Source organism: Anas acuta, chromosome 18 (assembly GCF_963932015.1).
Source record: "Anas acuta chromosome 18, bAnaAcu1.1, whole genome shotgun sequence".
Taxonomy (NCBI): Eukaryota; Metazoa; Chordata; class Aves; order Anseriformes; family Anatidae; genus Anas; species Anas acuta.
In genome coordinates, this window is record NC_088996.1 from 5,064,364 (window position 1) to 5,185,540 (window position 121,177).

Genomic DNA, 121,177 nt, shown 5'->3' on the forward strand with positions numbered 1-121,177 from the left:
TGCTGTTGTCCCCCCCCAGCCACCAGCTGAGCCTCCGGGAGGACGGCACCGAGGGCGGATTTGGGGTTCCAGAGGGGCTCCACGGGGTGCGCCGGGACCACGTGCTGCAGGACTGGGTTTGGGGTAACGCCAGCAAAGGGGACCCCCAGGGGGTGCCGACCCCATCCCCACTGAGCCCCATCCCCACCGAGGGGACCCCACAGGGGCACGGCGGGCACAGCGGGGTGGCACCACGGGTCCGGGCACGTCCCCATAAATGCGTGACCCTCCTTTGGAGCTGTGCTGGGACACGGGTGGAGAAGGAAGAATCCCCCGTTGTGCCAGGACCCCGGGATGGAAAGGGCCAGGCGTGGAGCCGGGGGTCAGTGGGGGAACCCCGGGGGAGCCCCGCGCTGACCTCTGGGGTCCCAGGAGGGGGAGACCCTGCAGGGTCCCCGTGCCAAGCCAGCAGAGCGTTGGGCAATAAGGAAGCGAAGCAAATGACCGAAAAAACCCCAAGGGCGTTGAGTCAGCGTGCCGGGACACCGCGTGCATGGCTGGAAGTGCCGGGGCTGGCCTGTCCCCAACGGGTTTTGGGAAGGGGCCGCGGCGCTGCGCTCCCCGTGCTGGCTGACCCCGCTCCGGGTGTGCCAAGGCCGGGTGGGGACGGTGGGGACGGTGACTGGGAGGGGTCCCCAGCTGCGGAGGGGCTCCGGGGTCCGGCACCAGCTCCTCTGGCATTTCAGACCCACAAAGATGGGCAAAATTTCCCATTTTCACAACCTTGCTGCTTCTGCCCCAAACCCCACGCTCCTGCCCTGCACCCCAAGCTTTCATTTCCCCCACGCACCAACCCCTTCCTAAACCGCCTCAACCCAAAACTTATCCCCCCTGCCGGCCCCCCACCTGCCCCCAGCTGCTCGTGGGACCCCCCCTGGGCACATCCCGGTGTTGGATCCCTCCTGTCCCAGTGCCACCAGCAGCAGCCACCAGTGCCACCAGCATGGCCCTGGCTGGGAGCTGCCTGCAGCGCTGCCGTTCCCGGCACGGACAGCAGAGGCCAGGCCACGGCCGCTGCAGGAGCTGCAGCAGGGGATGCTCGGCCTCTGCCACTGCTCAGCACCCTCGTGGCACCCACGTCCACCCCACGCGTGTCCCCTGGGTGCCCGGCGTGGTGGCACCGCCGTCCCCTGCGCAATGGGTGGGCACCGTCACCTGCCCGTGCCCGGGGGCTGCTCCTGCTCTGCCCCCTTTGGGACCTCAGGGATGCTCCTGGCCCCCTCCAGCCCTGGGCAGCTTGGGACCCCCTGCTCCTGCACCCAAGGGTGCTGGGACCCCCCCTGGGTGCATCCCAGATGCATCCCCCCCAGCCCATGGGCCTGGGGAAATCCCCCTGGTGCCCCCTCCCTGCGCTCTTTCCTCCCTCCCTCGCTCCTCGGCCAGCCTGCGGTGGGGAAGCACTCAGAAATAAAACAATCCCTAATGAAATTAAGGGTTGGCAATCAAAAACGGGCTGCCCGGAGTTCCCCTGCTGCATTTCCCCCCCCCTCTTTTATTGCTCTCCTAAGGAAAAAAAACCCTGGCAGGGCTCTGGGGTGATGCAGCCGGGAGGACAGGGCAGGGGCTGGGAGCTGCCCGCTCCCCTCACCGCCTCTCCCAGCCCTGGGGATTCTCCTCCCCCTGTGAATGATTCCTGCCCAGATGACAAAGCTGGGGATGTCCTGGCTTGGTGGCGAGGCTGGGGGCCAGGAGATGCCACCTCTGCCCCACGCACGGTGTGGGGCGGCGCGGGGAGGAGGCAGGATTGGAGCGGGCGAAGCGCAGCGGCGTGGCGCGGAGGAGGAGGTGACCTTTTTGGAGCAATCCTCCTCGCCTGCTGCTATTTCTCCAGCCTTCCCCGCAGCTCCTCCTGCTGAGCCCGGCCTGGTACGTGCTGGCAGCTCCGCTCCACAGCTCCCCAGAGCCCCCCGTGAGCATCCAGGTGCCCGCAGCCCCCGCCTCTGCGCTGGGCTTCCACGGCGGCCGAGCCCCTCTGCGCCCCCAGGAACCTCTCCAGCCTCTTTCGGTGGGGGCGAGGGCACGGAAAGGGCTCGGAGCGGGCAGGATTCAGCGTCCCCCCCATGCAGGGTCCCATTTTCCCCCAGGGGAGGTGGCGCAGAGCAAGGCTGGAGAGCCACAACGGCCGCTTCCCCGGAGCATCCTCATCGGCACCCCGGTCTCTGCGGGCACCCGGCCTCTCCGTGCGCACCCGCTGCCTCCGGGCACCCCATCTCCATGGGATCTCTCATTCCTGTAGGCACCCCTGCCCCTGCGGACACCCCAACCCCACAGGCACCCCTCTGCCACCTCCGGTCCCACGCTGTGTTATGGCACCAGTGGCTTGTCACCCCCCAGCCATCACCACGGGCATCTTTTTAAAACCGGGTTCCTGCAGCTGCCGGTTGATCCCAGACTCTGATTCCTGCTTTTTTTTTTTTTTTTTCATCCGCTCCTCACCAGCAGAGCCAGCACGGATGTCACCCGGTGCCCACATGGGGAAGCAGCAGGCAGTGTCACCAGCCCGGGGGGACAGCGGCACCGCTGGGTGTCACACACGGCCACGCACCTGCTGGGTGGCACCGAGACCTCGGCGTGTGTGCGGGATGACACGCAGAGGAGAGAAAATACATCAGGAGAGTGTGGTGTAACTGCAGCTCCCGGCACAGCCCCAGGCAGTGACAGCAGCTCCGTCACCCTCCTGCTCCATTTGTTCCCCCCCCCCAAAAAAAAAAAAAAAAATTCTCTTTATTCTGTTCCCCTCCCAAATTTAAAGCAAACCCATGTACCCCATCCACGCACCGCTGTGTCTGGCCTCCTGATACCCTTTACCAAGAAAACAATGAAAAGAGAGAAAATATTTGTAGTTACTTATTGGAATGTCAAAAAAATAAAAAATAAAAAAAAAAGAGAAAGTGAATGATCTGCACTATTGATTAGAAAAATGTCCCTAAAAGAAATCAGTCCCTGGGCTGTGCTGCTCAGACCCAAAAGCGCTCTGACGGGACAGGGCCCTGGGGTTAGGGGGTTTCAGGGTCTCTTCGGACCACCAGCCTCAAAACTGATGGAACAAACAGCACCTGGGATGGCCTGAAGGGTTCCCTTAAGGCAAATGTACTCATCAATTTTATTTTATTTTATTTTATTTTATTTTATTTTATTTTATTTTATTTTATTTTATTTTATTTTATTTTATTTTATTTTATTTTATTTTATTTTATATTTTATTTAAAGGATTCATAACAAACACCGATAATTCCTGGAGGCTGGTGTGTGATAAAGCTCCCGGAGCTGCTGCGGAGGGACCTGACCCCACTGCTGTGGGGTCAGGGCAGGGGAAAACCCCCAAAACAGGGGGACTGAGGTCCAGCGATACAAATTACAGCTTAATTGCAATTAATTGATGTAGGGCATGAAGAGAGTGGGGCTGCTGCAGGTGCGTGGGGATGGAAATCCTGCAACTGCGAACAGGCTGCGGGGTTTGGGCGCCCTCACAGTGCTCTGGGATGCACGGGGATGGTGCCTTGGTCTGCTTTGGCCCCAAAAACCAGGTGGTGAAGCTGTCTGGGATGGGTGCCTCCAGGCTCCTGGTGCTTGGGGCCACCGTGGGGCCAGCTCCTGTTTGTGGGGCCGTGAGGTTTCCCTGTGTGTCCTCACTCCCCCTGACCTTGGGGGAATGGGAAGGGGCTCTCCAGGAGGAGGAGGAGGAGGAGGAGGAGGAGGAGGAGGAGGAGGAGAAGAAGGATGAGGATGAGGATGAGGATGAGGATGATGATGAGGAGGAGGAGGAGGAGGAGGAAGCCGCCTGCCCCCTGCAAGCCCCCAGCTCTGCTGTGCCTGTGAGCAGAGCAACCTGGCTGTGAATTACCCCGCGGGATTTTCCTCCCCCCGGCGCTGTGCCTGCCTCCCTCGGCTGCCAAAGGCCCAGGAATTAATCTCAGACTGCACTGACAGCGTTTACATTGGGCGCAGCTCAGATAAACCAGATCAGAGCAGGAGCCGGGCGAGGAAGGAAGGGCCGAGCTCCTGCTTTGTGTCAGCCCCACCAAGGCGGCTGCGCCCCGGCCCCGCGGCGTCGCTCCGGCACCCAGCGGCCCCAGCCGGGCGGCTCCGAAACCCCCCCGGGGGCTGAGGGTGGCCGTGGGGAGGTTTGGAGACGGGGGTGCTCCTGGATTTAATTCTCCGAAGGCACTGGAGAATAAGAAGGGGGATTTGGAGCACGTGGGGTTGGTCTTTGCAGACCCCACGGCCAGCAGGGGCAGGCTGGGAGCACACCCCGTGCCACGGCTCAGCCACCCAATTCCCCTCTCCCTCCGTTCCCCACCCCATAAAACCCCACCGGGGCCACCAGGGTGGTTCCTAAAACCCCTGCTCCCTGGGGTAAGGGTTTTCTCCTGGAAAACATCATCCCAGGGCGGTGATGCTGGGTTTTGGGATTTCCCAGGCATGGAGCAGCAGGAGGAGGGCGCAGCCCCGGCACCCAGGTGCCCACAGCAGCCCCCCGCACACCCCCAGCCTCAGCCTCCCGCGGTGCCTCTGCTCTCCCTTGGGTTTGGGTTTGGGTTCGGGTCACGGCGCGCTCGTCACGGCCACCCCCAGTGACAGGCCCTGGGGGTAAATATTAGTGCGAAGTGAAGGGCTGTGTAAATATTTCCGCTCAGCAAGGTAATGATGAAGCTCCCAGCTCCTTTTCAACCAGGCTCTGGAAAAAAACAGCCCCGTTTTGGTGGTTTCCCGTCAGCCCTGGCTCTGGCTGGTCTCAGCGCGGCGTGCGGAGCTCCCGGAGCCTCGTGGCCCCACCGAAATCCCCCCCCGGAGCCGCCCGGTCCTTTCCCTCCTGGTTTCCACGCCGCCCCGATCCCCTCCTTCTTCCATCTCGGACCTCTCCGAGACCCCCAGCCTCAGACCCAGACCCTAAACTGGGAGCACTCCCCTTGGAGCTGCTTGTGGCTGGGCACCGGGGCTCTGGCACCCCCATGGGATGAGCTTTTCCCCCCCTGGAAGCCCGCTCTGGTGCCGAGGAACGTTTTTGGGCACTATCAGAGAGGAGCACAAGAGGGATGGGAAGGGGGTCTCTTGGGCACCTCCCCCAGCCCTAGGTAGAAGTGGGGTGAAGGACAAATTTCATCCCTTTGCTGCTTATTTCTGGTCACAAGGCTCCACCGCTGGTCCCCCAGTGTGCACGCAGCCACGAGGCAGCCCCAAAACCCCCATCAGGACACCTGCAACCCCCCAGCAGGAAAGAAACCAGGACGAGCCAGAGGGGTTTTTGATCGATTTATCCACTGAAGATACAAGTTTCAGTTTAATAACACCATTCTGTCTGGTTACAAACATACTAAAAACCTACAAAAAAGGAAAAAAAAAAAAAAAAAAAAAAAAAAAAACAGTTACATCCATCATACACTAGACGGCATGTATAAAACCAGCACGGAAGCGCCGAGAAACACGTACATGAAGAGCATCCGCAGCAGCATCGGTAACGGTACAGACACAGAGCTACATCAGAGCGCGCCGGCTCACGTCTGTGGGTCACTGGGGGACGGCTTCGGACAAACTAACATTAGAGACAACTTCAGCTATGGAGAAGAGTTGGCGGCGCAGCCCGCTGAAGGGCTCAGAGCCAGGGGGGCAGCTTTATCCCTCCCGAAGCCGGCCCGCGGGGCGGTGGCGGCGTCCCCGTCCTCGCCTGCCCTCCCGGTGCCGCCGCAGGTGGCCCTGAGCTGTCCTTGCACAGGCACCAGCACACCAGGGCTGAGCTCTGGTGGCCAAATTCTGGTCCCCCCTGGAGTCTCCGGGGAGGTGCCCCGGGGAGCGAAGGGTCCCAGCCCCCCCGAAGCACGGGGGTAGGGACGCGGCCGGGCTCCCCATGGGGCTCCCCGGCCTGGCAGGGAGGTGATGGAGGGGGCACAAGGTCCTCGGGGGCTCCTTGCCTCTGGTGGTGGATTCGGAGTCTCTCTCTCTAGGTGTGGGTGTGAATGAGACGCAGCGATGGGTGCACAAGCCGTGGTGGTGAGGGGATGGGGTGGACGGGGTCTGTGTCCCACCCCCAACCCAACGCTCCCGCTGGCCTCGGGCACGGAGCGCCAAACGCAGTGCCAAATTAGGGGGGAGTTGGGTGCCCCCAAAGGGAGCCAAGAGGAGATGCCTGGGGCCAGATCCTGCCCTGGGGATGCCAAATCCCACCCTGGGGATGCCAAATCCCACCCCTCCAGCTCAGCATTCACCCCGCTGGTGGGGGCACAAACCTTTCCCACCGGCTCACGGCTCCAAGCCCAGCGCTGAGGCTAAGCCAGCGGCACCGAGATGCTGTATGAGTGAGGGGCCACATCCTGCCCTGGTGCCAGGGGGGGCAGCTCTGAGCGTGGCAGGCTCACGGGGGGCACGGGAGCACCCGGGAGGCGAGGTGCCACGCTTCCCGGAGCGCAGGACGGCCACCAGCTGCCAGCTGGCTGTGACACCGAGCAGCTGCGCACGCGTGCGCACGTGTGCGCGCTGGAGAGCCAAGCCCTGCCCTCCCCTTTCCGCTCTTCCCCACCGCATTTTTCATCCCTCTGTCACTCCGGAATGGTATTTTTTCCTTTTTCTGTTCATTTTCATCTCTCCCCAGATGACAATTTTCCCGATTTAAGCCATGGCTGCTTTGCTGAGGGCGGCAGAGCGGGGGCGTTCGCTTTATCTCTGTTTCTTCCCCGAGCGAGCTCTGCCCTGGCCACCTTCCCCACTTCATTTTTACTTCCTACAGAGCTGGTAAAAATAAACATGTTTTGTTTGCATATATTTGAGTGGCTCGCAATTTGGCTGATGGGGTGGATCCTCGAGGGACAGCAGCTGCACGCATCTGGATTTGGTTTAGAAAAGTATGTCTGGAAAATAAACAAGCCCGACACACACATGCGTGCACACATGCAGCCATGGGACGGTTTTTCTAGGCATGGAGGGGGGAAAAAAAGAATAAACTAAACAGAGGGGGGGAAAAAGAAGAAACCAAACAATGTCCCAAGGTCCTGCAGCTCTGGGGGTGGTGTCTGAAGAGCAGGGGGCACCAGTGGGGATGGGGCTCAGACCCCAAGCCCACCTAACTTCATCCCTAACCGGGGCTGGCCACACCAAAGGACAGTTGTCCAAGCCCTTGGGGACAGGGCTGTCCCCAGCCTGAGCCACCCCAGGGGTCCCAAAGTCTCACCAGAAGCTGGGGAGGGACACGAGGGCCCCTGCAGGCACCTGGTCCATGACTTTGAGGTGGGGGGACCGGACTGCTGCTGGCTGCTACCCTGAAGTCTGGGCACTCGGGTGGGCCAGAAGTGAACACGGGGACTTGGTGGCCTCCCCATGGTCACCTCCCCTCAAACCACATCCAGCTGGAGCCGAGGGAGAGGGGCCCTTGGCACTCAGCAGAGCATCCCCAACCCTAAGCCCAGCCACGGAGCAGACACCCCCATTTCTTCCTAGCTGGAGCAATTCCCTCTGATTTCCGCAGGGCCACGGCTGAGCTGAGTTTTGGTTGAGGGAAGAGCGAGCAGAGGGAAAGGTTTCCACCCAAAAATAAAATCTCTGCCTGGAGAACATTAACCTCAAAAGGTTAACACGTGAACTTTTGTCTAAGGATGAAACATCCCCACACGGGCTGCTGGCCACAGAGCACGGCGAGTACTGAACTCGGCGAAAACACGCCTGGCCGGCCCCGAGGATTTGGCAGAGGTCGGTGCAACTGCACTTGTGAGAGCCTGGTGATGCAGACAAGAAAATTTGCAGTCCCAATCCGAGCCATCGCTCTCTGCTTTGTGCTGGAGCAAAGCCAACGACCCACCGGGTCTTTTCCCATCTGCAGGGGTCTGATCCCAGCAGCGGCCAGCTGCGAGCGCAGCTGATGGTTGGAAGGTGCCTCTAAAGCAGCTGCTCGGATGCTCAGAGCTGAGCCAGAAGGAGCTGGCACCTCGAGGGGTGCAGGTTGGTGGGCTGAGATTTAGGGGTGCTGACTACCAGGGACCCTGCTCCAGGGGCAGTGCCCCTCCTCGCCCCGTGCCCACCTCCCTAAGGCTGGGGTGTCCCTCCCTGGTTCAGGCAGACCTTGGAAATCCTCCTCCTCTTCCTCCTCCTCCTCCTGGCAGCTTTCTCCCCCCTCCCTCTGCCTCTCCAAGAGGCCGAAGGCTCTCCTGCTGCCTCCCCTCACAGCCCAGGACAGGCTGTGAGCCAGGAAGGTGCGGGAGCACAACCAAGGGGCTCCGGGTCCTCCCCAAATCCCCCCCTTTGCCTAAAGCCAGGGGACAACGGGACAAACTCCAGGCTGCACATAACCGAGCCCAGAGGATGCGAGGAAGCCTCCAGGGCTGGTGTTTGCCCCTCTGTGCGGGCTCCCTCCTCCCCAAAGAAAAACCCTGGTACAGCCAGAGAAGGGAAGAAGGAAAAACCCTAAAACATCTGTAGGGGCAGGCACAGGAGCCCCAGGGACCTCTCCAGATCACATCCAGCTTCTTAAGGGAAAGGCCAGGCCACGTCACTGTTCAGGCAGCAAAACACCCCAAAAAACACAAGCAAAAAGGATTCCCTGCGGGTGTTTAAAAGAAGAAAGGGGCCAGCTGTGGGCGGGCAGAGCAGGGACTCCTGGCTGCTCACCCACACAGGCTCAGATGGGGGACACAGGTGACGGTGTAAGGGGCATTTGGGAAGTACCAGGTGGCAAGGATGCCAAAGCTTCCTAGCTAAATCCGAGGCTCCATCCCTGAACCCCCCCCAGCCGGCCCCCAGGCACCCTATAAAGCTAACACGTGTGTGCAGGAGGTAACGGGGCCGCCCCATGGGGAGCCCTCTGCCGGGACGGGTGGGAGCACTGCTGGGCCCATGAGGTCCTCCTGCACGGACAGATTCCTACCAGGCACTTTATCTGGAGGAGCCCAGCCTCACCAAGAGGGCAGGAATATTCTTTCCATAAAAGCTTGGATTTTATCAGGGCAGGGACCTCCCTTCGCCCCCAGGAACCCCTCCTGCCGCAGCCAACTTCATGTTTCCCCTCCCTCAGTTCCCAAATTTCCCTCCTCGCCCTGGCTCCACGTCCCTGCCGGACAGACAGATGTACACACACGAGCTACCAGGGCTGTGGGCAGCAGCCAAGGCACGACACGTGCCACCCGAACCCATCCTCACGCACATCCCTGCCACCAGCATCGTCCCCACAGGACCCGCAGGGAGGCGAGCGGGCTCACGCGCCCACCCGGAGGCATCCCATCCATCCTTTTTCTCTCTCCTAACGGGGCCAAGTGGCACATCCATCCGTCCCCTTGCTCCCTGCAGCTCCAGGATGGTCTGCAACGGGCAGCCAGGAGCTGGGAGCGAGGAGGGCAAGGGGCACTGGCCCGGGGACGCAGAGGGTGCGGGGAGCGGTGCAGGCAAAGCGAAGCGCGGTGGGCAGGAGGGCAGCCGGTGGTCCCAAAAAAAAAAAAAGCGAGGAGCTGGGTTTCCCCGAGGGGCTTTGCATGGAAAGCGAGGGTGGCTGAGGATGGTTTCACCCACCGGTGAGCTGCGTGGTGCTGCCTTTTGGCACAGCTCGCCCGAGGGACGCGGCGGTGGCGAGCGCGGGATTTGGTGATGGACGGGCTGGGATGGGAGGATGGAGCCCACAACCAACGCACCCCCTGCTTCACCCCGACCCCCCCTCTCCCCTCCCACACCCTTCGTGGTTCTTTTTGGCTTGTCGTTGTGATTTATTCTTATTTTTTAAACCCTATAGAGATCAAATTATGACTTGGCAGCTCCCGGAGCCGGCCCCACCGGGCTCCCCAGACCGAGCGAAAGATCTTGGAGAAGAGACCAGAGCGGGGTCCTGGCGTGAGCGACCCCCTCCCCGCCCCTCGCCCGTGCCCGCTGTCCCTCACAGGGTGGCGTTGGGGTACGGTGCCCAGCCCACCTCCTTGTACGCCGCCGTGACGTGGGTGTAGATGAGGGTCCGCATCTTGGTCCAGGCGCCGTGCGCCTCCGGGGTGAAGTCGTTGCCGTACGCCTCGGAGATGACCTCCAGCAGGACACCAGTGAGTTTCTGGGGGGGATAAGGGGTTGATTAACTCCACAGGCAGTGCAAAATAGTGAAATCAGCTTTTTTTTTTTTTCTCCTAAGGAAATTCAGAACTGTGGGTGAGTTCTGGGAACGCCAGACCCATACGGGATGGGTGCAGGATGTCAGGGCTCACAACACCCCGGGGTAAGGGGTGGGGCAGGAACCCAGCCTGAGTGGGACAAGGGGCGCTGCTTGTGCTCCCAAGCATCCCCCTAATTTCAGCATTTCTCATGCTTTAATGCCCCCCACCATGACTGATTTCTAGAAGATCCGACAAGGGGACGGACTTACAGCCACCACCGTGCTGGAAGGGGCTGCAGGACACCAGTGGGTGGGGAGAGGTCCTTGAAACCCCAAAGCTCCAGCAGGGGCTGCATTTGGGAACGGTGCTCTGCACGGGGCAGCATCTTGGGGGGGGGGGGGGAAACACAGCCACGTGGGGAGCACCCCACAAACACCCAGCCTCAGATCAAGGACAAGCAGCACCTCCGTGCCACCGCTCCCCTTCCCCAGGTCCAAAAACGTCCCCCAGGATATTTTCGCTCCCATCCTTTACCTTAAAGTAGACGGGCTCCACTTTGTGCTTGAGAGCGTGGGCTTTGCCCACCAGGGCCAGGACGGAGGAGACCTTCTCGGGGTCATTGAGGTTCTCCACCACGGTGTTAATGGCCCCCATGACCCGCTGGGCGTGCTTGCGCAGCTGCAAGCTCCTCTCCATCTCCAGCGTGTCGTCCATGTGCTTGAACTGGCTGAAGTACTGCTTGGCCGAGGGGAAGTTGACAAAAAACCTTCGGAGAGAGGACAGGCACGAAGAGCAGTGAGGAGATAAAGCAGAAAATGGAGAGGTGGAGGCGCTGGGAACGACCCCACCGGGTTTGGGGCAGGCTCCTGGTGGAGCTCTCGGGGAATTCGGGAGGGTGACGCCCTGCTCCCAGACCTCCCCTATTTTCTGAGGGTGTCCCAGCTGGATGCTCACCAGCAAAGCAGAGGCACAGCTGAGCTCTTTATCACCATATCCACACCTCTATCACCATACCCAGACCAAAATCTTTATCACCACACCCAGAGGCTCCAGCCCAGCTGTGCCAGACGCCACATCCACCCCCCCAGACATCAGAGCACCACGGGGGCTCAGAAAGTGAGACCCAAGTGTCCAAAACCCCCCCTTCAGCCTCTCCCTGCCCCAATCCCACTGCTCCCAGTTCCTTTCTGCTCCCCCTTGCCCAGGACGCCCCCAGCCCCAAAGATCTCACCAGAGATCCCCAGCGGGGTCCCTGCCAGGAGCCATCCCCCCCCACACCACAAGGACACCCCCCAAGCACCCAGCCTGGCCCCTGAGCACCTGGGGACCCCTTTTTCTGTGGGATCAATCAACCCCAATGAAGCACAGCTGGGACAAACGAAGCAGGCAGCTGTCCCCGGGCACCAGGCACCCCTCTCCCCCCCATCCCCACCCCCCCCCCGGGACCAACTGGGATCCTTGTCCCCCCCTCACCACTCCACAGGCAGTGGGAATTTGGGGCCCAGGCTCGTTTGCTGCTTGGTTCCCCTGCTCCCTGCCCGTCCCCACTCCCTCGGTTCGCCGCCGCTTCCCCGAGGCACCTGGGACTCATCAGGCGGCCCCAAAATAGGCTCCGGAGGTGTGAAGAGTGCACGGCGGAAAGGCTGGGGGAGGCAGGAAGGTGGAAAGGGGGAGACGAGGTGGGAAGGATGGTTGTTCCTCCCTGCTCCCAGGGTTTTCTGCCCTTCCTCCCTCCCAGCATCACGCAGCTTCCCCCCCGCCGTGCCCTGTTGTCCCCGCAGCCCCCAGCTTTCTGCTCGAGCCAGCACCGAGATCAAGGATGCTCAGACCTTCTAGGGCAGAGCTCGGGTTTTGGCAGTCCCCGTTCACGGATTTTCCCCTCCTGCTGCCCAGGCATCCTCCCACATCCCCCCAAAAGCCCCATTCAGCTGCAGCTCACAGGCACGATGTGAGGACACGGGGAATGGGCTTGGAGATAATCCTGGCACGAATCGTGCTGTGCCAGCAGGACCCCTGGGACCACAGGGGCTGCGGCATCACCCCATAAAAAGAGGGGCTGAAAGGAGCCCCCCCAGGGGCTGTGTCCTCCTGCAGCATCAGCAGAGGCCCCGACCTTGCCCCTGGCACCTCCCTGCCTCCCCCGTGGGCTCCGCTGGCAGCGGGGACGGAGCCAACCTCAAAACCCTGCGAGGAAACGTCTGCGGGGCCAGGCCAAGAGAGGGAGCGAGCCTCTCTTGCTTAATAAACAGAGAAGATTAATTTAACACAAAGGTTAAACATAACCAGAGGGAAGGAGAACAAAAAAGAAAAAAAAAAAAAGGAAGAAATAAAATATCTCAAACAATTCCGAATTAGAAGAGGTGTTTGTTGTGTTTTTTTTTTTCCCTGTCTACAGAACATTTTTTGAGTTCAAACATCTCAGGCTCTGGAATTTTGTTGGCTCGGTGTGTGTGTGTGTGTGTGTTCGGGGCTTTTTTCTTCGCTGGAGTCATTAAAAATATGACATTTCCCATCGCATATCACGCGAAATTATGATTGATGGAAAGCAGACGCCCGAATCCCGATCTCATTAAATTTCTTTTTAAGCGCTCCCGCTCTGCGCCCGCTAATTTGCTCCCTGGGAGCTCCATCTGGACGGGGCGGACAGGATGTCAGAGCTGCCTTCCTCCCTCCTCTGCCCTTCTAACAACTTTAAGGCCGCAGCCCTTCCCGGCGGCAGAGCCAAAGGAAATCATTAAGGTGCAAACCGCGCCAGCCCCGTGAGCCTGCTTTGCGCTCAGGCGCGGGGTGCTGCCTCGCCTCCTGTTCCCCATCTTCCCCCCTCTGCCCATCCCTGCAGGGCAAAGGGAGCAGGGAGAAAATCTTCAAACCCGGCTGTTCCCTTCCTTCCCTGCGCTCCGAGCTCCAGCTGGAGGCAGGACACCGGGTGCTTCGTCACCTCGGTGCTTCGTTCACCTGGCAAACCGCGGGGCGAAATCTGGCACCGAGCTCTCCAAACTGCAGGGGGGCTTCAGGCAGAAGCAGGGAGCACTCGGAGACTTTTTGTTGGCTTTTCGTGGTGGTTTCATGCTCAACCTGCAGTCTGTCAGCTTGGTTTTGGGGCTGGGAGGGAGCGAAGGGGCCGGGATGCCCCGATGGAGCCCAAGGAAGGTTTGGGGAGAAGGCAGCGACCCCCGGCACGCATCCTGCCTGCTGTGCCCAGCTCGCAGCCCCACACTGCCTGGCAAACCTGGGGTCGAGGTTAAGGAGAGGACTGGATGTACAAATTACCAGAACCAGCACGGTTTTCCCACCGCCCTTCATTTTCTCACATCCCCTTGGCCCTGGGGCTGTGGGGATGCCCGCACAGCCACGTCCCCCCCGAGCATCCCAAAGGGTGCCGCGGTCCCACAGCACCATGAACCAAGTCACCACCGAGCACCCTCCCCTTTTGCTACCTCCTGGGGGTCTGCCATATAAAAAAAAACCCTTCCTCTCGCCTGCCCTCAGTGCCAGAGCATGGCCCCGTTGGTCTCTGGCCTTTCCTCCAGAAAAACATCAATTCAGACGGGCCGCAGTGATTCACGAGCGCGTGATGCTCCGTGGGACTGGGACATCCCCACCGGGGGGGGTCAGGCTTGGCTCTGGGCCCCTTCCCAACAAAATATTTCGGGGAGGGATCTCGGGGTGAGCTGCTCTGAACATTTACCACCCGGCAGCCAGAGAGGGGCCCCGTGCCCTGAGGCGCGCCTGGACGCAGCGCAAATCAGCCTCGGGCAGCAGCTGCACGATCGTCCCTTTAAATGCCATTTTGGGGGCTTCAACCTGTGTAATTTGGGGGCCTCGACCCTCTTAATTTGGGGTATTCGACCTGTTTAATTTGGGGGCTTCAACCCACTTAATTTGGGGCTTCAACCCATTTAATTTGGGGCTTCAACACATTTCATTTGGGGGCCTCAACCCATTTAATTTGGGGGATTCAGCCCATTTAATTTGGGGGATTCAGCCTGTTTAATTTGGGGGGTTCAGCCCATTTAATTTGGGGGATTCAGCCCGTTTAATTTGGGGGATTCAGCCCGTTTCATCAGCTCAGCCAGCTGAAAAAAGACAGACCGTTTTTTCCACCCTGCAGCCCGATTACTCAAGCTCTTTGGTATTTTCTCCCAATTCTTCGGACGGCGCCAGGCGCTTTTCCGTTTCCAAGCCCTTCGCAGGCGGTCGGAGCCCAGGTGTGTCAGCTCAGCCAAGCGGCTGCCGAAAAAAAAAAAAAAATCTGGGGGCCTGGATCTGCCTCCTCTGCCCCTCCTACACCTCTGCTTCGTGCGCGAGAGGGGGAGCGGAGACAGAGGGATGGAGAAGGCAAAAAAATTGGAAATGTGGAAAGGCGAAAATGGGCCTGGGGCAGTGACAGGGGGAAGGGGAAGGGAGACCCCCCCCCCCCCCTCCCGGGACATGGCACAGCTCTCGCATTCGGTGTGGGTTTGACTAATGGGAACCATCCCTGGCTTTCATCCCCACGAGCCCGGGGGGATCCATAAAGTTTTGTGGTCCCACATCCGCGACCGCAGAGCGTGTGTGTGGGTGTGGGAGCGGCCGTGCACGGCCGGCAGGGCACGGGGGGGGGGCTTTGACGGCTTCCCAGGCTTCGTCGGGGGCTACGAAGGAGCCGGGACCCCCAGCCCCAGCGGTGCTCAGCCCCTCTCGTGTCGGGCACCCGGCTCTGGGTGGGCACCAGGGGGCTCTGAGCAGATGCCGGAGCTCTGTGCCAGGCGTCCCCGCCACGAGGTCTCCAAATGGGAGAGTTTTCCAGAAAGACCCAAATCCTCGAGCACAGATGGGGAAACTGAGGCACGGCGACGTGCCCGGGGGCACGGGGAGGACACAGGTGAGCGTCAGCCCTGGCCTGTTGGCTGTGCTGGCCGGAGTGACCCAGCCAAAATAAAAACCTCCAAATGTGCAGGACTGGGGTCTGGAGCCCCATCCAGCCCCGACCCCAAAACAAGCCCCAGCCCCAGCAAGGGTTAAGGCAGCTGCTGCGAAATGGATCCCGGCAGCGTTACCCGCAGAGGGCCCCGAGCTCCTCGAGGAGGAGGTGGAGGAGGAGGAGGATGAGCCTGTGCTTCCTCCGGAGCGAGGCTCCCCCGCCGAGGGAATTGGCAATTAGTGGGATCTGACCGCACGGCGCACATTCCCATGGCCCGGTGGCCGCTCAGCCAGAAATCCCCATTATTCCCCTTCACGTCCCGCTGCACCCCGGCGGCCCCACGGGCTCAGGACCCCGCTGTGCCGCTGGAAGGGACCCGTCCGCTGCAGCCACCAGGGCTGGGAGCCCCCCGGGCATGACCCCGTGCCTCAGTTTCCCCAGCTGCCAAGCGGAGGGTGGGAGGAGAGGGGTGGAAACGCTGGGGATGGAGAGGAGGGAGCTGTGCTGGGACCTGCTGCAGGTTCCCGGACCAGAAACTTGTGCTGGGAGAGTTTCAGTCGGGACCGGAGCTCGGCCACGTGGTTCCCAAAGCTGCACCTCGCCGTCCTCGTCCCCAGCCCTGCTCCGAGCCTGTCCCTGTGCCGTGGGGACACCGAAAGCAAGGAGCTGCCCTGGGCACAGCCCCATGAGGGATTTGGCCACGCACAGCTGCCGGCCAAACCCTGCCCAGCTCTTTCTGGCACTGGCACTGCCATCCTGGCTGCTGCGCGGGGCTGTGCCCATCGGTGAGACAGCAGCAGGGACCCCACACCCCATTCTCTGCTCTCTTCCACCTCCTCTGCCCCTGCCAAAGCTCACAGGAACGGGAAAAGGGGCATGGAAAAAGGGAATTTGGCATCCCCCAGATCTTTGCCACGTGCAGGCTTCGTGCCAGGCCCTGGGGGTTTGGTTCCCCAGGCTGGTGGGGAAGGCTGTGGGTAACATTTAGGTGCCGAACCCACAAAGTGGCGGATGGAAACCCTCCCTGTGCTCGGGGCACCAGCTCTCAGCCCACGGAAAACTTTTGGGTGGCTGTTCATAAAAAGTGCGTGCAGGCGAGGGGCTCTCCACGCACAGAACCCCCCCTATGGGGGCACGGGGGGAGGTGACAGCCCCGGCCCCTCTTTGGGGTGCACGGGGCTGGGTGCTGGCAGTGGGAGCCTGCCCGGGGAGAGCCCTTTTGCTGCTCCCCAGTGGGTGCTGGAGGTTTGTGGCTCCAGGGAGCCCCTCTGCTGCCTGCGCCTCTGCCCGTCCTCCTCTCCCCTGTGAAACCAGATAAAGGTTTGGTGCTCAGCACCGCTGGCACCGCGGGCGCTCAGCATCCCTGCAGCCCCACGGGACTCACTCAGCGCCTTCCCCAGGCACAGCTCTCACCCCAAACAGCAGCCAGCCAGGGATAAGAACCCCCTCCTGCTCCTATTTCCCCCCACGGAGCCTCTTTCCCTTTTTGCTTTTGGCACAACCCGGGGGCTCGCCGCTCACCCATCTCTGTGCCACCCGGCGCCACGCTGCTGGGGGATGCTCCGAGCCATCAGGCGATGCCCCACACCTCAGGCAATGCCCAGTGCCCTGCTCCTGGTCCTGCTCGGTCCCTGCCACCCCCGGTGCCACTGTCCCCCCCCTGCCTGTGCCCTCCGCACCCCCTCCCGCAGCCAACTTCGGCGCTCTCCTTCCCGCCGACGCTGCCGCCGGAGGGCCAGATGGTGCCCTCGGAGACACCTGCTTGGGTTTTGTCTTGGCTCCCAACTCGCATTATTTCACCCGCCAGCCTGGTACGTACCAAAGCCATCCGCACGGATCTATTTGGTGGGGGGGGGGGAGAAGAAAAAAAAAAAAAAAAAAACAACACAAAAATCCCACAACAAAACCAACCCAGCCCCGGCGAGCCGAGCCCGCCGCCGCTCTCCCTCCTCCGCGCTCCCCCACCTCCGCGCGCAGGCTAAGGTGACCTTTCCGAGGGAAGCAGCTTCCCACAAAGTCCCCGCAGAGAGGCTCCCCCGCTCCCCCCGCCGCCGCCCCCCGGCTCGAACGTGTTGAAATCAGAGGAGTGCTGTGAAACCGTCCCTGCGCCCAGCCAAGCGCTGCACCGAGCGAGCTCCCCACTCGCTGTCATTCATCGCATGCTTCTATATATTGTTCTGCCTCTTCCTTAGCTATAAAGGGATGCGCCTGGATCCGCTTCTTGCTTATTTTTATTTATTATTATTATTTTTTTAAATACCTGATGAGCACGGAGACCCCGACGTCCTCGCAGTTCGCGTACACTCTGCTCCATGTCTCCTGAATCACCTTCTTCTCCGCCTCCGAGATCTCTTCACTTCTTTCCCACCTCTCGATCTCCATTTCTCCCTGGACTTTCTCCATGGGGAGCCGTCGGCACGATCCTCCGGGAAGCCAGGAGAGGAGGCTCGGGGAGATGCGTGTGAGTGTGCGCGGGGATCTCCTGCGAGAAGAGAAGAGGTGTCGGTGGCTGTGGCTGCTTGGCGGCTGTGCCGGCGGTGTGAGCGCTGCCTGCCTGCCTGCCTGGGCGAGCTCAGAGCAGATCCCCGTGGCCGGGAGCCTGCGGTTACAGCCCAGGGCTCCCCGTGCCGCCCATGGCCGCGGCGAGCCTCCGCTCAGCCCGGGTGCGTGCGGCTGACTGCTGGGAAACTGCCCGAAAGTAAAATATTCAAAGGCATTGCAAGACCAGCCTCTTCCCCAATGTGTGAACGTGAGCTCACTTTCTCCCTCTCTCCTCCTCTCTCCCACTCCTCCCTCCTGCTCTCTCTGTCTTTTTTTTTTTTTTTTTTGGTGAGAGGCAGAGAGGAGGAAGAGGCTCTGGGCAGCATCAGGACGGTGCGCTGGGGAGGTGGGGGGGGGGGGGCTGGAAGTTTTTTTATGATTTTTTTTTTTTTTCTTGTAAACAGTGCAGAGGAAATTCCAGATCCGAAGCGCGCCGTTAAACTTATCCCAGCAGCTGGCTCAGCTGAGCTCTGCCTCTCCTCTTGCCCCGGCGCTACCTCATTTTTTGCAAGCGCTCGTGTTTTGGGCGATAAATCCTCGGAGCCACGAGCAGCCTCGCCCACGGCGCTCCTCTGCCACCCAAGGGAGCCTGTGCCCGTCCCGAGGGACTTGCTGATGGGAAGGGTTTGCTTTCCAGGGGCTGAATGGCAAAGGGAGATGGAGTTAAGGCAGTGAGGAAATAAAGGAGGAGGTTAGTGCTGCTGGCAGGGATGGGGAGCATGGGGACACCTCCGCGCCAGGCTCCCCGCTGCCCCTGAGTGTGCCTTTGGGTTGTTTTTACCCAAATGCCATTTGCAGCTCCCTGCAAATTGGGCACATCAACCCTGCAGGGCAGGGAGAAGGAAACTCCCGAGACTTGTAATAACCACTGGTCCCCCAGAGGGAGATCGGAGACAGGAGAACACAGCCTGCGAGGGAGCCGGGGCTCCTGCACCGCGCTCCTGCACCCCGCTGTGCGCCCTGGCAGAGGAGCAGTGGTCAGACAGACAGACAGACACACAGACAGACAGACACACACACACACAGACAGACAGGCAGAGGGAGCAGCTCTGGAGGGGCTGGGGCTCTGTTCCTGCAGACCCCCGGAGGCTTTTCGCTCTGTTTCTCCTCCAAACCAGCCTCGGCCACCGCCCCGATACCAGCAGCGAGACCGTCGGCGTCAGCAAATCTTCTCCTGCAGATGGAAAGGGAGCAGGAGGAGGGGGTGCTGCTGCCACCACCCCGCTGCAGGTCCCCCCCCAGGAGGCCAGGACCCCCCGACACCAGCACAGAGCCGAGCCCCCCAACCTTCATGGCCAGCCCTCACCAAGGGGGCTGGGATGATCCGTGTCACCAGCGACACCACCAAAATCGCCGGGTTGAAGCTCGAGGTCCTGCTCCACCCCAGCACCAAGCTGCTGTGCTCAGGAACAGCTCGGATTGGGGCGAATATGGAAGCTCAAACCACCATCCAGGTGGAGAACGGGTGAAAAAACAAGGGCTCTGCTCCTCGGAGCTCTCCTACCTGGTGCTTCCACCAACCCAGTGGCATCAGCCAGAGCTCTGCCTGCTTTCTGGCACTGGGGGTCAAAGCTTTTGGGTTGAGAGGCCCAAAAGCTGTATTAGGAATGAGTGAGGAGTCCCCAAGCCCTCCCCAAGAGGGTTCCTGCCCCTCTCTGGGGACGTCACACCCACGGCTCCTTCCCAAGCAGGAAGGTGCCTGCAGGCACAAGAGGGTGGCTGTGCTGCAGCGGGGATGCTCCACGCCAGCCGGCTGCCTACAAACCCCAAACAGATCCCAATCACCCTCAGCTTCTGCTTCTCACCACAGGTGAGAAGTATTAGGGATGAGCACAGCCCCATGCTGTCACCTGGCAGCATCCCCTTTCCATGTTTTCCCCCAAATATTGCTCCCAGGGGGCTCGGGGTTAGCACTGAGTGGGTGTCTGTGGTCTCTGCCCACCTCCTGGGGCTTGGGGACAAGGACAGGGGACTTGGTCCCCATGGAGAAGGCCAATATGGGATCAGCCTGGGTGACCCCATCCTCTGCTTTCACCCCTAAAATGGATGGGGATGGGATGGGGATGGGATGGGATGGGGATGGGGATGGGGATGGGATGGGGATGGGGATGGGATGGGATGGGATGGGATGGGATGGGGATGGGATGGGATGGGGATGGGGATGGGGATGGGGATGGGGATGGGGATGGGGATGGGGATGGGATGGGGATGGGGATGGGATGGGATGGGATGGGATGGGATGGGATGGGATGGGATGGGATGGGGATGGGATGGGGATGGGGATGGGGATGGGGATGGGATGGGGATGGGATGGGGATGGGGATGGGGATGGGGATGGGGATGGGGATGGGGATGGGATGGGGATGGGGATGGGGATGGGATGGGATGGATTTCCCAGCCCCCTGCCCCCTGCCCCTGTGCGCCTTCTCGTGCGTGGTGCGTGGCCGCCTGCCGCCGGCTTCTCCCGCTCCCCTGCCCTCCCACATCGCCTCTCCTCCTCCTCCTCCCCGCGCGCTGGGTGCAATGAGAAATGTACTTGGCTCCCGATCCTAGAGTGGGAGGTGAAGGCAAAAAAACGCGACTTCAGCTCCACGGCGCGTGGGAGGTGGCTGATGGCAGCTCTCCACCCTTGACTCCTTGCTGAGGCTGAGGTGGGAGCCCCACGGCCACCCCTGGACACCTCTGCGCCCTCTGGGCTGAGCCCACTGTCCCTGTGCGCGGGGACAGCCGTGGCGTTGGGTTCCTGGAGTGAAGCAGGGGGCTCCTGGTGTCCCCGTGAGCAGCACCGTGCCCTCGGACCCCTCGGACCTTCCCACGGGCAGAGTTTTGGGGCCACGTGCTCGGATTTCCCCGGGGGAGCCCATGGGGCGGGAGCTGCTGGGGCTGCCCGGCCGAGGACCACTGCTGGAGACCCCCAGGACCCCGACCTGGCCAGAAGAGGAGCAGCCCTGGGATTTGAAGAGAAATGCAGCAGAGTGCAGCACCGTGGCACAGCCCGAGGCATTTAGAAGCAGAGCCCTGGCTCCTGGCAATTTTTCCTGCGCCCAGGACGGGGCGGAGGGCACAAGGTGCTGCTGAGCTCGTCTCATTTTTGCTCCCACCCCCATGGCAGAGAGGTTGTGCACACACGCAAGGCTGGGTGCTGCTCCTCCACCCTCCCCAGCAGCCTGCTCGCCCCCCGGGGGCTGCGCCCTCACCCCCAAATTCTGGCTGTGACCCCCCCCAGCACCGCCGACCCCAAGCCCCCGTTGCCAGAAGGGCACTGCCCTCACCCAGCCGTGAAGTCCTGGCCTGAAAAAGGAAGAAGGAGACTTTAGGAAAGGGCTTTGCAGTGCCTGCTGCAGCCGGGCTCGCTGCGAGGGGAGGATTTAGCTTAAAGCCTGTGCAAATGCTCTGCACTTATTGCAGGTTTCCTTCCCCTGGCTTCTTGGATCCCAGGAGACCCGCACACAGCCGGAGCTCCAGCTCTGGCTTTCAGCTGTGCCAGGGGGGGGATGCGTGGGGAGCACAGCCCCAGCTGAAAGGGGAGAGGGCCAGCAGGGCCCCCCCAATCCACCTGGGGCTGCCCCACTGCCCGCACCCACCCCCCGTGGGGCTGGGACCCCCGGATTTAATCACACCTCCGTCACCGTGCCGCGGTGCTATTCCCTCCTGAGCACCAGACGTGCAGTGAGACCCCTCTCGGGGGCTCGTCCCCAGCCCCCTGTCCCCACACAGCTGTCCTGGAGAGGTGGTGTCCCCCTGCCTGGTGTCCCCCTCGACCCCTCGCCAGCTCCAGTCCTGGGGAAGTGAAACCCAAGCTGTTTGTGCGGCGCAAAGCCCAGGGCAGACATTCCTCCCCTGATTGAAACCAGACCTCCCGCGATGCTGCCGGGGCTGGTGGGGAAGGTGTACGGAGCGGGGCAGAGCGGGGTCTCCTTCCAAAACAGATTTAGGTTCTTGGGTTTCCCCAGTGGGTCGAGGTCCGAGTGCTGCGGCCTCGCGCAGAGACCTGGAGCTGAAGCGATCCCCGAGGGGACCCCAGCCCCTGACTGCTCCCTGACCCCCATCCCAGCCCTCCCGGCACCACAGGATGGGGATATCTGCCCTGGGGGGGGTCCCGGAGGGGCAGGGATGTGGTTGGGGTGGAAAATGCTGCCGAGGCTCCGGCACAGGGAGCACGGGATGATGATGCGCAAACACGGCCGGCAGCAGCTACGGGCACAGGGGAGGAAGGTGGGTGAGATGGGGATGTCCCATCTTGTGTCACCCCCTCCTTCACCCCCCCAAAAAAATCCCTACCAAGCCGCACAACCTGAAAAAACAAACATTGAGAAATCCAAGGGGGGAAAAAAGGGAAGTGGGGAGGTCAGCGGGGCTCAGCACGGGGCTCAGCTGGCGAGCGGGGCCAGAAGCTGCTGAGGCAGCCCCTGGTGAGTGTTTCCCCCCCTGGGACAAACCTGGTCCCATCCCAGGAGCTGCTGCAACCCCCCCACAACCCTCCCCACCGAGCTTTTCGGGAACTGAAACTCCGTGCTGCAAGCTGCGGGGATGAAGCAAGAGGCACTCGGGTAGGAAGCGGTGAGTGTGCACCACGGCGCGCCGCGGGGCAAGGGTTCCTCCTCGCCACCCGGGTGCCGAAGGGCTTGGAGCCCACAGTGGTGGGATATCGAGCTCTCCGTGGGCTCCCGGCAGGATTTGGGCACCCCGTGCCCGAGCACCAGCAGCCCTGTGACAGCCTGGCACGTCGGCAGTAAGCGAGGCTGACAGGGCTATTGGAAAACAAGTCGGCACTTCCAAACAGATTCTCTTTGCTGCTCTTTTCCTTCCTGAAGCCGGCCTGGCTGTGGCAGGGGTTGCTCAGGAAAGCCAGCAAGCTAATATATTCATGTCATCTTGCATTTGGTGCCAGGACATGAAGTAAACACTGTCAGGGACCTCGCTCAGGTTCAAAGCCGAGCCCTGTTTCTTATTCCGATCACATTATCCATGCTCCCCGTACGGATTCATTGATTCATATCTTAAAAAGAAAAGCCTTCAAAACCCATTAAGTCTGCCTTGCCATTCCAGCCCTGCTCTCAAGGGCTAGGGCAAGAAGCATTAACTAATCTGCTCACATTACTTTGCCTTTGAACCGAGCATCTCGCCGTGCCAATCAAGCGTGTTTGGAAGTGATACGCTGCGGCGCAGGGCAGGCTCGGCCGGCGAGTTCACTGCATGTCAAATAAACCCAGGAGCCAGCACCTGGGTGCTGGGTGGGCGAATCCACCCCGCTGGGCTCCCCCCCAGCCCCTCCACCTGTCCCCTTGGGGTGCTGGGGGTCAGCACGGCCCCGGCTCAGCCCCGACCCCGTGTCCCCGCACCCTGCCCGGTGCCAGGCATGGGTCAGCCCATGGTGTCCCCCTCCGGTTGGGTGCGGAGGTGGGAAGGGTGGAAACGGGTCCCCAGAGGAGACTTTGCCTTGGCCCTGCCACGGGCTGAGCTTTCTCAGGACCTCCGATGGCGGCTGGGGCACGAGAGCGGGGACCTCGCGGTGTCACCCGGCCAGGGGCGAGGGGCTTTCACGCAGCGACGCCCTCCCGGGGATTACGAAAGCTGCGCTGCCTCTTGCCAGGGCAGGGAAGGTCCTTCCAGTCTCCTGGGCTCTGGCTCAGCCAGCACTCGCTGTTTATTTGGCTTCGAGGAGCTCGCAGCATACCCCAACGTGCTCCTGGGAGCCCCGAGTGCTCCAGCGTGGCTGCCCAGGGCATCGGGCTGGGCTTCCCAGTGCCCCGCACCCCTGCAGCCTGCCCCGTCATCTGGGGAGGAATTATTCCCTCTCCTTTCGGTCTGGCTGGAGGGGATGCTCGGGGTGTTCCTGGCACAGGCTCCTGAAGGCTTCCCATCCCTCCGGAGCCAGCAGGGAGGCCGGCTCCATCCTCTCCACCCTCATCCGACCCCCGCGTTCAGGTCCTGGAACTGTTTACTGGACAGGCTCGGAGGGATTTGGCTTTGCTGCTGTTTCAAGTGCTGTTGATGGCTGTTGTTTTTGAGGTTTGGAGCAGTCCAAGAGGATGTTGCCATCGAGCAGGGATTAATCACCGCCGTCCCAGGCTCCTGCGGTGGCTGGGCTCGCAGAGCATCTCTGGCCCCAGCAGAGCCAGGCTTCCCAGAAAGCTCCCCATCACTTTCTGTTTCAGATCCCATCAGCTGATGAACCAGGACCAGGCTAGGTTATTGGGTTTGACCCCTATTTCAAAATCCTTTTGCGTGGGGAATCAGTTTTCCAGCTGGAAAAGGGGAACAGGGACCTGGGGAGGGAACGTGGGGCCCAGCTCCGTGCCGGGGGAGAGGTGTGCGTGCCGCCGAGAGCGGGGAGGAGGAGGCAAAGCTGGGGCGAGGGGAGGATGCAGACAAGGTCTCAGGATCAGCTGGCTGAGACGTATCCATGGGGAATTACACGCAGGTCTGAGCCTGTCAGATTACCCGAGCCGGGAAGGGGGGAGCGGGATGAGGCAGGAGCCAGAGGGAAAGGGAGAGGGGAGGAGTGGGCAGAAAGTGGGCAAGGAGGGGAGGGGGGCAGGCAGGAAAGGGGGGAGCAGAGGGGAGCCCCCAGCCCTGGCCACGATGGGTGCTGGTGGGCTGGTGGGGGCAAGGAGGAGAGGGGAGAAATGGGATGGAGGGGGTGGAAAGAGGCTGGGAGCACCAGGAGCCCCCCCAGAGCCCACCTGGCCGAGGGCTGGGGTGGGTGCCCAGCCAGGGCGCGAGCACCGTGTGCCACAAGCAATTAAGTGCGAAGGTCAGAGGCGAGCGTCCTCATTTGCTGCCTGTTAATTACTCTTGATCCTGCTCTAATTCCTCCTAAAGCCAGCCCCAAGGAGAGCCTTGGGTTGGCCACTGGGGACAGGCCAGTCGGGGAGGACGCAGGAGCCGGGCAGGGCCACCAGCCCCCGGGGACCCTCGGGGAGGGCGGCGAGGGGCGGCCGCGCTGGGCGGTGATGGAGGCAGCGCCATGTGCACCACTGCCCTGCTCATCGGCACGCTGGTCGTGATGCTGCGCCGCCGCTTCTTCAACAAAGTGGAACCGTACGTCCTCCCCCTTCCCCGGCTCCTCGGGGACCCCCCCAAAATTTGGGGCAGCAGAACTGAGGGTGGCCCCCAGGGGTGGGGTGGGGGGGGTCCCGCGTGCCCAGCCCGTCCTTGGAGGGGGTTGGTTTGCTTCTGGATTCTGTGCTCCGGGGGACACCAGGCAATGCGCCCCTGTGCCGGGCGTTGTGGGATGCGTTGTTTTCTCCTCCAGCAAGGAAGAAATGTGGGCTGAGTCCTGTCCCTTTGTGGGGCAATTTGCCTGGGGAGGAAACCACACAGTGCTCTCGGGCACGGGGACGTGACCAGGGACACCCCAGCAGCGCCGAGCCCCCAACCTTCACCCGCTGCACTCTCCCCACGGGAAGGTCCTGCCCCATCCCTGGGGCGCCGGGAGGTTTGCCTGAGGGTCTCGGTATGGAGGAGGTTTGGGAGATGTGTGGCGTGGAGGTGCCAGCCTGGAGCAGATGGGAAAGGACCTGGGACCACGGGGTGGGCTCTGCACGTCCCCACCATGACACGGGCATGGTGCCGGTGGCCGTGGCTACCTGCGGCTCCCCGCGGCTCTCGGCAGGGAGCTTTGCTCCCATCCAGGGCTCTCCGCCCTCTCCACCGCCAGGCTCAGCTCGAGGTTTCCGCTGTAGACGCGCAAATCTATTTACCAGCGGAGACTGGAGACATCTGAAAGTGGGGAGGTCAAATTGGCACTTAATGAGCCAATTAAGTCAGGGCAAGGAGAAGCAGGACTCGAGGCAGGGAAGGCATCTCCTGCCCTGTGCGCCCGCCAGCCCTCCCTGTGCTACCTGCACCCCCGGCTGAGTTAAAGGCTTCTTGGTGCCTGAGCAAACGCTCTCACTGCAGGCGTGGGGCCGTCAGGGGGGCACCAGGGGGTGTTTGAGGCACCTCCAGCTGCAGTTTGAGCCCTGCCCCGGGGCAGCGTGCCTGGTGCTGGCAGCTTGAGGCTGGGCACAGCGTGAGGGCTCCCTGGCACAGCACAGGACCCCGAGCAGCACAAGGGAAGGACCCACAGGTAGGCAGCCAGGAGAAGCTCCCTCCAAGCCCCACTGCAGCTCTCAGACAGGCGTGAGAAGCCGTGTGCTGCTGGGTTACTTCTTTTGGAGATTAATTGCTGCCATCGCTGGAGACCACCGGCGATTCAAACTTAAAAGAGCAGCAGTCACATCCCAGCGAGTCCCGCAGCGGCTCTGTGGCAGAGAACAAACCTGTTCCTGCAGGGGAAGGTAACAGGTTTTCTGCTCGCTCTATTTTGGTCATCCATCTACCCACCTCGCTCTGCGCTGGCATAAATCACTGCAGCTCCGCTGACAGGTTTATGCCAGGAGAGAATTCATCTCCAGCCTCTCGTCGTCTGGAAAATAGAAGTGACAGGAGGAAGAGAAAGAAGCGCTGCCCATCAGGGGTTGTGGAGAAATGTTATGGGCAGAAGGGAGCAAGGCTTCGGACGGGCACGGGGGAGGGCGGGCAGTGTCCCCCGGTGGCCTCCAGTTCAGCTGGGTGCTGGGGGGTGAAAGGACCAGGCTCAGGCCAGGCAGCCACCGGGGTCCCCATCCAGCATTGAGGCTGGGATTTCCATCAGATGTGCCTTGCTCGGGATGACCCCTGGATTAAAGATCTCTCCAAAAACCAGCACAGAGCGAGGAAGAAGGCAGGAGAGCACACGTTGTGTGGGATCAAGCTGTCGCGGCGCAGGAGCGTCCCTCCGGCTCTGACGTCCCCGTGCGCCAAGCAGGGCGTGCGTCCTGGGCAAAGGACACAAATGAACAGCGCAGGCAAGAAGAGATTATGTAAAATCCCCCGCTCATTGACCTCCTTCACGTCCCGTCTTCTATTTATAAGCCTTGGGGCTGCCAGGGGACAGCGCGGGGTGTCCTTGGCCCGTGCTGGCAGGGCTGGGGTGCTCAGCCATGGGGCAGGGGGCTCAGGCTGGTCCCTGGATTTGGCTCCCACCGTCTTGAAAAAAAAGGTTTGAAGGGTCTCCTCCTGGCAGCCCGATGGCTGGAAGCGATGTGCTCACCTGGACACAGAGGGGCGGAGAGGTCCAGGGGGGCTCCTTGGGCTTCAGCCCTTGGGTTTGCTCATGGAGCAGTGATTTACTCGCTGGTTTATGGGATATTCAGTGAGAACATCCCGGGCTGGTTCTGGATGTCTGCTCTGCTTGCCTTCCCCAAGATCTTCCCCTCTGGTCCCTGCTGGGGTTCGCCGGGCAGGGGCAGCTCCTGGAGATGTGGGGTTTGGGGAGAGGGAGGTGCTGCTGGCCCACAGCTTGGTCTCGGTGCTGGTTCATGGCACACAGGGCACTGAGCACCCAAGGCAGCAGGGAAGCACCCAAAGGAGCCTGCAGGGAAGAGGCAGGAGTGCGAGGGGACACGTCCTGCAGGCGGCATCTTGAGGAGGGAGCAGGATGGGGGCTCCGTGGTGCAGGGCTGGGCCAAGGCAAAGCGAAGGGAGAGCTTTGGGGAAGGGAAACGTGGCTTTGCCCTCACTGCTGCTTTCTCAGCCCCCCTCAGCAGGGCAGGAACAAGTCCCCCAGACCCAGGAGGGTTGTTTTACTGGGAGAGGGTGCGGGGACAGGGAGCGTTCGGTGCCTGCACCAACCTCTCCCCCCAACGAGGACACCTTCATCGCGCCCCATGCCCCAAGGCAAGAGCAGAGCCTCTGCACCTTGGGCTGAAGAAAACAGAGCCGGTAGCTTGGCATCATCTGGATTCCACCTCCCAGCTCCATCCCCTCTGGGAAGCAGGACGTGACCTCCTCATTTCCAGCGCCAGGCACGGCTGGCAGCCAGCAGCAGCGGTGCACGGCTCCGCATCTCCGGGCTGGAGCAATCAGCGCGCAGCAGGCATGCACAGACAAGTGTCAGCTGAATTTCTGTGCGACTTTAAATACATTAGCAAGGCCACAAGTACAGCTCCGAAGTGCTGCAGGCACAGCCGGGCTGATAAATAACCCCCCGAACCCAGCAGCAGGGAAATAACCCACCTCCTTCCACGGGAGGCAAGGCAGGAGCTGGCTTTAGCACCAGCTTCCCCCCTAATATCTATAAAGCAGGAGAGCAGAGCTGCTCGCCGCCTTGCTGCGCTTTAATCCAGTACCACAAGGGTCAATTCTGTGCCACTTCTGCGGAGTCATTATACCGCCTGTTATATAAATGTCTGGGCATGCACAAAAGGCAGTGCTGATACAGTGGCTCCGACACCAACTCTCTCCAACACCTGCTTTTCAGCTGGAGAGAGAGCTGAGCACAAGAACATCTCGAGAGCTGTCACACAGAAAGCTGCTGTCTTTCAAGCTGAATGGAGGTCTAAATAGCTCTCACTTCTCCTTTAGAATCTCATTTCTAAATGCAATTAATACTGGCACATGCATAATGAGAGACTGACGAGCGAATACAGACTCCGGCAATAGAGAAGCCAGCCCCAAGTGCTATGTAAATATTACAAATCCTCACTAGAAGCTGACCCGGGGAAGGCAGCTTTCTGATGATTAAGCCCAAGTGACAATGCGACTGGATTCCTACATCTGTCACAATACTACCTGCTGATACATAATGAGCTACTCTACAAGAAGCAGCCCTCGCTGCTCTTCAATGCAGATAAAATGTCTATTTGCAGAATGTAATTAATCTCTTCTTCAAAATCAGGAACCTTAGTGTCCTTGGTAACAACATGCCAGTGACTCAGAGGGAGTCTCAGGCTTTTTCGCCTGGTTTTTGAGCGAGATGTTGGAAGTGACCCCAGATTCTCGCGCTGGAAAAGAGCGATGTGCTGGGTACCCGCAGGTGGGGATGGGTTTCACCCCCTGCTCCGGGCTCTGCAGGGTCCCTCCGGTGGCTCCAGGCGATTCCTGGGCACGGCTCAGCCACGTTCACTGAGAGGAGATGCCAAAACCTGGCCCCCGAGCAGCCACGCACCAATTCCCCTCCGCCACCAGCTGCTGAACCATCACACCGATCGCCTTCGGGTGCAGCTCGTGCAGGGAAGGGGGCACCAGGAGCAGGGCAGGGCTGTTCCCCAGGCAGCTTCCGACCCCGCTGCCTTATTTCAGCCCAGTGGGGCAGGGGATGGAGGTTTGAAGGCACAGCCGAGGTGCGGAGCCTTGGCACCGGCACGGGGACGTGCTGCTGGCAGAGCCCCTGCTCCCTCCCCACGTGCTTGGGCACCGCTGGCTCCTCCGGCCTCCCAGATCCAGGCAGGTGCCGTGAGCACCCAAAATTCAAATTCCTGCCACCCAAAAGCACCCCGGGGCCGTGGCAGCTGCCTGTGAATGGCACCGGGATGGAACCGCTGCTGGGCTTCACGCACTGACCCGGTTCGGGATGAGCCACGGTAAAGGGATCACTGGTTGGGAAGAGGGGGAGAAGGAGGGCTTGTGTGATTTCTTTATTTTCCTGGAATAATAATAATAATAATGGTATTTGTTGGCTAAACTCATCATATTTGCAGCAATACCTTGTGGGACTTCAGTCGAGGTGCTTGGCCACCCTACAAGGGATGCTCACCCTTGTCCTCTGCCCGTTGTTTTGCAGGGATGGAAAAAAAATGGGGAAAATGTGGGATTTTCCTGCTCCTTGGGTGCAAAGCCTCCCTTTCTTGCAGCCAGTTAGCATTTAGAAAGGCAGACGAGTACAGGGGGGCTGCAGCAGTCCCCCAGCCCCGGCTCACCCCTTCTCCTCCATCCCCAGGCACCCCAAGGGAGAGGAAGAGCCCAGGAGGGAGGCTGGCTCCGACCCTGGCACCACGTAGCAGCGCTCCAGAGTCAAACCAGGTGGGATGTAGCTGGTAGGTGGGAGCCAAGCAGCTTTGGGGAAATCGGGGAAAAAAAATAAATAAATGGGTTTTGCCTTTCTGCCCTGCCACGTTGCTCATGGACCCTACCTGTGTTTTAATGGTGGTTGCTCTGTGTTTCCCCCAGGATTTCTAGGTCTCGTTGCCTGTCGGTGAGGCTCTGAGGGCTCTGGAAAAGCGGCTGGTCCTGGGGGGAGGAAAGGAGAGAAGCGCTCGGAGCCCGAATTGGCCGGATCGGAAGGGAAAAGCAGATTTCTCTGGCACTCCCACTAGCAGCCCGGGTCCCAGGTGAGGCCACATCCAGCCTCTCCTCCCCAGCCTCCTGCCCTGACGTGGGGACACCTCCTGGGGACAGAGCCCGCTGGGCTCCAGCTGGGGTGGGCACGGGGCATGTGGGGGCTGCTGCAGCCTCGTGTCCTGCACCACGACCCCAGGGCATGAAGGACAGCTCCAGGCTCTCCGTCTGCAGGTCCCAGTGATCTCAGCCCTGCGAGGACACCTTTGGCATTGAGGCTGAGGATTCCTTGGCCTGGGCTGGGGCAGGGACATATTTCCTACCCCCCCCCCCAGCCTGCAAAGCACTGGCCAAACGCCCACGGGCGGGTGGGATCGCCCTGCCCTGCCTTCCCTCGGACCAGTTCCCTGATAACCCTGCCCAAACAGCTCCCAGCCAGCCACCAACCCTTCCTCCTCCTCCTCCTCCTGCAGCCTCCCACCTTGGCACACGCCGACACCCCCCAAAAAAAAAAACAAACCCTCTCCGCTCTGCACCGGCAGCCACAACACCGACAAAATCCCATCGCCCCGGCTCCCCTCCTGCAGCCGAAGGGGAACCGGGGCTAAATGCTGGCAGAAGAAACAAATTCCCCCGTTTTGCAGGGAGCACATGGGGGGGCAGCCAGCAGCCCCCTGCCGATGCCCCCCGGGAGCCGCACCGCAGCCCGCGGGCACGGGGCGCTGGCACGGCCCCCTCCCAGCGGCGGGGCTGGCGCGGCCCCCGCAGCTCTCCCAGCTCCACAAATTCGTTAATAAAAGATCAGTTTGCAGGCGCAGCTTGCTGTAGATGACAGCATTAGAGGCGCATCTGCTTCTGCTAAGCACCGGGCTCGTGCTGGGTTTCTTTGGTCCATTTGCGGCAGGGAAGAGTTGCTTTCGGCAGTCAGAGCTGTCTCGTGTCTCGGAGAGGTGGTGGGGGGGTAGGGGGTGAGGGGGGGAAGATATATTTTCGGCTCTATTTAGCCACAAAAATTTGGTTTCGGAATAAAGAGAAATATTCCCGTTTGCTGCCAAAGCGAGGCAGGCGATCTCTGCGCGAGCCTCCGTTCATTTGAGAACTCGGTGTCCTGCTGGAAAAATAAATGCCCTGATGGGAAAAGCCTCTCGGCGCGCATCGATCCGCCTTCGGGGCCGGGGGACTTGCAAACATCAGCTCCGACCTCGCTGAAAAAGCAATTCCCACAGCTTTTGCTGATGGGCACGAGGCGGGAGGAGACGGGGCCCTGCGCTTTTGGCGGGCGAAGCGGTTACACAGCAGAATCCCTGCCGCGGGCACAGCTGCACCGGCCTCACCGCAGCCAGAGCCAACGCTCGGTGCCAAATACGCAGCTTTTCCACCCAGAACGGGCCGTTCGGGAGAGCTGACCAAACCTTGGTGGCCACAGGCAGGATGCGGCGAGGGGGAGAGGGAAGCTCCTGATGTGTGGTGGGGAGAAACCAGCCCCGGGTGCCCTCCCTGGCACCGAGGCAAAGCCAGCCCTCCAAGAGCCCCCAGGGGCTTGGTTCTCCGCAATGGCAAGTTCACAAACGCCTCCAGAGGTTTCCTAATAGATTTTTTTTTTCCCCTGAAGCTTTTTAATTAAAAAACCTCAACTCACTTCCAACATTTTTAATTATCATTATATTTTTTTTCTCCATAAAGGAATTATGATGTGCAGGGAGAATAAAAGCGGTGTTTTACCCGCAGCTGCCTTCATTTTGTAGCAGATTAAAAGCAAGACGGAGAGTCGGTAATGCCAGGAGCAGGGGGGGGTCAGGGGATGATGAATAAAACGCACATGAACCGAAGGCAGCGCAGGAGAGATGGGGGCTGGAGAAACAAAAGCTTGGCTGCACTGGAGCCTCAAAAGCAGCATCAGCTCCTCGGATGAGATAAATCACCTGGGCTCCCCTGACGTGCTGGGATTGCTGCAGCACGGCTTTTCTGTATTGATTTAAGGGAAAAGAAAGGTCAGGGGCTGAGCTGCAGGAGGCGTCGGGGCTGAGCCTGCTCAGCTCTGGGCGACCGGCGGCGAGCAACAAGCAGGAGCCGCGTTCAGGCAAGGACAGGAGCAGGATGGGGACAAACCCCAAAAGAAACGCACGTGCGCTGGGGACACAGCCCCAAAACCTTGAATCAGAGCCTGTTTGCAGGGTTAGGCCAGGCACAGTTATCCCAGACTTAGGGAAAATCCAGATTTCAGCCTGGGTTTTACCATCAGCGACTCCGACCTTGCCTCCCATCTGGCTGTGCACACACAAAATGAGAAAAAAATAAAAAAAAATAAAATAGAAAGGACAACGAGGGGCCAAATGGAAGGGACACAGCCTGAAAATGGCACGGTGCTGCGGGGAGCGGGGTCACTGCACTGCCAACCCAGCGAGCAAACGTCGGCTACACGGGGGGGGGTCGGAGATTTGGGGGATAAAGGGCTCCTGATAAACGGCCAGCTCTCCGCCTGGGGAGCTCCGAGAGGGCGGATTTGGTGAGAAATGCTCTTTATTTATGCTCAGGGAGCTGCAGCCAGCGGCTGAGCTAAGCGGGGTGAGCCCAACGGGGCTGCTGGCCCGCGAGGTGTCCGCTGCCCATGCTGAGAGGCGGGAGGGTCCCAGGAGGTACTCGGGGGGTGGGAATTCGCTCACCCTCCTCCTCTGCATCACCCCACGGCTTCAGGACGGAGGCAGGAGCAGCAGTGCCAAGGAGCAGCAGTGCCAGCCCTCGCAGGGCCACGGGCAGCTCTCCGCGGGGCCAGGAGGCTTTGGGGCCGCGGTCCTGCCACCGTGGCCCCTCCGAGGAGGGGAGGAAGGAAGGGTTGTGACATCTCCGCCTCCCGAAAATACACTTTGGGAAAAACCGAATGGGAAATGAAAGCGCGAGCGGGCTGGGCACAGCTGGGGCCGCTGGAGGTGGGGGGGGACTGGTGGGTCCCGCGCAGGCTCGTGGTGAGCGAAGCTTTGGGGCCGTGCTGGGCTGGGCTCCCCGGGGCTTATCTGGCTGCCTGCTTCCATCATTGGTCCGTGAGAAGGGAAAGGGACCACACAGCAGCAGAAAGGCCTGGAAATCTGCGAGGGAGAGCGTTCCCAGCTCCCTTCCCTCTCCCGTCACCCCTGTATGCGGTTGGCTATGGGGGACGGATGGCTCTGCATAGGCTCCAACCCTGCGAGATAACGCCTTGCAATTAAATTCCTAATTACAGCCAGCGAAAGCACTTCCCCAGCTCTGACCCTCCTGCCTCAATCACGCACGTGGTTGAACTGATGGACCGAGGGAGCCGGGGCCCCACCTCGCCAGGTCCGCCTGCTCCATCCCCTGCACGTCAAACGCTGCTCCCTGTCCTCCGCCCCAAGGCGTCCCGAAGGTTTCCTGCATCCAAAAACTTGTCATTTTCTTGTGGAATTAAAAAAAAATTAAAAAAAAAAATAAAAGGGAAAAAAAAAGAAAAGCAAAGCTACAATAGAAACAGGGGGAACAGGGGGGAGGAAATTGCTTCAAGCTTCTTAACTATCTCATGGAACAAAAATGCTGCTTGGGGCTGTTCAGGGAAAGAGAGGGTCAAATGTCCCTCATTAACACTGATTTGCTAAGAGGGCCGGGAAGCGGCAGAGGGACGCCGTCCAGCTGCCTGGCTCTGTGCAGCGGCCTGGGATCCAGGTCCTGTGCTGGGTTTCCAGCAGAGGGTGGAAACCCGCGGACCTCACCTGCTCTGACGCGGTGGCAGGGCTCTCCGGGCTGCCAGCAGCAGCGTGGAAAAGTGGTGATTTGGTGAAAAGAGCAGAATTGGAGTCCTCGGCGGGAGGCTGGCGCTGGGTCAGGGCAGCAGCCAGCCCCGGGCAGCTGGAGCCTGGGGAAGGGGAAAGGGAGAAGGCTGGCCCAGATTTGAGGGTGTAAACCAGCAGGGTTCCTCTCCAGAGAGAGCTCAATTACATTGATTTACACTTGCTGCGGATTTGGTCCATTCAACCCAATTAAAACTCCAGAGGAAGTGCAGGGAGGCAGGATGTAATTACCCGCGCTGGAATCCCAGCTCGGAACAGGAGGCAGAGCTCTCCGGATCAAATTAATCCCCGGTGCAACTCTGCCGAAGTTACACCAGGGCTATAATTGGCCTGAAACATTTTAACTATCTCATTTAATGTTATTCATGCTCTGCTGGAGATGAGAATGTTTATCCTAAATGAGAGACTCTAATGCTCCATAGCAATAATAGAGTGTGAGGCTTATGCGGTTTCTCATTTACGAGGATGCTGGGGAGGGCAGATTGTCACAGAAGATGCGGCAGATCTGGACTCCCCAAATCTTTAACCGTTTCCAGGGCTCCTGGGCTGGCTGCTCGTCCCGTCCTCCGTCTCTTGGAGATGCTGGGGGCTGGGGTAGGGAGGAAGAGGGAGCGGCAGGCACGGAGACAGGCCCTCCCAGATGAAAGCTCCGATAAATCAGCAGAAATGGCATTTCCTTGCAACAGCCTCGATTCCCCAGCGATGGTGGAAGAGGGGATTTCCAGTGCCAGGAGCTTGTCCCCGAGCCTCTGCCGGGAAGCAGCCCCCAGGTCCCCACGGGGAGGGATTGGGGTCAGCGGTGCCGGACGGATGCCCCCACGGACCCCGCTCCCGGCCGCCGTCCCTGGGGCATCCTCCGGCACGAGGACGGGATGATTCCCGGAAAGCAAAGCCTGGGGTTTGCAGCTCTCTGCCCCCTCCCTGCTCTGCCCGTGGGCTCCTTGCCACGGCCGTGGTTTAGCCCCAAAGCCTCCCGCACGCCCCGCATCCTCCCGGAGCCAGCCTGGCAGGTACCGCTCGCTGCGGGCAGCGCTGAGCTGTCGGAGGCTTTGCTCTGAGCCGTCATTAAACCCTATTTCCACTCCCCAGGCTGCTGTTAAGACAGAGCCCTGGTCGTTCTCTCTGCTCCTTTGCCAGTGCAAACCACAGGAAAGGCAGGCTGCCTGTTCCAAAGACGTTTTTAGTGCCCTGTGGCTCAGCAGAGGCTCGAGCGCTACAATTCATTCTGGCTCCTCTGTGCTCCTCGGAGGGCATCGGATCCTCCTCTCGATACTTCCTCGCTCCTCATAGACGCTACCCTAGTTTTAATTTCCAGGGCTTCCAGGCTGTTTTTAACAATGCTGAGCTTTCAAGTTGCTTCCTCCAAACTTTCTCCAGCCATGCTTTCCCAGAGCCTAAATAGCTTCGATTATTCCCAGATGTTTCTCGCTCGCTAACCCCGGAGCAGTGTTGTGCAACCGCTTGGACAGACAGCTGGTAGCGAGCAACCTGGGCTCTCCGTCCTGCTTCACCCATTTCTTCCCAAGTGGAGCAGCGATGGGATTTGTCACGGGGATGCAATGCCTTTGGCACCAGGTTATCGTGCTAGAGAGAACAGGCCTGGAGGTGGCTCAAATCCTAAGGAAACCCTCCAAAAGCACAGGTCGTCCTCTCCCGCTGGGTTCTCCTTGTTGCCTGTGCTGAGATCTCGAAGCAGGATGGTGCTGCGGGGCCAGAAGCCCAGAGGGAAGCCCGTGAGCAGGCATCACCAGGCTGCCCAGCAGCACGAGCCCAAAGGGCCTCGTTCCACCCAGGCTGGACTCAAGCCGCGGCCACACCACGCTGGCAAAGGCACGACTGCAGCCCTGCTCTGCCTGGCCAAGTTTTCCTTGGCCCGGGAGGACGCAGGCAGGAGTGAGTGCGGGGAATTAGGAGCTTCACCCCGCTGGCAGGGCTCCCGACAAACCCCTGCGGCCCTCCCGACCCCGGCAGTGCTGCAGTCTCATGCTTCACGCGCTGCGAACCGCCCACAAAACATCCCCGTTCCCACCAGCAGAGAGCCAGGGCGTAGCCGGGCTGGCGGGAGATGATGTTCTCCTTATCCACCATAAATCTTCCCACGATCACCCCGAGTACCCCGTATTTCTCAGCCCCTCCACCCATCCTGGATCCTTCCCCTTCCCTTTCTCAGCTCCGCACAGCCCCAGGGTCACCGGGACGGGTGGGAGCACACTGCGCAGCATCCCCCTCCTGCACGTGGAGGACCAGGGCATGGAGCGACCAGGAGGAGGAAAACAAGAAGGGAGAAGCTCCTCCCGCAGCTAAACCCACGTACAGCCAGCCTGACACCCCTAGGGAGACCCTGCCCCACGGCAGAGGGGTTGCACCCACAGCACCCACCCCACCGCCACGGTGCCGAGCCCTCGGGGCCGTGCCGAGGAGGAGGAGCAGGGAGTGAGGAGCGTCGGTGCTTGGAAAGCACAACCAATTTGGTATTATCACAGTTGGTGCCTCTCCGCCAGTGCCCAGAATAACAAATCCCCTTCCACCGGCCGAGCCTGAATCGCTGGAGGAAGCGGCCGAGAAACTTAATTGAGGAGCTGGGTGCGTGCGCGGAAAAACATCGCCCGGCATCAAGGAAGTCACTGTGCTGACAGCTACTGCAGGCGCCGGGGGGAGGTGAGAGGGAGAGCAGCTGCAGGTTTTTAAGTCACACAGCCCCTTCTTTTAGCCTGGGAACAAGGCGAGGCCTGTTTCCGTGGGGTCACCCTTTCTGCAGTGGCACCGAGGGGCTGTCAGGGCAGTGCGCTGGGGCTGGCCGGGCACGGTGTGCTCCTCAGCCCAGCAGGGATGAAGGCTCGAGGGTCTCTGCACGCCTCACCGGTCCCTTGGGCATCAGGAGGAGATGTCCTGAGAGCATCCTCAGCATCCTGCGGTCCTGCAGCCATCTCCTCCCGTGGCCAGGCTGCCAGCTTCACGCCCCTCGCCCTGCCCTGCCCTGCAGGAGCGCAGCCCCCGGCTGTCAGGGCGCAGGATCGCTTCCCCTGGCAGAAGCAAACAAGCAGCCAAAGGCCTGCCGGGGCTGTGAACCTGCCTGTCACGCTCCCTGACAGCCCCGAAACCTTTGGCTGCCTGTGTTTTTCCCCGACTGTCACCGCCTGTCACAGCCTCCCATCTGGAAAGCTTCCCCGAGCCCTCCGCAAAACAGACGGAGGGGGCACGCTCTGCGCCCCCAGGGGTCGGGCACCATCACAGGCACAAAAAAACAACGCTGCCGGGGCTCTGCAGCTCCCTCGCTCCCCGCAGCAGGCACAGGCACAGCCAAACACGAGCCAGCTCTAACTCCTGGCTCCCTCCGACCGCTCATCCCCGGCTTTTTGGCCAGGGGAAGCCGGAGAGAAGGACAAGGGCTCGGCCGCGCTGCTCTCCTGCCCCCCCTGCTTCCCCTGCTGCTGCTATTTGACCTGAGCAGCCCCGAGGAATTTTAGTCACGGTGCATTCCTAGCACAGCATCTGTTTTCGAGAGCAAAACGGGAACAGCTGCCAAGAAACAAATCTTCCCCCGACGCCTGGCACTTCTCATGGGTGGAACGAAACTTCTTGAAACCCCGGGGAGAAAAACCGCCAGGGCTCAGCTGCAGCGAAAGCCATCCCCTGCAGGGAGGGGGCGCAGACAGAGAGTAATGAACTCCCTGACAGCAGCCATACGGCACCGCTCCGAGAGCCTGGAGTGAAAGAGGAGCTAAAGAAAGATCCCTTCCCTCGCTGAAGGCAGCGCCGCAGGGAAGAGCGCACTTTGGCTGACCCCCACCTCGGGTCCTGCATCCACATCCAGCACCCTGCTACCTGCCCGGGCCTGCCGTGCCTATTGTCAGCAGGCGGGGAGGTGGTGGCAATAGGGGACACGCCGAGTGCACGCACAGCTTGTTGTGAAAGGGTTTTGGAGGTTCGTCAGGGCTTGGTGAGGGCTGTGAGAAAACTGGTCCTGCTGGGGTCTGGCGAGGAGGGAATTACGCAGGCAGAGCGGGTGGAGCTGGCCATGTTCCGGGGACAGCAGAGCTTACAAATATACATAACCCCCTTCCCCAAGGGGTTAATAGCCCCCCAGGTATGGAAGATGAAGCCTGCACCGGCCTCTGTCATGCCCAGGGGTCGCTTCCCGGATTGCTGTGGCTCGGAGGCTCTCAGGGAGGGGAAAGGCTGGAGCAGAAGCAGCCTCCGAGTGCCGGGGGAAGGAGCAGAGCGGCGCGGGGAGCTGATGCAGCAGGCAGAGCTCCGGCTCTGCTTCAGGGACCAGGGAGGGGGGCAGGCAGCCATTCCTCCGCCGAGGCTGCAGGAGGCAGCCTGCTGACAGCACGGAGCTGCTCCGTGCTCGCCCTGCTCGGGACTGAGGTCTGAATCATGTGTGCACCCACCGCAGGCAGCACCCAGCGGTCTCAGCCCCATCTGATGGCACCAGGGCTGACGGATGATCAGCTCCACCTTCCCCGGGCATCATTTTAACACGCCGTGGTGAAACCAGACCCGCTCAGGGAGCTGCCAGCCCCAATCTCACACCACCGCAGCGCTTCGCCCGAGCGGGGGCATCGCGCCTTTCCTCCTGCCGCGAGGCTTTTCAGGCACGGAGCGTGTAGGGTTCACTCCTAGGACATCCCTAGCGCTGAGCTGGGAAGCCTGAGGCAGTGACAGCACGTTGACCCCAGCTGGGATGTGCTCAGGTTGTGCCGTGAAGGTAACCTGGAGTTCACTGCGCATCGCAGCCCCGGCCACCGGCTCCCAGGGGGCTGCTGCGAGCGCTGCGGCGGCTGGGGCTGCAGGCAGGTGGTGGCAGCTCTTCAGCAAGCCGAACGCGGGCAAAATAAAACAAAAATGCGATCCTTGACAAAGCAAGGGCTCGTTTGTCACCCATCCAGGATCTCAGGTCGGGTGCGCAGAGCTCCCCAGAGCAGGCTGCAGCTTCTCCTTCCGCCTCTTGGCTGGGCCGGGCCGTTCTGTCGCAGCGACGCGCGAGAAGTCCGCAAACACCATCTGCTGACAGGGAGGAAGGCTTCACGCTGTGCCGGGCTCTTTTATCTCGGTGTAGGTTCTGCACAGAGCTGGTGTGCCGGGAGCAGGCTCCGGGGAGGCAGGAGGATCCGCCAGCGGGGCTTGTTCTCCTGCGTCCCCACACGCAGCCTTTTCTCAGCCCCAAAGCTCCCCCGTGCTGAGAAGCCCCTTTCCCTGGGATCCCTTGGGGGCAATGCCCTGAAGAGCAGGACAGATGCTGTGGGGCACAGGATTTGGAGCATCAGATCCACCCAGAGGCTGGAGGGCACCCACCGGTCCCCGGCAAGCCCTCGATACCCGGGGCTTTGGATCCCCAAGTCCCCCTCAGCCTGGAGCCAAGCCAGGATGCAGCTCCTGCTGCAGCCCCAGCTCCTGCTGAGGTCTGACCACCGTGAATTTTAGGTCTGGGAAAGGAAAAACCTCGCAGGGAGCACGCAGCCCCTGACCCCGAGCGGAGATGCCCTGGCTGTGAACCGGGATCCTACAGCACGAGGTGCTGGCCAAGCCCCGACATCAAAGGCAGCGCCGGTGCCAAACTGCAGCCTCTTGGAGGAAGAGGTTGGGGAAGTAATAATGAATTTGGAGCCTCCCAACGCGTGTTGGCAGCTGGATCCTCTGGGTGAAGAAAGCCCTGCCAAAAATTAAGGGTTGTTTCTGCAAAGCTCAAACAGCAAACTTGTTTGTCTTTCCTCCTTCCCCTCCCAATCCTGGTGTTGTTTTAAACATTTACAGAGAACTTTATACTGTTTAAATAATGATTTGGGAGCGGGGTATGTGTGTGTGTTCCTGCGCGCTGTGTTCACTTTTTTTGCCAGCTGCACTAAGTCAGCAGCGCTGCACGCACGGCTTCTGCGAAATCAGGTGCTGCAGTTTGGGAAGCTGGCCCTGCCTTGTTTGCCTTCCCCCCTGTGAACCTGGGTCGTGTCCCAGCAGGGGAAGGGGACACCCTGAGAGCACCCAGCCTCTGCTCTGCATGTCCGTGTCTCAGCCTGTGTGTCCGTGTCGGGTTGCCAGCAAGCGCAGCCCCCATTTTCTGCAAAAAACGGTGCACATCCAGCTCCCCCCCCCACACACAACCCCAAGCAGCTGTCCCCAAGGCGCAGGGTGTGCACAATGATGCTTCCTGCCCCTAACACACAAGGAAAAGGTGGAGGAGGATTTCACGGTGCCTGAGCTCTGCCATCCCCGAGCACAGGAGCTGGGGAAGATCAGCCATCTCCCGCGGCGCGCGCTCGCCCGCCCACCGCCTTCAGCAGCGAGGCTGCTGGAGATGACAGCCGGGGGGAGAAAGGGAGAAAGGAGAGCGCTGGGGACGTGCAGGAGGAGATGGCTGAAGGCACACCGACCTTTACGCAACAACAAGAGCGCGGGGTCACCGGCAAAGCCACGGCACACGTGGTGGTAGCCGCTGCGGGAGGAAGGGCGCGTGAATCTCTTCTTCGGGCAGGTCTCCAAGAATTTGGGGGCTGCCTTGGGCTGGAGGAGCTTTGCTCGCAACCTGGCAGGAGCTGGGGTTGGGGGGGAAGGTTGTTGAGAAGAGCTAGAGGTTTCTGCAGGATGTTTGGACTGAGCAAAGGCACGGAGCCGCGAGCATGAGACGTGCTGGGGAAGCAGGATGTGGGATAGAGAAAATGTTTACACAGGCAACCGTGGGCTAATCCACGGGAGGCTTCAGAGCCCATAAAAGCCAGCTGTAAGTGGATAGAGCACATTCTGTAGGAAGGCCGTGGTTTGAAACAACGCTAGCCTCCTGCTTTGATCTGTCCTGAAGAGAGCAGGCTCGGGGGCCTGAAAGGAGGGGAGGATTTGTAGATCTGTAGGTTCTGCTGGCACAGGCAGGGTGGGAAGGGGGGGACTGCTCAGGATCTCTTCCCAGACAAGAACCTGGGGCTGTTCAAACAGAAGTAACAAGAGCCAGGTAGAGGACAAACAGGAGGCTGGTCCCCCCCTCACAGGAGGGAAGGGGCGTTACAGGTCCATAAGGACACTGGATGTGTTCATGAAGAGTTGTTGAAACCTCCATTCAGGAGAAAATCCACTGGTGGATGCTCAAAAACGATACCTGGAAAGAGCACACGGTGCTGGATGGTCCCCAGTCTGATCTCCAGGAGATGTGACCTGGGCACTGCCCTCACCAGAGGCTCTTACAGCAGGAGGAATCGCTCAGCTCTGGGACCAGCTGCCCTCTGCAATCCAGCGAGACCTCAGTTTGCCACCTTGGACACGGTCAGCTTTAGGCACTCAGCCTGCTTCCCCCGCAGAAGGGCAAGAAAAATGACCTCAAAGGACCTAAAACAACGTGACCTTTCCTCATTTAAACACATCCTTCCCCAGTAAGCAATGAAACTAGCAGAGATGCTATTCCTAGAAGTACCCCTAAACAATTACCTCCTTCATCCAGCGTGCACAACGGGAAGCAAGAGGTGAGCCAGGGGTACAACCTGCGCAGCTCTCCCTTTCCAGCCTCCAGAAGGAGGACGTGTTGGTGATTCGTGGTGTCCTCCAACACCACCGCTCGACCTCGGGGCAGCTTGTGCTAATCACGTGCACGAATCTGCCTGCTCGCTCCCTGCGTGCCTGGCATATTTCCTCTATCTAAGCACGATAGGTGAAATATTGCTCATATGACAGCGCACTTTGCATTGCTCGGCTGAGCAATCCAGGCAAACAGAAACGCTGCTTGTGATGGAAGAGGACCTGAGAATTTCCTCGTTAGTATTGCCTAGATGTTTTTACACCAGTTCACTCCCGTTGTGCTTCCCGTGCCTCTAATCTTGCAGGCTGACACAGAAAATAGAGAGGATCCAGCTCTTTGCTCAAAGCAAGGTCAGCTCCTGGCAGCTGCTTATCTGGCTTGGCCTTAAAGGTCTCCAGCGGTGGAAGCCTTGCTCCTGCTTTCACTCGCTTCAGAGCTGAAGTTTTTCCTACCATCCTCGAGTGCCTTTGTGTAGCCGTACCCATCTGGGTATGCTCTGAGGATAAATACTTTAAACAAATGCATTCATTGATGAAGGAGCTGGGTTTCTCCTGCTGCTGTTTCAACAAGACGTCCGTCTGGCCCCAGGACTGTCCCTGGTAGCAGAACAACGTGCTGCCTGCTCTGTTCTGAGCTCAGGGACAAAGCTGTGAGCACAGCCCAGGTAGGCTTTGACCACTGTCTGTGTGGGACATCAGATCTGGAATTAAACAGCCTTGTCTCCTTCCCCCAGTGCGATCTTAAGCTCCATTCCCCATCGCCATTGCGGACAGCACCTTGGGACCAGGTTTGCTGCAACGTGCCCAAAACCCAGTTGAAGAAAGGGGCAAGAAACGGGAGGAGCAGTGGAAGGAAGCACAAAGCTCAGCCTTTTTTAGGCCCTGATTACAGCAGAGCATTTCTGAGGCCGCTAAAATTCTCTTTAAGCACACAGGATGGGCTGCGGAGGAGCGGGTTTGAGTTTCATTTAACGTTCAACGGAGGCTTAAGGGCTTTGCTGCTGGGGGAAGGGAAGGATGCTTTGTTTGCAGCGTGCCCTGTCCTGTGGGGGAAGATGTTCCTGATCCTTTTTCCTTACAAGCCCGACACCTGAAATACCAGCGAGCACTCCCCAGCCGAACCCCAGGGGACCATTCTTTGTGCACGCAGCAGGGACCAGCACCGATCCCGTTACCCCCACACCTCAGCTTCTCCTCGTGCTTCGCAGCTCCAGCCACGCAGGGGGCTGCTGCCTGCCAGCTGCAGTTAGCCGTGGGGGACTCACTCCGTAATGCGCTCAAACACCCCGCTCGCCTCCCCCGGCCATATGTCGAAGAAGCTCACCCCAGCAGGGTGGCTCTGAGGCTGACGCTTTGTTCCTCCAGGCGTTGCGGAGCCCTGGCTGCAGGGTGGGACGGGGAGAAGCGAGCTGCTATCAGTTCAGCATGGAGAGCTGCTCCCCAGGCAGACACACAGGCAGCCAAGAGGGGAAGAGGGTGGGAAACAGGGAGGAGACCTCATCCTTCAGTTCAAGCGTGGGATCAAAGCCCAGCCAAAGTTGGAGGGATTCTGTCATTGATTTCTGTTTAGTTTTCTTTCTTCCTTCCCCTTCTCGGTCATATATTCTGCCCCTTTTCCTGTGCTCTGATCTGGGGATAACCAAATACTCTACAGCAGCGCTCAGACTTCTTTGCAGAGTGATGCTGTGGCTTTGCAAGACTGGAGAATGCTAAAACCTCCAGGAAGCAGAAGGGTAAGGGCTTAATCTAGCGCAGGACCTACTGGAGGAAGAAATACACTCCAGATGACCTGCTGGGAAGAAGCTGGGAGCAGCCCCCGAGTGATCCCACGTAGCAGATCCCCGTGCCCTTTTAACCGCTTTCTTTACTTGCTCAACAAAAATAGAAGTCCTTTCAAAGAGGCTGGAGGAAGAAAACACCGTAACTAATGGAGAGCAGCCACAGGAAATCCATCAAAATTATGTCCAAATTGCCTTTGGGAGAAGCTTGGCAACCGCCTGAGGAAGCGGAGCGCATTGAGCCAGAAGCACCCCGAGCAGGCTGCTCGCATCCCTGGGCAGGCTCCGAGCCACCCCCAGCTCCTGCTGACCTTTGGGAGGCTTCGCCTTGCTGCATGCAGCTCCTGGGCGAAGCTCGCCCCACGATGTGTGCAGCAGGAACGCCCTCTAAAGGGAAGAGCTGAGAAAACCTGATGGAGCCACGCAGGCAAAATTGGAGAGACTTAAGAAAAAAGGGCACGGGGGAGGCAGTGACCACCTCCTCTCCCCATGCGGGGTCGTTGTTCTGCTTCCAGAGCAGGATGGAAAGATGATTTATGCGCTGTAATCACGAATAAATCCAGCCAAGCTGCTGCACGCTTAGCTAGCACCATTCACCTGAGCTTTTAGTTGAGTCAGTTCATTACTCGGCACCTTTCTAAGAAGAAGCAGCCAGTTACTCTGTGGTGTGAGCAGCTTCCACCCCAAAATTAAGGTGGATTAAGACGGTTCCATCCTTTCAGGATCCAAACGCTGCACGAGGCAGGATTTTAGCTGCTTTATTTTAAACCTTGATGTCCCTTGGGGATTTAAAAGGCTAAATCTAGTTTGAGTTTTACGTATCTGCTTCTCTGGAAGGCTAAAAGCAGGCAGGTTGCCAGCCACATCTTCATAGATGGCAAAGGCCATTGCAACACAGGCAGTGTTATTTACATCCATTCTCTATCATCACCTGCCCTCTTGCTCTCCCTTCCCACCAGGTCAAACACCCTGCAGCAGGCTCTTGCAGGACACAAGGGCCAGGAATCCAGCTCCCACAAGGGCTCCCACAAGGGCAGTCCCACACGGGACTTGCTGTGAGCTGCTCCCTTCGTGGCCCTGTGCTCCGCACCAGGGCAGCCCACGAGGATTTTCACAGCTAGCAGAGGGCACAGAGGGCTGGGGAAGACCTTGCAGCCAGCTACCTACACTGGAAGCTGTTTATTTCTAACAATACACCGGTGTTTCTTTGCAAACTTCTCGCCCCTCTGTACAGAAGTGCTTCTCACAGCCTATTGACTTTGTAAGAGACTTTCAGGAAGCAACGCGGCGTGTTTCGAAAAAGCAAAGAACTTGTCAGTCAGGTTAAATCTGTGCTCTGGGAAAAAAAAAAAATCAGGTACTAAAATAGGAACAAGGCCAGGAAGATCCAGGCACTAGAAATAAACACGACGCAGCGCTGCCTTTCCCTGGGAACTCAACCGCCTTGCCCAGAGAGGGGCCTCGCAGCCGTCCCCGGCCATCGGAGGGGATCCAGGAGCAGAGGCTGAGCTCCTGGGCAATGCAGCTCCTCGGGACAAGGCTGGGTGTTGTCTTCGCAGACTCAGCAGCCAGATCAGACAGATCAGTTAGTCACCCAGTGTAATGCCAGCGTAGGAAGCTTACTGTGGCGCAGGGAACCAGGCACCTTTGTGTTCACAGAGCACGTCTTTAGCCAAACACCCCCAGAAACTGGATCCCCCACTTCAGGATCAACACCTGTTGTACATCAGGCTTTCATCCATACTCATTATTCTGCTTTCTGGCTCAGATTTGTCTCATTTCCATTTCCAATAATGGACCTTTTCTCCACAAGGGTGCATAAAGCTTTGGGGCAAGAAAGTGGATACTGCTGATCCGCAGCTCCCCTCCCCGGTTCTGCTTACACTCCATTACCTCATGGACTAAACAGGATCCTGTAGATTTCGCGGCGGCTTTTAACAGCAGAAACTAATCACAGTACACACTGCAAGCACCATGTATTCAAAGCACAGCACATACATTTACCAACTAATCTCTGACTAATCCCCAACCTCCAGCTAATTAGCCTTTTTGAAGTGTGCCCCTTCCTGCATGAGCTAATGCTTGTTCAGCCTTTTGAAGCATTTAGCGCGCTCACTACAATCCCGTGCGCCTCCCTGGGCAGCAGCACACACGAAGAACCAAGAAAAGCAAACAGCGAGAAGCATGGAAATGCAAAAATCTCCATGCAAGGAGCCTGGGGCCCGGCTCTGAGCGATTCATGGCAGAACTCTACAACTCGAAGCAAATGAGTTATGAAGTAGGTATGTGGCTTATTTTGGAGCCGGGCGCACGCGGGATAGCTCCCAAAGGCACATGCACCCCAACGCAGCAACTTGCCTTGGTTATATGCAGTAAAGAGTGAAGTGTGCAGGAAGTTTCCCAATACGCCTATACATACACATAACCTATCCCCAATTCATATTAAAATTAGTTCCAAGAAGTCACTTTCTGTGAACTCCTTCTGTCTGTGCTTGCAGTGTCTCCTAGTGGTGGTCCCTGGGGGCTGTGGGGATGAAGGCTGATAACTCTTCTTCATCACCACCAGCTGACCCCCTGCCTCTGCACAGCCTCAGCTGTTCCTTGGCTCTTCTCCCAACCACAAGGTCGGTCTCAGCTGGTTTTTGGGGCATTTTTGTCAGGAAACATCCTCTGTGGGACTCCTTGTTTTGATTAATTTGCACAGTAGTAAGCAAAGACACTCAGCAACATCTATTTCTCATGCAATTAAGCAAGCCCCCATTCTTACATCCCTGGCTTTAATAACGATTGTTTTAATTAGAAGTCATTAATGCGATTAATCGAGCCCCCATCCTCCTATCCCCAGCTTCATGCGTTTCCACAGTGCTGCCTCAGCCACCCACTGCCCCACTCCAGGAGAGGCTGCAAAAGCAGCCTCTGGAGGAGCCAGGCCTCGCCCCAGTGCTACTTTATGCTCGTGTATGTCTTTATTTCTTTATTTTTCTCTTATTGACACCGCCTCAGGTCCGCCCTGGCTTCAGGGTGGAGCAGGGCCCGCCGCGGGGCCTGGGGCCCACCGCAGCCCCGGCCTCGCCCCCCGGGGGGCCGGGACTACACTTCCCAGGAGCCCCCGCGCCTCGTCCCCCCCCCCCCCCCCCTCTCGCGAGACTTGGCAGGCGCGCGCGGGCCGCTCTCTCTTTCCCCGCGCCGACATGGCGGCCGCGCAGCGCTCGGTAAGTGGGGCCCGCCGCCATCGCCGCCCATCCGCGGGTGTGGCGGCTCCGAGGGGCTCGGGGACAGCACGGGCAGAAGCGGGAGGCGTTTGCGCGCCGCCATGGCTGCCCATGGCCGTGCGGCGAGGTCTCCGCGTCTTGTGGGGGGCGTCGGATCGCGGCCCCCCCCCCCTCCCCCCAATGGTGGGCCCGGCGCGTCATGGCGGCCGGCTGAAGGGGGAGGCAAGGCCGGGCCCTGTCCGGGCCTGTGCCCCTCACGGGGACCGGGCCAGCCCCAAAGTGCCGGGCTAAGCCGTGTCGGGCTGCCCTGCGGCCCTCCCCGAGCCCGGGCTGCTTCCCAGGGATTTAATGTGGGTATTTAATCCAGCAGCGGGCACGGCTCAGCGCTGCTGTCGGTACAGGCTTCATGCAGCGAGGCTCGGCGGCCCGAGGCAGCGTTCCCCATCGCCGAGCCGCCCAGCAACGCAAAACGGAGCGTGCTGTGCCCGCCAGGTGTCGTCGGCACCCGGGGAAGGAGCTGGGAGCAGGCTTCAGGAGGCCTGGGCTGCAGCTGAGCTAGTGATGATTATGTTATCCCTGGCTGAAATCACATTTTCCCCTGTGGAATCATGTTTCTGAGGCTCAGCATTGCAGACAAAAAGATAAAAGCTCCGTGTATATAATGCACGTTACATGGATTAACGCTCAGTATCCCTCCACTCTTCCAGGTGGCAGCACATTGTCGAGCAAGCATAAAAATGCGCCTTGCACTCACCTTTCGGGGAAGCTGATTCTTCCACTCTGTTGGCAGCAGACCTGCACCATCAGCACATGGGTGAGAAACGGCAGCATTTAGCTCATCCTGCTTGAGTTTTCGCCTGTTGTTGGGCTGTGGATGTAAGACTTGTTCTGCTGTGTCAGATGATAGCCTTCTCAGGCTGCTGGGAGGAGGTATAAAAGCCTAATGGCTTGATTAGTGTAATTAAGCCAATCAAGGCTGTGGCTTTGTTGCAGCTGCCACCTGAGTGTGCAGCTCTTTGCTACCATGGAGCTCAGACTGAAAGGCAGCATGCAGTGAATGGGGATTTGAATGTTGTTGGTGCCCTGTGGAGCACCTGGTTGTCAACGTTGTCAAAGATGAGCAAGAGTAGAAGGAATTAGAAATTAGAGGGATTGAATGGCAGCCCGTTAGGGAGACACTTGACACAGCTCATCTCCGAAGTGTGTTTGTCAAAGGAGTAGACCTGGTGAAAGGATAATTGGTCTCTTTGCTAACCTGGAGGTGTACTGGGGTAGTTTTGTGCTTGCATTGGGTGGCTGGGAATAGGGAGGTGCAGCTCACGTACACCAAAAGGTCAGCCCAAAAGGGGCACACACTAAAGAACCCTTCCTAGAAGGGATGTGGCTGATGGACACCTGCTTCAGGGCATTTCTCAAGTCCATGGGTGATTTACATCCCAAGTGAGTGCGTTATTCCTCTCTGCAAGGGGAGTTGTGGTAAGATGTTCCTGTGTGGTGGGGAAAAGTAGCACTGGCTGCTTGAAACAGCTTAAAAGGATCTAAAGCACCGAAGTCTCAAAGCTGATGTTTTTGTCTAAGCGAGGATTTAAATAGCACCCATCTCCCAGAGCTTGTCTCTCGAGTAAAACAGATCGAAAATGTGGAATATGCTCCCTGTCTCTGAGGGATGGGTTTCTGCTGTGCTGAGTTTGAGACAAAGATTGGCTCTCAGAAAGGAAACCTTCCTCCGATTCTTGCTGGGTGGCTTGGTGCTGGTTTTATAAGGGGAGGACAAACTTCCCTTGAAGGATTGCTGCTAAATGTTCACTGCATCTTACATTTAGGAGGAAAACATGCTGTAGAATCCTGGGTTGCGTCTTCCCCAAGGACAGCTTTGGCGAGAAGGCAGCTCTGAAGTCGGGCGTCGAACTGGTAAGAGAATCCTTGAGCACTGTGTGCTGCTCGGCTTACACCTCACACGCCAAATCTGTGGGCAGCGTGACTCATCCGCTGACCAGAACACCTAATTTTTGAATGCTTCCCAGGAAGAACACAGGTCATAGACTCCCAGACATGCCTGCATCTGGGCGTCTCCGCTCTTCAGTTCTGTAGAACTTGACTTCATGTAGCCAAGGATGGGGGAGAAACTGAGCCAGTGATGTGCTGTTATCCCTGTCTGACAACTCATCTGTGAGGGAAAAACTGTCCACTGAGGCTTACGTATTTCCCCTCAGCAGCCCTCCTGCATCTTGCAAGGGCTGAAGTGACACAAATGACCCCAGGAAGGCAAAATCGGTGCCTGCCTGCTTTCCTCCTGCCCTTGTGATGCACGAGCATGCACAAAAACTTCTCCGTGCGCCCGTCTGTCCTTCAGCAGCCGGCCCGCAAGAGCCCAGATGTGGCAAGGTCGTGCAGGGAGTATAATAAACGCAGGCTGCTCTTGTCAGAGCACAGTTTAGTTCTAGATCTGCGAATGGCTTTTAAGTCTCTTGTGCAAACGGTAAGGCACATTGAGAGGGCAGATAAGAAACGTGTTTTTATCTGACGCGATGTACAGTCACTGAACACACACTGTAACTGTGCTTTATCTGCAGGCGGCTGACAGCTGCGTTCTGCTGGAAGTTCCATGCTTTATTTAACAGAACCCGAATTTGTTTGCAGATCAATAATGGTCGGTGACGGGCTGAACCGGCAGGCTTGACGACAGTGGACTGCCTCCGTCCTTAAGTACAGGTTAGTATACAAAGGGGGAGGGAACGTTACTACAGCCCGGCAGAGTGCTTGCTTTGCAAATACAGTTACCTTCCGTGGGGCTTCGGGCTTCCACAGAGCGAGGGGAAAAAAGGTGAAGGGGCAGCGTGATGGGAAAAGTAACAGCTGTCTGGTGTTTGGAGAACAGAGAAGGGCAGGAGTTTAAAGCAGGCATGCTAAGGGCAGTGACAGCATCGTTTTGTGGTGTCTCCCAGCACCAGCAGGAGGATTGTTCTGCAGAGGGTCTCAATGATAGCACTTCACTTGAAGTGATGTAAAACGGGCACCTGGGCATGCTGTGGGCTCTGTCTCTGCTCGGTGGCTGTTACAACTGTGTCACTGGTAAGATCCCAGTAGGACCAGAGAGGATTCAGGTGCTAATGCTGGTGGCTTTGGGGGAGAAGCACGCTTTAGAACCCTGAAGCCTTGGCTGCAGGGAAGTTAGCTGTGTTACCAAGAGCGGGATCACATTCAGCGTGCAGGCTTCTGCCAGCTGGATGCAGAATAAAGGCTGAGCTGTCGCTCATAAGAGCACTTCGCAGTCTTCTGAGATACGTACTCTTGATTAAATAATGCAAATCAGTGGAAACTTTTCATCTGACAGTTGCTTCTCTGACGCTGTCTTTTCTACTAGGACCTGCTCTGCAGCTGGCTGGAGGAAGGAGTGGTTCCCTGCAGTCTTCTGTTCCAGAATAAAACACAAAAGTATTGAAACTGGCTTGAGAATTAAAGTTTTTTTTTTGTTTGTTTTTTTCTTTTTTTTTGTAATGGGTATCTAATCAAACAAAGGATTTTGAGCAGATAGAAAGGATTTCAGGGTGAAATGCTTTCTGAAATCACAGAAACTGAGCTTGCCCTTCACAGCACTGCCTGCTTCTCCCCAGTACCTGATGAAGTCTTCAGGCTTGAGTGTCTTCTACAGGAAAATGCTGAAAGTTTTTCTGCTGAAAGGAAAATGCTGAAGAAATTCATGGTAACCGTGACAAAACTTTATGGAAAAGCTAGAACTGGTAAAAACACAGTTCTTGTCTGCTTAGAAACTCGAAGAGAAGCGAGAGGCAGCAGTATAACAATCAGGTTCCTTGATAAGGCCATAAAATGAGGGAGGGATGTTTAACTGCAGGGCTAGCCTGCACCAGCGGATAGAAAAACCTCCTTTTTTGGAACAGGAAAGGTGTGTGAGTGCCGCAGCTCCTGTGCACACAGCTCTACCCATGGAAGCTGGCTGGGAGCCCTGGCAGGATGCTTGACTATGACAGCATTCATCTTTTAAAAAAAAAAACAACACTGCTTTTTGCCATGTGCGTCAGTGCCACCCATCGCTGTGATTACAGCCACATGGCTCGTGCTCATGCTTGGCCAGAGCTAGTTTGAGGAGGTTTTGGTGGCACATTACTGAGGCAGCACGGGAATCAGGCTCCTTCTTGTCCTGGAAGGGGTTCTGCCTACAGGAACAGGCCTGACAGGCTGCCTGGGTACCATTGTGAGGTGATTGATGTGCACAAAGGTTAATTTGAGACTCGCAAGCTGGGCTCCACACTGGGGATCAGCCCGCCAGCCCGTTTCAGATGTAATCTTCCTCAGCTCGCTCCTAACTAGCTGCGTGCAGCTTGCTCGCACAAAGGGAGATGGAGCCTGGGGGGGTGCAGGGTTCCCTGGCTAAGGGCCAGGCTATCTCTCACCATCTCTGCAAGAAGTTGCTCCTTCAGCTGCTGGAAAGAAACAGCATCAGAGGTGGGGACGGGCTGCGTGGAGGAGTGCCCGGGGATCCGATCCCATGCAGCCACCGCCCGGCTGGGGGGGTTGTGTCAGGGCCCTGCTCAGCCTCCGAGCCGTCCCCACGTTGAAGCCGCGCTGTTTCACAGCCTCCAGCCCCTCTGCTACAAGGACAGAGAGCATCATAGCTGACCCACCACAGCAAGCACGGAGGAAAGTTACAAAAAGTTCCTGTAATTGTACAAAATGGGGAAGTTTCAGGGCACAGCGCTCCCCCCCGCTGTGCAACACCAACCCTCCAGCCACCCCGATCCTCAGGAGCCCACACACATCTCCCACGGCACCATTGGGTCACCCGGGGTTTTTAGTTCACTCGTAGGATTTTTTTCTCCTTTTTAAATAGCTTAGCCTTGGAAAAAAAAAAAAAAAAAAAAGCTTCTGACACCATGCATTATAGGTTTTGTCACAAGAGAGGGCAGCTAAGGCTGTCAGCCCAGAGCTGCCTGACGTTGAGGCGTTAAATAATCCGGGAGAGGAGGTGTCCGAGCACAGCACCACTCTTTAATTCAGACCATCTCGTCCCCAGGCCAAGGATTCCTCCCACTTGTCCTGCCCCGGTGCCGAGCGTTTGGGCTGGGGCGTGCTGGCGGAGCGAAGGGGGTTTTCCAGCTGGAAACTGCAGGCAGAAAAGGCATTGAATCTCCAGAAAACTCAAAAAAATTGAAAGGAACAAAGGTGGTCGGATGTACACTTCATCAGCATCCTCTTCCAGCATCCCCTTGCCCCAGCTGCAGACCAGCACCGTGTTTCCCAGGGCCTGCTGCCACCCCGAGGGACACCTTGGTGGCACGGGGAGGTGCCAGCCACGCTCAGCGGCGCTTTTCGGTGCCCCGAAGTCCTCGCTCGGTCTCACGGCGCCACGAAGGAGTTGCTGGAGATCCCTGAGGAACCGTGGGCTCTCCCGTTAGCACCATCCCCACGGCTCTGCTGCCAGCTTGCCCACTCCTCGGGCTGGCCCGCCGTGTCGGGAGAGCCCTGCGGGGACAGACGGGGACCTCGGGAAGGAGGAGAGCCCCTCCACGCTGCGCGGGGACGCCTCGGGGTCACCCCGTTGGGCCGGTGCCCGGCCTCAGCGCTGGTACAGCTCCATGATGCCCGCCTGGTGCAAGCTCCTCCACAGCTCCGCTTCCAGCAGCATGTCGTGGTTGGCATAAAACACCAGGGGTTTCTTCTCCACCTCGTAGTAGTGGTCCGAGAACTGCTCGTAGTTGCCCGTGATGAACCCGTAGGCGCTGACCTGCCACGGGATGGGCGGACAGAGGGAGGTGAGCGCCTCGGGGGGGCCCAACAATGCCCAAAGGGGACCCCCAAGGTGTTTGGGGAAGGTGGCCCCGTGGCTTCTTACCTGGTCACAGGTGTGGAGAGCCGTCAGGAGCATCAGGGCACCGGTGCTGGGCATGTAGAGGTGGCCGTACTGCATGTTGAGCAGCTCCGAGCGCAGGAACCTGAGGGCGCAGACGCGGTGCTGGAGGGGGGCACGCGGCCAAACTGTACCGCCCGGCGCCTCGCCAGCACGTGACACACACCCGGCACCTCCGGCCCCGATAAGGCAGGGGCACCGAGCGGCAAGAACCCACAAATTCACCGTCTGTGGATTCTCGGGTGTCTGCTACCAACGTTCAGCTCGTGCTCTGCAAGCTGCTAACACGCGCCGCCTCGGGATCTTAAGTTGGCCCAAGCCAGGCACTGGTTTGCGTGAGATGTAGGGGGAAAAAAATCCCTTTGGACCTTATCTCTGCTTCCTTAGACTGGTTCAAAATGGGCTAACGTGTTTGGGGAAGTGGAGGGCCAGGTGAGTGCAGCAGGGCTGTACGAGTCTCCCCACCAGGAGGAACCGTGTGGCACCGCAAGGAATGGGAATGGCAGGGGGGGATCTCCCTGCCTTGTCTGCAGAGAGCAGGACAGAGGTGGCTCCAGTTCTGGGGAAGGACCAGGGCTGGAACCAGGCTGGAACCAGGGCTGGAGCCCAGTTTTGGCACTGGGCAGCTGCGGGGCCACGCTGCAGAAAGCTGGGCTGGGAGGCGGGCGGGCAGAGCCGCACACCTCCGGGTGCTGAGCCAGGGCTTTGCATTGGGCTCCTCCTCACCTGGTTGTGAGGTAGTGTAGGAAATCCGGGTGCAGCAGCTTGAACTTCTCCGCGGACACCTCCGGTCCAAAATATTTCCGTGGACTGCAGCAGGGAGAGGAGAATGGGTGCCACTTGGGATTTAGCCCAGCGGGGACAAAGTGGGGGCAGCTCGCGCTCCCTCGGGTGCCTCACCCATGGGTACTCACTCGTCGCCCTTGTCTGAGCCCTCGGGGACCGGGCTGCCCTGGATGGCCGACCTCAGCATGATGTAGTCCCGCACGTCCGAGGGGATGAAGATGTACTTCAGGTCCTGCAGGGGGGACACAGACACGGGGCCTGGGGGGGGAATTTGGGGCACTGCCCTCCCGCGGGGTGAGGGCTGAGGCTCCTGCGACTTGGAGAAGGTTTGGGGCAAGGTGCATCCCGGCCTCAGGGGACAATTTGGGGTCAGCCACCCACCCCCCGTGCTGTGCCCCATGGTGGGGGTCCCACCTCGGCTTGGGGTATCCGGGTGAAGCCGTACTCCTCGTAGGCAATGAGTGAGTTCTTCATGGTGTTCACCGTGAACCCGTAGAAGGAGATCTTGGTCCCGACATCCTCCTCGAAGCCCCTGATCACGGCACCGTTGAGCCTGTGGGAGCACCGCGGGGCCGTGTCCGGGGCTGGGACCTCCCCAGCACCCCCAGGGCCACCCCTCAATCCTTCCCCGGCCCCACCTGAACACCAGGTCGTGCGCATCGATCGCCTCGCCCTGCCGCGAGCCGTTGAGGATGCCGCCGTTGCCCACCACGGCGCAGCGCACGCAGCCCCCCGGGAAGCGGCGCCGGTCGAAGAGCTGCCTGTTGGCCGAGGCGTTGAGGAGCCGGAGGGTGCTGCTGACGGCTGGGTGGGGGGCACACAGGGGAAAAGGGAAAGGTTTGCAGCAGCACGGCTGCGAGAGAGCAAAACCTGCCCCTCGAAGCAGCGCGCAGACAGCCGGGCGCCCCAAAAAAGCTCACGGCATCCTCGTGTATAGGAGCGGTCTGCAGGGGGGGTGGACAAACACCAGCTCGAAGTGCTCGGTACCCCCAGAAAGCCAAATCCAGCCACGTTACAGCCCCCAGCATTACTGATCCTGCTCCAAGCAGCGGCTGCCAGGTGCCGTGCATGGCACAGGGACACATCCGGACGTCTCCAGCCCCGGTCCCGCGGGTGCTGATGGCAGCCCCGCTCATTTCCCGTCCTGACAATGCCTCCTTGCAGCTGCCCCTGCTTTGCCCCCCCCGCCTCGCCCTCCCCAGCACTTCCCAGCCCAAGGCCTGAAGCTGGCGGCTGCCGGGGAGAGCAGGGAGTAGGTTTGGGGTTGGAAGGGAAACAATCTCCTCTGGCAACAATGGAGCGGGTTGTCCGAGGTCCTCGGGGCCCCAGTTAATAATCATGCACACACTGGAGCTTTTATCTGGGGAAAATGTCACAAGATGCTGCGAGTGGCATTTGCAGAGCCGTGCCCTCCACCCTGCTCCCGGGGAGGTGGAGTGGGAAGGGACCAAGGTCCCCGGTCCCCATTCCCCTGGGGTCCCCAGTTGTCCCCAGTCCCCTCGAGCCGCCCCATGCCCCGGCTGCCACCACCCCCAGCCCGCTCGGTGCCCTACCTGCGTGGGACAAGCCTTGCCAGCCATAGGGGACGTGTCGCTCCTTCAGCCTGTTCCAGGTCTCGGGGTTGAAGTGCTGGTCCCACATCAGCACCGGGGTGGCAAACTGGAAGAGCTCCCCGAAGGCGGGGTGCGCCCTGGCTGCCTCCACCACCGAGCGGGGGCACGGGCTGGGCTGGGGGCGAGAGGAGCTCGGTTCGGACCCCAGGCTGGAGCCAATTTCCCCCCAGCATCTCCACCCAGCTGGGGACAAGCCCAGGGACAGCACGGCTCCTCGCCCATCATGTTTTCTGCTGGGTCACCTCGGCATGGGTGTCTCGTGCCTGGGGTCCCCCCAGCCCCTGGCTCCCCAGGGCATGGGAGGATTTGGGCTCACGGAGTGGGCTGCTCCTCCCCACACAAAAAACCCTTCCAGACCGTGCTGCTTTCAGCCCAGTTGGCCCTCAGCTTCCCCACCCGGACAAAAAGCCCAGGCAGGAGTAAGCACCAGGAGCACATCACGTTTTGCCAAGCATTACCTGCCTCCGGTTGCGCTCCTCTGGCTGCGAGGAAGGTTTGAAGGACTCCCTGCCAGAAAAAGGGGAACGGAGCTGTCAGAACCTGTCCCTGGGGGCCTGGGGAGCCCCGCAGTGCTCCCCCAGCCTGTTCTGGGTTCCCCACGCACCCCTTTTCCCCCACGTTACCTCTCCAAGCTGTCTCGGAGGGCCCTGTGGCTGCCAGCTGGGTGCGAGGTCCCCGACGGAGCCAGGAGCAGTGGCTCCGGCTGCAGCAGGCTGCAAGGGGACACCGGGATGAGGGGAGGTGGCACCGACCCCACATCCCGACACCCCCTTTCCATGAGAAGCGTGGTGCTGTGCTGGAAAAGTGATGGGAACTGGGGATGGGGAGGGTCCCTGGGGTGCGTGGGGCTGGGTGGGCCGTGTCCTGATGCCCCCATCAGAGATGGGGCTGGTCGGGGACCCTCAGGGGACACAAAACACTGAGCCCCAAAGGAAGCAGGGCCAGAAGCTGCCAACTGGCTACGTCCCCAGCAAAACCCTGGGGGGAAAGGGAAGCAAACCAGCAAAGATTTCCTTGTCTTTTCTTTTCTTTCCTGAAGCTGGGTACTCGCTAGCGGGGGTCCCCTCCAGCTTTCCAAGCAAGCACAGCAAGGAAAGGGGAAATAAATCCCTGCTCCTGTGCATCACCAACCGGTGGGAGATGGCGGCAGGGAGCTCCCCACCCCGAGCATCTCGGGGGGCCCAGAGCCCCAGGGGTACCCCCGGGGGGGGTTTTGTGGCCCAGCAGGGTCCCAGCCCGGCGGCAGGAGGTGGGCACCCACCGGCGGGGAACAGGCTCCCATTCATCCCCGCACAGAAGGGCCCTTCAGAGCACCCCGGCGCCAGCCCCAGCCGGGGCAGCAGGTGCTCGCGGCAGAGCGGGGTATTGTGGAGCAGACAAGGGCCCCTTGTTACGGGATCTGTGCTCGGGGACAGGTAGAGGCAGGTGGGGAGCGCAGCTCTGCCTCCCCCCGCGCAGCGAGCGTTGGGTTTCCTCCCAGCCACCTCCCCTGTCCCCTGCCACAGGGACGCCTCCTCCCCACGGTGCCAGCCCTGTCCCGGAGCTGATCCGGACCCATTTGCCACCAGGACGCTGCCCAGAGCTGGGTACGGTGTTCCCCGAGGGATTGGCAGCTCCTCAGGCTCCATCCCACCAGTTTAGGATGGGGCTGGCTCAGGATGGGCAAAGGGGTCCCAGTCTCACACAGACTGAGCACCAGCAGCCCCGGTATGGCCACACCGGGGCAGGGTGGGCTACAGGTGCCGCCCCCAGCCCCATGCACCCCTCTAGGCCACCCCAAACCCGAAGCAGCAGGCACGGTGCTGGGGCTGCCCCACGCACACAGAGCGCCTCGCTGCTCGGCTGGCCCAGCTGCAGGCAGCACGCACTGCTCAGAGCACAGCCCGGCCCTGCAGCGAGCTGAAAGTCTCAAGAAACAAGAAATTCTTTGCCTGCCGGGTCAGCCCAGCGGTGCCAAACCCTGGTGGCATCTCACAGGTAGCTGAGCCTCAACCCTGGGCATCTCCTCCATCTGGCACCGCAGGAGATGCCCAGCCCCAACCCCAGCGCCTCCCCAGAGGATCTCCTTGGTATTGCCACCACCCGAACCTGAAGTCCATCCAGAACCAAGTCCTGCGGAGCTCTGTGTCCCAAAGCAGAGCACACGAAGCCCCCAGCTCGGCCGCCTGCCCCTTTCTGCCACCACGGACACACAGCCCGCCAGCGAGCCCCTGGAGCAGTTCCCATCCCTCCCCAGGAGCTGCACCCAAACGGCCCATCCCTGCCCCAGTCCTTCCTCATCCCCTCCCCATCAGGCTCACGAGCCCCAGCTGCACCTCGCTGCCTCCCCAGCTCCTTCCCATCCCCTCCCTTTGATATCCTGGTGCCTTTGTGGTGGGCAGAGACCCAGACACAGCCCCAGGCTCTCGGTGCCGGCTACTTTGGGCTGTTACAGGAACATCTGGGGCAGCACGGGCTGCTAAAACCCCCTCCAGCTCAGGCTTGTGATGGCTCCCACTTCCCTTTGGTGGCCAAACACAGCTCTGGGTGTTTGCAGATCCCCTCCCAGGCCTTGTGCCGAACCCATGACGCCAACCCAGGCGGCGCCCCCGTCCCACCCGCCGGTGCCATCCCCGCGGCACCGTGGCCGCTGCCCAAACCCGGCCGAGCCCGGCGCCTTGACGTCAGTCGCCAGGATGTGGCGAAGCCTCGGTGGCTCCGTGCCCTGCGATGCTTGGTTGACTCAGAAGATGACCCCCCTTCCCCCCCCAGGGACCGACGGATGCACAATGGGGCTCCCGGGAAAGGAGTGGCCCGCGGCCGCCCGGGCGCACTGGCCACGGCAGACGAGCGAGCCAAGCCTGGGTGTGTAAAGCTGTAAAGCTGCCCAATGTGACGCTTCTGGCCCGTGCCCACCCTCCTTTTCCGGAAGATAAATATGTGCACAAGTGTTTCAGAGCACACACACTCCAGCGCTATCTTAACCAAACTCTCCTGGGTCCCCGCGGGGCTGTTTGAAGGAGCCGGAGCAGCAGCATGACCGTGGGCTGCGTCCCGCTGCACAAGGCTGGGCTCAGGGCATCATCCCCTGGTGCAGAGCCAAGGCAGGATGGTGCCCAGCCCATTTGCTGGAATTAAAGCCGTGAGAAGTCCCAGCAGAAATCTGGAGGGGTTTGGAGAAACGGCCAGGAAGGGCGTGGGATGGGGCTGTAGCAGGACAGGCTGGCAGCCCGTGGTGCAGCTGACTCACAGCAGGGACAGGAGGGTTTTGTCCATCTCCACGGGGTCCTCACTGCTGCCACCAGCCCTGTACCGAACCAGAGGGGGTCAGGGCAGTGCCACACGTACCCCTGGTGGGGTGGGTTGGTGCTTGCAGCAGCCAGCACCAGGCGGTGCCTCCCGACCCCCTTTGTGCCCGCAAACCTCCCCAAAATGTGGCACCAAAGCAGGAGCACTGCTGGCCCTTCCCTCCTGCCCCAACGGGAGGAAAAGCACAAATCCTGCACCATGGCTGTGCTTTAGCAGCGAGGAGCACTGCACGCACAGATTTCGCTTCCAGATCCAGCCCTGCATCAGCCGCCGGGCAGCGCTGGTTGCTCCGGGCTGAGGCTTTAACACAACTTTTACGGACGAGCAGAGATTCGGGGTCGGGGTGCGTGTAGACACGGGGAATTGAGGTGAACAGGACCTGCCCTGCTGTAGCTGTGGCTTTAGGGTTCGGCTTGAAGCCAAGGGAAAAAAGAAAAAAACAAAACTGGAAGCATTTTGGAGCCCGTGGTGCTCCCGGGCGCGTTGCTGCGGGCTCCCGGAGGGGTGAGGACGCAGCTGTGTGGGGAGCAGCTCAGCACCACAATCGTGAGCGCCCCAGCACCGTGTGGCAGGGGTTGGCTCTGTTGTCACCGCCACCACCGGTCACCCAGAGCCAGCTCCTGCCACGGGGATGCTCCTGCAGGGAGCAGAGCCCCGCGCCAGGCAGGACGGGAGGGCGCAGACACAGCTCCCAGCGGGGGAAGAAGCAGCATGGGGACCCCAGGGCAGCCCACCCAGCTGCACCCCAGTAACTCCCAGTACAACCCAGGCAGGTCGTGAGCAGGACCAGGTCCCCGCAGCATCCTCCTCTCCCTCCTGAGCTCTGGGAGCACCCACGAGCACCCAGCGCGGAGACGAGGGGCACCCGTAGCACTCTGCTGGTGTGGTACCCGCTGCTCGGGGCAGGAGGGTGCCTGCTCCTGCTGGCACCCCCAGGGCTCCCCAGCACCAGGGGGACTCCGGCTGAGCCTCAGGCAGGGTAGAGGCTGCGGAGGAAGCCCAAAAGGAAAAACGAAGGGGGAGATGCCCACTGCTGGAGCTGGGGACTTGCTGGAGTTTGCCAGCAGCCCCGAGGGAGCTGAGCAGGCTGCGGGCAGCTCTGCCCCGTCCAGGGTCAGTGCTGCAGCGTGGGGCCAGACCCCCCCCCGGGGAAAGGAGCCGGCTGCAGCCCGGTCTGCCCGGCTGCTGGAGGTGGTTTGAGTCCTGCCGGGTGCTGAGCACCTTCAGCTGCCCCTGCACCTTTGGTTCCTTGGCACCGCGCTGGGCTCAGCCCACGCAGGGACCCCTGCAGCCCCCCCTCAGCCCGGGGTCCCTCCCTGGGCACCCCTGGGTGCTGCTGGTGGCCGGGGCCACCTCGGGGAGGCAGAGCCTGCTGCGATCTCTCCTCAACCCAGCAAAGAAACCGGGGCGCAGTGGGGATGACCTGCTCCAAGGGGCTTGCCCCTGCACCCCAGCACCCCAAAATCCCCCTCCCCAGCACCTCGCCCTTACCTGGCTATGATCCTCTGACCAGCGGGCAGCTCCACCGTGGCGTAGTAGTGCCCGTAGAGGACGAGGGAGGATGAAAAAGCCGCCAGCAGCAAGAGGCAGAGACGCTTCCAGTGCGGGGACCCCATCCCGCTGCTCCAGTGGCGAAGGCGATGTTCGGAGCCCCGCGTGGAGCCGAGCCCCCGGCCGCCCCCGCTGCCCACCCGTTGGGGTAGAGGTTGAGGCTGGCTCCCTCCTGGCCCCGCTGCACCTCGCAGAGCTCCTCGGATGTCCCTGGGGAGCGGTGGGAGGGAGAGCGTGAGCGGAGGGAGGAGGCACCGGGCTGACTGGTTCGGGCTTGCTGAGAAAAAACGCACTTTTGAGCTGCTTTTGCTCCGAGCTGGGGATTAAACATTTACTCAGACCAACAGAGAAATGAGCTTTTTTTTTTTTTTTTTTTTTTGCCTCCCTTTCGTGCCACCCACTTACAGCTCACAAAGCAGAGCTTTTCCCCTTTTATCCACCCCCCCCCCCTTTTTTTTTTTTTTTTGTAACTTTCTCCTCTTTCTCCTTCGCCTCCAGCCCTGCGCTCCCACGCAGCCCACGCTAACACCCGGGGACCCCTCGGGGCTGGGGTGGTTGTGGCAGACCAGAAAATCCCAAGCTCCAGCCCCCAGTGCCTGATACAGCTCTGCAGCATGTACACACGGGGATCCACAAAAGCTCCCCACCACAGGAGCAAATTTGGGGTGAAACGAGGGGAAAAAAGGCAAAGCTGCCTGAGCGCTGGTGGGGCTACCCGGGACCCGCAGGCTTTTGCAGAGGAACAAATAATTCGCCGTGGAATTCCCCAATTTCACAGCAACCAACACGAATTCACAAATTTGTGCTGAATTCGAGTTTGGGCTGGGGAGGGGAGGGCAGGAGGGAAACGTGGACGAAGCATTTTGGTGTTTTCGGAAGGAAAGCGCCTCTGGTTCATTCTTGAAAGAGCATTTCAAGAAAAGTTTAACTACATTCAGCGCAAGAAAGGAAACAAACCTGAAAACTAAAGGAAACACCCAAACGCTTTCACACTGGGGGAAGGGATTCAGCTGGGAAAACAGGCATTTAAAGTGAGCTGAGGGGATTTTGGGGGGAGGGAGGGGGATTTTTAGGAAGCCACCAGCCCCGGGGGGCAGCAGCAGCAGTGAGCCCTGCTCCATCCAGCCCCACGTCCCCCCCGGCACCTCCCCAGCCCCCCGCTGGTGCATTTTCCCCAACATTTCTCATCCCACCCCAGATCCAGGCCCCCCACCTCCATTCCTACCCACACCGCCACGCTTCCAGCGATGCTGCTGGTTCAGAGAAAGATAAATGCAAAAATCCCTTTAAACTACCTTGTTTCAGTCTCTTTTTGGCTTTCTTTTTATTTTTTTTCTTCCTACAAATCCTCTCCTAACCAAAAGTCAGCTTTAGGGCCACAATTAGTATCAGGCCAATAAATCAGAGGAATTAGAGGCTGCTGAGTGGTCTCAGGGCTAAGGCTGAGCTGCAGAGACCCCGAGGGACGCAGCGTAGGGCAGGCACGGAGCAGTAGGGGGGGTCCCTTTTGGGAAGGGGTTTTCAGCTGCACCACACCGGGGGGTAACCCTCTGCGGGGGCTGGCAGGGAAAGCACGGCTGTCCCAAAACCCCAGCCAGGGGGACGCAGCTCCCTGGGTCCCCCAGGTGCCAGCCCTGGTCCCCAGGGGGATTCCAGCCCCCAAAACAGGAGGGCACCACGCTGGCCCCATTCCCCTCCATGCACCAAGGGGGATTCACTCCTTGTGACCCCATGCTTCAGCTCATGTGCTCTCGGCTCTTCGTTAATCATGGCTAATTATTACCAACTGCTCCAGTAAGCCATGGGGGAGCTAGCACAGCCCTGGAGGTGCAAAGTTTCCCCACGAGTGGCCTGGGAAAGTCTGGGATTTGGCACCCGGGGATGTTTGTGGCCCCAAAATGCAGACCCCGGTGAGCAGCAGCGTTGGTGCCTTTGCCCCGTGGGGTGGAGGAGCTGCTTGCGGGGTGACACATTCACTGTTTTTTGTTTTTTCTTTTTTTTTTTTTTGTCATTAGGGGATGAAAATGAGATGCAGTCCTTCATCTGCTCTGCTTGTTTCATGCTACAATACGTTTTGGCCCCTGCCCCAAAATTAAGCAGTGCCTATTTAGAAGTTGAATAAGTGTGAAAACCTTTTAGGGTGATAGTTGCCAAATAAAGATTAGAAAAAGAACACAAAAAGAAATTACAATGACAGCCAGTATGTATCATTTTTAGCCTGGGCTTTTTATCCCAGTAATTACCCTTGGAAACAAAACCCGAGCCATCCACATCGCTAGAGAGAGCGGGAGGGAAACGAGAACAATCCGCACCATCGGGCTGTTGGTGGAGGAAAGCCTTGGGGTCTTTGCCATGACGAACTGCCCAGCTGGGAGAAAACGATCTCAAAAAATCTCCCAGAGGATTCATACCTCCCGGTTTGTCCAGCACAGGTCGAAGGGACATTTAAAAAAGTGCCAAAAACATATCAGTTTATGGGAAATTTCCCTGAAATTCAAAGCATGGACCTTAGAAACGCCTTGCAGCATCAGCCCTGCCAGGGAATGTGGGGCCATATGGCTGCTCGTGGGGACGAGGTGGTTGCATGAGCACGAACCATGAGCAGATGTCTCGGGAGGCCGTGCACGGCCCCTTCCCAGCAGGGTGGGAGCACGGCTTGGCCAAAACTCACGCCAGGTCCCTGCAGAGCCAGGCTCAGGCAAAATTCGGTGCCTCTGTGGCACCCCGGGTGCTCCCTGCTGGTCCCCAGGGGGTTTTTGGGGAGATGTGGCTGCACGGAGGGTACGTGGGCACAGGGAACATGGTGCAGCTACAGGACTGGGGATGCTCAGGGCCATGCTCAGCACCACCCCGTGGTGACTGCAGCTCCGAGCGATGGGCTCTGCCTTTCTGCCTTTCACCCCAAAAGGCTGCCTGAGGAATGGGGGAATCCTTCCCCAGGGCACAGCCCCAAATGGATAGTATGGACAGAGTGGGATGCAGCTCGAGGGGAGACCCAGCTGATGGGGCCCGTCTTTGCAGCAAAACCAGCAAGATCCAGCCCGCTGGGCAAACACACCCCTTATTCCCCCCCTGCTCCCTACAAAAGGAGAAACATCACAGGGACGAGCCACAGAGAGGGTGGCAAGCTGGACAGCACCGTGGCTCGTGGTGGCTTGTGCCAGCAGCTGCCGGGCTCGGCCCCGCTCTTATCACGGAGCCTGCTGTGCATGGCGGTGCTGCCGGTCAGCCCCGGACCATTGAGCGGGACGGAGATAAGCCCAGCACACAGTCCGAAGGTCTCTGCAGGGCATGAGGCAACCGCTGAGGCTCTGGGTTATGGCCTGGAGGGGCTCGGAGCTGGAAAACACCTCTGAGAAATTGGGGTGGCACAACCCCAACCGCTCTCTCGCCAGCTCCGGGCCGGGCAGGGCAGGCCTGGAGTGATCCTGCCCGGTTCTCTGCAGGCCAAACGGCCCCAGGGGTTGCTCAAACAGGGGATTGTGTTTGCCACATGGCCCAGGGGGCTGGCCAGGCTCTGTCCTGCAAGGACACAGCTGGGGACAGGGGACGCGGTCTCTGAGTGCGCGATGCTGCTGGCCCCATGGCTGCCTGCATGGCCCCCGCCTGCAAACACAGCTTTAGGAGGGATGGAGGGAGCCTGGCGCCTTCCCAGCACCTGGGATTTGCTGCCTGAGGGCCCGAAGAGGCTGGGGAAACCCCACAGTGCCTGGCAGAGGAAACCCTTGGAACCGGGGCCCGCTGCGTCCCCAGGAGCTGTTTGCCCGCGGGGCCCTGCTCCAACACCCACCCAGAGGTCAGGGCTCGCTGCAAGGCAACAGCCCGGAGGTCATCTGGTACTTGTGTGCATAACAAAGCCACGGGCTGCTCCTTTATCTTGGTCACCCTCCCCTGTTATCAATAGTTTTTCTCGTCTGACTGCATTTCCCCGCTGCCACATCGCTGAGGCAGGAGGGAACGCAGGGTGAGCGGGGTGCAGGCCTCGCCGCTGCGCACGCAGGGCCTGCCCCCAAATCCTCTCTCTGCTTGGATAACACAAATAAATACAAAAACCACGTGGCGAGTCACCAGCACAGGGGTTTTTGTGCTGCCTGGGAGTGCCCGCTCCATGCTGGGAAGCTGGGTGCTGGTGTCCAGTGGTGTCCAGCTCACCTCGCTGCTTGGGGTTTCTTGCCTGGGAACAGAGGGACGGGAGTGACAATGTGGATGTCACACGTGGCACACGCAGCAGTGCTGGGGGAGAGGGATATGGGGTGGTCGGCACAGCCCAGGAACCCCAATCTGCCTCCTCCAACCCGGCCAAAGCCCAGCAGCGACGTGCCCCCAAGCACGCAGTCGGCCACAGCTCCTGCTTCTGCTGGGGACAGGTGAGGCGTCACGCCGTGAAAAGGGCAGCGAGGAAACCAAACAAACGATTCGAGGCCCCGCCAGGAATGTGGCACTGCGAGGGAGAGGATTTGTCTCTCGCAGCCCCGCTGGGAGCATCCAGAGGCTGTGTTAACTCCTGGGGAGCCCAGGGAGGAGCGGGGCACGGCGGTACTTCCACCTCGTGGTAAGTTCCAGAAAAAGCAGGACAAATGCGACAGAAACTTCTGGGTGTGCTGATGCCCAGCTCTGTGTTTCTTACCCAGATCAGAGGCTCGACATCTCGCTTTAAATCCTGCAGACCCTGGAGCTCCTGGCTGGCAGAGGGGAGAGGGTGCTGCCACCAGCTGGCACTGGGTGCTGTGTCTGCACCCCAGGAGGAGCACTGGGTGCTGTGTCCCCAGGAGGAGCACTGGGTGCTGTGTCCATGCCCCAGGAGGAGCCCTGGGTGCTGTGTTTGTACCCCAGGAGGAGCACTGGGTGCTGAGGACACCAGAGCTCATCCTGCTGCCGTGATGCCTCCAGCACCGTGCCACATTGCACAAGCCAAGGCTGCACCTTGGCACATCCTTGGCAGCTGGGTGGCACTCGAAGCCACCAAATCGCTTCTGCACATGTCCCCAAGTACCTGAAGGAGGTCCCAGGCCATAACCCCAGGGGCAGGCGGGCATTACAAAGCTTAGGACGCCCAGGGACAGCGTCCCTGGCACAGCGCGGGCAGCCACAGGGTGCTTGGCCACCAGATGTGGACACGTCGGACACAGCAGGGTGCTGGCGGGTCCCTGAACAGGAGCTGCCACCTGGTGGCACTGGGACAATGCCGCAGGGACATAGGTGGGGACAGCTGGGTGGCCCTGCACCATGGCACTGTCCTTGGCTATCCCTGCGGCTCCGTTTAGCTGTGCCAGGGAGGCTGGGGATGCGCTGGCACAGCTCGGCATCGCCGCTTTCCCCCCAGGGGATGCACCAAACCACAGGGCTCCAAACCCTCAGCGGAGCTGGCTCCATCCCAGGAGCAGAGCCTGGAGGGAACGAGGTCTGCTGGTGGGGAAAACACGCCAGGAAATTTCCTTCCCTTGGTTCTGGGACACCTCAGCCACGAAGGAGCTGGGCACGGGGGGAAAAAAGCGTGGGCTGGGGGCTGCCAGCCTGTCCCCTCCTTGCCCACCATGGTCCCCTTGCTCAGCCCTGTCCCGTTTCCCAGAAGAGAGGGAAACAAAAGAAGAAGAGGGGGGCAGGGAGGAGTTTAACAGAAACTTATTCCAACTTCTTGGGAGGAGAAAAGCCCTATTCAGACGGGAAGAATAGCCGCTCGGAGGTGGTCACTAAGCAACCCGCAGCAATTCGGCAGGGCCCCGGTGCATGGGCAAGGAACAAAGCCACCTCGCTGCCCACCCAGAGCCATGGGTGGCCCGGCTGCAGGGGACGGGGATGTCCTGCTGAGCCCCGAGCTCCTGGCTGCAGCGGGAGGCTGCCTCGGTTGGCCCTGGAAGGCGGCCAGTCCCCATTGGGGTGTCCCTCTAGGGGAGGCCGTCTGCTGCTCGGGAAGGATTTGGGGTCTGCCCCAAATCCCATGATGGCTCCGCATGGGTCTGGAGCTCACACAGGGCTGGAAGTTATTCCCGACAGAGGCATGCTGAATTTTGGGTAACTGCACGACACCACGGGCTACACCCTCACCCAGAGAAGCTGGATTTATTATTTAGGTTATTGGTGGGGGTAGGGTCTGGCCTTTGCAAACCCGCTTACCCATGAGAAACCACTTGATCTCTCCACAGCACAAGCAATAAAGAGACAAAGGAAATCAGTCGGGACAAACCCCGCTGCCAACCCATGCTGAAATGCCTCCCTTGGAGCCCCGGAGATGCTGCAGCACCCGTGAGAAATGCTGGGCGAAAGGAAAACCTCTCACAGGCAGAGGGGGTCGGCTGGGACCGGGCAGTGGATGTAGGGCCGGCCGCAGCACAGAGCCTGGTGGGTGCAGGGAGGGGTGCTGCACCTGTCTGCACCCTGCAAGTGGCTTTTCTCCTGTGGGGTGTCACGGGGGAAATATCCAGCCCCCATGCTCTCATCTCCAGCATCTGATATACCCAGAGAGGAGCTGCTGGGACAAGGATGAGCTCTCTTGGTGCTTATCTACGTTCTCAGGGGGGCATTTGGCCAGCTCTCATCCCCCTCCTGCAACAGCGGGGTGGGCAACCGGAGAGTGCTCAGTTGTGTCCATACAAGTAGCACAGCACCCACAGACTGAGTTTTAATTAACAGTCAGCCCTGCCTCTTCCTCTCCCTCCCTTTCCCGGTTTCATTACCCGCTATCTCAGCCTTTAAACAGCTGCTTCGGATGCCCACTAAATAATCACACACCACAGGGTTGGCCAAAGTGGTGCCGTTTATTTTGCTTACAAAACCACATTCTGAAGGCCAGCGCTCGGAAGCCTTGCTGGCTGCCACGATGCCTCTCCCAGCACGATGCGGGCGCTGCAGCCAGCAGCAACAGCAGAGCATCCAGCCCCGGAGCTGCAGAGCTCCTACCTCCGCGGGCAGGAGGCAGGCACGGTGCTCCTGGCAGAGCTGGGAGCCACACGTGCCAAAGCCAGGCACCGGCTTGGCACACCGGGACCGTTAAACAGGATCTGCAGCCAGGGGAGCCCCACAGCAGGAGGCACGACTTCTGGCAGCCTGCTACGCTCCGGGGATTGTTTGCCTTCCCTTGTGAGCGGGGCCCAGGGCAGCGACTGGACCCCAGATGTCACAGTGCTCCTTTGGAGGTGTCACAGCGAAGCCACACTCGGGGGCAGAAGTCTCATCCTCTCTCGAATAAACCATCTGGTAGCCAAGTGTCCAGTCCACCCTTTATCTCTACAGCGAGTGGAGTGACAGCAGCACCTCCAGGACAAAAGGCAGCCTCCTGAGACAAGCTCTGTGTGTCCACCTCCATCCACTGCAGGGGAAGCCTCCTTAGACAAGGCACCCGGCTCCAAGAGGGGCACCACCAGCAGTGAGAACCCAACCAGAACAAAACTGGCCCCGGCCTGAGGACCGCCTCCCTGCAGAGGGAAAGCCTGGATGCTACTTGGATTCACCCTGGATTCCTCTCTCCCAACACCAGAGCACCTGCAGCCACCCACAACAGTGGCAGCCCAGTCAGTTGGGCCTTTTTTGGTGGCATTTTTTTTGCTGCTGTTCTCCTGGTCTGTAGAATTTGCACATTTTTTGAAGCGTTGTGAGAGAATAAAGGTTCCAAAGGAGGGAAATATCTTTGTGGAGATGAAACTGTGCCTGGAAGTCCAGAGCTAACCCTGGCCCTGGTGGCCCTCTTACTCATCTGGAGGTCTCCTTGAGGTGGTGTTGAGATTTCCCAGGCAATGTCCCTTGCCACGCAATCAGGATCTCTGGTAGAGCCTAATGATATTCTCATCATGCAGCTTTTTCCACACCTGCTTCTCCAGGTTGAAGTCATGGTTAATGTAGAAGATCAGCCGTTTCCACTCCTTGTCGTAGTAGTGGTCTGAGTACTTCTCGTGACCTTCCGTGATGTAGCCATAGGCACTCACCTGGGAAAGGCAGAGGGCTCAGCGGGGAGAGATACCGAAGGCAGAGGGAGCGAAATGAAATCCTACACAGCTCCCAAACAGGTAGAAGCACAGGACAGGGCTGCAAGTCAGGGCTGCCTCCCAGTGGCCCTGCATGGGCATCCAAAATGGACTAGATTGTGAAAAGAGGCTCCAGAGAGCCTGATCTCCTCTCAAATGCCTCCCTGGGAAGCATGACAGCCCTCAGGCCCTGTGAGCTATACCAGGGTTGTTTCTCTTGTCCCTGATCTGTTCCCTCCCAGCTGACCAGAAGCCATATAACCGCCAGGCACATGACAGTCAGGGTTGGGGCCAGCCGTGCTCTGCCCAGTTATCCTGTCCTTGCTTCCAGACTGGGCTGTGTGCAAGGATCACCATGCCCTTACCTGGTCACAGAGGTGGAGGGCAGTCAGCAGCAGGAATGCTCCCGTTGTGGGTCTGTACAGCCGCCAGTAATGTTTTTGCAGACTTTTAGATTTTAAAAACCTGCAGCAGAAGAGAAGAAAGCGTGGAGCAGCTGCTGGTTGTGCTGGCTCAAGCTGGGAACGGCTTGTCCTCCTTGGCTCATGTGGCATTTTCCTTCCTTGCAGCAGCCTGTGGCCATGCTGAGCATTTCAGATAAGCCACGACTGTGCTCACGTGTGGGTAGTGCTGTAAAGCACAAGGCCAGCCCAGAATGCTCCCATCCCCTCCACCGAAACCTGCAAACCTGCACTGAGCCTTGCTCTGCCAAAGGAGGGTCACAAAACCCACTGCGAGCTGCCGTGTTTTGTGCCAGCAGTTGTTAGGAAGGTAGGAGTCAGAAAAAAAAAATAAAAATAGCATTTGAGCCCTCTTAGCCTTGGAAAGGACCCAAATCAGAGGGGAGACAGCAGGACAAGCAGGGGAGTGTGAGCCATCTGGCACTGCGTGTGCTATCTATTGAGGAGGCGTAACGCAGCGCTCAAGGAGACCGAAGGGCAAACACAATCAAAGCAGGGCACAACGGGAACTCGTCTGCCTACACCTCCTGGCCACGAGGCCCACAGCTGGCAGATCTTACAGTGACAGTGGAAAGGACTGGGGACACAAAGAAGCGCAGCCAGGCCAGGTGAATGGGATACTGAAGAAGAGCCCGTTACTGTGCCTGAGGGCACAGCCAGCCCCTTGGGTTAAGGCAGGATCTCAGGAGAGGAGGACTGTTACAGAGCATTCCTCCAGGGTGCTGAGCAATGGGGAACGTGAAAGGTTGGTCCTGAACGACATCAACCATTCTGGCACTTGAGCCAACACCTAACATTGACACCTGCCTGGGACCTCTGTTGGATGCAGACAGCCAAACTGTCTGACAGCTCTTGTTTCTCCAGCTCACAGATGAGATGTTTGTGGTTCTGCCCACAACTACCTTACCCTGCAATACCACCGAGCACTTGGCACACTGCTGAAGCTTCCCCCAAGTCTGCCAGTGTGGCTGAGCTGCAGTTACAAGAGTAGGCTGGGAAGAGAGAACCCAGAGAGCGCTGGTGCTGGCCACAAAGCACACAGTCCCCAGCTCACCTGTTTTTCATGTATCTGAGGAAGTCTGGGTGAACTACCAGGTATTTGTCCAACGTGAAATCCTCATCGAATCTATCCCGGGGCCTTTGCCTACGGACAGGAATATGGAGATTCAGGACAAGCTTCTGTATTTCATCACGGCTGAAAAGCATCAGCCCTGATGCACTTGGTGATGAGAGAAGAATCACAAACACTCTTAAGTTATTCTGCAACATTTCTTAGATGGCAAAGCCTCCACAGCCTGTGTTGCAGAGGAAGAGACACAGAAAGAGAAGCAACAACGGGAAACAAATGTCTAAAACATGCATGCTCATAGACAAGACATTGTGAAATCAGGCCTCCATCTATGAGCAGGACCACGCACAGACACCAAAGCAAGCAACAGCATGCATTCATCCACAGCTTTCTCTGAGCTCAAGCCACACATCTCTAAACCCAGCTATTTCTAAGAAGGAGATGTATTGGTTACAGCAGTGCTCATAGCTGGGGAGGAAATAATACATTTCTCCAGATAAATCTGGAAGAGGAGGGAGGGTTTCACACAGCTTGACCCTGGCCTGCATCTCAGCAGGACTGAGCACTGTGGAGAGGAAGATGGTAGGGCAGAGAGTTCCACACTGAAGGGTGTAGAGGTGGGGCCAGTTTGATTTACCCGTAGTGGTTCAGGAATCCTTTCCTGATGTCCTTGTTCAGCAGAAGAGCCTTCAGCCACTCGTAGTCTCTAGCTCCCTCCAGGAAGTGAATGTATCTGATATGCTAAGACAAAAAGTGAGCATTAATGAACAGCACAGGAGAGAGACACCCTGTAGCACCAAAAAGCAAGCGGGCACCTAGGTTCACCGAGTTTTTCAGGCACACACCTCTGATCTTTTAATTATCCCACCGAAACAGAATGGAGAGGACATCTGATGTATAGCTACTCCAACATGCCAAAGGTTTGTGAGGGAGTTCAAACATTGGAACGTGCTCCCTAGAGAGGTGGCTGTCAATGTTCAGTAATTATTTGTACAATGCCCTTAATAACATTAACGTCTGTTAGCCCTGAAGCGGTCAGGCAGTGGGACTTGATCTTTGTAGGTCCAAGTGACCAATTCTCGTCTGTTCTAAAGGGCTGGGGTAGGACTAAAGCAACTTGCCACTGTGAAAATTGACTCTCAAGCCAATACAGGTTCCCTCGCCAAGGGTAATGCTAAAGGATTAGCTCAGCCCCTTTGCTCATCACACATAGGAAGATCAGAACTGAAGGCTAACAGCATCCTGTCAAAGCTGTGCAAGCAAACAGCATGGACCGGACTTACTTTTCCCCGTGGAATCTTGCTGAACCCTTTGTGTCCCAAGATCTGGAGAGAGGACACAAGGGAGTAGGCTGTGAATCCGTAAAAGGAGGTTTTTGTTCCCACATCTTTTTCATAACCTTTGATTACAGCCCCACTCACCCTAGCCAAGGAAATAAACAGAGGAGCAGAGTTAGCAGATGACCTTGCAAAAACCTTAGCACCATGTTTGTAACAGGAAAAGAGAAAAAACCTTTTTGATTTTTCATCTTTTCCTGCCACCAACCATTTTGGTGCTTCAGAGTCAGCGCAATTAGCTGCTAGCCAGAACAGCTTTCCCCCATAAGATCTTGTAAGGGAGCAGCGATCAGACGGCCTTACCGGAACACGTAGTCATGGGAGTCGATCTCCTGGCCCATCCCGGAGTTATTCAGTATTCCCCCGTTCCCCACAACAGCACAGCTAATGCACGTTGACTCGTTTCTGCTGCTGTTGGCCAGGAGCAGCTGCTGGTGGGGCTGTGGGGGCAGCAATGTCATGACCTCTTTCACCACTGTGAAGCAAACATGGGGAAGAATTAGCATCAAGAGCCTTGGGGATGGACCCAGGGAAACCACCACGGTTTCCCCCATAAGATCTGCCCAGCCTGATGCCTCTGACAGGGAGATCCTGCCAGCCAGCAGCTAGTTGGCGTCCAGTTCCTGTGGGAGGTTTGGGGATCCCATCCTGACGTGCCCCGAGGGACTCACGTGAGTAATTGAGCTCCATGAAGCCGTAGGGAGGTGCAAAGTGCTCCAGGCGGTCCCACTCTCTGTCGTTGAAGTACCTCTTATCGGTAAAGAGCATGATGTTAGGCAGGAAAAGGTCTCGCAGCCAGTCCGACTTGGCAGCCTTGGCCTTCACTGATTCGGAGCAGGTCTTGAAAAACAAGAAGAGATAACAAGGGCTGATTAGCAGCGAGCTGATAAACCTGAGTGCCAGTGCACGTCTCTGTGTGTGAGAGTACTGGAAAGAAGCAGAGAAGCTCCAGGGGTTCAGAATCCATCCCTTCCAGTGCCCCCATCACTGTGAACACCATGAACAATTTCAGCATTAGATTAACAATTAGCTGATGGAAAATCACCGCCAGATAAGACAGAATTACTGCAGGTCTCCGGGACTTTCCCCATAAGAACAACAGGCCTAAAATGCTCACACGTTTTTAACAGCTTTGGACCCCTCTACCTGATGCAAAAACCCACCTGAATCCACCAGATAAGGCACCTCACAAGGCCCTTGCCCCAGGCAACACACGAATCCACTCACTGACAAACCGGGAGGATCAGATCACCATTATCACTCCCTCAACAGATAAGAAAAAGCATGCAAACAACTTGCTCAATGTCATAAAGCAATCACAGGGTGGCACGTAGCCGATAAGGGAATCCAAGTCAGTTTATTCTCTTAACAAGAGCAGGCTCAGTGCAGCTGGCAAGTGTTAGCCTGCGTGTGCAGATGGAGAGCTCCAGTCCACTGCTGTGGATTTTCCACGGAGTCAGTTTGGGCTTTTTCATAGCCACCTTCACCAAATACTTAGTACCAAAAGATGAAAGAAGACCGGAGTGGAGCTGTGTGTCCACCCCAAACCCCCAGCAATGCCCAGACATGGCCAAAGCCCTGCTCCACAGCTGAGCTGGGCTCCGTGCTGCAGGTGACGGCGACATCGTGCCTGTCACAGCAGCACAATGAGAAGAACACCGTGGAGGGTTTGACGTTGGCATCATTTCATTTGCAGCATGTTTCACGTCCAGAGACGAGGATGTTCCCTGCTGGCTCATGCTGTACTTGATCCTGCCCAAGGCCTGCTCCTCCTCATGCCTCCACAGCTAGGCTGGAGCTAACAGCAGAGGGGACACAAAGCAGGTTGCTGTGCTTCCAGTCACTCCCCCTCTCCCACAATTCGAGATCAGCTTTGGGAACAAGACCCTGTGCGTGCTGTCTAGATCCAAACCCTCACTAAAGACCCTCCCGCGTGTATTTCCTCCTCTTTCCACCACCGTGCAAGGATTTTTCACACTCCACCAGCCGTTCTGCACGCCCAGATGGCCCGCAACCCCGCTGACAGCAGAACACGCTCTCGGCTTCCCGCTGTAAGCTGTCAGCTCACGTTCCTCTGCCAGCTCCTGCTCCGAGCTTCTGCCATGGGTGCACGTGCTCTGCGGCTCACTGGGGAGGACAGGAGCATCTGGGAGCCAGCAGCAGGATCCTGGTGGCCTAACCTCGAGGCACGCAGCGCAGTAACGCTGGGCAGGAGGGGTCAGGGATTGCCTGTTCGTGTGTACACACTCAGCCTCCTATTTCACCCACTCCCATTTGTATTTTGGGTGACTCAAGCCCAGGAGAGAGCAGGAACAAAGATGCACATCCTGCTCGGCAGACTTGATCGTCTGCCAGGCCCTTCTGCTGTGTCTCAGCAAGGCTGGGCCAGAATGCGAGCTCAAGGGTTTAACAGCCAAGCCTCGCATTTAGCAGAATCACAGATCGTTGGGTGAAAGAATCACAGATCTTTGGGTAACAGAAGGGCCAGCCTCTCCTCTCAAGCAGTTCAATGCACACCCTGTCAGCAAAAGAATGGCACTCACTGCCAAAAGGGGCAAACGGCACCACAGAAAGATGCCACAAGGGAGAGAGAGCTCGAAAAGCAAACTCCAAAGCAGTAATGCTTGTCCCAGGACCTTTTACCAGCCCAGCTCAGCTACCTCTGCTCTCCGTACGCCTCCCAGGGCATCCTGGGCACCCTGAGGTTGGGGAACAGGATTAACTTTTTCAGGAGCAGCCCCTGCTCCACTGGGAGGGGTGTGAGCAGAACAACACGGTGCCTGCAGCCCTGGCAGACCCCTGAAGCAACATCTGCATTCGCCCTTAATGCCAGCACCATGGCGTATGGCAATGGGAGAAAACTGGAGCATTACGACCTCAAAAAGGCAAAATGGCTCATCTAAGAGCACTGAGCCAGAACGGGGGTTCCTGTGTTCTGCTCACCTGCCTACACCCTCCCTCCTCCCTGAGCACACAAGCAGTAAAAGGCCTTTTCCACCCAGGCACAAACACCAGCCCCACTCAGAAGATGTCTGCCTGCCTGCCCAGCAGCAGGGGTGCCAAGGAAAACTGCTGAGTAGGTTTTATCCCGAGTTACCAGCATAAAATGGGGAACAGAGAGAGAAATACGCACCTTCACCTGCTCCTGCCTGCTTGCCAAGGACTTTGCTACAGTTCATGACTTCATTCCAGATTTGAGGAATTTTGAGATGCTCAAATATAATTTAAAATTAGATTCTTACACCTATAGCTTCAAAAAGGAGCTCAAGAAGGAGCTATAGGAAAGGTCATAAATACGGTCAGAATACGAGTTCAGCGTAGAAATGAGAAGAAAAGCACTTGCTTTCAGATTCCATGGCTTTTGGGACAGCCTGGTGGTTGGCACTAGACTTACCATTTCAGAAGATGGTAATCTATAACATGACCTACATGGGCAATCAGAGGTAGGCACGAGAATTAACCATCAGAACAAGACTCCCAACAAACAAGATCTATCTGAAAACAGAAGCTGCAGCTGTGCAAGCACTGCTGCTTTGACAGGTACAACTCTATCACTTGCGATTCCCATCTTCACCTCTACCAAAATACTTTTCTTGTGCTGACCAGCCCTACAGTTGTTCCTATTTAACAAACAAACAAAAAAAGCAAGACATGTTTTATGATGGATCTCTTATGATTTGTTCTGCTGTGGTGATGGTTCCACGCACAGCAAGGAAATCCTAAGCAGCAACTGGCACCATCTGAGTCAGAGGAGCTCCAAATGGGTGAAGAATCTGCCTGCTCTACATACAGGGTGGAAAAGGTGAATCCCCAGCACCTGGTAAAGACTCCCATCTTCCTTAAAATAAACAAGTAAAAAAAAAAAAAAAGTTATTTTTTAACCATCGGTACTCCAATGGGGCACACCCACATGTAGTTTAATTTTCACCAGTACAAATAAAAAACATGAAAAACGGAAACAGTCTCCACCCTACTGCCTGCAGAGCAGGCACACAACTGCTTATCACGCATCATCTAATGCTTTTGCTCTGACCTTATTTTGACTTCAGCACAAGCAACTAAGGAAGCCTCCGTTCCTGTGAGACCCTCCTCACCATCCTCCTTTACAGCACAGCACGAGCACGTCAGGTCCCCCCCTGCTGCCAAAACCTTTTTGACTTGCTTTGATAAATACATTTTTGGGTAAGCAGATGCTCAGATGTGTTCCTGCTCCTGTTCCCTCCCCATGACCATGTGGGTTTTTTGTGTGTGTTTTTGTTTTGTTTTTGTGTGTCTGTTTGGTTTTTAGCTGGGCTGCATACAACAGAGATGAAGGCACTGTGTGCCTGTGCAATAGAGCAAGGCACCTAAGAGCAGGATCACCTTGTGGCACACCTAGGAGGAGAGAGATTTCCCAGATAAGGAGGTCAACAGGGACAAACACGCACGGCCATCACGCTTACCGCTGGTGGAGCCGAGCTGTCCAGCAGGTACTCATCCTCGAAATCCCACTGTGGCTCAGACTTGAAGTCAGCAGCCCTCAGCCTCTTTGCTGTCACTGCAGCAGTCTGAGTCACGGGTCGCACGGTTTTCGCTGACAGAGAAGGGTCTTTTGGTGTTGTTTTGTCTTTGGTTGTGTTGTCTCCATGAGCTACCTTCACCCCAGAGGATGGTTTCTCTGTTGTCTTCTCTTTGGCTCCCTCTCCCCTGGGAAGTGATTTTGGCGTTGTCTTGTCATTTACCCCTTCCTTTCCCCCTGGGGTTTGTCTCACCACTGTTTTCTCCTTGTTTCCCTCCACCCTCGTGGCTGTTTCCATCGTTGTATTCTTGATTCCCTCCACCTCAGGGGGCTGTTTCAGAGTCACCTTCTGCATGGCTTCCTCTGCCCCTGGAGCCAGTCTCGCTGCTGTTTTCTCCTTGTTTTCCTCCACCTTTGAGGCTATTTCCACTGTTGTACTCTTGATTTCCTCCACTTCAGGGGGCTGTTTCAGAGTCACCTTCTGCATGGCTTCCTCTGCCCCTGGAGCCAGTCTCGCTGCTGTTTTCTCCTTGTTTCCCTCCACCCTTGTGGCTGTTTCCACTGTAGTGCTCCTGATCCCCTCCACCTCAGGGGGTTGTTTCACAGTCACCTTCTCCTTGGCTTCCTCCGCCCCGGGAAGTGGTCTCATTGTGTTCTTCTGCTCCTCTTCTTCCCAGCTCGGTGTCCTCTCAGCTGTGCCTTGTTCAAGCCTTGTAGTGTTTCTCTCCAAACCCACCTCGGACATTCCACTTGCGTTCCCATTAGCAGAATAGTCTGAACCTTGTTGCTCCTGGGTGTCCACTCGTTGCACACCTGGGACGCGCTGGAAAATACTGAATGGCCTGAATGAAGGAAAAGCAGACACATCACACACACTTAGCAGCTTCCAGCACATTTCTTTTGCAAATCCGCCACCGAGTTTCTGCAGGGAAGCAACACAACACATCCTTCTCTGCAGGACGCTGCCTGAATTCAATTTCATTTACATATTTGCCACACCAAAGCATTATTCAAATTCCTGTCCCATTCTGTCCTGAACACTGCTCATTTCCACACAAAGCAAGCTCATCTGGGAGACTACATCCTCCTCTCTGGCACTTTGCTCATGAATTATCCTCCACATTGGCAGCAACTGCAAACCAGCAGAGAATAGCAGTGGGCAGGACACCCCAGCAACGTCCGCAGGGCACTGTAGGATTGTGTTTCTCAGATGCTGAGCTCAGGACATGGGACGCATCGTGGAGGCAGCCACCTGGTGCTCTGCCTTCTTTGCCAGCAGAGCCAGGTGCTGCAGCAGCAGAGTATGAAGATCGGAGGAGACTCAGAAAGGGAAGGCTGATAAAAAGTGAAATTTATTCCTTTACCATATGTCACTTCTTTTACACAGCCTGCACTTACAAGATTGGAAATTATGGCCATAAAATAGTCCTGTTGTTACCATTTTCTTTATAATCTTGTAGTTGTTGATTGCCCAGCCCTCTTATTTTGTTAAGCTCTCTCTTCAAAGCCTCTCCACCCTTGAGGGAATCAACAGGTCCTCATTTAGTATCACCTGCAAAGTTACTTAGTATGCATCCCAGTCCTGCATCCAGATCATTTATAAGAACATTGGAGAGGACCAAACCCAAAACAGAGCCTGAGAAGACCCCACTAGTGGCCACCAGCCTGCTGCAACCCCGTTGATATGGCTGCCAACAGCAGAAGAGCCACCTGCAAAAAGAAGATTGAGCCGAAACCCAGAAAAATCACCCAGGCAAAAAGCAGTGGGATTTCGTCCCAAACATTCCTTCTTATCTACACATGGTTGAAGGGTGGAACAGGAAAAAGGAAGCTGAAAAAATGCCGCGGTTGAGCTCGGACGTACGGCAAAGCTGCTCGGGATAAAGCAGCGGAGTTTCGGCGGGCTGATTTCACACTACGTTTGCCCTTTGCGTGATGCACTTGTTTGCATGACGCAGTTGTTACATGATGCTGTGGGCTGCTTCCAGGGTGATAAATGGGGAAAAAAAAAAAAAAACAACTCCACAGAAAGCAGGCTGGAGAGAGCAGCTTGCTGCTGAAGCTTCAGAGCAGTATGCCATTCATTCAAGTGGCCAGGAAATTATCAGCCTGTGGAGACTTTTAAAAACCAGTTTTTATCAGATATTTGGACATTTCCAACATCATTTCTATTGGACAGACATGCTGGTAAATGGCTTATCAGCTCTTCCTCTACCTCCTCTCTTTTAGCCAGTTTCAGCCCAGTACACAGCAGTTGTTTTTTATCACAGTGCTTCATGTTTAAATGTGCTACTGCATGCTACCTAATAAAAGGGAAGTTTTTAATTATACTCTACGTAAAGAGAAGTTCAGTAAGGTAGTACTGGCAATTCTTAAATCCCTGGATGATTTTCTGTTGTAATTTTAAGATGTTTAATTTTTTTAAATTAAAAGGCAGAGGACAATGAAATGGGACAGCATGCCAAACCATTCACCCCACACACGTGTTATCTCACAGGGAAGAGATTCCGTTCTAGCTTTATTACACTTCAAATTCAAATACTAAGCCAAACAGAGGGCAAAATGCAAAAGTGAAGGCCCTTCATATCCAAAACCTTGCTTCCTGCAGTCAAACCCCCGTGGCTTGTGCCTACACAGGACCTTGCTCTCCCAATCCAGACAACTGGTCAACCCAGCCCACCAAATTTTGGGTTCTAGAATGCAGCTGGCAAACAGCTGTAGAAGCACAACGATATTTACTGTCATTTTCCTTTGCAATTTACAGAGCCCAGGAACAAGTAGGAAATAAAACCATTAAAATGATGCTCACTGTATTTTATGTTGCGTATAAAAGCACAGAAATTGAATAGATAGCCACATACCACTCGTGCCTTGTGTTTTATCTAAAATTTCAAAAATATGGATGTTTCCAGAAAAAGTAACCCCCCCAAGATGAGCTCACTGGGGAGCTGGGAGCACCCAGGGGTGGTGGGGAGGCTGGGGAGCAGTGCTTCCTACACAGCGCAGGGCACCAATGTGAGAACTGTGTTTGTAGTAGGAAAAGCTCAGTTATCTGCTGATTTAACACACGAACGAGCTTCTGGACAATAGTACCAGAGACACTACCGTGGTCTGCACTGTAATTCCCTCCACACCCATTCTTGTAGGATTTACTTAATCACTTATATAAAAAATACTATTTGTATTTATCATGTCTGCATGACACGAGTGTCCCAACACACTGCAGATTTGTATTAAATGCAGAGTTCACTTTAAGCATAAAGGTAACCCAGAAAATCAATCCCAGTAATGCAATCTGGACTAGTATTGAATGAGGTCCTCACGGGAGCCACCAGGTAAAAGCAAATACGATGCAGTGCCAAACTATGAAAACAGAGTCAGTAAAACAAAAGCTGCTTTCTTGAACAGCTATGCGAGGAAACACTAGAAGGTGGTGATCCAACAGCAGAAAGTTTCAGCCTGCGAGCTTCTAGCAGCGTGCTCTGACTGCATGCAACGTGGTGTGCTAAAGCAAAGCGGGCACCTAACCCAGATCGGAAGTGCAACTTCCAGGGTAAAAGGAGAGAGGAATGAAAGAGAGGATATCCAGGCAGCATGGATTGCAAGGAAGCTGGGCTCTTACCTGAAAACGCTTTTTTCCAAGCCAAACAAGGAGCTAAAATTAGTTACGGTGAGGAAAAGTAGCATTAAGCCAAGAAGCCCAACGAAGGCTCTGGGAGCTATCGAAAGCTTTCTGATGAAAAGAAGCATGGTGAGATGCCTGGGAGAGGCGAGAGGCTCTGCTGCTGCTGCCCAGAGGTGCTTGCTAGGCAGTGCTTTCCACAGGTATGTGGAAGGAGTGGGCTGGTCTTCTCTCTGGGTTTCCCTATGAGAACACGCACACCCTCCCTGCCGACGTTCCCGGACACTTTGCACACAGATCCAACTCCTCAGAGCAGCCAGCCACCTTGCACTGCTCCCGATTGTCACCCTAAGCTCACTGCAACACGGAGCAGGGAACGAAACACCTTTTCCTGCAGCCAATGGAGGTTTCTTCTATTTTCCTCAGTGAGGTTAGTCTGGTGTGAGAAGGAAACCCTTCGCCTCAAATCTGGGGATTAAAGTGTGAATTAGGAGAGCACCACACTCTGCAAAGAAACTAACTTTCAGACTACCACCTGCCCATGGGCACAGGAAGATTTTTCAGCGTAGCCATAAACAGATCTCTGCTCTTTTCTTCTTGATGTAACTGCCGGTAGCTCCGATCCAAAGCCAATCCCTGCCCCAAAAAGCTGATGGCTACATCATACACATCCGTTTTTACCTTGTGACTGCTTCGCTACAAGTCGGAGTCGGACTCCTTGCAAATCCACTACAGAGGAGGAATTTGTGTTTAAGGCAGCTTAGTGCTCAGCTAGCGCATTGCAGGGCTGGGCGCAGCCAGCCAGTCCCCTCCCTCTCTAACAAAGCTGACCTGCCTTTGAGGCAACTGGAAAAACTGCAATCCGGCATTTCACTTCCTTGGAAAGAATCAACTGCATCCCAAACTAGCCCCGCTACTGCTGACAGACTTGTTGCACAGCCTTGCCTGGAGCTCAGATTCCCCAGCTGGCTCAGGAACAAGCCACCTGAGCTCTGAGCTGCTTGTACAGGTAGCAGCACCACGTGCTCTCCAGCTGCTCTGCTTTTGGAGCTCTCAGTCAACTTTCCTCCAGTACCATGGCTAGGACTGGGCTTTTACTTTTGGCTTTTCAGCTCTCAACCTATCACTTCACAGTGGTCACTGAGTGGCAGAAAATGACAGCACTCAAACAGGACACAGATGAATTTGGGTCTGTGGCTAGTTGGAGAATTCAGAATTGGATCACCTCGGTGACCCCCACAGCACAGCTACCTGAAATTCAGCTGGTCTCAAGGAAGCATTCAATATATCTGAATTTTTATCCCATGAAACATTTCATGTTTCTCATGTGTGAATTGTCATCATGCACAGACAACTGCCTTCTATGCTACTGTCCTTACTAGGACCCTGGTCGTTTGGGAACTAAACATTACAACCAGGCTTTGATCACCACACTGTCAGGTCAAACAAAGCTTCACGGATGCCACGTGCATGTGAAACTCTCCAAGGGTAATGAATCCCTGCTGCAACCTTGGGGTTCACACCCCAATTGGAGTAGAGCAGTCAGGACATTCAGATCTAGGATGTGTTGCTCCTCATTGACATGTAGCACCTGACAATCCTCAGGTCTCAACCTCTCTTTTTCGTGAAAATCAGCAGTTTGCCTAGAGATCGACTTCTAGCAGTCCTAAAAACATCTCCCCACTAGCAGAGGGAAAGATGAGCACAGATGAATAACGCAGATGTAGTTTTACGTACTACAGCAAATGGATATTTTTACCCATGGGAAGCAGTTAAAAATTAACCCTAACAGTTAAAATGAAAAAGGTTATATGGCCTCTTACTACAGAAGTTGGTTTGTACAGCTCTCATCAATAATTAAGCTCAGATTGAGATTTTCTTGCTGACATCACAATTCTTTAAAGCTAACATTCACACTGTTCCTGAATACACAGAGAGCTTTAAGTTACAAGGAAGCCAATCAGATTTCACACCTACCTCGTACCCATCCACACATCACAGCAAAAAAAAAAAAAAAAGCTGCAAGGATTCCCTGTACAAGGACTCAGAAGTAGCTGCATTTCTCTACTGCCCATAATTGCAGATAAATTATGGTCTCTGGGGCAAAGTGCAAAATATCAGTTATCAGAGGGCCTAGGAGAGAAAAGTTAAACAGCAAGAAAGGTGCTGAAGAAACAGGGGGGAGGTTGTTAGTCCAGGCTATGACCCTGCTTCCATCTACAGCGAAACATCTCATCCTTCCCACAGTGACCCTAAGATCAAAGGAGATCCACTGCATAATTAGAGGCATTGAGAAGGGAATCAGCCGTGGTACTGCCCTACTCCTGGGTAGCCCTCAGGAGCTCCAGGCAGGTCTGGAGAGATGTGCTACAGATCTGGGTGTGCAGCAGGCAAGCAGCGACTCAGTGCTCAGAAGATCCCTTCCAGTGGCAGACAGCAGTCCTGAAGCACTGATATGCACCATATATACCGGTGGCTTCATTTTAGCCTTCTTTTTTCAAGCCCTAGGCATACCGCTTGGAAGAAGCTGCTCGCGTGTGACTATAAGGCTTTTATTGTTAGCAGGATCCCAAAGGGAAATTCTGGAGGCAGCCAACGTTTTCCTTCCAGTCCTTCCATGTAACATCACTGCAAAACCAAGAGCCACAAGGGAGAGCAAGATTCCTATAACCAGAAAAAAAGACAGCTTCCTTTGCTTTTAAGGAACTGCGCTGGCAATCGGCGAACATGTCTGTAGTACTCTGTGTTTGACAAAGATCGTGCCTGGGGGAATATCCGAATCTCTGGCAGGCAGAGTGGCCGAACCCAGGCTTGCTACGCCAAACATACAGCTTCTCACCTTCTTGTGAAAAAACATGCCCTCAGAGACTACCGCCTCGGACTTCTATGGAACATTATTTCACCATCTTTCCACCCCCACGACTGGAGTCAGCCCGTCATAGCTCAGCCAGGCTGGCGAGCTCAAACACCAGGTCAGCTTAGTAGATGGGGCTGTGCACGAACTCTCATCCAAGATTAGGGATGACCGTATCGAAAGCAGAGGCCAAGAGCAGAGCTGCTCCGTTCACTCTCTGTAAGCAGTGTGACTCCTGAGAAACAGCTCACAGCCCTTAAAAACTGCTCTCTGACCCCCACATCCAGGGAGATAATTAACAAGACTGCACCTGACACAGCAGCTGGCAACATCTCAAGAGCCACAGGCCAGATCCCAGCTTCCTTCGGCAGAGGAGAGGTTGTGAGCTTCTCTGCAGCCCTGCTGGCAATCCCCAGAGATGCTGCTACCCTTGTAGTGCCGAGACTCCTAGCTCTGGCACAACTGCTCCATGTCCAGGGTGTCCAGCCACCAACACCGGTGCCTACAGCAATTCTTCTGCTCTTTAGCACTGAAAACAAGGCTTTTTTTTCTAGGAAAATATCCGGGACCATCAAGCGAAGATGGTTCTCTTAGTGCTTTTCCATCTATAGCACACCATTTAATTCCAGATCCACTTAAATACATCCTTACTTACACCCTGGACAGATAAAAAAACAGATTTGCCTGTTTTGTTGTGTTTTTTAAACAAACTATCTCAGTTAGATTTTAAGCTGTGTGTGTTGTGGCTGCCAGCTAGAGTCTGAGCTACGCCAACAATCTGAGTGCAAGCTTTTGAGGGCAGTGTACCAAATCTTGTTGACTTGCCTCTGCCCTGTGCACTCACCATCCAAACGCCTCCACCAAGTCAACATCCTTTTGTCTGTCCCACCCCGACAGGAAGCCTAGCATGACGGAGAGCTGACAGACAGGGACACAACTGATACCACGTCACAGTTGATTTGTGGGTTTGTTTTTTTTCTTTTGTTTGTTTTTCCTTCACAACCTATTTGATGGAAAGTTAAAAAATATTCTGTTCCCTCTGGGGAATCTCTGAGAAAGTTGTTCCCATATCAGCAGGACAGTATTGTAGACAGGTGAGCAGCTAATTTATTAAACTTATGTTTAGCTGGCCCCCTTACCAGAAAAACAGCCTTTTTAATTCCTGCCTCTCACAGCTGCCAGGAACAGGAGCATTCCGGGATTCTCTGTTGCTCTGGAGAGGGAAACAGAAGGACCACAAAACCTACATCCCTCTCCACACCCCTGATAAGACACGCAGGCACACCTCGCAGCATTTCACACCTGGCTGCACAAATCAGCATCTGCACAGTTGTTAATTCATAGAATGGGTCGGGTTGGATGGGACCTTAAAGATCATCTAATTCCAACCCCCTGCCATGGGCAGGACCCCTCCCACCAGCCCAGGTTGCTCCAAGCCCCATCCAGCCTGGCCTTAAACACCTCCAGGGATGGGGCAGCCACAGCTCCTCTGGGCAGCCTGTGCCCGTGCCTCACCACCCTCTGAGTAAAGAATTTCTTCCTTATACCTAATCTAAACCTATCCTCTTTTAGTTTAAAGCCATTCCCACTTGTCCTATCACTACACTCCCTGACAAAAAGTCCCTCCACGGCTTTCTGGCAGCCCGCTTCAGGTACTGGCAGGCTGCTCTAAGGACTCCCTGGAGCCTTCTCTTCTCCAGGCTGAACCCCCCCAACTCCCTGTCTCCACAGGAGAGGTGCTCCAGCCCCTTCATCACCTTCACGGCCCTCCCTTGGACTCGTTCTAATACTTCTGTGTCCTTCTTGTGCTGAGGGCCCCAGAGCTGAATGCAGGGCTCCAGGTGGGGTCCCATGAGAGCAGGGGGGGATAATCCCCTTCACCTGCCAACACACTCTTTTTGATGCAGCCCAGTTGGCTTTCTGGGCTGCAGGCACACATTGCCAGCTCATGTCGAGCTTCTCATTAACCAACACCCCCAGGTCCTTCTCCTCAAGGCTGCTCTCAATCCATTCCCCTGCCCACCCTGTTTGTGCTTGGAATTGCCCCAGTCCAGATGCAGGACCTTCCACTTGGTCTTCTTGAACCTCGTGAAGTTCGCACAGGCCCACCTCTCAAGCCTGTCAAAGTCCCTTTGGATTACAGAATCACAGCTGTGCAGGTCTACTACTTTTGAAACCAGAAGTGAAATAATTCTTGGGAAGGCTTTTCCCATACTCTTCCCACTGACTCAACACCAAAAACCATCACTCTTGACCTCTGGCAGGACAACTTTTCACTCCAAAGGATGCTAAGTGCTACAGGAATGTAAGCCTGCTTCCTGAGTGGTGGAAATCATCATGTCCCTACCTTACAGCTGGAAATTTGTGGCCTCACAGTGCCTTCTTCTGTGTCCCTGACAAATGTATCAGTGCCTTCACACTGTTAGCTGCAGGAGTAGCAAAGCCATGGGGTCCCGTGAAAAGTTAGATGGGTTTCATGCTTTTCTTCCCTTCTCTCTTCCGTATATTGTCTTCTATTCAACAGTTCTTCCCCTATTTTATTTAGAAACCTAGAGGTCCTGTGCTACTTTTCTCCACGTTACTCCTATTAACTTGGCAAAGGCTTTCACCAGCCAGGGAGAGAAGGTGACTCTTTGCTGCCCCAGCTGCACATCAGCTATAAATATACTGAGAAAATCACAGGCAAAGAAGTTGCTGGACAGAAGAGCAGCACGCTGCTGCTTTAGGGGAAATGTGAGATCCTTGTGCTCAGGAATAGCACACCATTCTCTCCCAGTTCCCTGGAAGTTACTTAGGATCTTTTCAGCTGGGGTTTGCCTTGCACGCATTAGATCTTAAGGGAGATTTGCAGGGTCTCAGCCTGGGCCAGGAGCATCATCCAGTCCGTTTCTAAGAATGCTGTGTTATTATACATCTCTTCCCATAAACTACATTTCCTGAAGACAGGTGCTCCCCCAGCGAAAACCATGGCACAGAGAAATCAAGCAGGACACACACTGGGTCTGTTTATCCCGAGTTCTGTGGCTTGCACCTTGAACCTTGTTTCCCCGCTCTTAGTTATCCAATGAGAATGATCAAGACTCTAACAGAAACAGTCTAAGCTGTGTTGTTAACAGGATGATGCCAAACACTGGTGGCCTTTAGCCCTTGTGGCAATCCCCACTAGCCTGCACTCAGAGCTCTCTCCTCCCTGCAGCATGCATTTTGCTCTCAGACACTGCATGCCATTTGTGTAGAGCAAGTTACTCACACCACACAACCCCAGCCACAAAGGCTGGAAGAGACACCTCATGCAGTCCCTAGGCATCACATTGATATCTGAACCACACCCGTGGGTCCAAGGAGATACGAGCTGCAGTTTGTTTATTGTTCAGTGCTAGTGTTTTCCCTCCCTCTCCTTAAGCAATCCATAACACTGCATCACGCTCCAGTGTGTAAACTGTAAAAAAATCTCTATCCAGTTTTTTATGATACCAATCTTGCCCCACTGAACCTTTCAGCTTGGTTAATGTCAGAGTTTATGTTTACCCTTTGATCTTATAACCATAAGTAAACAGCAGCCAAATTTACTTAAAATAAATTAATATTGATAAGTCAATGCACAAAACAATCAAGAGCAGACACTGAGAATCCTTTGTCCCAGTGGCTGTCCTTGATCTCAGATGTCTTCTCCAACCCAAATGATTCTATAAAAATAAGGACTTTAGAATATAACTTCTGGTTGTTTATCAACTTGTGCTGTTCTGTGGAGCAGTATGGTAAAGCAGCCTGAGAATCCAATAGCATATAACAAGAGTTGGGTTGATAACATTTATGTAATTTGTCCTGATGCATTTGGGTATTACCTCACTGCGTTTCCTCCCATTGGTACAGAAACACAGACTTTACTGCAGGGGTACGACCAGCCGTGCTCCAGCACCACATGTTTTCAGACAGAAGTTCCCTGAAATAAGCAGAAAGGAGACAGTAAAGGAGCAGTAAAAGGCAGTTAAACACATGAGAATTTAACCAGGATGATGCCAACAGCCCTGCTTTCGCCAGAGCTATGAGGGTTTATTTTTTGGTTTTAGCTTTATCTAGACACTGGTGGCTCCACCACAACATGCTGAGAACCCTGATGGCTGAAGCCACAATGCTCCAGCAGCTCTAAAGTGGGCTTTTTGTTTTGCCACTGCCAAAATATTTCACTTGTTGTTCAGCAAGTCTGCCTACGAAAATCATTTGGATGATGACAAGTGTCCCACAGATACATTAGAATAACTACACGGTGTCCTGGATGGAACTTTGATAAATACAATTTGATTTCAGAATCAGAAAAATGTACACTACCTTGTCTTTTGGTTTAATTGCTCTTTCTGTTTAAAGTTAAATAGTCATATAAAAGATAATAGCATTTTATTTGTGGGTTTTTCATATGGTTTGCTATCTAATCTGTTCAGGAAATAAAAATACTTCCTGTCACGTCATATGATTAGCCTTTGGTTTGTTATCCTTCAAAACAATTTATTGCCTAGGGATCTTATTAATTGCAATAGTTTTTCTACAAGGTCATCCCCTTCAGTTGTTTATTGTTCCCTGTTAAACACTATTCAGTGAATACAAAAAATCAACAAAAACGGTATCTTACGGCTGCCCGATCTTGCGTCAGGGACTCGGGGTTAGGTACACTCAGCCACAGACACCCATTCCACCTGCCTGCTTTGCAAACTGCACCTGGAATGCCAAAACCAAGCCAGGCTCAGCAGTCACCAACATCACCGGGGTTTTCCTGAAGGGCAAACCGAGTCACACTCATACCTGCAAGCTCTCAGCCACCAACTGCACAAAGCTGGCTTGAGTCAGAGTCCGGATGATGAAGTTCTGTTTCACCACCCCATCTGGCAGGTGGAACTGATGCCCGGAGAGCAGAACTGGCAAATAACGTGCCCTTCTTACCCCATCCCTTCCTAAGTGCATTGAAACATGATTTTACATGCCAGGCTTGTCAATAGTGTCAGCTAAGTGACCTGAGGAGCATACAGCCAGTCTCCCAGCCACACCTTTCTCTAAATTAACCACCCAAAGGCCTGGAGGGTCATTTATGGCAATTTTCTGATTCTTACAAAGTGCAAAACAGACTCAAGGACAGGAGAGAGGCAACAAATGCAGAGCAACCTGCCATCTGTTCGAATTGTTTAGAGAGGGAAGGGAGGTTTGAACCAGTTGGTCTTGGATCACACCTCTGCTGTCCCACCACATGCTGACCCCCCAGGTGGAGGGGACAGAGCCTGACCGCTGCCATCATCACTTGCTCTGTCCCCTTAGGACGACATGATGGATCAGTCTCAGGCTCTCAGATCCTAACTCCACTCCCTCACAGATATGGAGATGGTCGTTTGTCCTCAGTTAGGGTGCTCAGGGGGTGGATAAGGCCGCAAAGGGCAAGGTGAAGCCCACCATTTTGTGATAAAATTACAACAGGGATCTGCCCCGTCTCTTGTTGCGGAAAGGTGAACAGAGACATCAACACCACCTCCGTAGTCTTCTCAGGATAAATATTATCCAACTGTCACACACAATGCCCATCATCCCTGGGTACAGAATATCCACGAGCAAACTAGGATGACAGCTCACCCTTTGTTCAGAAACCATTTGCCACAAAGGGCTAAAGGGCGAGCTGGCAAAGAGAACGAGTGGCACCAGAAAGGAGGTGCCACTCCTGCTGCCCCACAGGAACCCATCTGGACGGGCAGTGTGTCTCAGAGCAGGGCACTGCTCACCAACACCCCAATCCGCAGGATCTCACAGCACCCAACTCTGCTTTGTCCCAGGCAGAACATTTCAGCGGTGGGTGCTTCACAGCAGGCATTTCCTCACGGTGACAGAGCAGGGCCAAGAGCCAACGACGCCAGGTTTTCTTTTTATGCCTGTATCCCTCAGAAATTCCTGACGAAATTAGATTCTCAGTTGCATTAACATCAGGTTTCTTCCCCTAGTTTTGCCCTCTGATGTGTACGTTATTTGTGAGAACAGCTACAGGGGAGAGCAGAAAGCTTGGGACTGAAATCCCCTGCAGGTTTTAGGGCAGCACAACAGGCTGCTGGACCTTCCAGTTGCCTGAATGAGGTATTATAACCAAAAATATACCAATATATATATACCAAAATACCAATAACTATGTAAACAAATAGCCAAACAGAAATCCTTCCACCTCCACTGTGCTGACAGGAGTTTTTAGAAGACAGTGTTCTGCAGGAAAGCGTGCAATTTCCTCAGGACATTTTAAGGAACTGTCTCATCACCCCAGTCCCAGCATTGCTAATTTAACAGTGAGATTGTAGGGTTGTTGAAACTGGCAGGGCCTACACACGAGAAGGGAGAGAAGGACTAAGGCCCAACACCCGTGTGTCCATGGGCAGCCTGAAAACAGCTGAAAGAAAATCTCCCCCTAGAAATAAGTTTTCAAAAAGTCACTTCCCCTATTTCAGGGGTGACTGGGATTCATATATCCTAGTATTCCCCCTCTTCACATCCTGCCACAGGGACAGCAGATACGAGACAGGAACCATTACTGCAAGACAAAGAAACCCAGTCCACACAGGAGGAAGAATTGGCAGCACCAAGCCTACAATTTTCGCGCAGCGCTGCCTGAAACAGAAATCTCGCTTATGCCAAAAGTCAAACTTCTCTGTTTATTTAAGTAGATTTCGGTGCGTGGGTGTGAAAACTTCAGCATAATCTACAGAGAAAAGCTGGGCTTTCTATTTTCTCCATCCAGCTTCCACAGGTTTTCTATTATTAATACACAGGGTAACACCCCAAGCAACTCGTCCCTATCGCAGTGGAAAAAGAAACAGAACAAAGATCATAAAAGAGGAACAGACAACAGTTTTCCAGGCTGAGGAGACGAGTTAACAAAAAGCCAAAACAAAGTTCAGAGACCAACGGGTTCGTCTGATTCTCCCTTCCAGCCACTCTGTCCTCATGTAAACCACATCTCAGAAGCATCCAGAGGCAGTAACTCCTCCATTTTGTTAAAGACAGCTCCGATTTTTAGGACAAATGTCAGATCCTGGGACAAGCCAAGGCTGTCAGTCATTCCATCTCCCTGCAAATCCCTGGGCAGCCCTATTTTGTCTGTCCAGTCACATTTTCAGTGACTGCTTTCTTCCTTCCAAAGGTCACAGCAGCGCCCATTAGCTGCTGGGCTGCAACATTTCACCTCCCATATGAAAAAGCTGGATTTTCAAATGGTCCTTGCTGCCATGAAAGGGCACTAGACACAAACAGAACGGCAGCTAATGGGAATTCAGGGTGACAGGAGGAATTAGAAGATTCAGTAGAAGCTCCCTGTTGAACTAATACCAAGTCCAAGCAGCTTACAGTAGGATGAGAAATGCAGGGATGAATCTGATGTTGTTTTTTATCTTAAGTCAGAACCTGCTTCACATATGACCCAGTAACAGAAGAATAAGATACCGTCTCTTCTGACCTCCTTGATTTACAGGGGCTATTCTCTAGATCCTGGTTAGTCACACCTGGGTGTGCATCTCACCAAATCAGCTCCCAGTTAGCTCAGACATGAGCTAACAGGTACAAACACAAACAGGCACAAACACAATGCTCTGTACTCATCAGCGTCATCACACACTGGTTTTCAACCTGTACTCCACAGACTATTAATGGTCTTCAGAAACATCTACTGCCAGCAGGCTTCTTGCTGCCACGCTTCCTAAGTATCTGGAAACTGGAGAAAGCTGAAAGCCAGTCCTATGATGCTGGAAGGCATTAAAGATTAATTAATTTCGCTTTTAGGAAGACTTACTGAACTGAAGCAGCCATCCCCCTTGCTACAGATGAAGCACTTGCATCACTTCTTTTCCCACCCTCCCATTTCCTTAAAACCAGCACCTTGAGTAATTCCCGCTTCCATCAATTATCAGGAGCAGAATTCCAGCAACTGAGTCACATTAATACAGGTTGCACAATAATCTCTCACTACATGGGCTACTGTTCTTCGCTTCCTTTCTGATAAAGGGCTGTAACTGCCAACAAGGCAGACAAATTACAGAGAAGGAATGATCCACAAAGTCTTCTTCGTAAGGATGACAATTACTTCTTTAAGGGAGATAAAGAGAAAAAAAAAGAAGTCAAGAATATTACAAAAATGTAATATACATTGCAAATACCTATTTCAGATCTTATCTGACGCTATGGCAGGCAAACAATTCAAACACGTCTTGCCCTCGGGAAAGGGCTGTATTTGAGGAATGCATCTTCTCTTCCCACACTACGAGGTAAAACCACAAACTCTGACAACAAACTTTTACTCCGATGACTTAGCTAACCTACTGCACTTGAGCGAGCCAACAAATACTCATCCTGAAGATGAAACAAAACTTCATCTTTGGGGACTGGAGAACTGAGGAAAGTTTTAAATATATATATAGTTTAAATCTGGTTCTGATTAGGAAGAATTACTCAGACTTGAAACAGGCTGGGTGGAAACCAGTGAAAATATGAGTTTTCCCATATTTAGTAATTAGCTAAGTTTAGCCAGTCCCAGGAATGCTAAGTTACAGGCGGATCACAAAATAGCAATTTTCTGATGAATCCTGCTAAGGAGGAAGATTGTGCACATCCTTCTTCCTAATTCTTGCTGAAGCAAAACTAGAGGTCTCAGTTGGAGCTGTGCGGGACCTCTCTGCTGTTTGTATAAAACAACAGCACCATCCAGCGGATGAGCAGCACTTGCTTTTCCTCTCCCACCTCACGTCCATCTACAGAAAACGCAGCGTATAAGCTTTATTCCAATTTTAAATGTCCTAGTGCTGCACTTATTTTAGCCTTGGGTAAGAAAAGGTCAGACATTTCAGGAGAGCAGTAAAAAATAGCTCCCAAAAGAATTAAATTTTCCACCGCCGGGCATCTCTGTCAGCAGACAATTCCGCGGCACCATCGCCCTCCAAACACTGCCATTCCTTGCACCATTAATTTAATCTCTTAATTGCTGCAGGGGTGGAAAAAATGACCCCAGCAGAGGTAATTGGCCATCATACCTCACCCTTGGATTTTACCACTGGAAACAGCTTCGCAGCCAGATGTGCTCTAGTGAGTCTACGTATGACCACACGGAGAAGGCACGCAGCTCCCCCGCTACGTTCAGCCCAATTTTGGTGATGTGTCGAGGCTGGTTAGGATTCCCCAGGACAACGGCTGTTTCATCTGTCTGTACAGTGGGAACCTTAACAATTTGGTTTAACACATGAAAACAGCCAATTCCAGCAGCGGAGGTATGACACTACCCTCTCACAGAAAACAAGATCAATTAGCCCCTTTCTTTGAGACAAATGAAGATGAAACAAGCTATGCAAGGCCTCCTCTTTTGTTTGTTTATTGTTCCAGATGAAATTTGGCAGTGAACAAATGTGAGCAGTACACAGCATTCTCAGCAGCTGACCACACCGTGACTCACTCACTACACACTGGTAACTCAATGACTGCATTCCTGACCTACTTGGGGAATTAAGCTGGCATTTCAAGCAGACTTTCCACTTCAGAGAAAGGAGCATCTCACAGCTATTCCAAAGTTCCTGGCTGGGATCCACTAATTAGATGAGCTTCATACGTACAAGATAATATTCAAAGTGAACATAATTCACATGGACTCCCAGGTTGTCCTTGCAGAAAGCCAGATTCAGAGATGTGGTGCTAGCACTATGCTTTTATCTCCTTAGCTTACTTTTAGGAATTCTTACTACCTAGTGCTTCTTCCATAACTCACAGTCTGAACATGCACTCAGACCAGAACCTCTGCCATGTCGTTTGACATTTAGAGAGGATTCACAGGAACGATCAGATTCCTGGAACACATCAAAAGCACTATAAAACCCCACTTCTGTGAGAAAAGCTTTAGTCACATTATGGAGAAAGGAGAATCATGCACACAAAGAGAAGGCATGCGTTTCCACTACACGTTTTCTGCCACCTCTGAGGTTATGCCAGTCAGACAACTTCCAGAGAAAAACAGGCAGAAAGGGCTAAAACATCCAGGTTTTAGAGATTTGTTTCTTTGGCCTTTTCCCATATTGTCCTCGTGTCATATCAACATGACTCATTGAGGAAAGCTTGGGAGGTAGTAAAGGTGAAACTGCCTTCTTAAGGAGATGCTTATGCCACATATTCACTGCTTGGTTACCACACAAATTCCTTCTAGCCAGTAGTTACTGCATGTTTCAGAACTGGCTATTTCACTTTTCAGAAAAAAATATATTTTCTAAAATAGCCTGTCATATACAACATGGCTTTTCAGTTCTCTTCCCACCATTATTACAGAAATAAATCCAGTTTATTACAAATTCAGAGAGACTGCAGATTTAATTCCCCACCAGACACGCACAGCCTGGATACAGCGATTAAGAGAAACAAGGGACAAGGGGGAGTGCTTTTTCTTCCCCAAAACTAGTCTGGAAACTCCCACGTGTTCTCCTCTGGTGGATATTAATGAGAACTTTTGCCTTTGATTCATTCTGAGAAATACCTAAGAGGAATTTAATCAAAATATTTGACATAGTTTGCAAAAACCCTGGAACTCCCCCGAAGAATGCAGAAGGCGGCAATGTAACATAGAAAATACCACTGTAGGAACAAATAGCAGAGGGTTTATGGTGGGTATGGGGCCACAACCTGTCCCTGCTATTACTATTCCTATTTCCTTTGAAGAAAATGACAGTGGAAACCCATCTCTTGGCTATACATCTGCCACATTCACTGGCACAACACCTCATAGTGTTGGCACAGTCGACCACTTTAAGTACTAATGCACTGGGCCTAGCCCAATTATAGGTAACTTACACCAGCTGGAGCGCAAAGCAGATGCTATCAAATCAAAAAGCACAGAGTTTACCGGTATCAGAGGTAAACTACGCAAAGAAAAGCAAACACAGGAGATCTGTAGAGTAACTTTCTGCAGATGAAATCCCTACCAAGGCTCCTAACAGAGTGAAAGGAGGGGAAATCTGCTGTGTCCTGTCTCCAACTCTTCCACCTGAAGCTCCTTAGCTCAATCATTATAACTTACAGAAAGAAAAAAAGAATGCACTGGATCTCTATTCCCTGCTCAAAGACTTGCCTGCACGAAAGACAAGAAACACACCCAAAAAGACTGCAGACGTGTAGCAGAATGCCCTTATTCCCTGACCCGCCCCAGCTCAGACCCAGCCAGCACAGCCCGTTCTTTATTTGTTCAATAAAGGGGTCGCAACACTGGGGCACCCTGAGGTGAGGCACACACATACATAAGAGCCCCAGAAGAAGGGAGAAAAACGAAAACTTGAAGAAAAAAAAAAAAAAAAAAGGCAGCTACAAAGCACTTTATCGCAGCCCTGTGACGAACGGGGCACACGCACATATAAATATATAAACACACAAACAGCCCCGCGCCACCAGCAGCCGCCGCCATTTTGTCGTGCGGCCGAGGACGCCCCTGCGCATGCGCGTCCCCCCCCGCCCATCGCTGGCAGCGCCCGGCTGCGCACGCAGAGTGCGCATGCGCACGACCGCACCCGCGCATGGCGGTTTCGTGGCCGTGCCTCCCGGAAGGAGTTGCCGGTTGCCATGGCAACGGGGCCTGCTCCGGGGCCTGCTCCTTCCGGTCGCGCCACCCGGTTGCCCAAAGCTCTCCGCCCCCCCGCTCCCGAGCGCCGTCTCCCCTCTGATGCCCACGGCCATATCCAAGGGGCTCCCGTTAGTCAGAGCCTGGCAGTGCCGGGCCTTCCTGCAGCAACCAGGGGCTGTACACGCAGACAGCCCTCTGCTTCATGGCTCAGGCAGAGGCTGCTTAACTGGCTTCATTTCTGTCTTAAATATGGGCCTCATAAACGGCTGAGGGCTATTACCGCTGTTCTGTCAGCAGCAGCATCTCAGTATTTTGGTCATGCCGCCCACGGGAGGTGTGGCGGGATGGGATTGATGGCAGCTGTTCTTCTGTGCTTGAGGCTGTTGCTGCTGGCACGGAGTTAAACCGAGGTGTTTGAGGAAGTGGTTTTGTTCAGGGAAGGCTCAAATGTAAAACAATAAATTAAAAAATACTTTGGGAATAAACTGCAATGTCTCCAAGACAAAGACTAAATAAATAAATAATCATCCAAATCTTATTTCTCCTTTGCTTTCTTTCAAAGAGAGTTTTGGAAAAGAATAAGGCTGCAATGAGGGAGAAGCCCCACATAAAAATTTCCTACCTTTCTCCTATTGTACAGGTTGACAAAGGAAATAGTGGGCTAGGCACACAGCAGCTTTCTGTCTGCTTGATTTTTAATGTGAGACAACTTTGCCCACATAATTAATTGATGTTGAATGAGAATTTTCAGATACGACATTTAGGTGAAGTCATGACTTGGTAGTAAAGCCAGCTTGATCTCATAATAAGGGTACACTGACTCAAGTGAAAACATTTAAAGTTAAAATGATTCCTATAAGTCAAATGGTGTAGTATTATAGGATATGCTGTAGTGGGAAACTGACCAGATAGTGAAACACTTAGTACAATTTTCAGATTCAAAAGAATTACACAAAACAAAAACCTAATATGAAAATATCATTCCATACAACTGGGTCAGAAAGTTTTTCCTCCCTTTGTCAGCAGTTATTAAAACCAAGAAAGTCCTTCCTGATAATAAAATGTTTAACAGGATTTCATAGGAGAGAGAAGTACACAAGAAGACATTCAGTTTAAGTTAGGAATGCTCACTGATTTACTCTGTCCAAACCACCAAGGGTCGGTCGAGACTGTTCAAAACATGATAAGTTCACAGAGGTTTTCAAAGCACATAGTTTCCTACATAATTTTTACACTAGGAGAATAGGATCTGAGTTTGACACAATCGTCCTTGTAAAAATGCCAGCCACCTTTCTGTACTGTTTTTACCAGAGTCAAGAGGCGAAGAGATGTTTCTGCTTCCAGGCTGAAGCTAGCTGCAGTTTTCACATGAAGATGAGCTCAGCGGGGTCAGCCGGAATCGTCTTGGATTTGTTTCAAAAATCCAGTGTGAAGGAGAATGAAGTATTCCTTTCAAGGAGATGGGAATGGCAGCTCACATCTAATCAGAGCATAAATGCTTTGTCTTTGGCTATTTCCTTTCTAACTGTAGGATTGAAAGCCTCTCTGCCAAGAGAGGTTGTGCAGTCTCCATCCATGGAGATTTTCAAGACCCGACAGGATAAAGCCCTGAGTAACCTGGCCTGATCCCATAGCTGATACTGCTTAGAGCAGGAGGCTGAACTACAGACCTCCTTTTGTTCTTCCAACACAAATTGTTTTATGATTCTATTCTCTTCATCCATTTTAAAGCTGTTCTGTTATCATCTTTGGCTTTTATCAGGTCTCAAACCAATTAATGACTAGGTTTGAAAATTCGTTCTTACAAAGCATGACCAGGGAAAAGTTTAAAGTTTAACTGCTTTGAATGACTGAGACATACGGCCCAGCCAGAAAGAGGTAAAATCTCTATATGAGATGAAAATGCCATGATAGTTCAAGAAAAAAATGATGAAAAGGGTGAAAAAATGCAAGTCTTTAAAAATACATATCATAGACCTATACAGATTTGCAAAACAACCTGGAAATGCAAAATAACTACTGAAACATGTTTATAGTACTACAATCTCCAGTGTCCTGCATAAGGGCCAAGATGACTTCTGGGCATAGTCTTCACTGGCTACAGGGTTATATATCATACAGTCTAAGCTGCTCCTTCATGTCTCCTTCAGACATCTCTCCAAATGTGTCACTTTTTTCCTTCATGAGCCTGAAGATGGCAGCCAGCTGCTCTCTCTGAACCCTGTCAACAAGAAAAGGAGAAGTAGGAATAGCCAGTCCCCAGCACACACTTCGAGCAAGCACACCATGGTCAAACGAAACATGAAACCAAACGTGGGTCATTTTACAAGCCCTGCTGACAGCAGGAAACCTGCCCGTGTGAGATGAGAAAGGGATAGCTTCTGGTTCTCCTTCCTCCACCCTCCCAGCTATCCAATTATCTTGCAGATCTCTCTGTGGTTCTTTATATATGGAGAGGAAACTGACTGCTTTAGCACCAGCTTCGGAGTTTCTTAGGGTTTTTCTATGCTCAAAGTCCCAGGTTAACTCCACATGTGGAATTTTGTAAGGCCGCTATGTCCTGATGTAGCAGACCCTATAACAAAACCGCATTAAGCTTCATCAGCACAGAGTCCTTTCATTCTGTAATGAGAATATGTATGCAGATACAGAGTAATTCAGGAATAACCATCAAATTGAAAATGTATACCCTACCTTAAAACTAGAGACTAGACTGCCTTCCAGGGTGGACATGACTTTAATCAGCCACTGGAAGACAAGATCATAGATAAAATCTGCTTAGATTCAAGGGTTGATCTGCCACTGTCAAAAATGAGATGGCCTCATGTAGTCAGTACAGCAAAAAGGTGATTCCTCTGTGGGCAGAGTCTGACCAACAGACCCTCTAGCTCAGATTTACAACCCTAGGAAGTCCCACAGTTGATGATTAACTTCCTGTTCCCCATAAAAAAATTATATCCTGACTTTTGCCTAACCTGAAGAAGTTAACCATTGTTATATGTCCTGCAGCGCAAAGATTGGTATTTGTCAGACAGTGCTTTATTTGAGGAATCTTTATAAAAGAGTTTATATTGTTCATTCATCTACTGATCATTGCCCAGAAATACAAAAGGGTGGGCTGTACAGGAATATCGTGTTCTCAAGTACATTATGAATTAATGCAACTGTTTACAAAATCGCTTTTTAGGTCCAAATGAATGTGCACCGTGGCTCTGATCTGGGCTGATATGTTCTCACTACCAGACTCCTGTAGGATCGAGATCAGATTGCAGCACTGCCTAGCACACCTCATACCTGACTGCTGTGTGAGATTAAAACAATTCAGGAGGTTGTGGTGCTTTAGGTTGTACCAAGGGAGAAGAAATTTCTGTTACTTCAAGGCTCATTTTGTCCCTGAAGGACTGTGGGGTCACAATTCAGCCATGGCAACTCAGAGCACAGATTTGTTGCAATCCCAGCTCCTCCTGCGTCTTCACCATCATCAGTCCTCCCCTGGGCTGGAAATACAGCCTCTGGCTTTTACTTCCACATGGTCGTCCTGTCAAGAGTCCTTTGTCCCCGCCACAGCCAGTTTTCTGCATAAGGCTTTAATACGCCGTAATTAATCCACTTAAATTCATGTCATTAGTCAACCTGGGGTAGTCTCCCTGCAAGTCCTATGTAGGCAAGCTGTTGCTGTAACAGGAGCAGTACAAATATGTATTGACAGGAAAAACTAGGACACAACCTTTGCTAGAAAGAAGAGAGCGCAGCATCAACGCATCAGAAGCAATCAAACCAGGACCAAGATCAATGGAAGAAAACCGCTGGGAAAGGGCAGAGGAGCCTTCGCGTGCTGAGCTCCTGATGAGTGGGGCTCTGCGTTTTCCCCTTTCCGAGGCTCAGCCCCAGCAGGAGCAGCTGGCTGTCTTCCCAGCACCACTGCTGCAGGCAGGGCTGGAAGAAAGCGGATCCTGGCAAGAGGAAGCTTGTTTGCCAATTACATAGTATTACAATTAAAATGCAATTGTCCCAAGGCCAAACATAGCCTGATAATGACGTGGGATCTTCCGGTCAAGAAAGCTCTGCCCACAGGCTCTCAAGCACCTGGATTTGTCTGCCTCTTCTGTATATTTTTGCACTCACACAAAATACATCCGAGTGCTCTTTCCAGACCAGATGAAGGGAAGCACAATCGTTAGCGATCAATATTTTATTTTAGATCACCGCTGAGCACTAGAGGGCACATTTCCATTCTGATGTGGAGAAATTCAATACACATCTTTGCCTCACATGTCGGAAATGCATGCCAGCTGGGAATGCTCCACGCAGGTCTGCAGCCCTCGCTTATTATTTCACAGGCATCAACACTGCTCAAACCTTCAGCTCCCCAAAGCCCCGTTTCTTTGTCTCCCCACCTCTAAAATCAAGATCACAGACAATACCCACTTGTTTTTTTAAACACACCAGTGCATTTTGCTATCCCCTTGACTTTAAATATCACGGCTGTGCATGTGAAAACAGAAATTAAAACCGAGCTGGTACTGCTGTGTGCTACATAATCTAAAACAAAGGGAGAACAAAACAAAGATAGAGAGAAAAGAGCCTGGGAAAGAAGAGAAAGGCATCAAAAACATGAACGTGATTTCATAAAGGAGCTTCTCCTATCAAAGGCGACCTTGTAAAACAACTTTGTAGTGTTCTGGGTTGTATTTTCTTGACGACTTCAGATCAAACCTACCCCATTCGCGAGTAAAATCATTCTCTCCATAAGTGCTGTCCTCAAAGCTACTTGGATTCAAGAGGTAAATCAGGATTTTACTTATTGCTGACAGAATAATTAAGGCTTTTCAAAGCAGCCAACTTCTTGATAGGGAATTGAATTTGCATTCTTAACTCCCTTAGGCTCCTCTACACATTTCAGTCCCAAACTTTTACCGTTAGCTGAAGTTTTGGGACAGTTAGCCAGAGGCATATTAAAGGAGATTTATGTTTCAGGAACTGCTGGGCATCTGTGTTCACAGCAGCTGAAATCCTGGGCAGAGCTCTGCCTTTGAGACTTTTGCTAATTGCTCCACAGCCAGACAAAACCAGGATCCTTCTGCAACCCTGCTGCTCCAGCAGAAACAGCAGAAAATCCCTGGCTTTCACCACTGGCCTGACTATTCCTGTTCAAGTCAGTGGAATCACTTCTGGGGTAAAAGGCACGAGAAAGCAGAATGTACCTCTAACCTAAAACCCAGATTTTCAACACAAATCTCTTGAGGGAGAAGTTCCAAGCTGCTGGAGGCAGGGAGAACAAGCACAAACCAAATAAACTATTCAAAGGTTTATTGGACCAAACAAAGGCAATTTTTACAGATTCAAGCCACTAGAATTACAGTCCTTGGTATAAGAGCCACCATCAGATACAAAACAAACAAACAAAACAAACAAAAGTAAAAAATACCCAGACAGCCATTTGAGTTGAAGAAATGGTTTGACTCGCCGCCACTAGCAAAAAACCTGGGCTCGACTATAGACTCTGCTCGATGTACATATTGCCATGTAACTGAAACACAACGTATATAAGGCATTCTTTGCATAGTTGGGTGCTTGGGACACAGTCAGCCGGCCAGCACCGGAGGGGGACAGCAGCCGTACTAGAGGGATGTCGAAGCAGAGGGTCTGGGTGTGCCTAAGCTCATACGCAACCCACCGAGCACGCTTGCAGTTGTTGGCTGGGAAGGGGCAGCCCAGCCTCTTCCAAAGCTGAAGTCTCCTGCTGTTCCTTAAATGAGCCCTTTTATTAAGAGTTTGCCAACCCCAGGCGCTGGAAAGGACAACTGTGTACAAGGTTTCAAGTATTGTCTGCATAGGAATTAAAAAGGAAAAAAAAAAAAAAAAAAAAGGAAAGCAGCCTGTTGGGGTTCTGATATGTTTGCAGCTTTAGCCAAGAGGCTCTTGTCTTGCAGTGAGGGAGAAACTCTGAAGGACGCATCCCCAGCCAGCCTGGTGTTCCTACAGCATCGCTAGAGAGCTGGGACCCTCTTCTTGTCTCGCAAACCAGCAGGGTTTGGTTTGAAACCTGCTGTGCCTGAAGCAGGTAAATGCCCCCAGCCAAACACATCTCCTGTATGTGACAGAGCTGGGGGGGGTGCTGCGTTCTGGCTCCCATGGACAAGCCACGGGGCTAGCAAGAGAAGAGGGCAATGCAACAGCAAGTGGGCAGAGGAGCAGGGAGGCTGCCTCTTCCAGGACCCCCCCAAGTCTCATCCTGAGCCAGAGGGACCCTGTGCCACCGTAGCTGCCTCCTCAGATCGCTCCCCCTGGGGACCAGAGTAGGGAAGCGTGAATCCAGAGTACCAACAGCAGCCAAAGTGTGGGCTCCTAAACCTCCACCACAAACAAAACCACTAAACTATCAGTCCTCAGCACCTCTCGAGTCCTCCCTCTACCCGCAAGAGCAGCTCTCTGCTAAAAGCACTACAGAAGCAAGATTTGGGTCGGTCCAGCTACCAGCTTCCCTCCCTCACTTTGACCTGCTTTATCCTTCAAATAGAGCAACACTGTACGTCTGAAATCCTAGACAGCTCCCACCCCCCAGCAATAAAGAGGAGTTTGGCTTTGGGGAGAAACAGCTTTGTGGTCTGGGACGAGGGCCAGGCTGGTCTGGGAGAAGAGCTACGGCTCACCCACCCCTCTAAAGGAACAACACAGATTTCATGGCAGGGCTAACACACGGTGATGAACACAACTAATGGACTTGCTGCAGATTTGGTATCCGATTTGGGTTCTGTTTGAGGGAGAGGGAAAAAAGGTTCATCTCCTAGGACATCCCAGCCCCCCAAACACAACTCAAGTCACTCCTCGGGCCCAGCCCCGGTCCCTGGAGCCACACAACAGGATCTCCTCAAACTTGATACCACAGGAGTTTTTGAAGGACTCAACTTCAGAGCAAGAGGGGATGCCAAGTTTTGAGAGCTTATGGATTTCTCTTATGGGTGTGTTTGGTTGGTTTTGGTATTTCTCTCAAGCCTTTAAAGATGCCAAGGGATGCCTTTAGGAGGAGGCTAGGGACAACTTCATATAGTCTTCAGTTCTGCAAAGAGAAACAGGGAGAGAAGAGAAATCATTTCAGTCCTTTCACCCCTCAGGTTGGTTCATTATTATTCACATAAACGAGCAGGGGGAGAACTCAGTGTGTCTGGGGGGAGGCAAGTCAGCTTCCCCCTTCTGGGGGCAGCAAGCCCCTGTTTGCAAACCTCAGCCCCTACGGAGGCACATCGCTTCATCAACTGCAGCAGGATAGCTGAAACCCAACCAAAGAAGTGTCAATCCTCTCGTCTGGCACCAAATCTAAACGACAACCTTTCTGAGCTACTGATGAGAGCTGGAGAAGCTCAGCTAATGGGAAACCTCAGTTAGTTCCAGGGATTACTGCCTCGCTGTCCTGTGCAGAGCCCCCTTGGGCTGCTGGCACACCTCACCAGCTCTGATTCCTCCTCCTACCTGCAACCAGGTGAGCCAGGATCGAGTCCTGGTCTCACAGAGCAGTGTGCCTGAGCAGGTCGACCTTTCTTGATCTCCCTACTGATGTGTCTGATCGAGGAAAAGAAGCAAAAAAAAAAAAAAAAAAAAACCACAAAAACAGACCCTACAAGCCATGGAGCTTCCTTTTAATGGGACTTTTTCCCAATATCTCAGAGAAGGAGAGTGATTTTATTAGACATGTCTCATGGGTGGGACATTCAGGCACTCCCCAGGGTCTTGCAGCATGTTGTTAGCAGAGCAGGGCTAAAAGAATGTGGTCCTTTGTTCCCAGCTTGAACGCTGCAGATGCTCTGCCCTGAGTGCCCCAGCATCTCTCATGGCCCACCATCCAAAACCAGAAACACCCAGCAGGAGGCTGGGGAGCTCCCCACAGCCATGGGGACCTGTGCTGAGGAAGCCACAACGCCCATTACCTTGCACTTACAAACAGATGTACCCCAGCCTAATTCCCCTGAATTCAGCAGCATTCGTGGTCCCTAACGCCTGAGTCTCATCCAGAAGTCACCAGCTCCTGACAGCTAGGGCAGGAGGGTGAGTCGCAGCCTCATTTCTTCCTTACTCTTCTGCAAAAGGTTCTGCTTTCCAGCTGCCTTGCGAGTGCAGTCGTCGACCCAAATCCTAGCAGGGAGGTGCAGGCTGAAGCCTCACGGGGGTGCAGGGTGACTCAGGCAGCGCTGGGGAGGCTCAGTGGCTGGCCCATTAGGCCAAAGAAAGGAAATTCTCCGGAGTGGATAATCGCTCTGTGGGATCCGCAGCGCTGAGGATCAGATCATCCCGCTCAAGCCACGCGAGCGTAATCAGATTTCACGCATGAGGGCATAAGCTCGTGGCCACCGGGGCCAGAAGGGAGAGGTCCCCTCCAGCGTGCCGCCGTTGGAGCGGGGAGGGATGGAGGGTGTCAGGGAGATGGGCTGGGGATCGGCTGCATCCCCTCCGCAGGGATACTCACCTCCAGGACGGGGCCAGGCAGACAGCTGGGCTGAGATCTTTATGAGTTCCCCACTGCACAACAGGGATATCCCTGGCTGCTCCTGGAGCGAGCTGGGAGGGGGATTAAAGAGCACGAGGCAGTCTGTCACCAGGGACATCAAAGCCACGTAACCCCCGGGCTGAGAAGCTCTGGCATTGCTGCCCCGGAGTCTAAGAGACTTAATTATCTTGGGGTGGAGGCTGAGCCGTGAGCCTCTGCTTATCCCGGGCTCTTCCCTCCTTTCCATTTGCCTCGGATGGTGAAATCAGCCAGGCCAGCGTGCTTTCCCCCAGCTGCACGTCAGGCAAGCCAGGTGAGGTTCTGCTTTTGCTAGACGCCCCTATTTGAATTTAATATAAAATTGTACTTTTTGTCAGCTGGACGTGGCCACGTGTGAGGAGCACCTGGAGAAGAAGCAGCTCAGACAAGGGAAGGTCCCTGGTTGTAAGGAAGGTCCGGGAGCCGAAGGTCTCGAAGACATCACTTCTGAGCTATGAGGGGCTTGGGGCAACATCTCCGTGGGAGGATCGAGGTAGCAGGGAGTCATACAACATCCTTCTCAGCAGAGCAGCTGGAGGCAGCATGCCAGGACCCCCAGGTGCCACACCTGAGCTGGCAGTGGGAGCACTGGAGCCTGAGGCTGACCACCAGTGCAGGAAGCAGGAGGTGACTGGCCTCTGCTGCTGGGGACACGGGGAGGATGTTCTGGTGGGGAGTTCAGAGCCCTGGAGCCCTCCTTTCTTTTTGCCCAGTTCCTCTGCAGTCTGCCATCAGCATCTCCAGCACAGATGGAAATCGAGTGTCACTCCCATGGGCTCAGAAACATTCCTCTCACTCCGGCTCAGCAGTGGCACTGGCACAAGGGCACAGACTTCTTGCCTCAGAGAGCAGACAGCACTGACAAACAGGGCAGGCTGGCGGCATCCCCACGTGCTTTTATCCTTCGTGCATGCAAAATCCACAGCAGGAGGTCAGGAAATCCTGGAGCCTGTCCACAGACCAGAGCTTTCCAGAGCGGCCCTTGCACTCCAAGGAGAAGATCCCAGAACATCCCTTGCTCTGAACACCTCTGGGAATTGCTTGCACCCTTTTCAGGAAGAGTTTCCCTCAGAAAGCTGGTTTTCAGAAGCATGGAGCATTCCCAGCTCCTTTCCCTGGTGGGGAAGCCAGTGCTCAGCTTCTGAGGAGCACCAGTCCTCTGGTCTGCAGTGCTGGCAGGGAGGGCAGCTAGCAAGGTGGCTTTGGGCTCTTCTCACCCCAAAACTATGACTGACCTTGGAGGGTCGAGAGCAGTGAGGAAAGGCCCCAGGCACTGCTGCATTTTCCCCCCATCTTGCTACTGGATGGTCCCATCACCAGCACGTCCCACGTCCCTACCCCTGGGACAGCTACCATCTCATTTCTGGTAACGACCATACCCCGATCTCATCCAGGGTCACAACACTGCAGGAAGAATATGAGAAAGGCCATACTAAATCTAAGCGTTCCCGGTGGTCCCAAAATTGTGGGCCTGTTGCTTCAGCCAACAGGTAAAATAAGGAGAGAGGCCGGTACAGCAGAACAAGGAGACAGACAGCGCTTAGAGAAGAGAAAAGTGAGAGCGAAAGGTACCAAAGGGAGATTTTATCAACACAAATCTGAAATTCCTCCCTTCCCGAAGTACACAGGACCTCGGGAAGTACCTGCAGGAACCCCAGGGAAGCAGCCGAGGCTGCCAGAGCCTGCAGGATCAGGGAGCACAGCTCCCAGCACCTCGAGGACAGGGGCTGGTGAGGCGTTTGTGGGGTTGGGGACTGTGCCGCCGGCCAGGCTGCCCTCGCTCACCGCTGTTTCAAGGCAGAAGCCTCCTACGCTTCCCAGCCACAGCCAGGAAGGTGGCTCAGAGGCCGTGATCACCTCCTTCAGTTGCCTGCCCATCCCTTCACATCGCTCCTGAGCCGCAGCAGCGAGGAGAGCTACGGATGGGGCAGCCTGCGCTCCCCTCCATCCCTCGGTGCCGCTGCTCCAGCTTGGTCTGGCAGCTCACATCCAGCCTGGTGCTGTGCCCAGCTGCCCCACAGCCCTCGATGTGGCACAGGAGGCAGTCCCAGGCCCGCAGAGGGTTAGCAGACAGATCGGCGAGCTGCCCATGCCGCGCGGGACTAAGCAGAAGCAAATGAAGACAAGTTGGGAGCGCCAGGCGAGGGAGGTGCGGGGAAGCAGCCATAAGCTGGGACAGTTCGGGGCCTGAGCCGCAAGGAAAGCCCTGGGAGCTCAAAGCAGAGCTGCTGTCTGGTCTGAAAGCTCGTCCCACGGCAGGGTTGGAGGCTCACACCCTGCAAAGGCTGCGGGGGAGCTTGGAAAAGTTTCCCCTCTGGGATGGGAGAGGAGGGGACAGGGAAGGGGCCTCCAGGCCTCCCCTTCCCCTGCATTTCTGAGGGAGGTGCCCTGAGCTGCTCCGTGGTTAAAGCCGCCGGGGACTCGTGACTCAAGCCGATGCTCTATAAATAGGGCCAGAGCTCAACTCCTCTGCCATCCCGTAGGCTGGAGGACACATTCCCTAGGGAGCTGCTGGAGGCAGAGAACTGCTGGGCCACCAGGAGATCGCTCCTCGCACCAGCACCCCTGGCACCTGCAGGGGAGCATGGAACCAGGGGAGCTCGCTGGGCACCCCAAAGCACACGTGTCCCTTTCCTCCAGGAGGCAGGCGATGGTGTTTTGGGGCTGGAGGGAGCCTTGCCCATAGCCAGTGCCATCCCCAAGGCTGGTGGCCGCGGTGAAGCAGTGGCCAGCCTGCCCTGAGCAGAGTCTCACAGCCCTGGTCTTTGTAGCCCTTGCCACTACTCCTCCTCCTCCCTCAGCCCAGGACGACTATCGTGCTGCAGGAGATGAAGAGCAAACAAATAATAAAAACCCCAAAGCAAGCCCAAACTTACCGGCAACCCTCATACAAAAGAAGCACCATGCTGGACGGGACAGGACAGCAAAGCTGGGCTGGGGGCGAGGGTTGGCAGAGGAGAAGGAAGGAGAAAGAGGCCCAGAGCCCATGCTGTAGAGAGGGAGCAAGCGAGCGAGCCAGGGCAACGTGATGGAAAGGCAAGGGTGGACAGGGACAGATGCTGATGGAGTTCTCCTGAAATGCAGCCTCCCCCAGATCAGCCCACCCCCTTCTTTCTGGAGGGCTGGGAGCGGAGGTGTTTGAAATAGGTCAAGGTCCATCAGCTAAAGCCCTGCAGCTGCTTCCTGCCCTTCTGTGCTCCCCAGTCATCGCTGCAAGCATTGTCTGCTTCACAGCTGAACTTTGGCACGGGTCTGCCCAAAGCCACAGCTGCCCCCCTGGTCTCTCCTCTCCTCTCTGCCTTTCCCTGGAGCCAGGCTCTGGCCGGGCCCCCCCTGCCTTGCTGCAGGCTCTGAGCCTGGCTTTGTTCAGTGCCTCATCACCGAGAGGCACTCTGCACCCAGCTGGGGAGGAGCCAGGTTTCCGTTGCTAAATTACCACCAAGAAGAGCACCAAGGGTGAGATTTACAGCCACCCGGCTCCCCTTGCCTGAATCCCAATTTGCAGTTGAGCCCTAGGCTTAAGTCGAGCCTGGATTCCAGCAGCGTCTCCTCGGCCCACCCACGGCTGGCCAGGACGAGAACTTGCTCCGAGGAGGGCGAGCTGATGCTGGGAACCTAGCAAAGGAAACCAGGCAGCTCCTCCTGCCTTCTCCTCAAGTCTGAGAGAGGCTGGAGTGTGGTTGGGGGTTCAGCTGCCCCATCCACGAGCGCAGCCTGAGCAGTTTGGTGCCATTCACTCGGACCCTGCTCGAGGGGATCCAGAGCGTTGTGGGCTGCTGGGACAGGGTTTTGTCCAGACCTGCAGATGCCCTCCTGCTCGCAGCTGGGCCCTGTGGGGTCAGGGGCTTTCCTGTCCCCTTTCTGACTTTCCACTCCTCTCCCCGCACTGCTTAGAGCTACACGAAACCACAAACACTTCATCCGAGCAGGCAGGGAGCGCATGCACAGCCTCTGCCTGGTGCTGCAGTGAGAAGCATCTCGGTGGCTTCGTGCTGCCCAGGGCTGCTGACTGATTGGGAAATGTCACTGCGGGACCCAGAGCTTCACCTCCGTGCCCAGGAGGGCCAGGGGACAGCCTCTGGCTTCCCACCCCACCTCTCCCTAAACCTGAAATACAAGAGGGGATAAAGGAGAGACCTTTCTGTGATGAGATCCCATCTCTTCTTTTTTTTTCCAGCCTGCACACCAAAGGAAGAGCAGCAGGGACAGAGCGCAGGCAGCTCGACCTCTTGGCATCACCGAGGCCAACCAGGACTTTGCCAGGTCCTGCTCTGCCTTGCAGAGAGAACCGAAAACAAAAACCCAAGGGAGCCGTTCCCCTGATTGTTTTCTACTAAAAGCAAAGCCTCATCGCAGCTGTCGCTGCTCAGCACAGCCCTGATCATGCTCCTAACTGCAAAAACAACCCCACTAACGTCTTTCTAGCTCAGGGGAGGGCTGAAAAGCAGCTGGCAGAGACCACTGTGGCCCATCCATGGGAGCCAGGCCCTGCAGCACACTGGGGAGCCCTTCCTCTCCCTCCTGCACATGCACAAAGTGCCCAGCCAGGCCAGCAGACAGGCACAGGCTGCACAGCTCGAGCCCCACGTCCCATCCTGCACCCCTGCTTTGCCCCACGGCAGCTCCAGCCGGCAACCGATGGCCAAAATCCTCAGGTGCAGCACAGAAAGATTTGGGAACCACGCTGCGCTGCCCCGACCAAAAGGCTGCATCCTTCCCCTGCACTCTTCCCCTTCCTGCCCAGACTGTTTTTCTCCCCAAGGGGAACAAACGCTACGTGCCTCTGCTCCAAAAGCCCCGCTAACCCACCAGGTGTGGCCGAGCAGGGCCAGCACCCAAGCAGATGTGTTTGCCAGCAGCAGTTACCGTCCCCCCCTCGCAAGGAGCCCCTCTGTTTTTTAAGGCTGAAGGGCCCAGGAGCAGGAAGTCGCATCGCTCCGTAAAGGTCACACTCCTTCCCCTTTGGGGACAGATTTAGCACCAGCCCGAAGCCACAAGGCTCCCGTGCGCAGTCGGCGAGATAACTGCAGCTTCTGGAGGGATGTGGCTTGGAGCAGCAGTGGGTTTGTGGTTAAACAACCCCTTCTCCTGCTTGCCTGCTCTCTCCTGCCTGGAAAAGGAAGGAATTCAACGGCATCTCCCAAATCGGGCGTCCCAAATTAAGCCTTGAAGGTTATGACAAGCAAAATGCCAACAGCTTTAAGGGGGCCTTGGGGGACCCACCTGCATTTTGGGGACATTGCTTACAAGCTGCTTCACACGGGTCCCTGCTGGTCCCTGGGGAAACGGGGGGCCTAGCAGCACCCCAGCTCCAGCTCCGTGCCCTAGGACTAATTACCAGCTCGCCCAGCAGCCCTAAATTCCCAAATCAGGCAACAGAAGCCGTTGTGGGATGTCTGATGAGGCCAGCACCCAAACCTAAAGCCTCGATCCTGGTCCCTTCAGGGCTCGTGGAAGGCGAGATGGAGGCAGAGGGGAGCGGGCTCATTAATCTGTTATGGGGAGGGAAGGGGAGAGAGGGGGAGAGGGAGGGAGGGGGGACAGGCAGTCAACTGCAGTCAGAAACAAACCCTCCCCCCCCCAAAAAAAAAAAAATAGAACCCCCAAAGCAAAACCAACACGTTAGCAGCCGTTACCGGTGGTACCGCTACCTCTGAGAGCCGGCGCGTCCTTACCAAAAGGGTTTGCAAGAATGTGTGTGGCCGAGGACCTAAGGTACGTGCTACAGGGATGTGAGATCAGAGGTCAGCTCAATCCTGCAACATAAAGGTGGCAAACCTGGGTCACAGCGGGTCGGCGGCACGGGCGGCGTGCGGGACAGCGTGGGGGGCGCGGGGATGGGGAGGGGGGGACAGGGCTGCCGAGGGAGGAAGGTGCGGGACCGGGCTGAGCAGGGACCTTACCTGGCAGCAGCCCTGTCCCCTTGCACCACCTGCGAGGCCTGCAATGAGAAGCTGCTTGATGCCACAGTGAAGATTTTTTTTTTTTTTGAGGGGGGAAGAATATAAGCCAGCGACATAGCGAGACAGGGAAGAAAAAAAAATAAAATAAAAAATCACAAAGCTGCCTGAAAGAAAGGAACAACAGAAATACAGAAGAGAGACGAGAAAATAAAGGAGCGGTAGGAAAACGCTGCCGAGGGCCCTCAGGGTGGAAAGATGCTGCGAGATCCTACAGGACCCCAATGCCCAGGCAGTGCCTGTCAGTCCCAGGTGCACGGCCCTGCCCTGGGACCGCTACAGACGGACGTGAGCAGCGATGCCTGGCAGGTCCCCTGTGCCTGGGAAGGGTCTGCCACCCCCTGGAGCCCGTCCTTTGGTCCAGAGCACAAAATCCCAGCCCCACTGCTGTCCCCAGCCGACGTCCCCAGCGCCACGGGTGGCAGCAGGAGGATTTATGCCATGGGGGAACCACCCAAGGCCCTGCGGGACTCCCATCCTTGACACCCCGAGCAGTGATTGCTCAGCTGGTTGGAGGGAGCCGCTGTGCACAGGGTTTGAATTTGCCTTCAGGGGCAGATTTTTGTATCGGTGCCTAACAGGATCCTGAAAAGCAATTCCCATCACGCCCCCAGGGGCTCTTTCACATTCATTTGGTCCTTCCACCATCACCCTTCCCCAAGGGAAAACACAACATGCTCACCACCCTGCTCAGTGTCGGGCATTTGGGTGCTCCAGGCGTGATAAAGACAGCAAAAGGAAGAGAGCAAACATTTCTCCTGACACCAGCAACGCAGAGGCAGCCCAAATTGTTTGCTGCCCTGCTCCCAGCCCCTGAGCGGGGCGAGGTGCGATCCCTCCGTCCTTGCCTTCTCCACGTGGGGCTCGGTGGTACCAAACCACAGCACTGCAGGGCTGACAAATCCCCCCCAAATCATCCCAGGAGGTGAAACCACCGGGCCCCACAGCCCTTCCCCCGGGATGGTGAGGGAGGGAACAACATCTCAAAGCCTTCTGCAAGGGCTGCTTGTAGGGCAAAGCCCCCGGCTGTGGGGTTTGAAGGCTCCAGGTCAGCACGGGCCAGTCAAAGGGACCTCAGCCCAGGCTGGGTCCGGAGAGCGTTTTGCAGCTCTGGGTGCAAGGCTGGGGGTGACTTTGTTTGTACAGGCTGGGAAGTGGGAAACGATCAGCTGGAAAGCTGGGTTGTGGTCACAGGACAGGGCTCGAGCTCAGGAGGAAACTTCAGCCAGGACCGTGGGATGGATAAATCCCCAGCAGGCCTGCTAGACGCAAATCCCAGTGTCAGCCCCATCCCAGTGAGCCCTAAAGCTCCCCAGACACTCACTTCGCTCTGGTATTTCTAAACTATGCCCACGTCCTCAGCTCGGAGGCCAGCCTGGGGCAAAGGGAGGGGAAGGAGCTGGCGAGCAGCCCCGCAGCAGATGGGAACCAGCGAGGTGCTAATGGGGCCGGGGGAGCTACACCGACTTGGACAAGCTGGGATATTTGGTCTGAGCTCAGCCAGCCCCAGATACATGTCTGTAGGGCCACAGTGTCTCATCTCCCTGATCGGCGTGACTTTGTTCCCAGGTTTTCCTGGCTGGGAGAGGCCTGGACCCGTGGAGGGCTGCACACACCCCGCTGGCTTCAAGGGGGTGCCGACCGGGCCGGGCGAGGAGAGCAAGGAAGCTCGACGTACCTTTGTTCTTCCTCGAGTTCTTCTTTGGTCATCATCGACTTGTACTGGTTGCCCCTCAGCTTTCCAGGACTGTATTTGAAAGAGAACGCCTCGTCTGCAGCTGGAGAGGGCGAGAAGGAAGAGAAAGGAGATGGCGTGAGGCAGAAAGCACCCGAGAGTGACCAGCGACACCCGGGGGCTTGTTCCCTCCAGCTGCTGACCCCTGCTGCCACACACACCCCGGGTTGCCTCCTGCCAGCAGCTCCAGAGCCTCCAGAAAACCCGGGCAGTGCCGGGGATCGCAGCAGAGAGATGGGATTTTGCTGGCCTGAGCCAGCCGCCTGCTTTGGGAGCAGACACACAAATCCCACAGCACGGGAAGCGCTCTGCCTGCGCTCAGAGCCTCGCAGACCCATCCCGGCTTATCAAGGCATGCTAATCCTGCCCTGATTAGCTGGCAGCATTTACTGAATCTCCTCTCCAGACCTGCATTCCTCTTCTCTCCCCCTCCTCATCCAGGGGACCTTTCAGGGGATGGTGCCCCGAGCAGAGCTGGTGCGGGTCACATCGCCCAGCGGCTCCCCTGAGCTTGCAGCCCTCGTGGCAAAGCTGGCGAGGAGAGGAGCTGCCAGGCTGTGCACCCCGGGGTGCAAACAGCAGAGCCCGTGAGACCCCCACAGCACCAACACGGCCGGTGCTGAGCCCCCTCCATCACAGCAGCAGACCCGACGAGGCCATGGGGGTCTCCTCCTCTGGGCTAATTAGCACCGGAGCTCCCGGCCTCTTAGCCAAAGCCGATCCTTCCCCAATCGGATTTGGTGGGAGCGCTGTTTGCTTTTAAGAACCTCTCCCTGCTTTATCTTCCCCCGCGCAGGAGAAAACAGCAGGAGCAGAGGGCGATCCAAAGGGCAGCCCGGGAGGAGCGGCTGCTGGGGGCAGCTGCCTTTCCTGGTTAGCTGCGGGCTCTTATCTGCGAACCTTTATCTCCCTGGGGCTGCGGAGCCGGCTGCCTCCCCTCCATCCATCCAGCCTTGCTCTTTCCACGTCCGCACAAAACATCTGCTCCTGCCACAGACCCGCCGAGCCCTGGGGCCACTTCTGAGGAGCTGGCAGATGTTATCTCGCTCTCCTTGGAAAGCTGCACGTTATCCACAAACCAAATACCCCGCGTGATACCTCCGGGGGATCAACAAGACCCCAAAAGTGGTGAAACCGCTCTGACTCGTGAGCAGGAGAGAAAACCCCACCCATGTAGCCTCTGGCCCCAGGGAGCCCCTTCCAGCCTCAAAGTCTCCCCTGCCCCAGTGGCCACCACCCCACAGCCTCTCCCCTCCCTTCCTCACTCCCAGGATTCAGCATCAGAACCTTTCCTTTATTTTCTGGGCAATCCAGCCCATAAGGATTTTCTTTGGGGCTCGATTTGGTGATTCCTCCAAGCACAGGCTCTCACGCGTCTGCCGGCGCTGTTGGAAACCTTGGGATGCCCAGGCAACAGGAAAGTCAGAGCCTCATCCTGCCTCTGTCTCTGACCCTACAGAGCTTTCCCATGAAGTCCTGGTGATCTGGCCGCCTGCTGGTCCGCAGCATTTTTGGGTTGCCCTGTGTGGTGCCAGGCATTGGACTCGCTGATCCTTGTGGGTCCCTTCCAGCTCGGGAGATTCCATCATTCTACGATTTCTCTAATCCTAAACCGCTGCCAGGGAGCAGCCTGGCCAACCCAACCCTCCATGCTCCGATCCTACAGCCCCACACGTTCAGCCTGGCCATATCCCACTTCCCTGGGTAGAAACCCCCCTCCAAACCAGTAGCCCAATGAGCCTGGCCAGCTGGAAATGGTAACGCAGCTCCTCAGCCCCTGGGGGTGGCCATAAAAGCGCGCGGGAAGAAAATGGGGCTGGCCCTGCCCTGGGAGATCTTGGGGGGGACGACAAAAAAGCAAACAAACCCCAGGGTGTAACATCCTGTTCCTTGCCCCGATGCAGAGCAGGAGCTATTTTACTACCTTTGTCTAGCCTGCCTGATTTCAAGGACAATTAAAAGCATTTCCCTCACGCAGTTCTCTGCCAAAAAAAAATTGTATTTGGGGATTTGGCCTGTCCAAAAAAGGGCAGTTTCATTGCCGCCCTGCCAGAAAAGAAGCAAACAGGGAGGAGAGGAGGTTACCTATCTCGCTGCCCACGTATTGTGGTTAAAAATGAAAAAAAAAAAAAAAGAGCTAGCACACAGCTTTGGAAACCGCTGGATGTTTTCTGAACTTTCTCTGCAGACTGAAAACAAACTTCAGGAAACGAACCCAAAACGGCAGGCAGGGCTTCTGCGGGGATGGCGAAAACACTAGGGGAACACGAGGTGACCTACTTACCGGGAGCCTCGCGGAGATCCTATTAAAGAAAATATTTGTCTTTCATCTCCCTGCGCTCGCCTTGCGACAGACCCTGGGCTTGTAGGGGTGTGAGCGGGGTGGGGGCACCCCCGAGCTCTGCAGCTGCTCCCTCCCTAAGGGTGGGATGGCATGGAGCGGGGACGGGATGCTCTGGTGGTCTGCCTGTTCCCGCAGAGACATCCTGGGTTTTGGGGGATGCTGAGCAAGGCACGAGCCCGAGATGAAGATCTCCACCTGAGCCCCAGCCGCCTGGGGGGGACGCACAGCGGCACGGCCCCCAAACAGCCCTGACCCCAAAGAGGCAAACCCTGGCGGAGCAACGTCACCGAGCATCCTTAGGGCAGGATGAGGCCCTTGTGCCTCAAACCGGGTCCTGCTGACACCCTCGCCAGCAGCTGGACGCCCAAGCGGGTGCAGTCGGTGTCCCCTGGCTGCCCTGCCTGCCGGGGAGGCGCTTCTCCCACCCTGGGCACGGCACCGGGCTTCAAATTGGATTCCCCGGGGCATTAGGTGTAATCTTCCTGAGCCAGGATCGCAGCCTTAAAAAGGGCAGGTGGAAAGTGGGGCAGGGAAGGGGAAATGTCCCGCACCCTTCTGAGATACCAGGGCTTGGGGGACGTCCCAGCACCCCTGGGCAGGGCAGAGTCCCCCCGGACCCACTTTGCTTGTCCCCATCTGTTTCATTTTCTTAGCCCAGCAGTTGTCCCCCCAACGAGCCAATTAATCATTTTCCAATCAACTAATTGCCTAAGCAGTTAAACACGGCTCTGACTAAAGCTCCTGGAGATCTTCCTGGAGGGGAGTGAGGAGCTTTTGGGGCAGCTCCATCGTGCTGTGCCAGGGGAAGCTAAAAGGGGCTGTCGGGGTGCAAAGTTGGGGCCGAGCGAGTCTGCCCCTCGCCCATCCTGGCTCTGGGCACTAATCCTGGCTCTTGCCTGCTCCCAGCTATTTATAAATAAGGACATAAATATAAATATTAGCTACAGGAGCCCTTGGGTTGGTGTGGGGACCCTGGTACCTGCTTGCCCTACATTTCCCTTCATTTTGGGCTGTCGGTCCCTCCTCTGCGTTGCCTGGAGGAAGGAGACCAGCCCCAAGCTCTTGCGAGTTCAGCCTCCCAGAGCCTCCCCCTGCACGCTGGCTTCCTCAGCACTCACCATCCTCATCCTCCGGCTCTCTCACCACCAACTTCTCACTTTCTGAGTCCGGATCTTCCTCCTGGAGGGGATAAAAGACAGAGCAGCCGTGAGGGGAAGGCACTGCCCTAAAGAACCCGTGCTCAGCTTGGCCACGAGAACCCACAGCTGGGCACCCCTTCCCTGCCTCGTTTCGGGAAGAAGCCAAAAGGATGCCCACTAATGAGAAGTGCTCATTAACCTGATTCTTTCTCGCTGGGTGCCAGTGGGGTTTTGGGCTGCAAACCTCCAGCATCTCCCTGTAAAGTGGGGGACAGCGAGGAGCCCCCAGGCACAGTCACGTGCCCACCGGGGCCGGCGTCCCGCAGCAGCGGCTGCGAGCACGCACGCACGTCGTGGATGCTGCTCTGCTCCCCGTGCCCACAGGGCTGCCATCGAAGTCATTTCCTCCCTCGGGCCCTCGAGCACCAAAAATAGCCCTAGGAGGGCAGGAGGCAGGTTTTGGGCTGTGTCCAGGGCACGGAGAGGGACAAGGAGCATCCTGCCCTGCCATCCTGTACCCGTGCTGTGGGGGATTCGTGCTGGGACCCCAGGACGCACCTCCCTGCTCCTGCTGCACCGGCCGGGCTGGGCTTTGGAGCACAGAAATTAAACAGCACGGCTGTTTTGTGCGTTGTTTTTTTTTTTTTTTTTTTTTTTTATTTATATATAACACAAAGCAAGTCTGAAAGTTTTTAGGATTGCCTCCCACGAGCTGCAACAAACTTTATCAAGCCCAGATTCCTGGCGCTTGCGGTACGCGCAGAACGAAGCCACGCAGATAGGAAGCAGGGAGGGAGGAAACCTCGCCAGCACCGGAGATAAGGCTGCAAACCCCCCCCCCCGGGTGAAAACCAGGCACCCACAGCACCCACCGTGATCCCAGCCCACAGCAGCAGGGCTCACATGCCGAGGACAAAGAACGTGGGATGGGGAGAGGGAGCGTGGGGGAGCCTGGGGGGGGGACAGGGGGAAAATCAGGGGTGACAGAGACCCCAGGGAAACCTGGACGGACCCCACGCAGGGTTCGCAGCACAGGGCTTTGTAGAAACCGCCCCGTGGTGGTATGCAGCAGAGAACCGGGCTGCTTTGTCATCGGGGAGGAATGTGCATTATTCACGGCCACTCCTCGCCACCCGGCTCGCGGGCTCCCCAGCAGGACACGCGGCCAAGCCCCCCGCCCCCAGCAGCCACCGCTATTTCGGGCCACGCTTCCTAACATGGGCACTTTGCTGCGACACCCCCGGGGCCGGCAGCACCCAAAGGAGCAGCCTCGGGGAGGGGATGCTCGGCCCTGGCCCCAGGGATGCTCCCAGCTAAACCCCGGGCAGCGTTTTGGCCACATCCACCCCTCCTGCAGCCCTTACCCACCAGGAGCCACCCAGGAGGGGTTTTTTATAGCCTGTTCCCTGCCCAGGCATCAGGAAGGGAGAATTTCTCAGCATTTATCAGTGGAAGCAATTAGGAAACGTGGGTATTTTGTTTTCCAGCACAGGGAGCAGCCTTTCTCCCTCAAAACGCCGCCGAACCCCCCCAGGATCTGGAGGAACAACCCCGATGGGTTTACAGAGCTTTGTCCCTGCCGAGGACGAGGGAGAAGAGGAGTCCCAGACCTCCAGGGACGGAAAATATTTCAGCCCTGACCCTCTGGAGGCACCACTTGATGGGAGCAGAGCGGGAGCAGCCGGGGCTGCCAAGCTGGCAGGCGACAGCAGCGTGCCCCGGCCGTGCCGGGAACCCCTGCCCGTGGCAGCCGACAGCTCGCTGGAGAGAGCGAACGTTTTTCTGCTCAGGGGCAGATGCCAGCACCTCCCTTCCCCCTGTGCTGCAGCCCTGGCTCCGATATCCGTCTGTCTGTCTGTCTGTCTGCTCACAGCCAGCTGCCAAGGGGAGCACATGGGGCCAAGCCGGGCAGCGCTCCCAGCCCTGGGCGCACATCCGAGGAGCATTTCGGCACCCCCAGCACACGAACCCGGCTGGGAGAGGATCCCCGAAGCCCCAGGGGAGCGCAGGGGGCAGGCTTCACCCCCTGGGCCCTGCCACCCTGGGACCACATCGTGTTCACACGGGGATTTGGGGATGTTAAAACCCAGCAGGCTGCTGCAGCAGGGGGTGATAGGAGAGGAGCAGCTCCGCTCCCAACCTTCTCCATCGCAGGGAAGCATCCCCCCTCCCCTAAATGTTCTCTCCCCCCAGGCTGGGGTTTCTGCGTTCTGCAGCTTGGAGGCAGAAGCCTCCCCTCCCAGCCCTCCCCTCCCAGCCCCGCGGTGCCCGTGGAGGCGGCTGTGCGTGGGCAGGGAGCAGGAACGCCGCGTCCCCGTGGCCTTGCAGCCGAATACCAGCCCGGGGATGGGAGCAGCCCCCGGGCAGCCTTGCAAAACAGCAGCCAGGGACAAAACCCACTCCGTGCCTGCAGCCCAGACAGCTGGGGCAGAGAGAAAGAGCATCACTGCACCCCAGGGAGCCGGTCCCGAATTTCAAAGAAATGCCAACCAGGGCCCAACAGCAGCAGGAGCTGCTGGAGATTTGGAGACCCGAGCGCTCCGACCACCAGCCTGCGTGTTCCTAGTCTCACATCAGCAAACATACACCGAACAAAAAAGCCTCCCCGCAGAAAAAGAGGGGGACAACAAGCGCCGCAAGCTGTAGGGGGGCTGCTCACATCCAGGAGGAGGATTGACACGGGCTGTCCGGGCCAGCTGCTGCAGCAGACAAAGGTGGCATTGCCTTCGGCGAGGGGACGTGCGGGGCAGCAGCTGCCTGGCCCCGGGGCTGGGAATTGGGAACGTGCCCGCGGCCCCCGGCTGCTCCCCGCTGCAGGAGGCCAGATCCAGCCCCTGGCACAGCTCAGCACAGCCCCTGCCTGCTCCGCTCCCAAAAACGCCCCGCAGAGCAGCTTTGGGAAGCCCACCCTGGCCGTGGAGATGGGGAACCAGGTGGAGCAGGAGCGAGCTCAGGGGAGGGGATCGCAGGGGGCAGCCACGAGGAACGCAGCCCGCACGGCCACAGCCCTCGCCCACGAGCAGGGTTAAGAGCCAGCAAGGGGTTTACCTTAAAGAACAATGCAGCAATCCAGCTGTCTTGGCTCCTGGCAGGCCTTGGCTTTGGAGCTGAGGCGTTCGTTAGCTCTCAGAAATGTGCTTTTGCCCTTTTAGTTTCCACAGCCCGCATGCAGACGCCTGCGCGTGAGCCTGGCTCCAGAGCGGAGGCTTCAGGGGAAAAGCAGGGGTGAGGACAGGACCTGCGGGGAGGTTTGGGGCACGGTGGCACTGGGCACAGCCCCGGTCCTCCAGGGAAGGCAGCTCAGGTGTTACAGCTTGGTGCTGTCCCCCCCAAAAAAAACACATGTGGCTCTGCCACCAGAGGGGCCCTCTCCCAGCCCGACCCGAAGCTGGGAGCGGTTCCAGGAGAGGCTCGGGGGGCAGCTCGGTGCCACGGGAAGAGGCTGGGATCCCCACCACAACTCCATTTGGTCTTTTCAGCTCATTTCTGGCTGACCAGAGACGTTTCCTCCCCGCTCCCTCCATCCCCAAATGGGTTTCCCTTCTCATTAGGGACACGAGGAGGCCGTCGGGCTGGGGTCCCTCTCCCCTATCCCGGTCAAAGGGACAGCCCCGGTGCCTACAGGCAGGATGGGGACAGGCAGAGCCCCACAGCGGGCAAAGGGAAGGTCACAGGGCTGCAACGAGCGGGGAGAGAGAGGTCTTGGAACGAGCTGCGGGCCCTGCGCCTTGCCATTTATGGCTGCGCTTTCTGATCCAAGCCTGATGCAAGACTCTGCAAGAGAAAGAATACAAAGAAAGCAGAGCGGGGCCAGAAGGAGAGAAGCCAGGAGGAAAAGGGAAAGGAGGAAGCCTTAAAAAAAAAACAGAAAAAAAAAAGAAAGAAAGACGTGGGGCAGGGTTTAGCAAAGCGGAGCAGCTGCTGTGTCGGCAGCTCCCTTTCAGCCCGACCCCGCGGCTCCCCATCCTCCTGGCAGCCCAAGCAGCTGAGCTACGCCGTGGGGATGCTCTCCTGCCCCGGGGCACAGGGCTGTGGGACCGTGTCCCCATATGGAGAGAGGCAGCACCCTACAGGCCTGACCCCACAAAACCACCCCCATCACCCTGCCGCAGGCAAGGACGGGTCCTGGAGCTCCTCTGGTGCTCCCGTGCAGCTCCTCGGCTGTACCCAGGCTTGGTTGGAGGGACGGGCATGGCACACGTGGGCTCCCCGGAGGGCTGCCACCTCCTGCCTCCCCTCCTGCCTCCTTCCCAATTTGTGGCACCTTCGTTAGCAGCACGGATGGAGCCAGGCTGAAGTCAGGGCACATCCAAGTTTTGTGGGTTCGGGAGAGCCCTCCTGGCCCCACAGCCCCCTAGCAGGGCTTGCACGTCGCCCCATTCCTCCCCACCTCGCTGCAGGGACAGCCTGGCCCAGGGGCTAATTAAAGGCAGGCTAATTAGACACACTCCCTTCCAGCAGGGGGGTGTGCTCAGGGCTGCTCGGGCTCGGCGTTAGGGGCAGGTGGAAGCCCCCCCGGGTGACAGCAGGGACACAGGGGGGGTGCTCAGCCCCGTGGCAGCAAAGCGCCCCCCTCCTGCCCACCCTTGGGGAGCAGCAGCCTCTGGGCAGGGCAGAAACACTCAGTGGAGAATTGGAGATTTGGGGCCATTTGTTGCAGATTCAGCAGCCTTTCATTAGGGAGCACTCCAGCAGCAGCAGCGCCTTGTCGCTTAACGAGCTGGGGCTGGGAACAGCCAGTGACACACTAATTAACTTCTCCTTCAGTGATGGAAGCCAGCAGAGAGGAGGGGAACCACGGCCAGCAGCGGATGGGCACAAGGACTCCGGGCTCCTCTCCCTCTGATCCATTCTCTGTCGGATCAGCCCCAGGAGATGGAGTGTGGTGCTGCTCCCCCAGGACAGGGCACGGGGCCGTGGGGAGGGAGCAGGGGGGCCGCAGAGCTCGGCAGCTGCCCCCAAAGGGAGAGGAGGCAGCAGGGTGCAGGGCTGCAGCCGGCCATGAGACGTGCCAGTGCTGCAAACCCCGAGCAGGTTCATCCCTCAGCACTTGGCGGAGCGCTTAATGGCTGCAGGGAGCCCCGACCCGCTGAGCAGCCGGGGAAAAAAAATAAAAGGAAAAAGGAAGAGAGATCTCAGAGTGCAGCCCTCTGCTGTATGGAGTCAATTGAGCAGCCCCAAAGCTGTCTGGAGCCTCTGCTGAGTCACATCGGGGCCGCAGCCCCCGGCACAGCCACGGCCGGGCTGGATCCCAGCAGCAGCCCGCAAAGCTCACGCTGCTCCCACCCAGTCCCATCCACGGGGCTTTTGGAAAAGCTGCCTTGATGCTGCTTTGAGAGCCTTTGCAGGGAACATCCCACAAAAACAGGGGGGCTGCAGCGCCGGGGAGGGTCTGCCCTGCTCTGCCCATGGGATCGATGCTCCCCGCTCCCTGGGGTGCCTGCGGGAGCTGAATGCATTCCCCCATTCCCTGCTCCCTGCTGGCTGCCCAGCACCGCCAGCCCCCACCAAGCTGGCAGCCTGCACCGGGCCGTGCTGGCAGCCCCATGATCACGCACGGGGCAGCGCTCCCAAACACTTACTCAGCAGCAGGACGCATCCCTCCCCCTTTCTGCTGCTCTCCATCACCGCCCAGATCGCAGCCGCCCCCCGGTCCTGCTCCTTCCCCAAAAAAACGCAGCTCAGGGGCCAGGGCACCTCGTCCCGCCCGGTTCCTACAGCCAAAGGAATCATTTGGCAGGCAAAAAACAAATTGGCCAGGACCCTCCTCGGGTCCTGTGCCCTTTTTTGCGCTGGCACAACCTGCAGCATGGCAAAGCGCCCTCCAGACCGTGGTCACCCAGTGCCAGGCTCAGCAGGGCACTTGTGGGGTCAGGAGCCTCCCCGTGCGCCCCGAGCAGACCCCACGGTGCCGCCTCTGCCTGAGCACATTCTGAAGGATTGCAGCGGTGCCTGGTCGAGGAAATTGGGGCTGAAGAACAGCCAGAAGGCAGGAAAAACATTCCTGAGAGGACTCAAGCTAACGGGACGGCCGAGGAGCTGCGTGCTGGGAGCTCTGGCCACGTCCCACCAGGGAGCCCTGCTCGTTCCCTGGCCCCGCAGCAGCTCCAGCTGGGTGCTGCCAACAAACCCAGCTGGGATCCGGCCAGCTCGAGGCAGGCACAGGGCTCCCAGCCTGACAAAGCAGCTCAAAGGCACCCCTAAATCACCCTACGGGAGGCGAGGAGGGGTTGGGGTGGCAGCGGATGGGCGCAGCCCCCAGACCCCAGGACAGAGCTCAGCCCGCCGGGACTTCCCCGAGGCCTTCCAGTGAGTCAGTGGCGAGGGCTGGCTGTCTGTCCAAGGGCTGGCTGTCTGTCCGAGGGCTGCCCAGCAGCCTGGGCACGGTCGCTGAGTATTACAAAGGCTGCTAAGAATAGCCAGCAGGCGCCAGCACCCAGGGCCTGCGCTCCCCAGCCGAAACACGCAGCATGAGCAGGCTGCGGGCAGCATCCCTCCCGGGGCCGGGAGCCACCCCATGGCTCACTTCCCCCTTTTTGGGGCCGAGGAGCAGCGAGCTCAGCCCCCTGGGCTGGTCCCCGAGCCCCTGGCACAGGGCAGAGCCGGGTGGGAGCAAAGCCAGGAGCTTTTTCCACGGCCGCTGGGTCGCCCTTTTATTTTTAAACAAGATCCGGGGCTGGAGGAGGATTTAGCAGGCAGCCCCCGCCGCCTCCCCCTTAGTTCAAGCAGGGGTCAGAGCTTGGGGGCAGCGTCCTGCTGGGGGTGGGAGGCCGGGGGGGAGGCCGGGGGGGAGGCAGGACCCTCCCCAGGGCTGGCAAGGACAGCAGCAGGGCACCAAAGGCATCCCCGAGCTGCAAGGGACCAGATGGGGGCAACCCACAGAAAGAGGGCGAGGAGAGGGGGCACCATCACCCCACACCCCCAGCACCTGGATGAGCTCCGGGGGGAAGGAGACAACCCCCGGGGGCTGGATGTGGGGAGAGGAGCGGCTCCCCCAGCCCTAAATCCCCCTCCCCACCCTTATTTTTTTACGGTGGGGAGGATGCTGGCAGCGGAGCCCAGCCCGCAGCGCTCCCCCCAACAACCTCAACCCCCCCAAAACCTCCTCCATGCCCCCCTCAGCCCCCAGCCCGGTGTCAGCCTTACCTTGGTGTCCTTCTTCTCCTTCTCCTCCTCCTCCTCCTGCTGCTGCCCGGCCTCCCGGTGCTCGGCGGCCGGAGGCTGCCTGGGGATGCTCTCGGTCTCCGCGGGGCTCGGCTCAGCCTCGGGGCCCCGCTGTGCTGCTGCTGCTGCTGCAGCCTCCTCCTTGCCTCCTCTCCCTCCTTTCTCCTCCTTCTCCTCCTTCTCCTCGTCCCCCCGCCGCTCGGAGGCCGCCTCCTTCCCCTCGCCGCCCGCCCCGACCTCCTCCACCGGCACCCGGCCGCCCTCAGCCTCCGGCCCCTCGGAGCCCGGCTCCTCCGCTTCCCGGAGCCTCTCCCCTCTTCTTCCTCCTTCTCCTCCTCCTCCTCCTTCTCCTCCCGTCCCTCGCAGCCTCACAAAGACGGAGGCCAGGACGAGGGCCAGGAGGGTGAAGAGCAGCGGCACGGCCAGGTAGAGCTCCATGGCTCCGGGCTGCCTCCCTGCCCCGAGCCGCCCCGCTGCGGGGCTGGGCCGGCTCCCGGCCGGCTTTACCCCGGCGTCATCTCCCCGAGCCCTGCCCACAGCCCCGGCCCCCTTCTCCTCCCACTCCCCGAGCCGGCCTCGACCGAAACCCGGAGGGATTTGGGGCGAGGGAGAGCCGGGGAAGGCTTCCCCGTGGTATGGGGGAGCCCCCCGCGCTGGGTGGTCCCCAGCCCCAAAAATCGCAACCCTGGGGCTGGGAGGGTTTTTTTTTTTTGAGGGCCTTTCTGCGGGCTGCTCGCTCTCTGGGATCGCTTCACGCCTCGCAAAGCTCCCCGGGGAGGCTTTGTGGGATCTGGGGGTGGCAGCCGGGCTGCGGGCGATGCTCCTTGGGGAGTGTTTGCACCTTTTTGGCCCTCGCTCGGGAGGCGCAGGGGCTGGGGTGGCGAGGGGAGGCTGTGCCACCCTCAGCAAGGGGCATCTGTGGGAGGGCACGGAGCATCGCTCCACCTGCCCGGGGGGCTGCAGGAGGTGCCCACATTCCCCAGGCAATGCCCGAGATCCCCAGGTGATGCCCAAGCTCCCCAGGCAATGCCCAAGCTCTCCAAGTAATGCCCAAGCTCCCCAGGAGATGTCCAAGCTCTCCAGGCCATGCCCACGGTCTCCAGGCCATGCCCGAGCTCCCCAGGTGGTGTCCAAGCTCTCCAAGCAATGCCCGAACTCCCCAGGCCATGCCCATGCCATTTGCCCCCTGCCCACAGCACCCTCGGGTGCCCCCGATGCCACGACACGATGCCAGTGGGTGCCAGGGGCAGGTGGGCTGCAGGAGCCTCCCCCCATCACCTTGCTGCTGGGGGGGCAGGAAAACAGGAATATTCAAAACCTGGGTGCTGGAAACCCACCGTGAGCCGGCAGGGAGGCTGCCCAAGGGCTTGCCAGGTCCTCCCAGGCCCTGCCGCCGAGGATTTCCTGCCCCTGGGGACCGCGGGGAGGATTAGGCACCGGTCCGCGGGGCGGGCTGAAATTAGAAGGCCTGAGCTATTCCTGCCAGGGCAAAGCCAGCCCCCAGCTTTCTCCCAGCTGCACGCACGGGGAGCAGACATGGGAATGTGCCCCCAGAGCCGCCTCCAGGGAAAAGCTTTGGGAGCTGTCTGTGAGAGCAGAATTTCGTTATGGACAGGGCTAAAAACAAGCCAGGGACAAAGAGGGGATTAAATCCCCAGGGTGGGAGGAAGGAAGCGAAGCCGTGATCCTCGCTGCCGTTTGTCTTTACTGGTAATCCTATCAGGCAGGCAACCGCCGGCGTATGGATAATTGTATTCTTAGTAACAATCGAGCCCGGCACTTATCCTCCCCTCTCCTGCGTTGCGGTTTGTGGGCGCCGATCGTCAGAGCTGCTCGAGAGCTCGGCCAAAACCTCCAGAGCCTGGTGGCATCTCAGCACCATTCAGCAGAGGGTGGGTTCAGCATCGTTTTT

At 56.5% G+C, this 121,177-nt stretch overlaps 4 protein-coding genes, 2 long non-coding RNA genes and 1 other non-coding gene across 24 annotated transcripts; 3 read left to right on the forward strand and 4 right to left on the reverse strand.

The window, feature by feature from the left end:
- Positions 1-5,278: 5,278 nt before the first annotated feature.
- On the reverse strand, positions 5,279-17,744 carry CYGB (cytoglobin). Of its 3 annotated transcripts, XM_068654536.1 has the most exons (4): positions 17,546-17,744; positions 17,252-17,473; positions 10,623-10,854; positions 5,279-10,048 (listed from the first exon to the last, which is right to left on the reverse strand). In XM_068654536.1, exons 2-4 carry the CDS (start codon positions 17,392-17,394, stop codon positions 9,884-9,886), a joined length of 540 nt encoding a protein of 179 aa, XP_068510637.1. In that variant the 5' UTR covers positions 17,395-17,473; positions 17,546-17,744; the 3' UTR covers positions 5,279-9,883. The 3 variants fall into 3 exon arrangements, with proteins under 3 accessions (XP_068510637.1, XP_068510636.1, XP_068510638.1); XM_068654535.1 differs by lacking the exon at positions 17,546-17,744; XM_068654537.1 differs by lacking the exons at positions 17,252-17,473; positions 17,546-17,744 and adding an exon at positions 11,043-11,165.
- A 2,171-nt stretch (positions 17,745-19,915) lies between these two features.
- LOC137841550 (uncharacterized) lies at positions 19,916-31,457 on the forward strand. 8 transcript variants are annotated; one of them, XR_011088655.1, is made up of 3 exons: positions 19,916-22,092; positions 29,279-29,361; positions 29,509-31,457. It is a non-coding gene; the product is annotated as an uncharacterized lncRNA (long non-coding RNA). The 8 variants fall into 8 exon arrangements; XR_011088659.1 differs by having other exon boundaries at positions 29,279-29,375; positions 29,509-30,903; XR_011088656.1 differs by lacking the exon at positions 19,916-22,092 and adding an exon at positions 22,113-23,723 and having other exon boundaries at positions 29,279-29,375; positions 29,509-30,903.
- A 14,306-nt stretch (positions 31,458-45,763) lies between these two features.
- LOC137841549 (uncharacterized) lies at positions 45,764-49,351 on the forward strand. The gene is made up of 5 exons (XR_011088652.1): positions 45,764-45,903; positions 46,611-46,717; positions 47,727-47,814; positions 48,544-48,615; positions 49,268-49,351. It is a non-coding gene; the product is annotated as an uncharacterized lncRNA (long non-coding RNA).
- Positions 46,454-46,528, forward strand: LOC137841974 (small nucleolar RNA R38). Its single transcript, XR_011088849.1, has one exon. It is a non-coding gene; the product is annotated as a small nucleolar RNA R38 (small nucleolar RNA).
- Positions 49,352-49,910: 559 nt separating the features above from the next.
- Positions 49,911-59,303, reverse strand: ST6GALNAC2 (ST6 N-acetylgalactosaminide alpha-2,6-sialyltransferase 2). Of its 2 annotated transcripts, none has more exons than XM_068654534.1 (10): positions 58,948-59,303; positions 54,792-54,881; positions 54,627-54,675; positions 54,109-54,283; positions 53,194-53,359; positions 52,970-53,108; positions 52,684-52,787; positions 52,496-52,579; positions 51,755-51,854; positions 49,911-51,646 (listed from the first exon to the last, which is right to left on the reverse strand). In XM_068654534.1, exons 1-10 carry the CDS (start codon positions 59,070-59,072, stop codon positions 51,479-51,481), a joined length of 1,200 nt encoding a protein of 399 aa, XP_068510635.1. In that variant the 5' UTR covers positions 59,073-59,303; the 3' UTR covers positions 49,911-51,478. The 2 variants fall into 2 exon arrangements, with proteins under 2 accessions (XP_068510635.1, XP_068510633.1); XM_068654532.1 differs by lacking the exon at positions 58,948-59,303 and adding an exon at positions 56,257-56,419.
- A 6,440-nt stretch (positions 59,304-65,743) lies between these two features.
- ST6GALNAC1 (ST6 N-acetylgalactosaminide alpha-2,6-sialyltransferase 1) lies at positions 65,744-86,508 on the reverse strand. 5 transcript variants are annotated; one of them, XM_068655085.1, is made up of 10 exons: positions 85,434-86,508; positions 84,652-84,749; positions 74,275-75,172; positions 70,504-70,672; positions 70,136-70,307; positions 69,779-69,917; positions 69,133-69,236; positions 68,481-68,570; positions 67,331-67,430; positions 65,744-66,926 (listed from the first exon to the last, which is right to left on the reverse strand). In XM_068655085.1, exons 2-10 carry the CDS (start codon positions 84,669-84,671, stop codon positions 66,756-66,758), a joined length of 1,863 nt encoding a protein of 620 aa, XP_068511186.1. In that variant the 5' UTR covers positions 84,672-84,749; positions 85,434-86,508; the 3' UTR covers positions 65,744-66,755. The 5 variants fall into 5 exon arrangements, with proteins under 5 accessions (XP_068511186.1, XP_068511187.1, XP_068511184.1 ...); XM_068655086.1 differs by lacking the exons at positions 84,652-84,749; positions 85,434-86,508 and adding an exon at positions 80,792-81,040; XM_068655083.1 differs by lacking the exons at positions 84,652-84,749; positions 85,434-86,508 and adding an exon at positions 79,930-79,955.
- Positions 86,509-93,513: 7,005 nt separating this feature from the next.
- Positions 93,514-119,786, reverse strand: MXRA7 (matrix remodeling associated 7). Of its 4 annotated transcripts, XM_068655089.1 has the most exons (6): positions 119,248-119,786; positions 112,081-112,141; positions 108,562-108,661; positions 106,827-106,877; positions 106,599-106,679; positions 97,696-99,462 (listed from the first exon to the last, which is right to left on the reverse strand). In XM_068655089.1, the coding sequence occupies exons 1-5, from the start codon at positions 119,701-119,703 to the stop codon at positions 106,646-106,648; spliced, it is 702 nt and encodes a 233-aa protein (XP_068511190.1). In that variant the 5' UTR covers positions 119,704-119,786; the 3' UTR covers positions 97,696-99,462; positions 106,599-106,645. The 4 variants fall into 4 exon arrangements, with proteins under 4 accessions (XP_068511189.1, XP_068511190.1, XP_068511192.1 ...); XM_068655091.1 differs by lacking the exon at positions 106,827-106,877 and having other exon boundaries at positions 119,248-119,784; XM_068655088.1 differs by lacking the exons at positions 97,696-99,462; positions 106,599-106,679; positions 106,827-106,877 and adding an exon at positions 93,514-94,623 and having other exon boundaries at positions 119,248-119,785.
- Between the last annotated feature and the right edge of the window lie 1,391 nt (positions 119,787-121,177).

Excerpts from the sequence above, each read along its gene's own strand:
- ST6GALNAC2 (XM_068654534.1), bottom strand. The coding sequence starts at position 59,072 with ATGGGGTCCCCGCACTGGAAGCGTCTCTGCCTCTTGCTGCTGGCGGCT. Across the intron at positions 53,109-53,193 it reads GCGCACGACCTGGTGTTCAG|GCTCAACGGTGCCGTGATCA; the intron begins GTGGGGCCGGGG and ends GTGCTCCCACAG. Across the intron at positions 51,855-52,495 it reads CTACACTACCTCACAACCAG|GTTCCTGCGCTCGGAGCTGC; the intron begins GTGAGGAGGAGC and ends CTGCGCCCTCAG.
- CYGB (XM_068654536.1), bottom strand. The coding sequence starts at position 17,394 with ATGGAGAAAGTCCAGGGAGAAATGGAGATCGAGAGGTGGGAAAGAAGT. Across the intron at positions 10,855-17,251 it reads GGGGTCTCCGTGCTCATCAG|GTTTTTTGTCAACTTCCCCT; the intron begins GTATTTAAAAAA and ends CTCTCTCCGAAG. Across the intron at positions 10,049-10,622 it reads TGGAGCCCGTCTACTTTAAG|AAACTCACTGGTGTCCTGCT; the intron begins GTAAAGGATGGG and ends TATCCCCCCCAG.
- MXRA7 (XM_068655088.1), bottom strand. The coding sequence starts at position 119,703 with ATGGAGCTCTACCTGGCCGTGCCGCTGCTCTTCACCCTCCTGGCCCTC. Across the intron at positions 112,142-119,247 it reads AGGAGAAGAAGGACACCAAG|GAGGAAGATCCGGACTCAGA; the intron begins GTAAGGCTGACA and ends TATCCCCTCCAG. Across the intron at positions 94,624-108,561 it reads GAACTCGAGGAAGAACAAAG|GGTTCAGAGAGAGCAGCTGG; the intron begins GTACGTCGAGCT and ends TCTTGTTGACAG.
- ST6GALNAC1 (XM_068655082.1), bottom strand. The coding sequence starts at position 78,080 with ATGCTTCTTTTCATCAGAAAGCTTTCGATAGCTCCCAGAGCCTTCGTT. Across the intron at positions 70,308-70,503 it reads CATGGAGCTCAATTACTCAC|TGGTGAAAGAGGTCATGACA; the intron begins GTGAGTCCCTCG and ends TTTGCTTCACAG. Across the intron at positions 69,918-70,135 it reads TCCCATGACTACGTGTTCCG|GGTGAGTGGGGCTGTAATCA; the intron begins GTAAGGCCGTCT and ends TTCCTTGGCTAG.